The sequence below is a fragment of the Hippocampus guttulatus genome, chromosome 14 (genome assembly GCF_054856545.1).
Source record: "Hippocampus guttulatus isolate MCC_2025c chromosome 14, RoL_Hgut_1.0, whole genome shotgun sequence".
Taxonomy (NCBI): Eukaryota; Metazoa; Chordata; class Actinopteri; order Syngnathiformes; family Syngnathidae; genus Hippocampus; species Hippocampus guttulatus.
The window spans coordinates 17,863,005-18,007,183 of record NC_141274.1 but is presented as its reverse complement, the minus strand read 5'-3'; the positions used below and the strand labels follow the sequence as shown (position 1 = coordinate 18,007,183).

The following is a 144,179-nucleotide window of genomic DNA, read 5'->3' as shown; positions in this document are numbered from 1 at the left end:
ACTCTTGACCTGGGGGGAGGGGGACACTCAGGAGCTGTCAATGTTGAAGGAAAAACTGTTTACTTTGGATAAAGTGGAGTTGGTGCCAAGAAGGAGGACTTCAGTTTTATGAGCATTTAATTTAAGAAAGTTTGTTGTGAACCATGTTTTGAGTTCAGAGAGACAAGAGGTGAGGGAGGGGGGTGGGAGTATGGAGTTTGGCTTGCAGGAGAGGTAGAGCTGGGTGTCATCAGCAAAGCAGTGAAAGTGGATATTAAATTTGCGGAGGATATGGCCAAGAGGCAGGAGGTAGATGATGAAGAGAAGAGGACCTAGGACAGATCCCTGTTGTACACCTGTGGTGACTGGGGAGGGCTTTGAGGTGAAGGATTTGAGCTGGACAAACTGAGTGCGGCCGGTGAGGTAGGAGTGGAACCAACTGAGGGGAGTGTGGGAGAGACCAATGGAGAAGAGTCTATTGAGGAGGATAGGGTGGGAGATTGTGTCAAAGGCGGCGCTCAAGTCTAAGAGGATGAGGATGGAGACTAAACCGGAATCAGATGCTATGAGGAGATCATTTACAATGCGGATTAGGGCAGTCTCTGTGCTGTGGCGGGGGCGGAAACCGGACTGAAAGGGTTCATAGAGAGAGTGAAGGGACAGGTGGGAGTGGAGTTGAGCAGCAACAGTTTTTCTCTAGGATTTTTGAGATAAATGGAAGGTTGGAGATGGGGCGGAGGTTATCGAAGTTGTTGGGGTCAGAGCCATGTTTTTTCAGTGTGGGGGTGATAGCAGCGGTTTTGAAGAGTGATGGGACAATACCAGAAGAGAGTGAGGAGTGGATAATAGCAGATATGAGAGGAAGCAGGGAAGGAAGGCAAGATTTAACAAAACTGGAGAAGGAATGACAAGAAGGAGAAGGTTCAGATGGGGGGGGGGGGGGCAGGCAGGTTTTGATGGAGGTGGTGATGGATGTTAAGGATTTTGTAATTTTTGTAATTGAAGTGCTCCATTATGGAGTTGGCCCTGCAACTCCGGCAGGGCCAAGCGGGTGGCATCGGTTCGGTCCCGGACCTTCGAGCGGTTTGATTCCGAAGTTTTTCTTCCCTTTGATTGCACACCGCGCCCCCTGTCCCTCAAAGCGAGGTGCGTCTCTGGTGGAGCCGAGCGGGCAGCAGCTTTGGTCCCGGCAGGTCGTGTTGGTGTGCGCGAGGTCTTCCACCTCTTCGCTTGCAACACTCGCCTTTGCCGGCCCGCCAGGCACGGCGCAGCTCTGGCGGGGCCAAGCAACAGCATCGCTTAGGTCCCGGGCGCAAAATCGAAAGTGAGGGTCGACACTGTGGACAAACAATGGACACTAACACAAAGGGCAGAAAACTTCGACGCACACCCGCGCGACATTCTGTGAACGAAAATATGCCACTCGCCGGAGTTTCGCCGCGCCCGTCGGTCGAACGTGGCCGGGGTTGCAAGCGAAGTGGGTGAAAAGCTCACGCCCATCCTTGCGAAATGTCGTTCAATGCCGCTACAAACCCCGGCCCGGGCGCGGCTGCTCCACGCGGATCGCAATGCAGCTCTGATCGGGGGGATCTTGCGGGAAGTCGGGAGGGGCGCGGGTGTCAAGCAACGGGCTAATAAACCTCGTCGAATACGCCCGCGACGGGCCGGTATAGAAGCGATGCTCCAGTTTGTCCCCGCCGGAGCTCCTCCAAGCCAGGCAGGCCGAAAGTGGCGCGGGTTGACAACAAAGGGTCCAAAACTTCAACGCACAACCAAGCCATCGTCCGGCTTTATGCAGCCTTGTACAATTTGTGTTTTCAAATTGTTCGCCCGAAACAGTTTTGCCACTCCCACAAGACAAACAAGCTATTTTTTTTCAGATGGCAGTGGAACTGATGAAGGCCTTCCCCAGACATTCCGTGCATCAATTTTAGAACATTATGTGGCGATGGAAAATAAGAGAACAAGACAATCTTCAGAAATACTGACCACAGCAGGTTTATTGGATGATGATCACCCATGCAAAAAATGTTTCATTGTGGCATCCAGAAATGATGACAAGGAAATATTTTGTTTCAAACTACTTCATGAAAATGAAGTGTTGACACCAGGGATGAATTGTGAAAGCTTTTAGAAAATCATTTTTTATGATTTGTACCACAATGAAAAATCTCGTGTTATTCACTGCTCTGATGAAAATAAAATGTCAAGATAAAAATTCAATCCCATATTTACACACTGTGAATTTTAAGTTTAATGTTCACTGATATTCCGTCATGTTGTAGTATTTGTTCTCGCCATGCACTGTGGCATGCTCTCAATGGCAAAACCACCTGGAAAAGGTCCTCTGACAAAACGAATGATTCTTAAAATGGAAGAACACACAATTTATCTTGCATCGACATTGTCTTCATGATGCTTTGCATGTATCATTGAAATTGGGTTGGTTCAAGTAAGAAAAAAAATTGAATTTTAAAAGCAACTTAGAGTTATCCTGATTGAAATTTCCTAACATATAATCTTGCGATGTTAGGGTTCTCTCCCCCCGTCCCCCTTTTGACGAGACCCAGTGCGAAAGGTGATACCATGAGCAGTGTCTTGAGAAGAATTTGCATGAATTGAGAGGCCGAAAACTGGTATTGCTGCTGTGAGTGCACATCACAATGTTGGAAGTCATGTAGACCTATATCTAATTTTGTGAGTGTTATTCTGGAAAAAAATAAATTCTCACTAAAAAATGACAGACATGTCAGATTAAGTTGCCTACACTGGTAAAGTTTTTTTTGGGCCACTGGTTGTGTATTGGTCTCAGTGGCTATATGATGTACAAAAATCACACCCCAAAAAATTGGTTTCGAACAGGAGCTGCGCCGTGCCGACGTCCCCGCCAGAGATGGAAATCGCTTTGAGGACCAGGGGGTCGCGGTGTGCGATCAAAGGGAAGAAAAACTTGGTAATCAAACAGCACGAAGGTCCGGGGCCGAACGAATGCCACCCGCTTGGCCCCGCCGGAGCAGAGGTAAGATCGGGCGGCCCGAGCCCAAGCCCTACCCGAACCCGACTGCCCTAAAATGTCCCTCATTGCTTCGGGTTCGGGGAGCACGGCACCCGTACGGCGGAGAGTATCCAGGGTTACCAGTGAAGCGGAGGAACATCTCACGCCCACCCGCGCGAAATGTCGTACCGAGTTGTTTATGCCCACGGCACCGCCGATGCTGCACCGTTTCGGCGCGAGGGACGCTCCAAACGAGGAGTTTGGGTCGAATGTGAATTAAAGTGTTAGCTTTCGTGAGAGATCAGCACAAGAACCACACACAGACACCAAAAACGAAGAGGGGTTTTATTGCCAGAATGTTGGTCAGGTCGAGGGGTAAACAACTGAAGGCTAGTCAAAATGATCACGTTGAGGACTGCAGAAATGCTGGAGCGTAACGGCGTGGCAGCAGCTAGCTCGTAACGGCGTGGTAGCAGCTAGCTCGGCAGGAAGGATCGCTGACGAACTGGAACGGGTGGCTGTTCACGCTGTCTTTTATGGTGCAAGTGGCAGATGAGATGAAGACTCGCACGTGTGTAGGGGAGGCAGGTGCACTGATTCGAGAGGCGCCCAGCCCACACTGAAAAAGACAGAAAAAAAGGGAGGGGCGGCACCGTGGACACACAATGGTTTCGAACGCAAAGAGCAGAAAACGTCGACTTCCAGGCGCGCGACGTTCCGCGAACGAATACTGAATCGTATTGAGACACGTTATCCGTGGCATCATAAACTCCACGAATTTAAGTCAACATCTCTCTGCTCCCAAATAAAACAACCATCCCTATTCATCCATCCAACCATCCATCCATTTTCCGAACCGCTTGATCCTCACTAGGGTCGCGGGGGGTGCTGGAGCCTATCCCAGCCATCTCCGGGCAGTAGGCGGGGGACACCCTGAATCAGTTGCCAGCCAATCGCAGGGCACACAGAGACGAACAACCATACACGCCCACACACACACCTAGGGACAATTTAGAGCGTCCAATCAGCCTGACATGCATGTTTTTGGAATGTGGGAGGAAACCGGAGCACCCGGAGAAAACCCACGCAGGCCCGGGGAGAACATGCAAACTCCACACAGGGAGGCCGGAGCTGGAATCGAACCCGGTACCTCTGCACTGTGAAGCCCACCTGCAAACCACTGGACTACCGGGCCGCCCCCATCCCTATTCAGTCAACTGTAAACGAAGAAGTCAAGTATGTGATTTTGTTTATGACCCTCTAAAAATAAGCAACAACATAAAATGTCCGCTCTGTGAACATGAGCTGCAATCGAATCTAAAACCAAATACACGTGAAAGCAAAAAAAATCGAAAGATATCAATTTAGAATTCAAAAAAACGTCGTGTCCGCATCACACTTTTTAATTGTCTTTTTTCTTTTCCTTTTTTTTTTTTTGCATCGACACGCCTCAAAATCCGTCTTGTGAGCGTTTTTAAAAAATCTTGGCTCTGACTTTTTTGGGGGGTTATTGGGATGGAAAAATTTCACAATGAATTGACAACATTTGCTGCTCAGAGCTGATGCCACGTTGTGCCACTCTTGTGCTTTCTGAAATGCGAGAGCCCTATTTGTCCATGCACGGCCAGCACTTTACGATAGCCTCTGCTGGTGAGAGTTGGCCATTGCAGCCTTCCATATGATTTCCTATGACCCTCTAAAAATAATATAAGATAAAATGTGCATTGTGTGAACATGAGCTGCGCTTGAAACTAAACCCAAATACAAGGAAAAGCAACAACAACAATGAGACGAACTACAGGAGTGAGGTGAACAGGCTGGCCATGTGGTGCAAAGACAACAATCTCCACCTGAATGTGGAAAAAACGAAGGAGGTTGTTGTGGACTTCAGAAGAACGCACACCCAGCATGCTCCACTGACCATCGACGGTGCAGCAGTAGAGAGGGTGAGTAGCACCAAATTCCTTGGTGTGGACACCTCTGAAGACCTGACCTGGGGCCTAAATACCACCTCACTGGCTAAAAAAGCCCACCAGCGCCTGTACTTCCTCCGCAAACTGAGGAGAGCAAGAGCCCCGCCCCCCATGATGCAGACTTTCTATAGAGGCACCATTGAGAGCATCCTGACCAGCTGCATCACCGTGTGGTACGCCACTTGCACCGTGTCCTAGTGATGGTGTCGAGCGACACTGGTACGTTAGCACAGTGCCGAGAGCTCAAGAGTGAAACCCCGTATTGGTGTGTGTATTGCTTTAAGAAAGAATCACGTGACCTGGAACCAGGAACTGAATCGTTTGAATGTAATAATAATAATAATAATAATGCATTTCATTTAAAAGCGCCTTTCATGCCACCCAAGGACACTGTACAGACAATAAGAAAATACAATGTAAAAATTAGTAAACGTGATATTATATAAAAACAGGACATAAAATCATAAAAACATAGGAGATGGAAGAGCTATGTGTTGTAGGCAATCCTGAACAAGTGTGTTTTTAGACGGGACTTGAAAGTGGAAAGAGGTGTGCAGTTTTGGAGGTCCGGAGGTAGGTTGTTCCAAAGCTTTGGAGCAGCGTGACTGAAGGCTCTGGCTCCCATGGTGCTCAGGCGGGCAGGGGGCACTGACAGGCGGAGGGAAGACGAGGATCTGAGGGAGCGAGAGGGGATATGCACCTGGAGAAGGTCGGACAGGTAAGGAGGGGCCAGGTTGTGGATGGCCATATATGTATATAGAAGCAGTTTGTAATTGATGCAATGTTGAACAGGGAGCCAGTGGAGCTGTTGGAGAACGGGGGTGATGTGCTGCTGGGAAGATGTTTTTGTGATGATGCGAGCAGAGGCGTTTTGAACCAGCTGGATTTTATGGAGGGACTTTTGAGGTAGGCCGAAGAGGAGAGCGTTGCAGTAATCAAGGCGGGATGTGACAAGACTGTGGACAAGAATAGCAGTGGTGCGGGCGAAGTCTGGTAATATTGCGGAGGTGGAAATAAGCAGTGCGGGTGATGGTGTTGATATGTGAGTGGAAGGTGAGCATGCTATCCAGGATGACACCCAGACTCTTGACCTGGGGAAGGGGGGGACACTAGGGAGCTGTCAATGTTGAAGGAAAAAGAGGTGAGGGAGGGGGGTGGGAGTATGGAGTTTGGCTTGCAGGAGAGGTAGAGCTGGGTGTCATCAGCAAAGCAGTGAAAGTGGATATTAAATTTGCGGAGGATATGGCCAAGAGGCAGGAGGTAGATGATGAAGAGAAGGGGACCTAGGACAGATCCCTGTGGTACACCTGTGGTGACTGGGGACGGCTTTGAGGTGAAGGATTTGAGCTGGACAAACTGAGTGCGGCCGGTGAGGTAGGAGTGCAACCAACTGAGGGGAGTGTGGGAGAGACCAATGCAGGAGAGTCTATTGAGGAGGATAGGGTGAGAGATTGTGTCAAAGGCGGCGCTCAAGTCTAAGAGGATGAGGATGGAGACTAAACCGGAATCAGATGCTATGAGGAGATCATTTACAATACGGATTAGGGCAGTCTCTGTGCTGTGGCGGGGGCGGAAACCGGACTGAAAGGGTTCATAGAGAGAGTGAAGGGACAGGTGGGAGTGGAGTTGAGCAGCAACAGTTTTTCTCTAGGATTTTTGAGATAAATGGAAGGTTGGAGATGGGGCGGAGGTTATCGAAGTTGTTGGGGTCAGAGCCATGTTTTTTCAGTGTGGGGGTGATAGCAGCGGTTTTGAAGAGTGATGGGACAATACCAGAAGAGAGTGAGGAGTGGATAATAGCAGATATGAGAGGAAGCAGGGAAGGAAGGCAGGATTTAACAAGGGATGAAGGGAGGGGATCGAGCTGGCAAGTGGTGGGCTTGGATTTGAGTATGAAGTTGGATAATTCAGCAGTCGTGGGTGGAACAAAACTGGAGAAGAAATGACAAGGAGAAGAAGGTTCAGATGGGGGGGTGAAGGTTCATGGGGGGGGGGGGGCGGGTAGCAGGCAGGTTTTGATGGAGTTGGTGATGGATCTTAAGGATTTTGTGATTGAAGTGCTCCATTATGGAGTTGCAGGTTGCTGTGGAGTACAGGTGGAGGGGGAGAGAATTTGGTGGCCGTACGATAATGTTCATGACGGAGAAGAGAGTTCTTGAATTTCCTCCGTTGGAGAGGATGAGGCCGGAGTAGTAGCTGGATTTGGTTTGTGCAATTTGGTCCTTGTATTTAGTGATATGGGTAGTGTACATGTCCTTATGGATGGTGAGACCAGTTTCCTTATAGAGTCGCTCAAGTTGGCGGTTTTTTTATTTCAATGACCTAAGAGCGGGTGTAAACCAGGGGGCCGATGTAGAGAATGAAGCAGTCCTGGTCTTCAGGGGGGCGAGAGAATTTAGAATATTTGTGAGGCAGGCATTGTAGTGAGCGGTGAGGTCATCCGGGTTTGAAAGGGCGTCTGGGGGCAGGGAACGGTCGATAATGGAGCAGAAGGTGTCAATGTTGATATTTTTGGTATTACGAAAAGAAATGAGGCGGGAGGTTTTGATTGTAGAGAGACGGAGTACGGTGTTAAAAGTGAGGAGGAAATAATCGGTTTCAGGAAAAACATCAGCAGTGGGCTTGGAGGGGGAGAGGCCAGAGCAGCAAACCAAGTCCAATGTGTGGCCTTTGATGTGGGTGCGGAAGTCAATAAGACAGTGTATCGCGAGGCTCTCCAGGTAGGATGTGAAGTCTCTTGTGATAGGAAGGTCGGGGTTGTCCATGTGAATATTGAAATCTCCCAGCAATATTAAATTTGGCGAGAGAGTGGATAAGTGTGTGATTAAGCTGGAAAATTCATTGATAAAATCGCTATGTGGCTTCGGGGGGCGATAAACTGTGGCAATGATGGTTGGCGAGGGTCCAGGGAGTTTAAACACCAGGCATTCAAAAGAGCTTGATGCAGGACGGAGACAGGCAAGACTTCCCACTTCTCACGGTGGATTACCGCGAGGCCTCCTCACGGCCGTTGCCATGGGGACGGCAGATGTAAACAAAGCCGGGAGGAGTGGAGTCATTCAGAGCAGCGAAGTCGTTTGTTTGTTGCCAGGTTTCTGTTAAAATGAGGAAGTCAAGTTTACGTTCCGTGAGGACGTCTTGAATGAGGTGTCCCTTGTTTGTGAGTGAGCGGATGTTCAGCAGTCCAAAGTTGACGGCGGAGGTGTCATGTTTGACGGCGGCAGTGCTGTTAGCCGACCTAGCCAGGCGGGCTACTGCATGGTAGTTGGTGTTGCGGCCGCGGTTTCTGGGAGGACGTTGAGAAGTGGACCAGGTCGAGTTGATTGAGCCAGGGTTTTTATAGTCAACATGTCTACGCGACCCGTGGTGAATGTAGCGACGTCGAGGCAGGCGAGCGATGTCAGGATGATGGTGGAGGCTCCGGTGCAATCCTCCGGAACCGGAGAAGATCCGCGACAGAATAGTGGAGCAGTCCTGTCACTGGATGATGGCAGAACGTCAGGAGTATCAGAAATAACCCAAAGGTGGCGAAGTTGTGGCGCCCCATGACGAGGGAGAAAGACCGGTGCGGTGACAGCCGGTAAGTTTAAGGTTCCGGCGTCAGCCCGTGGACTAAGTTACGAATTGGGGTTTGATTGGTCAGGTAAAGCTATGATTTGTTACATCAATCACAGTCCAAAACAGTCCAAAACAGAAGGGCAAAAGAAAAATCAGAAGGAATATCTGAGCTTTGAAAAGTTTGGAGTGAGAAGCGGCGACATACACGCCAGCGTCCTCTCAGCCCCAAAGTGTGTTCATAAGGACATAAACTGTATCAACATGTCGCAGGTTTGTTGGCTGGAGTTTTGCAAAATTATGGATCGTTCTAAGAGGTTTTCCCCAGTGTGGAATACTTTTGGTCTTGGTAAATCTTTTTCTCCATTGAGAATTGTTTACGGTTATATACTGTACATTTTCTTTTTTACGGTGGCGCATTGCACCCACTTTATCAGTTTATCAAGTGAATGACCTGTTATAAGATAAGATATCCCTTTCTTATCTTTCTGATAGGGAAATCTATGAGCACAATCTATCATGTTTAAAGTTTCATCTTAATTTGGGCACATCGAAACGTTTGGGTGCATATCCAGCACCCCCCAAATGCCTGTGCATAAAGGCGCCGGCTACCTGGCCGGAGGGCTGTTGAAGTCCACAATTAGCACGTCAATGCAGGTGGGCGATTACGGGGGAGAGGGCGAAACTCGGTCACAAAATGGGAATGAATAATTCAGGAACAGCGGTTGAGCAACAAAAGACGAGTTGAGAACACCCGCCGCGCCCAGACGACATTGACCATCCGCAAAGTCTACAACATGCTAATTCGATGTAGACCAGCCAGAAAAGGCGCCAATGTACTGGTGGTTCAAGTTTGAAAAACAGGTAACGAATCACTACCGAGGCGCCGGACCGGGGGTGCGGCATGCAAATATCGGGGGCAGTGTTTTTCTTGTATTTTGCATATGTTACAATAAAAGGTCGAACTCACGGTGGCGGGACTTCGAGTGTGATCGCGGAGCAACTAACCGTCGTTCGCTCTCAGAGATCCGATCCCGCCGATATTGAAGACAATTTTCCTGTGTGCCGAGTCATTTCTTTAACTTTGTCCGAGAAAATCTCTGACACTTTCTTATACATATGATAGTCAGTTAAAGAGCCTTACAGTTGCTTTATTCATTTTATCTTATAATTGCGAAATCCTCCATAATTGAAGTTCAACGCTGCCTGTCAGAAGCAAACACACCCAGAAACCAAGACCCTTTACAATATTGGAAATGGAACCAGAAAACATATCCACATCTGCATCAACTTTCATTTAAAACTCTCTGCTCACTATCGTCATCTGAACCATGTGAAAGAGAATTTTCTGAGGCTGGAGAGCTGGTGTCGAAGAGGAGAAATCGCCTTGAAGCAGAGACACTCCAAAAACTTGTGTTCCTCAATAAGAATTCATAAACTAATCACGTTTGTCTTTTATTTCACATGATTTAACCCAAATTTTCTACATAAGTTAAAAATCTGAATTGTTACTCAAATTTGCTATATTTAATATACCAACTCAGTTTAGTCCATTTTCTGAACCGCTTGATCCTCACTAGGGTCGCGGGGGGTGCTGGAGCCTATCCCAGCCGTCTCCGGGCAGTGGGCGGGGGACACCCTGAATCAGTTGCCAGCCAATCGCAGGGCACACAGAGACGAACAACCATCCACGCCCACACTCATACCTAGGGACAATTTAGAGCGTCTAATCAGCCTGCCATGCATGTTTTTGGAATGTGGGAGGAAACCGGAGCACCCGGAGAAAACCCACGCAGGCCCGGGGAGAACATGCAAACTCCACACAGGGAGGCCGGAGCTGGAATCTGTCACGTTCCGTATTTGACAGCAGGCAGGCGTTCTTGCTTGCCGCCTGCACACCTGCCACCCATTTGTGGATGATTACACCTGCTATATCTAGGCGCTCCGACAGTCGACTCACTGCCGGAGTATTCCACACCGTGCCACTTGCTATCGCCTATTCCTTCTCGGTTAAAACACAGATTTTGATGACTATTGACTATTATTGCGTGCTTTGATATTCCTCTCGTGTTTGATTTAATATTTTGCCTAAGAACTTTCTCCTTGCCGTTTTTGTTTCGCAAGCGATTTCTGTTTCCTCGTTATTATTTCCTGGTCCTCTTTTTGACCAGCGTTTTCTGTTGTCCGTTTAGACGCGGATTTTGTGTTATATTAAATCTCATTTTTTGTGACAAAATTCTTTTCTGTGTCTGCTATTTCAGGGATCCACTTATCTCTAGTAGTTGCGCACGAAGTGATTATTCTGTCGCTTCGGGCCCAACGTGACAGAATCGAACCCGGTACCTCTGCACTGTGAAGCCGACGTGCTAACCACTGGACTACCGGGCCGCCACTCAGTTTAGTATTTACACAAACAAGGAATTTCTTTACCTGCAATGATTTTATAACTCGTGCAGGGGTCACTATTGGGTGACCAACACAGTGTCAATATAGTGCTGACACAGTTTGTGAAGTGGGTCAATACACTCCTTAAGGTATCATCGTCCCATCACTACCGTGTCCTGTAGAAAGAGTCTGCAGCGCATTGTGAGAGCGGCTGAGAAGATCATTGGTGTCGTCTGACCCGGCAAGCCACCCAGATCACAGGTGACCCGACCCACCCGTCTCACAGCCTCTTTGATGTGCTGCTGTCGGGGAGGAAGCTGCGATGTCTCTTTGCTAAATCCACCCGGCTCAAGAATACTTTATTCCACCAGGCGGTCAGGAGACTAAACTCCCTCCATGTTCTGCTCGCACCCCCCCCCCCCCTGCCTCCTGCCACAATCGGGGTCCCTCCCCCAGCATCTGACATCCGATTATTGCACTTAAAACAAGTAACTACGAATATACAATAATCACAAGTGCCCTTGGTTGTCTGTTGTTGCTATTTGTTTATTTATTTTTATTTAACATATTTATATATTTATGTCTTATGGAATTTTTACGTAAATTTTTGCTGTGTGTGCACTACATGTTTGCAACTGTGGTTGAGAGAGGAAAGTAATTTCATCTGTGCTGTCTGTTACACAAAGAGCATATTTGACAAGAAAAGCTGACTTGACTTGAACATTTTTGTGTCTCTTGTCAGCATGACATGACAGATCACCTCCAGATTGTTTATCAGCATAATCATTATCATAATCTGTGTGAGGAGAGTGTGACGGAATGTCCTCACATTCTGACAGTGGCGGGAGGAGGCCGTCCGCCGGTGATCCTCCACAACAGTCACCATCATCTTCTGTTGTTATGTGTCCACTGGAACAGCTGCAACGAATTGGAGCCTCCACACTTCTGCTTTCTTCCCTCTTCAAATGGATACTAGTTGGTGGCATGAGACGTATAAGAAATTAAGATTAATTAAGATATCCTTCATTTGTCCCACACTGGGGAAATTTACAGCCTACAGCAGCAAGAATGTGGGTAGAAAGAAGAAAGAAGAAAAAACAAACAAACACCGTTCAATTAAGTGCAATATAAATACAAAATGGATAAATCGCAGTGCTATTTACAATTGTTTTTCACATCATTTAAATTATTATTATTATTATTGTTATTATTTTTATTCAGCAGCCTGACAGCAGTCGGTAGGAACGAGCGTCGGTATCTCTCCTTCTTGTAGCGCGGGTGTAACAGTCTCTGGCTGAAGGAGCTACCTAGTGCTGTCAGGGCGGGCTGGAGGGGTGGGAGGGACTGTCCATCATAGCTTTTAGCTTAGTTAGCATCCTTCTGTTGCCCACCTCCTCCAGGCTGTCAAGGGAGCAGCCCAGGACAGAACTGGCCTTCCTGACCAGTCGCTCCAGTCTCTTTCTGTCCTGGGCCGAGATGCTGCCTGACCAGCAGACAATGCCATAATGGATGGCCGAGGCCACCACCGAGTTATAGTAAGTCTTAAGGAGCGACCCCTGAACCCCAAAAGACCTCAGTTTCCTAATCGGGGTGTCCGTGTTTGTAGACCAGTCCAGTTTGTTGTTCAGAAGAACACCTAGGTACTTGTAGGAGGTCACCCTCTCTATGTCCATACCCTGGATGTTCATCGGTGCTGGTGAGGACTGTTTCCTGCAGAAATCCACAACCAACTCCTTAGTTTTCCTAGGGTTGATCTGGAGGAGATTCTGCTGGCACCAGTCCACAAAGTCCTTCGTCAGTTCCTTGTACTCCTGATCGTCCCCCTCTGTAATGAGCCCAACAATTGCAGAGTCATCGGAGAACTTCTGAAGGTGGCAGTTTGGAGTGGGGTGTCTGAAGTCCGAGGTGTAGAGGATGAACAGGAATGGAGCCAGAACAGTCCCCTGCGGCGCTCCAGTGCTGCAGAAAAGCCTGTCCGACTCACAGCTCTGCAACCTCACGTACTGCGGCCGGTTTGTGAGGTAGTCTACGATCCATGCTGTGAGATGGTGGTCCACTCCGGCGTTCTGCAGTTCGCCTCCCAGTAAGTTGGGCTGGATGGTGTTGAAGGCACTGGAGAAATCAAAGAACATGATTCTCACAGTGCTCCCAGCCTTCTCCAAGTGTGACAGCACTGAGTGGAGGAGGTAGATAATGGCGTCTTCCACGCCGATGCCAGGCTGATAAGCAAACTGCAGCGGGTCCAGTGCCGAGCTAACCAGCGGTCGAAGGTGGGCGAGGACGAGTCTCTCCAGCGTCTTCATCAGGTGAGACGTCAGCGCCACCGGTCTGTAGCCGTTCAGCTCCTTAGGGTGGGGGGTCTTGGGCACTGGCACCAGGCACGAAGTTTTCCACAGCTGTGGAGCTCTGCCCAGCTTCAGGCTCAGGTTGAACATGTGCTGGACAATGTCACACAGCTGGTCAGAGCAGGTCCTGAGGAGCCGGGAACTGATCTTGTCTGGACCTGCTGCCTTCCTCACATTCATCTTCCTCAGTTGGTTCCTCACCTGCTCTGTTGTGACGGACAGGCAGGAACCAGGTGACAGACTGGGTTGTTGAGAGCTGGTCGAAAGAGGAGGCGGAGGAGAAGAAGTCCTCAGTGAGAGTGGTTGCAGTTGGTGGTTGGGGGAAGGGACAGACAACTGGTTGAAACGGTTGAAAAAACGGTTCAGTCCATCTGCCCAGTCCTTGTCCTTCTCAGTCAATGTCTTTGGGTTGTCATGGCCTGAGATGGTTTTCAGGCCCCTCCAGACACCAGTGACATTGCTGGCCTGTAACTGGTCCTCCAATTTCATCCTGTATGTCTTCTTCCCCTCTCTGATCTTTCTTCTCAATCTGCACGGCCTTCAGCTCCTCTCTGTTTCTCGACATAAAAGCTCTCTTCTTCTCCTTCAGGAGGGCCTTTATGTTGGGATTAATCCATGGTTTGTTTTTGGAAAAAAAACGCACAGTTCTGGTGGGTACGGTGTTCTCCTCACAGAAGTTTATGTAGTCTGTGATGGTGTCAGTGAGTGCATCAATGTCCTCCCCATGAACCTCGCTGAAGAGTTCCCACCTGGTTGTGTCGAAGCAGTCCCGCAGAGCATCTTCAGCTTCCGTGGACCATTTCCTGACCATTCTGGTCACAGTTGGCTGCCTGTGCACCAGGGGTTTGTACACAGGCTCGAGAAATACCAAGTTGTGGTCTGCTCTTCCAAGAGGGGGGGGGGGGGGGGGGGGGTTTATATGCCTCCTATAGTATAGAATATTCCTCTTCCTTTTTGATAGATGGGGGATCTTCCTTTTTGATGTACTGGAGTTGTTGCTGCTCTTCCTCTTTAACGTGGGGATTAACTGTCTTATTCAATGTGAGAGGATTCTGGCAACTCTTGTTTAATGCAAAGGCACTTTGCCTCCAGCTGCTTAGAACCAAGATCCTCAATGTCATCTTTCATTCATTCATTCATTCATTTTCTGAACTGCTTCATCCTCACTAGGGTCACAGGGGGTGCTGGAGCCTATCCCAGCTGTCATCCGGCAGTAGGCGGGGGACACCCTGAACCAGTTCGGGGCCAATCGCAGGGCACACAGAAATGAACAACCATTTAGGCTCACACTCACACCTTGTAGTGTTCAATCAGCCTGCCATTCATGTTTTTGGAATGTGGGAGGTAACCGGAGGACGCGGAGAAAACCCACGCAAGCACGGGGAGAACATGCAAACTCCACACAGGAAGGCCGGAGCTGGAATTGAATCTCTGCACTGTGACATCAAATCAACATGCTAACCACTCGACTACCGGGCCTCGATGACATCTGCAAAACAAAAATAAACAGAGTTTGGTAATGTTAATTGTCATGTTGCGATTTTCATGTGTGGATCAAATTTAACAGTTATATTAAAGCTGTCAGGAGTTTCAACTCTTCAAAGCTTTTCCCACGTCCTGGGGAGGCAGAGGACATTCAGTCCAAGTGGACCACGTTCCACATGTACCTATTGTTGAAGCGGCTGTTATGGCCGTAAGGTGGCGGGATGCCGTTCAATCTGAAGAAGGAATCCAATCAGACCTTTTTGACCTGTGGAACCCCTGGGGCAGCTCGTGGGTACTGACTCGCCAAGTGGAGCGCAGTCTCGGTGGTCACTGAGGCATAAACTCGAGCACGAGAGGAGTTCGGCAAGGCCATCAAAGCCGACTTCCGAGCAGCTTCGAGGAAATTCTGGTTCACTATACAACATCTCAGGGAGGGGTAGCAGCATACCATTAACACTGTGTACAGTGGGGATGAGGCACACGACTCGGGGCAGAATCCTTCAAAGACCCCACCTCCACCAACACACCTTCCTATAACGAAGCACAGACTTGGGACTCTGAGGTGGGTTCTCTTGTCTCTGTGGTTGAAGTTGCTGAGATGGCTCTTTGGTGGCAAAGGTGGATGAGATCTGCCCGGAGTGCTTCAAGGCTTTGGATGCTGTGCGGCTGTCCTGGTTGACACGCTTTTGAAACATTGCATGGTCATCGGGGACAGTGTCTCCGGATTGGCAAACCAGGGTGGTCGTCCCTCTTTTTAAGAAGGATGGACCGGAGGTTGTGTTCACATGAAAGAGGGTGATCCCTGTGTTGTCTGAACACACCCTCAGCCTCCCTGCTAAGTTCGATTCAAGGGTACTGTAGTGGGGTCTGTCGGGAAGTCGAGTCTCAGATTCAGGAGCATCCGTGTGGTTTTCGTCCCAGCAGTGGATCAGCTGATCCACTTGACAGAGTCAAGTGCACCCCCAGAGTCCTTGGGGGTGCATGGGATTTCACTCAACCAGTTGACATGTGGTTTATGGACTTGGAGAAGGCGTTTGATTGTGCCCCTCTGGGAGTTCTGTGGGGGCAGGGGTGTGTGCTTCCGGGGTATGGGGTCCCGAACCCCCTGACATAAGTTGTTTGGTCCCTATACCACCGATAGAGTTTGATTCGCATTGCCGGCAGTAAATCGGATTCCTTTCCAGTGAGGGTTGGACTGCAACATGGGTGCTGTTTGTGACAGGTTTTGTTCATAAAGTTTAGGGACAGAATTTCTAGGCACAGCCAAGGCGTTGAAAGGGTCAGTTTGGTGGCCTCAGTATTGCATCTCTGCTTTTTGCAGATGATGTGGTAATGTTGGCTTCTTCAAGCAGGGTTCTCCAACTCTCACTGGAGCGGTTCACACCCGAGTGTGAAGCAATTGATGAAAATCAGCACCTCTAAATCTGAAACAATGGTCCTCAGTCTGAAACGGGTGGAGTGCCCTCCCTTGGTTGGGGATGAGATTTTAAACCCAAGTGGAGGAGTTTAAGTGTCTTGGAGTTTTGTTCACGAGGAAGAATGGAGCAGGAGAGCAACAGGGGGATCATTGCAGCTCTTCTATGATGCGGACCTTGAATCAGTCTGTCATGGTGAAGAAGTCGCTGAGCCAAAAGGCAAAGCTCTCGATTTACCGGTCGATCTATTTTCCCACCCTCACGCATAGTCATATGTTCTGGGTCTTGACCGAAAGAATGAGATCTTGGATACAAGCGGTGAGGTGCCTAATAACGCAGGTCGTCTTGGATATACACCGAGTTCCAAAATCTGTGACTATTGTTGTGTGACTTCGATGAGTTCTCCGCTTGACGGATTAATGTTGTGCCGATAAGTGTTGCAGTCAGACATAACTGAGGACAGCATGCGGACATAAAATGATTTCTTGTAGTGTGACAGTAATCAAGCCTGGGTGTGGCTCAAGAAATTGAACTCAGGTATGATGAAGATATGTTTTAACAGAGGGGTGGGGGGGAACACTTATCCACACAGGGCCATGTAGGTTTGGATTTTTTCTCCTTTAATAAGAAAGACCTTTAAAAACTACATTTTGTGTTTACTTTTGGTATCTTTGACTAATATTTAAATTTGTTTGGTGAACTGAAATATTTAAGTGTGACAAACATGCAAAAAAAAAAACAAAATCGGGAAGGGGGCAAAGGGGGTAAATCTGACTCCCAATTGTGACGAGTGATATTGAAGAAGACTCGGCTGATACAAGCTTTTTGAGCAAAGAGAACTTTATTGGCCAGCAAGCAACACACAATATCAAACACGAATACATATGGGTACGTCATACATTTCATGAAAGAGTGGAAGATGTCCATTTTATTCAGGATCGCTTCCAATAAGAACCAGTTAAACACATTTCTCGATATGTGGGGTTCTATACAGTTTTGGACAGTTCAATTTTGGGAAGAAAAACCCAAAACAAAACAATACAAAGCAAAAAACGAATACAAACGACGAAACCTCCTCTGAGAACTAATTAAAACAAACTACATTTAAAAACCACAACTCAAAACCAAATAAAAACTAACTGTAAAGAAGAATCCAAAACTATGATAATGGTGATAACAATGCTAGATTTTTTAAATTCATGAAAACTACAAAACTTTTCACTGCAGTCAAGGAAAAGAAAACTTCAGCATCCCATTAAGAAGGTACATAAAATACAATCAGCGTTGGGGCATGAAATCATGAAGCCTGCTCAGATGAGAGGTGTAAACTGTTCATCTCATCAACACACATGTGATTCTTAATCTGATACTTCCACGAGAATCTTCGGCCACAAACTGAGCAGGAAAAATGTTTCTCACCAGTGTGTGTCCATGTGTGCATTTTTAAGGTTCCCCTCTGAGAGAATTTTTGTCCACAAACTGAGCACGAAAAAGGTTTCTCACCAGTGTGGGTTCTTACATGCGTTTTTAAGACTCCTTTCTGAGAGAATCTTTGGCCACAAATTGAGCAGCAAAAAGGTTTCTCACCAGTGTGGGTTCTTTTGTGTCTTGTTAAGGTTCCCTTACGAGAGAATTTCTGGCCACAGTCTGAACAGACAAAAGGTTTATCACCAGTATGGGTACTTATGTGCTTTTTTAAGTCTCCCTTGCGAGAGAATCTTTGGCCACAAACTAAGCAGACAAAAGGTTTCTCACCAGTGTGAGTTCTTACATGCCTTTTTAAGACTCCTTTCTGAGAGAATCTTTGGCCACAATCTGAGCAGGTGAAAGGCTTCTCACCAGTGTGGGTTCTTACGTGCTTTTTAAAGTCTCCCTTCCGAAAGAATCTTTTGCCACAATCTGAGCAAGCAAAAGGTTTCTCACCAGTGTGGGTTCTTGTGTGTATTTTTAAGCTTTGCTTCCGAGAGAATCTTTGGCCACAAACTAAGCAGGCAAAAGGTTTCTCACCAGTGTGGGTTCTTGTGTGATTTACAAAGTGTCCCTTGTAAGAGAATCTTCGGCCACAATCTGAGCAGGCAAACGGTTTCCCATCAGTGTGAGTTCTTGCGTGCTTTTTGAACTCTCCCTTTTGAGAGAATCTTTCGCCACAATCTGAACAGGCAAAAGATTTCTCACCAGTGTGTGTTCTTGTGTGTTTTTTTAAACTTTCCTTCCGAGAGAATCTTCGAGCACAAACTAAGCATGAAAAAGGTTTATCTCCTGTGTGAGTTATTGTGTGTAATTTCAAATGACTCTTATAAGTAAACGTTTTGCCACACCAAGAACATTTCCAGGGTTTCTTGTCAGTGTGACATGTCAGATAACCATCAGACACTTGATCTTCATTCTCATCATCATCATCAGCGTTTGACAATATCTCACGATCTGATAGTGGAGCTAATAGGCCATCTGTTTTTGATCCTCCCCCTTGGTTTCCAACACCTTGTGTTGTCATGTGTTGACATGAGCTGCTGCTTGGATACTGCACCTCTGTGTCTGCCTCATTTCTCCTCTTCAGGGCGACACCAGTCAATGGCAACTTCCAGAAAATCTCCTCCTCCTCTTCTTTGATGTAGGGGGGATCATCCACCTCCACTTTCATGGAAGGGTAAAGTGGCTCCTCCTCTGTTTTAATGTAATGAGCCTCCTGCTCCTCTTCCTCTTTAAAGTGGGAGACCTCTTTCTTCTCTTCTTCCATTTTAATATCAGAGGGCTCTGCATCCTGCCGCTCAGGACACAAATCTTCGCTGATGACTGAAAGACACAAAAAGACAAACACACATGGAATTATGGTTTATATTTACAATGACGGTCATTGGGAGAGCCACATATATTCAGATTACGACTCAATATGTGAATAAATGAGCAGAATCATTTATTGGTGGTGGCTTTTTTTATTATCATCCCTGGTGGCAATGTTTTTTAACTAATACATTTTTTTTCCATAATTGTTTGCATAAAGACACACAGGGTCTGACATTGCACATTTTTTGTGGTAGATGAGTCAAAAGTGGTACTGACCTCAAATATTCATGATATACAGTAAAGCACAATGTTTTAGTGTTTATTTCATATTTGGTGACTTTATACTGTATTATTGAAGACCCTTTCTGAAATCAGTGTAACTGCATTCTTGGCTATCATGATATGCTAACCGCTAAAGTCAAAGCATTTTCATAGCAAAATATTAAAGCCTTCAAAGAATACAGGAATCCCTTGTTTATCGAGGGGGTTACGTTTCAAAAAGAACCCGTGATAAGTGAAATCGGTGAAGTAGGATTTATAAAAAAAAAAAAAAGCAAAAAAATATGAGAGGGGAGAAATTTCAAATGTGCTGTATGCAGCACATTTGACAATAAAGTTGTACAGTGAAACTCTTCTAGAACGAAACCCACATGGGCAAAAATAGCCCCTAATGTGAAAAAATCTTCATGCATTAACACCATTCCCATTCTATTGCCCCCACGTACGATGAAAAAAAAACCCTGTTGCGTTATACGAAATCATTTTCTCTGCTCCAGCCTCGCGAAGACATTCACTACAACGAAGTCTAATCCTACTGCTTCGTTCGGAAATGGCAACAGCAACCACCACACTGGTTTACATAGTGAACGATGTTTATTTCGGTCACAGCTGCGAGTTTCCTGAACGCAACATACTCATAGCTGCTCTGCCATTAGCTTACCGAGCATCATCCTAGCCTCCGATTGGCCAAGAGGGACCTCACTGTCTATGTGTGTAGATACTGACGCTAGATCCGGAGAAGATAGAGTGGAATGCATCCGATTAGCTGCTCAGAGTAAATTGCTTATGGCTCAACGGACATTCAAATAAAAGAAAGTTTCCTCGTATTTTCCTCGAAAATGCTTTACTTGTTATCATGCTAAAAACCTTATGCTAACAGGAGCGCTAATGAGAGAGATCCAGTTAGCGTAAGGTTTTTAGCCTTCGAGAGCTACGAAGCGTCCCGTGGATGGCTTAAAAGTTCATTGCATGACATCAGCTGAGCAACGCTGTCTTGGGTGGCGATCGAGGGGAGGTCGAGTTAGAGACAGTGAGATGGTGAAAAGAAAAGACACCGGGTCCAGGAAGTATTTGTTATTGTTAGATTCAGACGAGCATGGACGTTGCATTGCTAAAATGGCTGCAAAACGGATCTTTGGATGTCAAGCAGCTAAGACAAGAAGAGCTCTGATGCTGGAAGAGGGGGTAAAAGTGATCAAAATGAAAGACGGAGCAAGCAAAATAAAATATATTATCCAAGAAATTGATGTAAGTGAAAGTGAATGCTGATCGTAAATTTAGCAATTTCTTTCCCTTTTTTTTCTACAATGACAATATGAAGTGTCAAATAAGTGTGTGCTCATACCTATGCACTATTGGAATAAAAATAGAGTGCACATACGTTTGTTTGTGTGTTTTTTTTCTATACTGACAATATGAAGTGTCAAATAAGTGTGTGCTCATACCTATGCACTATTGGAATAAAAATAGAGTGCACATACGTACGTTTGTGTGTATGTGTACACATATGTTTGTTTGTGTGTGTGTGTGTGTGTGCGCGCTTACATCTGAGATCAAATTTGCTCCAGTGGAAAAACCCCTGTTGTGAAAAATTACTTGCTGCAAACATGATTTCGTTGTAGCGGAGTTTCACTGTACTGTATTTTTTGCAGTTATTATACAAAAATGAACTATGTATACAATGCAGAGGCGATTGCTCCAAGACTGCAAGGGAACCTCAACTTCCCCTAAAATGTCAAAAAGTAAGTGATCAAATATATGTGTGTACGCACAATTATGTGGACACGTCATTGACTAAATATGCACCACAATGCGCTCAACTTTTGTTCCGAATCAGCTTCTTATTACTGGTTACAACGCGACTCTCTTGTCATTCATTCCTGCAGCTTCACTGTGTTTCTTACTGTGTGGACGCCGAGCGTCGACCGCGCGGACGCTGGGCGTCTAGAGAGTTCAGTGTAGGTTGTCCCAATGCATTGAAACGAGACAAGTCATTGGATAAATGCTGGTTTGGTCCCGCCCATTGGATGCTCAGTGTATCGGCTGGCCCCGACTCTCAGCTTTTCTGCATTGGATGAGCTGTCTGATTGGAAGATCTGTCTGAGGCTGAATCTCTTTTTGATTGACAGTGAAATGAGCCAATCACCGATCTTATGGTGAAGGCATCCTTTTCATTTTGACACATTTTTTGACACGTCACTGACACATTTTATGATGTAGGCCGAAATTGAGCTTCCCCTCCTTGACAGACCAGCATCCGCCACTGATACAATGAAACTTACAATGAAACCAAAGACCAAAAATTTGCAAAGGTCAATTTGGCAAGCTGTACAGAGACGGGGTGCGGAGACTGTTCACGTTGGTCAGTCCCTTAGCCTATCAGGATGCAGAACACAATTCACTGTTTAAAAAAAGCATTTTAAAAAATGCACTAAAAAAATCCATGAAACAGCGAAGCCGCAGAAGGTGAACCGCGTTATAGCGAGGGATTATTGTAGTTCTGTTACACAATTTTCAAGTCTGTGAGAAAAAAGTTAGTACATTCATTGCAACGCAAATTCGATTGTTAACAAGGCTGCCAAATTTGAATCTATCTGAAAATGGTATACAATAAGGCTCTAAAGTCGTGAAAAATCAAGCCTTGCTTCCTGCTGCAGAATGGTGTCAGCGCGTCCAATGAGGTGGATATTTATCGGTTAACGAAATTTTGTTTGTTCGAACAGTACTGGCTAAAAACCGCGTGCCAGACAGCTGGTGTGTGGATCTACATAAGGCGCAGAAATCTTTTAAGTTCTCTATGGTCATCAATATCTTCTCATGCTTTTATTTTGAAACTGGTCCTTGCAGCATTTGCAATTATGAAAGTATGAAAAAGCGCGGCAGCTGCTTGACCACTCTTGACAGAAAAGATAACTTTCTAATGTGTAAAATGGTTCATAATGACAGCAAGAAAGTAATTCGTGGACTCCTCCGCAAACTGAGGAGAGCAAGAGCCCCGCGCCCCATGATGCAGACTTCCAATAGAGGCACCATTGAGAGCATCTTGACAGCTGCATCACCGTGTGGTACGCCGCTTGCACCGTCTCCTGCAGAAAGAGTCTGCAGCGCATTGTGAGAGCGGCTGAGAAGATCATTGGTGTCTCTCTTCCTCCACTCGCAGACACTCACAACTGTCGTCTGACTCGCCAAGCCACCACCCGTCTCACAGCCTCTTTGACGTGCTGCCGTCGGGGAGGAGGCTGCGATGTCGCTCTGCTAAATCCACCAGGCTCAGGAACAGTTTATTCCACCAGGCGGTCAGGAGACTAAACTCCCTCCATGTTCTGCACTTAAAACAAGTAACTACGAATATACAATAATCACAAATGCCCTTGGTTGTCTGTTGTTGCGATTTGTTTATTTTTATTTAACACATTTATATATTTATGTCTTATGGAATTATTACGTACATTTTAGCTGTGTGTTCAATGCACGACATGTTTGCACTGTGGTTGAGAATGGAAAGTAATTTCATCTGTGCTGTATGTTCCACATAGAGCATATTTGACAATAAAAGATGACTTGACTTGACTATCGAGAAACCAGTCGTGACCAAACCTGCTTTGCATGAGCCAAATCGAAACTTCTTGAAAAGAGCGTCGCTGTCCTCTTTTGCTCCACAAAGTTGCTCCTCGTATTCTGCCGTTCTTCTTGCGCACATTTTTTGAGAAAATCACAGCACTTTACGTTCACATTTGATCTCTGCTTTGCGGCTAGCAAGCAAGGCTAAGTAAACTGAACTGGGCCCAGAAGCTTGAGATAATGATGTGACTATAATCCAATACATTGATGAGCGTCCTGCGTTGAGGCTAAATTGAGTTTACCTGTAATTCGTGAAGAAAGACTGCTTAATTTTCTTCATCATCAAGTAAAACGATATTGTAGTTTGGGGTGCCGAGGAACAACTGCAGCTATCGAACAATAATGTACGGCAACTCCCTTCGGACAAACTTTCTGGCAACACCAGCATCGATTTGTAAAGAGATTATTGAAAAAACCGAAACAAACATAAACGCCTTCCAATATTGTGGTTAATTGGTATATAAATTAGACTCAGCCACAACTGATTCATTCCGAGATTTCTATTTTGGACAAAAAGAATAATTTAACGTTTTCTCATCTGCATTGAGTTACTCATTGGTGCATGTACACGACAGACTGTTAGAGTTCAGCCAATAAGAGGCAAAACGTTTTAAAATTGTTTGTCACTCCCGGCTGTGGTTTACTGTAAAACTGACACGTAGAGCAGATACATGCCCACGTCCAAATACAATTTTTTTTGTACGAAATATTTTTGTTCCAGAAAATAACTCATAATTAATTAAAGAGCTACGAGACTCTCAATTTTAAATCATGTCAATGTTTAAAAAGAGTGATGAAACTTTTTAAATTTTATTATTCGAAAGTGTGTCGCCAAAGTTCTTTCTCGTTCGCCAATGCTTTACAGACCCAGCGACCATGGTTCTCATATCGGCCCCCGATGTCAGCAACCAAGCAATCATTCACAAGCATTTGACGCAAGTTTCACCACGCATTCTTCGATCATCGATCATTACGCAATGCAGTCCAAACATGAGACACAAAAAGGAAAGCATCGTCAACATCATCTAACCATTTAAACACCACAAAATAAATGAAAAAAATGAAGGAAAAAGTCAAAAACACACTACCTCGAAAACAACGGCAAGAGAAAGATGATGCAAATTCACGCCATAAAATAGAAGCTGGCAATGTCACGAACGGACTGCGGTCAAGCCAGCCGCCACAGGGAGTGTTAATACTCTGCATGACAGTAATGTGCCGCCAGCAAGCGCCGTTGGCCACCTTCAAAATAAAAACTCATTGCTTTCACGTCAGTGGTTTGGATTTCTTGGCTGTCGGGGAACGAGAAGTTCACTCAGGGAGAAACTCTCAGAACAGTGACAAGAAGAGTTCTGAACTTGAGATAGAAAATAAGGTCAATGGTAATTCTACATCAATTTCACCTGATATTTAAAAAAAATCATTTCAACATGAATCTTAGTTATCCCGCCACCACATCAGGTTTTCGACACACTAGGGGACCCCAGGTATCCAACCACAGGGCTGTCATTCAGATCTGATGTTCCATTTCACAATAATAGGCCTCTGAAATCTGATATTTTGACCTTTTCGCCTAATTAAAAAAAAATCATTAAAAAATGAATTTTTGCTGTCCCTCAACCAGACCAGGTGAAGGACATACTAGGGATCCCCAGATATCCAACCAGAGTCACTATATTCAGATCTGATGTTCCATTTTAAAATAAAAGGCCTCTGATATTTGACATGGTGACAAAAATAATTTGAGTTATGCCTCAACCAGACCAGGGCTAGGACATACTAGAGCAGTGTACATTTCAAAATAAAACCCCTCTGAAATATCACGTTAACCTTTTCAGCTGGCGACCCGGTGATCCAGTGGTTAGCGCAGGGGTGGGCAATTATTTTCCCGGGGGGGCCAGATGAGAAGCAGAAAATATTGTGGAGGGCCGGGCCAAAAGTTAGAAATCTACTCCTGATTTCGATTTTATTTCTACGTTGAAATAAATTAATGACATTGTTTACAGAAGCTGATAAGAGTATGTATTATTTCTAGATAATGAAAGTGCAGTTATTTTACAGAAAAATGATTTCTTCAGTGAAATTATGCAAAACAATTCTAATTGTGCAACCCTTGTAACTCTTTTTCAGTAAGATGAACACTACAATGCTTTCTGATTTTAAATTTCCCATGAAGATAGCACAATGTCTTTGTATGCCAGTAAAAATGTAACAGAACTCACATTTTTTTGTCCTAACTGCCAAACAATGTAGAAAAAATATAAGCAAGCATGTTTCAGTGGTTTGATTTTTTTTCTTGTTCAGGAGAGATCAATCTAGTCCAGGGGTGGGCAAACCTTTTGGCTCGGGTACCACATTGATTTCTAAATTTGACAGGTGGACCGGGTCAGCACAAGATACGGTACATATAAAAAAATGTATATGTTGACATATAACATCAACAGAACAAAAGTATTACCATACTTTTTATTTTGAAATGAGAACAGTGAAACAACTGTGATGAACGTCCAAGTATGTTAACAACATACATGTGTGACAACACAAGCAACAAAGTGCAACAGTATATTGCCCATAAACTGCAGCATACAGTACAGGTATATGACAAAATATAACAAAATTAGCACTATTTTCTCCCAAATGAGACACGTAAAAGACCTGGTGGCTTTCTTTCCACTCACTGTCTCGAACTTGGCCTCCCCTCGATCACCACACAAGTGTTAAGGAATTATTCCGCTAGAAGTAGTAGTAGAGCATTGTTGAGGAATCCACCTTGCTATGAGAACTATTGATACTAGTCTCTGTCCTGAACATCTGCTGAAGTACTTAAAACAAAGAACGTAAGATCTTATTTCCCCTTGGTTAATTAACAGCCCCCCGAGGGTTTTCTTGCCTCCACCACCTCGTAAAAGTCCCTGAAGGCTGTCAAGTGCCCTCAAAGAGGAACCCTAATCTCAAGATCTGTGACCAGCAGCAGTGGTCTATACTTTGTCATCATATCAAGATCGAACTTTGCTTGGCCTTCTTTGTCTCTACTTTTTACGTAGTTAGGTTTAATGATTATGGTGTTATTCCTCTCTGTTAGTTGTGTATGTTCAGACACTTGAAAGAAACAATGTAGAATGCTGTTGAAGGCATTTCCTGCTCACTGTTTTTAGAATCACCTTTAGTGCCCTCGAACCCCACCACTTTAGGGCCCCCCCTCCACAGGACATGGTTAACATCAAAAGAGAAACTGTTATCTCACGTATCTGTGTTCCTGCCATCACACCAAATGGTGGGTAGTGGTGGTCTGGTCTCACCTCACCGCTCCCAACTTCTACCAGCCACACCGGGTCAGATGACATGTTACTTTCTTTGTTTCGGGGATTTGCATGAGAGGCGTACCTCCCCGCCTCTCATTATCATATTGTCTCTATATAATCTCATGAATGTGTTTCTTTGACGCTTCCTGATGAAATCTGAGACTCACAGGAGCCCGAATCGATTCGTGTTGCGTTGCGATAAACTGAAGAAAAGACGACGTGGTGTTGGGTCTTCTTCCACATTATAGAGAGATAAAAGAACCTGTGTCCAAGGAGGGCTAAGAGCAATTTGACCGCTCCCATTCCTCAACACAAGACAGCGTTGCTCAGCTGATGTCGTGCATCGAACTTTTGAAGCCAGCCACGGGACGCTTCGAAGTCTTCGATGCCCATACCGCAATGGAAATCGATTGCTCTCTTATTAGCGGTCCAGTTTGCGGAAAGTTTTTAGCACGATAACAGTCGAACCATTTCAGGAAACGATTATTTACTCGACTGTCCGTCGAGCCGCATACAATTCACCCTGACCATGGAAACACCCAGAATCGGACTGAGCAAGAATCGCTTCATTGTTTTTCAAAGTCTCGTAGATTCGAGTCTTTCATACTCCAAGCGTCTCTTGAATGTTTCGTACTTTGTAACCCGCTTCGTTTAATCAGATGCACTTCACTTACTGTTCCTCTTCGTTTGGATGCCATGATCGACAGGACGTACTGTAAAAATGTTCGCAATTCCATAAATTGCCATAAACCACCGCAGCAGTACGTCCTTAAGAATCTAGCACGGCACTATAAGAGAGAGAAGCAGAGAGACAAAATAGAATAATGATGGGTGGATCATAGACAGAGGCAGAAAGGAGTTCTTTGAATTGTCATTGCAAGAGTTTAGTACAGTACGTGTTGTGATGAGGCGACTTCTGTTTTTTTGCGAACCATGGTCTCTCGTGGCCAAAACTATTCACGGCCTCGAAAAAAAAAAAGTCAGCGAGAGAGAAGCCCGACCCGACCTGAACCTGAACCATTGATTGACATTTTAAGCCTGAAATTCGGTCGGGTCGGGCTCGGGCTCGGGCTCGGGCGGCCCGATCTTACCTCTACACGAAACACGACGTCTGCTACCCACAATGCACCGCGATTATGGAGATTTTAAACACAATTGCACTTTACATTAAAAGAAAACATGAATTATGACGTTTTAATTCAAGAAATGTTACAAGCCCTCCTTTTTTAATTTTTTTTTTTTTTAACCTTGATGAAATGCCCCCGAAACTTTTACTGTGGGCAGAACAACCGCAGTTTTGGCACATTAGGTGATGTTTAGATTCCTACATTACGGGTTTAGACTGTCATGTTGCATCACTGTACGGCAAGTGAGACAGGAGCTATTGGCCAGTGGCTGAAGCTGGGAGGTGGATCTTGTTTTGAGGATGAGGAGGCCTTTATTAGCTTTTCATGCAGGGTTACATCAGAGTACAATGTAGGATTACATCAGAGACAACATTTGAGTATTTTCAGAGACAACATATGAGTATTTTTGTTAAGAAACGACATCTTGTATCCTCATTTCTGTAATGATGTGATGTGTTCTTTATTTTGGACGGATCTGGCAACCCAAGATACTACGCCATATCCGGTCTGTACTCGGCGCGAAATACTTCTTCATGTTCAGTGGTGATGAGAAGCGGCTGCTCTCTGTGCAGTCGGCAAATAAAACATGCCACGTGTTTGAGTTAAGCAAGAAAATGAATCTCTCATCGTCATTCTCCCAAATACATCCCGAACGAAGCGCACATCTCAACAATTTTGATACAAGAGTGTGGATCATCAACGTTTATGTTTATATAGCAGTTAACCTCGATATCAGAAGCATGCAATCTTCTGTCAGGTTGGTCCTGTTGGTCCTGGCTTATTATATGAGTGTCGACAACTAAAGAGGCCTTTGAACCATTGAATACAAGATTCCATGGGACCCAGAAACTCTTTGGAAATCCAAAATAAATATATTCTTTTCCATTTTCTTTTCAGTTTTGTAGCAGACAATTGTTGAACCGGTCAAAGCGATATATCTAGTCTCGACTCTCTTATTAATGCTATACATTTTTTTCATGTTCAGTAGGGAATAAAACCCACACACCCCCGGCCATGTGTGTGTGTATGTGTGTGTGTGTGTATATATATATATATATATATAAAAAAAAATTTAATTCCTCGTCTCACCCCTCGGTGGTGTCCGTCCTCCATTCAGCTCGGGTCCTCTACCAGAGGCCAGGAAGCTTGAGGGTTCTGCGTAGTATCCTTGCTGTTCCCAGCACTGGGCTTTTCTGGACTGAGATGTCCGATGTTGTTCCCAGGATCTGTTGCAACCACTCATCTAGTTTGGGGGTCAAAATATAAATATATATATATTAGAGCTGTCAAACGATTAAAATATTTAATCAAATTAAAAATGCAACTGTCATAATTAACTCAAATGAACAAAAAAATTTATCGTGATTACTCACGCATTTTTTATCGTTTCTGAATTTCCTTTTATATTTTTTTGTCCTATTTCTCCCCATTTTAATGCTCTCATCAACATGGAATCATGAATCAGCTTTCTATGTGCAAAATGCAAATATTTACTGAAATAATTTCAATTTTCAATTTTACATGAATGTTTTTCACTTGGAGCAGTTATTCACACATAATCTCTCACACAATATTACTGTCCATCAACAACAGTGAAAACAATTTTTTGTCACACAGCTGCTTTAACAGCTCTTTTTATGGACTCAAAAAAGAGCAATATAACATTATAAAGTGCACATCTAAGGTAAACTAGTACTCAGCCTATAGTGGATTTAAACCATGGTTGCATACTTCGTTTTTCTCAAGTTTGCTTTGAACACAGCAGTCTGTTTCTGTATGTTTGTTGGAGAATAACGAGACCCCGGACACCAGCGTTCGTTATGTGCCGCTGTATTCAAAACTGCCGGCGTACAAACAAGCGCAAGCACTTCCCCCGTGCTGCTGGGGCAAACCATTCAGAAAGAGGGAGGTTTCACTCCCCCTAACACAGTCAGGCTATGTTGATTGTGTTGGTCCTTCTTGCGCGGAAGTCTCTCTACGGTTTTTGTGTAGACCTCATTTCGGATGACTACACTTGGTTCGATGACAACACTGAAGACGTTTGATTTTCGCTAGGTCGCTACCACAGCAGCGCACTGTCACTGTCAGACGAACACAGAGAAGCTCCACCCGCTCTATTTATATGGACACGGAACGCTGTAACCTTCCACACAAAATAGTTCCAAGCAAGTAACAATCGCGTCAGTGGCATACATCGTATACCTGTATGATACACAGAGAGAGAAGAACAGCTAACTTTGGTCTTGTCAGTGGAGCAGTCTGGCAACTTTTTAAAAGTAAACTTTCCATTCATAAACTCTTTAAGTATCCGTTTTCGGTGTCTCGCGCTGCCGTGGCTGGCAAAACAGACATGGGCGTGGACTTCTGCAGCGCGCTTGTTGTTTTGTTTCTGGTGTATTTAGAGAGCAACGTAACATCCGTTTGTGACGTGTGCCGCGTAAATCTCGCGAGAAAGAAATTAATCCCGTTAAAATGTGTGTGTGTGTGTGTGCGCGCGTGCGGGGGGGGGGGGGGGTGTGCGGCTGGATAGCTCAGTTGGTAAGGCATCGGTTTGGCATACAGGAGACGGTGGTTCAAATCCTGCTTGGGGCAAAAAATGAGCACATAACACCATCCAGTGTGGGTCCTTGGGCAAGATCCTTCACGCTAATGCCTACCTTATACAATGATGAGAGACAATAAAACTCGGCCAAACAAGGTCTGCGTCGGGTGTTGGGGAACCAGAGCACCTTGATGAAAAATGGGCTCCTGGAAGATTGATGAGGTACAACGCAGGTTCCATGGTGAAGGGCTCCAGGCTGCCAGATCAGAGGAGGAGGTCATACCAGAGATAGGGAGGCAAGCCCCAATGAATGCAAATGATGAGATTGGGAGGCCAGCCCCAATGAATGAAATGCTGAGCGAGGCAGCAACTGACCTGAAAGCTAAGATCATGGCGAGAATGAAAGCTGGGCAACCTAGAAACCGATTACAACGGCTATGTGAAGTACCACCTGAAAGTCTCATGGAAAGTGTGAATACAGCACTGAGGGCGATCCCTACCGTAACGATCACGGAAACCAATGAGCTGATATACGCTTCAGCATCAGTGATCCTTGAGATGCTTGGCTATAAGAGCAACCATGGAAGCCATGAGATACGGTACCCACCATGGAAAAGACAGTTGGAGGCTAAGATCAAGGCGGCTCGGAAAGATGTGAGTCAATTGACGGAGGCCCAGAGAGGTGTGATGAAAAGGCCGATACCTGAGAGGTACATCCAGATGACCATACCTGAAGCACTCGAAACTGCCAAACAAAGGCTCCAAGCCTTGTCCAGCCGCCTAAAGCGGTACACAAAAGAGAATGAGGCCAGACAAATAAACAGGCTGTTCGCAACACAACCTGCGAAAGTGTACGCTCAGTGGCAGGGTCCTAACAACAGAGCTGACCAACCAAGATTGGAAACTGAAAGGTACTGGAAAGGCATATGGGAGAAGGAGGTTGCACATAACAGCAGTGCACAATGGCTGGTGACCCTGAGAGAGGAGCACAGCAGCCTCCCTGAACAGAACCCAGTTACCATAACAGTGGCAGACATACAGGAAAGAGTCTCAGATATGAAGAACTGGACAGCACCAGGCCCGGACATGGTCCACACCTACTGGCTAAAGAAACTCACAGCACTCCATGAGCGCCTAGCAGCACAAATGAACCAGCTGCTGAGGGATGGCGAACGATCCTGATCATGAAGGATCCCTCAAAGGGTGCAGTCCCATCCAACTATCGGCCAAGAACCTGTCTCTCCACAACATGGAAGCTCATGTCAGGCATCATTGCGGCTAAGATAAGTGGACACATGGATCAATACATGAGCGAAGCATAGAAGGGCATTGGTAGAGATACCAGAGGAGCCAAACATCAGCTATTGGTTGACAGAACAGTCGCACAAGACTGCAGGTCCCGACGTACCAACCTGTGCACAGTCTGGATTGATTACAAGAAAGCCTATGACTCGATGCCACATACATGGATCACTGAATGCTTGGAGTTGTATAAGGTGAACAGGACCCTAAGAGCCTTCGTTGCGGACTCGATGAGGATGTGGAAAACCACACTTGAAGCCAATGGCAAGCCACTTGCCCAAGTGTCCATCAAATGTGGCATATACCAAGGTGATGCACTCTCCCCACTGCTGTTCTGCATAGGACTGAACCCCCTAAGCCAAGTAATCACCAAGACAGGCTATGGATACCGCCTCAGAAATGGAGCTACAATCAGTCACCTCCTCTACATGGATGACATAAAGCTGTATGCTAAGAGCGAAAGGGACATAGACTCCCTGATCCACACAACCAGGATCTACAGCAGCGACATCGGGATGTCATTCGGGCTTGAGAAATGTAGTCAGATGGTGACTAAGAGAGGAAAGGTAGTCCGCACTAAAGGGGTCTCACTCCCTGAAGGAACAATAGCAGACATTGAGGACAGCTACAAGTACCTCAGTATACCACAAGCCAATGGCAACCTCGAACTGGCAACAAGGAAAGCGGCTACGGCCAAATACCTCCAGCGAGTGAGGCAAGTCCTAAGAAGCCAGCTCAATGGCAAGAATAAGACCCGGGCAATAAACAGCTATGCCCTGCCAGTGATCAGATACCCTGCAGAAATAATAAGGTGGCCAAAGGAAGAGATTCTGACCACGGACGTTAAGACCCGAAAGCTCCTAACCATGCACGGAGGGTTCCATCCCAAATCCAGCACCCTGAGACTGTACGCAAGCCGAAAGGAAGGAGGCTGGGGACTAGTGAGTGTGAGAGCCACTGTCCAGGATGAAACATCCAAGCTCCATGAATACATCAAGGAGAAGGCTCCAACGGATGACGTACTCAGAGAATGTCTCAGACAATGGGGAACAGAAGATGAGGCGCTGGAAGAGGGACCATCATGGGAGGACAAGCCCCTACACGGGATGTACCACCGGACCATAACTGAAGTGGCCGATCTCAAGAAGTCCTATCAGTGGCTAGAGAGGGCTGGCCTGAAGGACAGCACAGAGGCACTCATCCTGGCTGCTCAAGAGCAGGCCCTGAGCACCAGAGCCACTGAGGCCCAGATATCCCACACCAGACAAGACCCAAGGTGTAGGTTGTGCAAAGAGGCACCTGAGACGATCCAACACATAACTGCAGGGTGTAAGATCCTGGCAGGGAAAGCCTACATGGAACACCATAACCAGGTGGCTGGCATAGTCTACCGAAACATCTGTGCGGAGTATGGACTGGAAACCCCAAGGTCAAAATGGGAAACACCTCCGAAGGTGGTGGAGAATGACAGAGCGAAGATCCTGTGGGACTTCCAGAACCAGACTGACAAGATGGTAATGGCGAACCAACCAGATATCGTGATCATAGATAAAGGGCAGAGGAAAGCCGTTGTAGTGGATGTAGCGGTCCCAAGTGATGGAAACATCAGAAAGAAGGAACACGAGAAACTCGAGAAATACCAAGGGCTCAGAGAGGAGCTGGAGAGAGCCTGTTAAGGTAAAGGTGACAGTCGTGCCTGTGGTGGTCGGAGCACTTGGGGCAGTGACCCCCAAACTAGATGAGTGGTTGCAACAGATCCCGGGAACAACATCGGACATCTCAGTCCAGAAATGTGCAGTGCTGGGAACAGCAAGGATACTGTGCAGAACCCTCACGCTTCCTGGCCTCTGGGAGAGGACCCGAGCTGAATGAGGGACGGACACCATCCGAGGGGGGGTGAGACGAGGAATTTTATATATATATATATATATATATATATATATATATATATGTAGCGACGCCACTTGAGCGAAGCGCGACTCAGCAGTCAGTATTCCACTGCTCTCTGTTGTGTGTGCGTCAGTGCGAACATGGACGCACGCGCGCGTCTTTTGACTCAACCAATCAGCACTGACGCAACGGACTTTAAACATCAAAGAGCTTTGATCTATCACACAAGCTAATATAGCCTAGCCACAACAACAGCTAAGTTAGTGAGTTGAGACGACACGACGCTCGAGGTCGGACGGACAAGCTCTCTATCCATCTGTATGTTTCTCTTCTTTTCCTTTGTCTGTCTAAATGTGTATTTTTTTCTACAAACAATAGCTGCCCTGTCCATGTCTTTTTTCGTCCCACCGGGGTTTAGCCAGTGTACTGTATTTATAAAGAGACCTAAATCTCTATATATATATATATATATATATATATATATATATATATACATACATATCAAGGAGAAGCCTCCAACAGATGACGTGCTCAAGAGAATGTCTCAGACAATGGGGAACAGAGGATGAGGTGCTGGAAGAGGGACCATCATGGGAGGACAAGGGATGTACCACCGGACCATAACTGACGTGGCTGATCTCAAGAAGTCCTATCAGTGGCTCGAGAGGGCTGGCCTGAAGGACAGCACAGAACTCATCCTGGCTGCTCAGGAGCAGGCCCGGAGCACCAGAGCCATTGAGGCCCAGATATACCACATCAGACAAGACCCAAGGTGTAGGTTGTGCAAAGAGGCACCTGAGACGATCCAACACATAACTGCAGGGTGTAAGAAGCTGGCAGGGAAAGCCTACATGGAACGCCATAACCAGGTGGCTGGCATAAACTACCGAAACATCTGTGCGGAGTATGGACTGGAAACCCCAAGGTCAAAATGGGAAACACCTCCGAGGGTGGTGGAGAATGACCGAGCGAAGATCCTGTGGGACTTCCAGATCCAGACTGACAAGATGGTAATGGCGAACACACCAGATATCGTGATCATAGATTGAGGATTTAGCTGATCGGCACCAGTGAAGGGATACAGCCACGGACTCAAGGCCACCTGAAATTGTTGGCGGCCGTCCCTCCAAAACAAACAACACTATTTGGACCCCTTTCCCCTGGATGGAAGGTATGCACGGAAGCTAGTGCCCCCACCATCACCCCCTCCTTCTCGGCCATGGACTGATAAGCCAGGACTGTCTTCATGAGCAGACATTGACGAAGCAGCTGCTGCCTGTTCACGCATACACAACCAGACAATCACACGCGCATACACATCCTTATCATCACCGTCTTCATCGTTCCTCTTCTTTTCCCCCGCGACGTGGAATGATCTGCGGAGCGCACGACGGACCGTGCAGCTGGTCGGACGAGCCGCGTCGCGGTCACCCCCCCTCCCGATCTGATCCGATCCTGGGCAGTCGGCCCCCGTCAGGGACTTGCCCCCCCTCCCGGGTCCCACACCCGGCACGAGTCCCGTTGGTGTCTCGCGAGGTTCCCTGCCAATAATTCCTTCCCACACATCCCGCAAGCCACCCTTCTCCCTCCGCGACCCCCCTCCCCATTTGCTCTTCGTCCTCCCCCAGCACCCCCACCACACGTCACGCCCACTCCCTCCCTTCTCCCTCCTCCCCTCTCCTTCTCATTCTCTCTTTCCACTCTTTCACACCCTCTCACGTGTCTGGCATAGTTTGCTTTTGCCACCCACCTTTCACACCCTCCACACTGTCTCCTTCCTCCCTTCTCCTCATACGCTCCTCCCGTGCAACTCCTTTCGTGACTTATTTTATTCCCTTTCGACCCAAACGCCCTCCCACACTTCCCACACTCAAACTTTCCCTGTCCCTCGTTCCTGCGGTGCATCCGCTTTTCGTGCATCGTTAGACCAGCTCTACTCCTGCACACTTTTCCGCACCCCTCGTACCTACATACCAACCCATCATTCACTCTCTGTTACGTCTCGGGCAAGCCGAGGTTAGTTTGGATCCTAAAGCGTAGACATAAACAAGGTCTCCATAGAAAAATATGCTTTCATGCAAAAATCGCACCGATAAAAGAGGGAACATAAAGAGCTGGTCAAAACAAGGACCAGAGTGCACATAAACGAATAACAAAAAGCGCTTGCACAAAAGGCAAGGGAGAAAAATAAAGATCGCGAATACCAACAAAAAACAATGTATCAAAAATACACGCAAGAAAGTCCAATCACAAAACCAAATCCGTACTTACTAACCATGGGTACCGAGAATACAAGAAGCGAAACACGACGAGGTCTAAAGCCAAACAGTCTATGAGCAGCGAAACAGCAATGCAATGAACAATACTCTGACAACAGGTGCACGGCAGATGAGTCCTTAAATACAGAGTCTACTAATCATAGATTGGCAGCAGGTGCGTACAGAAGTCCGCTCATGCCACCTGCTGGCCAGACTGAAAACAGAACACTCTTCTAGCATTCCTCTCCAGTCTTTCCTCATTCCATCCCACCTCATATCTGTGACCTTTCTGATTTTCCCATTTATACAGGTGATCCATTCGCTCACTCACTCTCCACTTCCATCCTTCCCTGTCGCTCGTCAATCTCTCCACCTCCGTCCAGTCCATTCCTGCATTCCTCATCACTCTCTTCCAGTACAATACCGTCTTCCTTTTGCGCCCCATCTTCTTCCCTCTTTCTTCCAGTTCCTCCCACCATCCCAATACCATAGCTTTTGTTAGTCTTTCATTTCCCATACGCATCACATGTCCGATTCTCTGCAACACTCACCTCTCGATTTTCCACTCAATGGATTTTACTCCCAGCATTTTCTTCACGTCATACATATTCACTCCTCTTTCTTGCATTTGCCTTAGCAGTTCTCCATTCCTATCACTCCACACATACCTATAGCACCTATCCATCCACTTCTGTAGTTTTCCCACATCCTTCTTAAACCACGTTCTTACCTGACAGTCATACAGCAAGCTGCTCTCTACACACGCCTCTACGACTCTCCCTTGCCACCTCTTTGAAAGGCGTGTCCCTTTCAGCCACCCTTACACGCTCCCCCATAGCTTTCCTGCCCTTTTGATCCTGTTTTTCACGTCTGCCTGAGTACCAATCCAGCTTCCTAACACTCTGATCTCCTCCCCCTCTTGTGTTCCAAACTTCAGCACCTCCTCCTTCTCCTCATTGTTCCTCTCTTCCCACTGATTCATCACACTTTTCACTCTCCTTACATCTCGTTTATCTCTCCTTTCATTTCCACTATTGTAGTGTCGTCCGAAAAACAAAGCACTCGACACTCTCACTTCTTTCGTTTCCGAGCTCCCTCTCTCCCAGCCATGTTCACCTGCGAATGACCCTCCCAGTATCCACCTCCACACCACCATTTTCTCCTCCCTGTTATCTCGGTTCCTCGCCGCCAGCGCCTGTCTCATCACCGCCTGATGGTAGATCTTAAAGAGGATCGGTGATGTAGAGCATCCTTCTCGCAGCCCTCTTGCTGGCATCCATCCTCCACTCACTCCCTCCCTACCCCTCACCTTATACTCTGTCGTCTCATGCAGGTCCATAATGGTATCCAGACATCTGCCTTTCAGCCCATACCGTTCAAGCAACATCCACAACGCTGGTTTGCTCACTCTCGGATACGCCTTTTTTAGATCTAACAGTCTTGCACATGGCCAGTCATCATCATTCATATCCTTCAACCTTCCTGAGTAACTCTCTTCTTACAATCTTCTACATCCTCCTGTATGCGTACCATCATTTGCGTCACATCCGCTGTGGACCTCCCTTTCCTAAAGCCCGCTTGGTTTTCGTCAAGGAGCCTCAGGTGTTCGGCCCACCAACTCAGTCGCTTCGCTAACATTCTTCCTAACACTCTGCTGCACATACTCAGCAGGCACACTCCTCTGTAATTATTTCTGTCATTCCTGTCCCCCTTCTTATGTAATGGTACCATCAGTCCCACTTTTACACTTCCATCCCACTGGTCCGCTCTCTGCTCAAACATCTTCTTCACTATCTTAATCACTCTTTCTATCACTTCCTCACACGCACTCCGTATATATCCTATTCTCACACCATCTTCTCCCGGTGCCGACTCTCGTATCTCCCTCATAGCCTCCATGATTTCCTCCCTCTCAGGCACCTCAATTCATGATCTTGTTTGCTTCGCTCGCTCTTCTATCGTCCCTTAGATCTACGGCGCCTTGAACCGCCTCTTCGATCACTCTCGGTTCTTCCTCGTACCTCTCCCACGACACGCTTTCAAAATGCTCCTTGAACTCATTTGCTGTCACAGTCGTGCTCCGAGCGGCCGGTTTATCCCTCTTTCCTAACTTCCTCAAACATTTGTACATTTCGCCAAGCCTCCCCCTAGAACATGCTTCCTGACAGTCCTCAATCACCCCTTCCCACCAGTCTCTTTCCAGCCTCCTCAACAACTTCTTCAATTCCTTCCGCGTTTCCTTCACTTCCGCTTTTAGTCTGGTGAGCTCTTCTTCCACTCTCCTCTGGATCCTCTCTTCTGTCCTCCATCTCTTCCACTTCCCATTCACCTTCATGCACACCGGCCTATGGTCTGATAATTCGTACTCACTCATAGTCCACATCCTCTTCACCATGCGGTGTCTCTCATTCCCTTTCACCAGAAATCCATCCAACTCATACCATTTTCCACTCGCCATGTGTCGCCACGTCCCCCTCCTTCTAAACCTCCTATAGCTGTTAACATATACCAGATCGTGCTCCTGACACCATTCTATTAAATCCCTTCTGGCTTCATTCATCCTCCCCAATCCATGCCTCCCACACACTCCTCCTTTCCATTCGTTCCCACACTTGCATTGAAGTCTCCTCCAATCACCAGTCTTTCACTCCCTCCCATCGCCTGACTCTCCATATCTCGTCGGCATCTCTCCATTTCTCGCTCATCCGTTCCCCAGCTCGGTTGGTAGATACCAGCCTGAACCCTCCCAGCACCACCGCCACCACTCTCTCTCCCAGCCACTCTGTTGTCCTTCCTCTATCCACGTCCTCAATGCCGTTCCCCTCAACATCACTCCGGCTTTCCTCCCATGAACAAGCACTACCTGTTCCTCCTCCTCACCCAGCCACACCACCCCGGCTTCTTCTGCCTTTAGTTCCGTCATCAGCACCATTTCCCATTTTTCTTTGTTGACTCTTTCTGCTACTCTCTTCAACCTCTTTCTAAATGTTTCTCTCACACTCCATCTCCTCACATTCCATGTGACTATCACTCGTTCTCCATTCTTACCCCGAGCTTCAGTTCTGTTTCCCCCTTCCCGTCCCGCCCTTCCTTTCCTCCTATCTCCCCTTCTCTCATTCCTCTCTCTTCTTTTGTCGTTTCTGCTCCTTGCTCCCCTCTTACTACCAGGGCCTGGATGAGGGTGAATCCCCAACAGTCTGTCTTTCACCCATCCTCCCACATGTCTTTTGTCCATCCCGCCTTGCTTGCGCTTCCTTCTCACCATCCCTATCCCACCCCCTATGGAACCTTTTCGGTCCCACCTTGTCGCACCACGTGCGGGTCCTGAAAGGGCCCTCGCCTGACTTTTGTTTAAGGAAGGTTGTGGGGCGGCTACTCCCACTTCCCTCCGTTCCGGCGGGGCGAGCATTGGGTGTTTCTCCTTCCGGTGAGGTCCCTCCTCCTTCCCCGTCGGCTGGTGGGCACTCAGCCGCAGCAGGGGCACGAGACCCCCGGTGTTCCCCCTCGCGCCACTTGGAGGCATCCCACCATGCGAGGCACGGTGGGATGCCTCCCCCTCCCCCCTTCCCATTCATCCTCCCCCTCATTACATGTTATGTCTTGTGACTCTTTGTAACTGTCATATGCTTATTTATGTGCTCGGGTCTTTTTTTATCCTGGACTTAATTATCCTCAGAAGAGGATAGTTCGAGCGTGTTTTTTTTCCCCTCTCCCTACCTTGTGGTTTCCTTTCTGAACTCTGACTGTAAATTTCCCCATTGCGGGACAAATAAAGGATATCTTAAAGGGCAGAGGAAAGCCGTTGTAGTGGATGTAGCGGTCCCAAGTGATGGAAACATCAGAAAGAAGGAGCACGAGATACTCGAGAAATACCAAGGGCTCAGAGAGGAGCTGGAGAGAGCCTGGAAGGTAAAGATGACAGTCGTGCCTGTGGTGGTCGGAGCACTCGGGGCAGTGACCCCCAAACTAGATGAGTGGTTGCAACAGATCCTGGGAACAACATCGGACATCTCAGTCCAGAAATGTGCAGTGCTGGGAACGCCAAGGATACTGCGCAGAACCCTCAAGCTTCTTGGCCTCTGGTAGAGGACCCGAGCTGAATGGAGGACGGACACCACCCGAGGGGTGAGACGAGGAATTTTATTTTTTTATATATATATCAGTGGCGGATGCTGGTTTGTCAAGGAGGGGAAGCTCAATTTTGGCCGACATCATAAAATGTGTCCATTTTTTTAGACGTGAATTCTACTCTCCGTTCCTTTTCAAGAAAATCATCTGTGACCTTGTCATACCAACAAGGCATCTTTTCCAGGGTCTTAACTGTGGTGATATGAGTCAGTCTGCGAACACAAGCAACTACAATAAAACACACCATAAATAAAATATCAATCTGTCGTGGTTCGTTTTTAACAAAGAGAGTGTCGCTAAGATTATTAAAAGAAGTCTCCAGTTCAACTCAGAACTACAGTAGTGAAGTGTTGGTCGCGAACGAGCCGGTACAAAGAAACGGCTCCCTCCCTCTCTCTTTTTCACGTGTCTGAAGTGAAGTTTGGCAGTGGCTTAGCTGCCGTGCTCAAAGAGGGAGACGGGAAGAGAAAGGCCCCTGGGGGCTTGGTAGGTACAAATAATTAGTTGCTGAGAGAAGGAGCTGGATTAGCCTGTCCAAGTTGAAGTATTTCGTTTTGTTGAATGCAAATTTAAAATAAAGCAAGGAGAAGTTTATGTTCGTTTTGTTCGCTGCTGCTGTTGCAGTTAAGATAAGATAATATATCCTTTATTTGTCCCACACTGGGGAAATTTACAGTCTACAGCAACAAGATTGTGGGTAGAAAGAAGAAAGAAGGAAAAACAAAGTGTTTGCATTCACAAAATAAATGTTACAGTTCCAATGTACACCGTTCAATTAAGTGCAAGATAAATATAGATATAGATAAGGTGGCTGTGCTATTTACAATTGCTTTTCACATCACATCATTTTATTTTTTATTCAGCAGCCTGACAGCAGTCGGTAGGAACGAGCAGCGGTATCTCTCCTTCTTGCAGCGTGGGTGTAACAGTCTCTGGCAGAAGGAGCTACCGAGTATTGTCAGGGCGGGCTGGAGGGGTTGGGTGTCCATCATAGCTTTTATCTTAGCTAGCATCCTCCTGTTGCCCACCTCCTCCAGAGTGTCTAGGGAGCAGCCCAGGACAGAACTGGCCCTCCTGACCAGTTGCTCCAGTCTCATTCTGTCCTGGGCCGAGATGCTGCCTGACCAGCAGACAATGCCATAATGGATGGCCGAAGACACCACCGAGTTATAGAAAGTCTTAAGGAGTGACCCCTGAACCCCAAAATACCTCAGTTTCCTGAGTGGGAAGAGTCGGCTCTGTCCTTTCCTAATCAGGGCGTCTGCGTTCGTCGACCAGTCCAGTTTATTGTTTAGAAGAACACCTAGGTACTTGTAGGAGGTCTATGTCCATACCCTGGATGTTCATCAGTGCAGGTGAGGACTGATTCCTGCAGAAATCCACAACCAACTCCTTAGTTTTCCTTGGGTTGATCTGGAGGTGATTCTGCTGGCACCAGTCCTCAAAGTCCTTCGTCAGTCCCTTGTACTCCCGATCGTCTCCGTCTGTAATGAGGCCTACAATCGCAGAGTCATCGGAGAACTTCTGAAGGTGGCAGTTTGGAGTGGTGTGTCTGAAGTCCGAGGTGTAGAGGATGAGCAGGAATGGAGCCGGAACAGTCCCCTGCGGCGCTCCAGTGCTGTGAGCCTGTCCGACTCACAGCTCTGTACCCTCACGTACTGTGGCCGGTTTGTGAGGTCGTCTGTAATCCATGCTGTGAAGTGGTGGTCCACTCCGGCGTTCGGCAGTTTGTCTCCCAGTAAGTTGGGCTGGATGGTGTTGAAGGCACTGGAGAAATCGGGTGTGTATATATATATATATATATATATATATATATGTTTTTTCTAAATTGATTTTTATTTATTTTTTTCAACCTCTCAAGTTTGCCCACACTTGCTTTCACGGCATTCATCCAGTTGAGAATGAATGTCCAGGAGATGGTAATCAATGACCATTTTGCTCATTGTGCTAGAAGAACTGGCAGTGGTTAGTTTTGAAAGATAAAAATGAACTTGTGATCATTTGTTTAATTAATGAGCCTCATTCCTCCTCCTACAGTGTCTCAATTGCTCATTATTATAATAATGCTTTTTAAATGATTCTACAGAGTTTGAATAACTCCAAATACGGAGCCGACTGGTTTGCTTTTAAACATCTAAAGCTGTACCAGTTAAAATAAAGGGCTGCGTGGAGATATTTGTTCTTAGTTAAGCTACTGTAAACCCCACCAGACATTTAAAAAATAGCCGAACCCAAACCATTTAGCCCTACCAATTAACTATAAAGCAGTACGTTGTGTCCTTCCAAAGTCTGCCAGTCTCATGTGCTTATTTTGCTTCCAATTTATCTTCATATGGCAATGTTGAAATCACACAATATTTTTCATCATAAAACTTCAGAGGTGCAGGAAAAGTGGCATTACATATTGCGGCAATATTAAGCAACATAATTTGATTCTTTTATTGTGTTATTTCGACAGCTGAGCGTTCGTTTCAGGTTGTCTCTCAGTTAGGTAAAAATCACTCAGAATACGCTGTAAATCTCTGGCCTTCAGGCTCACATGTAAAGGCTTTTTAAGTTCATCTCGCTCTTTCTCAATCACGTTAGCTATCTCACACTTGAACAAATATTCTTGTGGCTGGAGGGAGGTCATTGACTGTCACAGCAATGATTCCATTTGTTTAACAACCCCCCCCCCACCCCTCCCCGCTGTTAGGAGACAGTTTTAGGCACGCAACTCTTGATATAAGTGATTGACCAAAGTTAACCTGCGACTCTGTGAAAACGAAAGCCACAAAAGCACATCAAGTTTTTGGCAGAAAGTTGAGGTATCAAAAGTTGATTTTAAAAGAATGCTGGATTGTCCAGCTTTGTGCCCATGATTTTATCTCCAAAGGAGTCGAAATTCCTTTGGGAAATGAGTGAAACAAATGTTTCGTGTTGTGACGGTGTGATCTCACAATTTTTGTTGTTGTTGTTGTTTAGGACAGTCGTGCTGTCGGACTACCAGATAAATAGCATTCTGTGTCCTGGATCATGTGAGACATCACATTATAAGTCCGTCACCGACCAGACCCTGTGCTATTGGACAATGCTGAAGAATCAATCGAAGGATTACATAAGATATTTCACACTATGCGGCAAGACGAGCAAAAATTCGGACATGCCAGACTCTAGTCGTTGTGGTCGTAAATGTCTGAGACACCAATCGTTAAGAATGTCACAATACTATTAACTATACTAAAAACTATGATGCATCAAGAAAACTCTAAATCAGTTGTGAGATGCTACGTTTGTCTTCAACACGTCAAAGCTGGGCGCCATTTGTGTAGTCTGACGTCGGCATTACTGTATATAAAAACATCTGGTAGGACACACAGTTCTTTATTTGTCACCGCTTCTTTGTTCTTCAGTTAAGGTGCTTCTTTAACTGGCCATATTCCATTATTGTCATAGTTTTGTGGTCATTAACTCTGACAGATGTTCATCTGAAATATTTGATCGGATAGTATTATGTGGGCATTCAGTCAATACTGTACTGACGGAAGGTCAGCCCGTCAATGACGGATTACCATTTTGCTGACGCTTGACGAATGAAGAGAAATAAAAAAAAATAACCGACAGTCTAAGCACTGACACAGGTCTTTGTCTGTCAGTGTAATTACGAAAATAAATAAAATAAAATACTAACCATGTCAATTAAAGACGGACCTCTCAGTCTGTCACTGATGAACCCCAAGACGACTGACAGAAACAGGGCCCCGCCTGTCTCGTGTGCTTGTTTGCAACGTGGGTTGTTCCATTGACTACATTAGGAAATGCTATGCACTTTCTGTACTGTACAATAGGTGGCGGCATACACTAAAAAGCTTGACGAATCTATTTAACTCGAGTGGAAGACTGCTAACCAATGTGCTATCTATCTATCTATCTATATACAGTATACATATAAAAATCCTCGTCTCATCCCCCCTCGAGTGGTGTCCGTCCCTCGTTCAGCTCGGGTCCTCTACCAGAGGCCAGGAAGCTTGAGGGTTCTGCGCAGTATCCTTGCTGTTCCCAGCACTGCACATTTCTGGACTGAGATGTCCGATGTTGTTCCCGGGATCTGTTGCAACCACTCATCTAGTTTGGGGGTCACTGCCCCGAGTGCTCCGACCACCACAGGCACGAATGTCACCTTTACCTTCCAGGCTCTCTCCAGCTCTTCTCTGAGCCCTTGGTATTTCTCGAGTTTCTCGTGTTCCTTCTTTCTGATGTTTCCATCACTTGGGACCGCTACATCCACTACAATGGCTTTCCTCTGCCCTTTATCTATGATCACGATATCTGGTTGGTTCGCCATTACCATCTTGTCAGTCTGGATCTGGAAGTCCCACAGGATCTTTGCTTTGTCATTCTCCACCTCCTTTGGAGGTGTTTCCCATTTTGACCTTGGGGTTTCCAGTCCATACTCCGCACAGATGTTTCGGTAGACTATGCCAGCCACCTGGTTATGGCGTTCCATGTAGGCTTTCCCTGCCAGCATCTTACACCCTGCAGTTATGTGTTGGATCGTCTCAGGTGCCTCTTTGCACAACCTACACCTTGGGTCTTGTCTGGTGTGGTATATCTGGGCCTCAATGGCTCTGGTGCTCAGGGCCTGCTCCTGAGCAGCCAGGATGAGTGCCTCTGTGGTGTCCTTCAGGCCAGCCCTCTCTAGCCACTGATAGGACTTCTTGAGATCGGCCACTTCAGTTATGGTCCGGTGGTACATCCCGTGTAGGGGCTTGTCCTCCCATGATGGTGCCTCTTCCAGCGCCTCATCTTCTGTTCCCCATTGTCTGAGACATTCTCTGAGTACGTCATCCGAGGAGCCTTCTCCTTGATGTATTCATGGAGCTTGGATTTTTCATCCTGGACAGTGGCTCTCACACTCACTCGTCCCCGGCCTCCTTCCTTTCGGCTTGCGTACAGTCTCAGGGTGCTGGATTTGGGATGGAACCCTCCATGCATGGTTAGGCTTTCGGGTCTTAACATCCGTGGTCTGAATCTCTTCCTTTGGCCACCTTATTATTCCTGCAGGGTATCTGATCACTGGCAGGGCATAGCTGTTTATTGCCCGGGTCTTATTCTTGCCATTGAGCTGGCTTCTTAGGACTTGCCTCACTCGCTGGAGGTATTTGGCCGTAGCCGCTTTCCTTGTTGCCAGTTCGAGGTTGCCATTGGCTTGTGGTATACCGAGGTACTTGTAGCTGTCCTCAATGTCTGCTATTGTTCCTTCAGGGAGTGAGACCCCTTCAGTGTGGACTACCTTGCCTCTCTTAGTCACCATCCGACTACATTTCTCAAGCCCGAATGACATCCCGATGTCGCTGCTGTAGATCCTGGTTGTGTGGATCAGGGAGTCTATGTCCCTTTCGCTCTTAGCATACAGCTTTATGTCATCCATGTAGAGGAGGTGACTGATCGTAGCTCCATTTCTGAGGTGGTATCCATAGCCTGTCTTGGTGGTTTTTAGGGGGTTCAGTCCTATGCAGAACAGCAGTGGGGAGAGTGCATCACCTTGGTATATGCCACATTTGAAGGACACTTGGGTAAGTGGCTTGCCATTGGCTTCAAGTGTGGTTTTCCACATCCTCATCGAGTTCGCAACGAAGGCTCTTAGGGTCCTGTTCACCTTATACAACTCCAAGCATTCAGTGATCCATGTATGTGGCATCGAGTCATAGGCTTTCTTGTAATAAATCCAGGCTGTGCACAGGTTGGTGCGTCGGGACCTGCAGTCTTGTGCGACTGTTCTGTCAACCAGGAGCTGATGTTTGGCTCCTCTGGTATCTCTACCAATGCCCTTCTGTGCTTCGCTCATGTATTGATCCATGTGTCCACTTATCTTAGCCGCAATGATGCCTGACATGAGCTTCCATGTTGTGGAGAGACAGGTTCTTGGCCGATAGTTGGATGGGACTGCACCCTTTGAGGGATCCTTCATGATCAGGATCGTTCGCCCTTCGGCTAGCCATCCTGGGTGAGTCCCATCCCTCAGCAGCTAGTTTATTTGTGCTGCTAGGCACTCATGGAGTGCTGTGAGTTTCTTTAGCCAGTAGGTGTGGACCATGTCCGGGCCTGGTGCTGTCCAGTTCTTCATATCTGAGACTCTTTCCTGTATGTCTGCCACTGTTATGGTAACTGGGTTCTGTTCAGGGAGGTTGCTGTGCTCCTCTCTCAGGGTCACCAGCCATTGTGCACTGCTGTTATGTGCAACCTCCTTCTCCCATATGCCTTTCCAGTACCTTTCAGTTTCCAGTCTTGGTGGGCCAGCTCTGTTGTTAGGACCCTGCCACTGAGCGTACACTTTCGCAGGTTGTGTTGCGAACAGCCTGTTTATTCGTCTGGCCTCATTCTCTTTCGTGTACCGCTTTAGGCGGCTGGACAAGGCTTGGAGCCTTTGTTTGGCAGTTTCGAGTGCTTCAGGTATGGTCATCTGGATGTACCTCTCAGGTATCGGCCTTTTCATCACACCTCTCTGGGCCTCCGTCAATTGACTCACATCTTTCCGAGCCGCCTTGATCTTAGCCTCCAACTGTCTTTTCCATGGTGGGTACCGTATCTCATGGCTTCCATGGTTGCTCTTATAGCCAAGCATCTCAAGGATCACTGATGCTGAAGCGTATATCAGCTCATTGGTTTCCGTGATCGTTACGGTAGGGATCGCCCTCAGTGCTGTATTCACACTTTCCATGAGACTTTCAGGTGGTACTTCACATAGCCGTTGTAATCGGTTTCTAGGTTGCCCAGCTTTCATTCTCGCCATGATCTTAGCTTTCAGGTCAGTTGCTGCCTCGCTCAGCATTTCATTCATTGGGGCTGGCCTCCCAATCTCATCATCTGCATTCATTGGGGCTTGCCTCCCAATCTCTGGTATGACCTTCTCCTCTGATCTGGCAGCCATGGGCCCTTCACCATGGAACCTGCGTTGTACCTCATCAATCTCAAGTTGTGACACCAGTTGCCGTTTGTGGATGTTGGAACACTGAGTTACTAGTTGTTTCGTGGTCAACCATGACTGTGGGTTTCGAAGTAACCATTTAGCCCACATTCTCTGCATGTAACCCCTCTGACTGGGGTTGCTTGAGTAGTAGCATTCCAACAGAGCCATGTTATCGCATCTCGCCCATCTCCGCTTTGTTCCAGTAGCCGATTTTTCATCAAGGTGCTCTGGTTCCCCAGCACCTGACGCAGACGTTGTTTGGCCGGGCGACGTCTGAGCCGGCATGTCATTCATTTTATTGTCTCTCATCATTGTATGAGGTAGGCATTAGTGTGAAGGATCTTGCCCAAGGACCCACAATGGATGGTGTTAAGACTGTACGCAAGCCGAAAGGAAGGAGGCCGGGGGACTAGTGAGTGTGAGAGCCACTGTCCAGGATGAAACATCCAAGCTCCATGAATACATCAAGGAGAAGGCTCCAACGGATGACGTACTCAGAGAATGTTTCAGACAATGGGGAACAGAAGATGAGGCGCTGGAAGAGGCACCATCATGGGAGGACAAGCCCCTATACGGGATGTACCACCGGACCATAACTGAAGTGGCCGATCTCAAGAAGTCCTATCAGTGGCTAGAGAGGGCTGGCCTGAAGGACACCACAGAGGCACTCATCCTGGCTGCTCAGGAGCAGGCCCTGAGCACCAGAGCCATTGAGGCCCAGATATACCACACCAGACAAGACCCAAGGTGTAGGTTGTGCAAAGAGGCACCTGAGACGATCCAACACATAACTGCAGGGTGTAAGATGCTGGCAGGGAAAGCCTACATGGAACGCCATAACCAGGTGGCTGGCACAGTGTACCGAAACATCTGTGCGGAGTATGGACTGGAAACCCCAAGGTCAAAATGGGAAACACCTCCAAAGGAGGTGGGGAATGACAAAGCAAAGATCCTGTGGGACTTCCAGATCCAGACTGACAAGATGGTAATGGCGAACCAACCAGATATCGTGATCATAGATAAAGGGCAGAGGAAAGCCCTTGTAGTGGATGTAGCGGTCCCAAGTGATGGAAACATCAGAAAGAAGGAACACGAGAAACTCGAGAAATACCAAGGGCTCAGAGAGGAGCTGGAGATAGCCTGGAAGGTAAAGGTGACAGTCGTGCCTGTGGTGGTCGGAGCACTCGGGGCAGTGACCCCCAAACTAGATGAGTGGTTACAACAGATCCCGGGAACAACATCGGACATCTCAGTCCAGAAAAGCGCAGTGCTGGGAACAGCAAGGATACTGCGCAGAACCTTCAAGCTTCCTGGCCTCTGGTTGAGGACCCGAGCTGAATGAGGAACGGACACCACCTAAGGGGTGAGACGAGGATTTTTTCTTTTTTTTTTTTTTTACGATACAATCTGATTTATATCGCGCTTTCACAAGACCCACAACTATAACACAAAGCGCTACACAAAACAGTTCACAAAGTAAAATAATGAACAGCACATTACAAAACACGGACAGTCATGCAATCGTAACCACTTCTCCTTCGTACGCTTTGTTGTTTAAAGCCTTTTGAGGTGAAAGAGGAGAGAATCAAAGTAACTTTCTGGGTTTGTCGACCTTCCGAATGTCGTCAGACCAAAAAAAATCTCCGTTCAAGTCCCTTTCTTCGAGCCATGACCACTTGAACATATTCCTCACACTCACGTCTATCGCGCCTAAGTCTGCTTGTCTGTCTACCTGCTCGAAGATTACGCAGGAATAACTTTACATATAGCGCTCAAATACTCAATATTCAATGATTTATCTAGACTTTGAGGCTTACACTGTCGCCAAAATTTCGAAAGTCCAAGGTAGGGGAGCGGTGTTGCCGTTGCTTGTGTTTGCTGTTGTCATAGCTTCTTCTGACGTCGATTGCGTCGGCGCTGATTGGTTGAAACCAAAACGATGCTCGCATAAGTCCATGTTCATGCTGACGCACGTACAGCAGAGACCAACCGAGTGCTGTGGCGCGCTTCGCTCGAATGGTGTCGCTACAAGCAAAACAACGAACTCAAACGTGTGTTCATTCAATGCTGTCAACTCATACCTGGATTAATTTTAGGCAATTTTCCAGAGGATAATTAACTTCCCGGAGGAAAATTGAGGACAATTTGAAAAATCTGCAATTCCGGGAAAATCCGGAGGAATTTCATTTCTGGTTGTTGTCACTTGTTGCTTGTTTTGAAATTTTAAGAAGAACTCAGAAAGTGAGTGGAGGCTGTAATCACTTGGCCAGCGACAGCCTCGAGGTTCTGGGACCCGTGCCAGGGTCACAAAGAAAAAGAGGTGCATAACTGACTAGCAGCATATGCGGGCATACACATCTGCGCTTCGCGCTAACGCTCCGTTTTCCTCATTGTCGGCTCCACAAGCCATTCATCCATCCATCCACCCGCAGACTGTCCAACAGCGCCGACATTTCCGCTCAACAAAACGGGGCTGTGAATAATGCTGCCCATTCAAGGTGCAAAAACCACAAGTGCCCTGGGGCGGTCCAGTGGTGACAGTCAAATAGCGCCGATATTCCTCCCATTCAAAATCAGTGCTTGTTCACGCGTGCATCCAAGAAGGCGCAACCACCAAGCACAGATTCTTCTCCTTCGACGAATGTCGAGGCCAAAATGCTGAAAACATTCCAGATCGGATCCACACGAAAGACAACAAACACCAGATGGCAAAACAAAAAGACAAAAACAACAACAACAAAAACAAAGCAGAGCTCTTGAAGTGTCATGTTCCTGCTCTTGGCCTTGCGGGTGGCAGACTGAGTGGACTTGCTGGTTGCACACCTGCTGCCAATCTTGCAATTCGGGAACTCATTATTTAAGCACCCACAAACTGTCTGCTGGTTGTCGGAGAATTGTTTGCCTTGCTGCTGCACTTGCTCATGTGACCTTTTTCTGAGACCTCTCACTCTCGTCGTGTTTGCTCTTGTTCGCTCGGTACTATGGTTTTGTAAGTATGATTTTTGTTTCTGTTAATTGTTCATTGTTTACGTGTATTGGGTAGTGAAAGGACGATGATACCTCAAGGAGTGTATTGACCCACTTCACAAACTGTGTCAGCACTATATTGACACTGTGTTGGTCACCCAATAGTAGTTATAAAATCATTTCAGGTAAAGAAATTCCTTGTTTGTGTAAATGCTAAACTGAGTTGGTATGTAAAATACAGCAAATTTGAGTTACAATTCAGCTTTTTAACTTATGTAGAAAATCTTTGTTAAATCATGTGAAATAAAAGACAAACGTTTATGAATTTTTATTGAGGAACAAAACTTTTTGGAGTGTCTCTGCTCCAAGGCGATTTCTCCTCTTAGACACCAGCTCCCCAGCCCCAGAAAATACTCTTTCACATGATTCAGATGACGATAGTGAGCAGAGAGTTTTAAATGAAAGTTGATGCAGATGTGGATATGTTTTCTGGTTCCATTTCCAATATTGTAAAGGGTCTTGGTTTCTGGGTATGTTTGCTTCTGACAGGCAGCGTTGGACTTCAATGATGGAGGATCTCGCAATTATAAGATAAAATGAATAAAGCAACTGTAAGGCTCTTTAACTGACTATCATATGTGTAACAGGTCATTCACTTGATAAACTGATAAAGTGGGTGCAATGCGCCACTGTAAAAAAAATTGTATATAACAGTAAACGATGCTCAAAGGAAAAAAAGATTTACCAAGATCAAAATTATTCCACACTGGGGAAAACTTCTTAGAACGATCCATAATTTCGCAAAACTCCAGCCAACAAATCCACGACATGTTGATACAGTTTGTGTCCTTATAAACACACTTCGGCGCAGCACATCCAAACGATTCAGTTCCTGGATTGGTCACGTGATTCTTTCTTAAAGCAATACACGCACCGATACGGGGTTTCACTCTTGAGCTCTCGGCACTGTGCTAACGCACCAGTGTCGCTCGTCCCATCACTCTTATTGGGTACTTTGCATTTCGTTTTGTAGTCTCGGGTTATTTTCTTCCTTGCCTATTTTGCAAGCGCTTTGGTTATCGTTTAGTTTTGTCTTTTCCTGGTCCTTACTTGACCAATGGTTTATGTTTCTACTTTGTCGGTGCGTTTTAGTATTAAACATTTTTGTTCCGGAGTTTTGTCTGGTGTCTACTATTTTGGCATCCAAAAACATTATTCGCTTCGTTCTGAAGTCTGTATTCTGCTCATATTTAGTCATGCTGTATAACCTTCCCATGCTCACAGCATAGCTTGGCGTCCTTGTAACAATCATCTCCTAGAATTGGAACACTCTTGTATTATTCCTCTCTTCTTAGTTAGGTTTGATGGTTAAGGTATTATTCCTCTCTGTTAGTTGTGTTTGTGCAGACACTTGAAAGAAACAATGTAGAATGCTGTTGAAGGTATTTCCTGCTCACTGTTTTTACAATCACCTTCAGTGCCCCTCGACCCCCACCACTTTTAGGGCCCCCCTCCACAGGACATGTTTAACATCAAAAGAGGAACTGTTATCTCAAGTATCTGTGCTCCTGCCATCACACCAAATGGTGGGTGTGGTGGTCTGGTCTCACCTCACCGCACCCAACTTCTTCCAGCCACACTGGGTCAGATGACATGTTATTTTCTTTGTTTCTGGGATTTGCATGAGAGGGGTACCTCCCCGCCTCTCATTATCATATTGTCTCTATATAATCACATGAATGTGTTTCTTTTACGCTTCCTGATTCAAATCTGGACCCCTCAGGAGCCCGAATCGATTCGTAAACTGCAGAAAAATAAAGTAAACCCTTCGAAGGACCTGTTCATCGCCTCCAGCCTTTATTTGGATTACCAACATTCTCCTCGTCCGAAATTCAACGAACATGCGGGGAAGAGGAGGCCACTCTTCCACCAACAGTTCCAAGCGTGACATGAAGAGCTCTTGCAGACGGCTGCCACCTAAGGCGCCGTCTTGGAGGTTATAATGGATGTAGGAAGAAGCAAAAAAACGTATCTCGTCCTTACCATTGTTAGGACTTGTTTTACGTTCATAGAATGATTGGCATTCATGTCATTTATCCCACAAAGAAAAAAATGGACAAAATGAACATATAAAGATCAAATGTAACCGACTAAGCAGCAGACAATTGTTGAACTGGGTGGCCCGGTTGAAGCGTTATGTCTGGCTGCTCTGACTGGGGTTGGGGGCCATCCAAGCATCAGGCAGGGCAGGACAAGATGGAAGCCATACCAGCAAGATGTGAGGGTCGTGGGCTGTTGAGGTATTTGAATGGATCTAACAACACCATATTCGTAATTTTAAGAATGCCTCTCAGAACACTCACATTCTCAAAGTGGGTGTAATGCATGTGTCACTTCCACAACCGTTAGGATATAACATTGGGGCTCTATTCCAGCTATGAATCTGCTGCTGTTCCTCAGCACCAATCTTGCATTGCAGAAACAAACATTTTAAAATTCATGCTTTCCCCCCGTATAATTTCGAATTATTATTTACTGTATTTGATTTTTCTGTCAGCACAGATTTAAACGCACATATCTTTCATAAACTGTAACATAACAAACAAAGCAGACTGTAAATTTCACCAGTGTGGGACAAATAAAGGATATAAAAAATAACTACCGTATTTTCACGACCATTCGGCGCACCGTATGGTTGGGCGCAGTCTCATTAATGGGTGCTATTTCTGTATTTTACACATAGACAAAACACACTGTATTATTGGGCGCAATTTTAAAGTGGTAAAACATACGCCAGCTTAAACATACGGCATGCATGCGCGCACGCTAAAAACACGTTAGCTTGAAGCATACGGTAGCATGCCAAGACATACATATACAAGCTAAAAACACGTTTTTAAAAAGGCAAGGGAAGCAAAACTGAGTTCCGTTGTATTTTATTTAGCCATCGTACAATGTACTCACGTTTTTCGATCAATCATCACCCAGAAATCCATCAAAGTCCTCATCCTCTGTATCAGAATTGAACAACTGTGCAAGTACCGGTAATCCATCAAAAACGCCGTGTTCCCTCTTGTTGTCAGTCACTCTCATTGCCATGTGGCTCCATAGAAATGATGCCGGCTTTGCCAAAAACTCGAACAACAGTGCAAGCAGACACGTTCGTCCAAGCAGCCACAATCCAATCGCAAATTGGCGCTGCCTCTCACTCTTTGTAAAGTTGTGTTTGCCATCGATCATTCATTGTTCCCATGCCGTTCGCAACTTTACTTTGAACGCCCGGCTGATGCCGATGTCCAGCGGTTGGAGTTCTTTAGTCATGCCTCTGGGAATAACGGCAATCTCAGAGTTCATTTGCTTGACTTGGTTTTTCACCGCTGCTGTGAGATGGGCACGCATGCCAAAAGCATAACCGACGGCTTGAAGTTTGAACTGAGCTTTGTAGGCATGTCTCTTTGTAGAATTTATTTTCGGGGGTTCTTAGAAACCAAAACCGAAGTTGTTTTGCAACAATGCACATAGCCACACTCTATACAGGTGTTGGTACCTGCTTGGGGCGTCCCTTTAGCCACTTACACGACCACCCTTCACTCATTGGCGGACTTCTTCCCCGCATGCCTGTCCTCACTGACGTCTGCCTTTTCTCTCTCTCTCTCTCCATATATGTATATATACACGCCCACCCTTCACTGATTGGCCGACTTCTTTGCCACATGCCTGTCCACAGTCACTTCCGCCTTTTCTCTATATAAACAGCGTGTCGGCTGTCAGTCAGGTTTTGGAACTCAGCGCATACACAAGACGCTCCGCATCATAAGGCGTCCTGTCCATTTTGGAGAAAATTTAAGACTTTTAATGGCGCCTTATAGTCGTGAAAATACGATACCATATTATAAGGTGCATAGTATAAGCATTCAATTTTCTCAAAAGCCGACAGTGCGCCTTATAATCTGAAGTGCCTTATATATGGATCAATATTCTGATATATTGTACATAGCATTTTAAATGCTCTGTAAAGCGCTTTGTTACAGCTGCAATGGTTGTGAAAGATCTATATAAACAAAAGCTACATTGTATATTCCCCTTAGCGTAGCTCCATCTTGTGGATGCATAATGCAACCTCAGCCACTATTGTAGCTTCTTTTCTATGTGCCTTACAATGCGGTGTGCCCTATATATGAAAACAGTTTTAATTAGAGCTGTCAGTTAAGCGCGTTTTTATTGGCATTAATTTAAATGAATTTTAATGGGATTCAATTTTTTATCGCGAGATTAACGCGGCACACGTCACAGCGGATGTTAAGTTTCTCTCTAAATACACCAGAAACAAAACAACAAGCGCGCAGCACATGTCCACGCACGTTTGTTTTGCCAGCCACGGCAGCGCTAGACACCAAAAACGGATACTTAAAGAGTTTATGAATGGAAAGTTTACTTTTAAAAAGTTGCCAGATTGTTCCACTGACAAGACCAAAGTTACCTGTATGTTTTGCAGTCGTAAACTGAGCTATCATCATAGCACGTCAAGTTTGAAATACCACTTAATAGCCAAGCACACAGCTGACGTGAGTACTCCGCCCCCTGTCTCAGACAGACAGCTATGGATCATTTCAAAACAAAGAAAATGAATGACACGACGAAGAACAAATTTGCTGAAGCCATAGTTAAATGTATGGCTACTGCATGCAAGCCTGTCAACATTGTCCACAGCTCGACTCAAGCTGAAATCATTCGCATTGCATCGAATGACTCCACTGCGGATTGCCAGCGAGAGCCTCCATTACAAACTGTGTACAGAGATTGTACGTAGCGGAGAAGGCAAAGGTACACCAAGCGGGAGAAGACATTGTTTCGGGAGAGAAATAAGAGACTAGGTTGATGAGCCTCTGGTGAATAAAGAGCAGGTAGCCTGTCGAATACGCGATTGTTACTTGTTTGGAACTATTTTCTGTGGAAGGTTACCGTGTTCTGTGTCCATATAAATAAAGCGGGTGGAGCTCCTCTGTGTTCGTCTGACAGCGACTGTGCGCTGATGTACGTCGAAAGTTTAGCGGTGCAGTGGTAGGGACCACACTGAGAATAAAACGTCTCCAGTGTTGTCATCAAACCAAGTGTAGTCATCCGTAATGATGTCTACACAAAACCGTAGAGAGACTTCCGAGCAAGAAGGACCAACACAATCAACATAGCCTGACTGCTGTGTTCAAAGCAAACTTGAGAAAAACGAAGTATGCAACCATGGTTTAAATCCACTATAGGCTGAGTACTAGTTTACCTTAGATGTGCACCAGTGGTGTAGTGGGGATTTTTTAAGTGGGTGTACGTGATTCTGGGATGTTCTATATATACATACAGAACATCAATCATAGGCTACAACACCAGTTGAACTAACGTTAAATTTAATGTTTTACTACTCCAAAATAATCACAGGCCAACGTTATTAAGCATAACACGCATTAGGGCGAAAACCGAAATAAAAATTGAATGTGGCGTCGGGAGAAGTGGGTGGACGGCGTACCCCCGCGTACCACGCCCACTACACCCCTGATGTGCACTTTATAATGTTATATTGCTCTATTTTGATTTCATAAAAAAAGCTGTTAAAGCAGCTGTTGTGTGATGGACAGTAATATTGTGTGAGAGATCATGTGTGAATAACTGCTCCAAGTGAAAAATGTTCATGTAAAATTGAAAATCGAAATTGTTATTTCAGTAAATATTTGCATTTTACACATAGAAAACTGATTCATGAGTCCATGTTGATGAGAGCATTAAAATGGGGAAATATAGGACAAAAAATATAAAAGGAAATTCAGAAGCGATAAAAAATGTGTGAGTAATTACGATTATTTTTTTTAGTTCATTTGAGTTAGTTATGACAGTTGCATTTTTAATTAGATTAAATATTTTAACCGTTTGACAGCTGTAGTTTTAATATATGCCATTCATTGAAGGGTGCTTCTTATACTCCGAAGCACCTTTATAGTGCAGAAAATACGGTACCGCTAATGTATTCGTTGGAATATCTTTAGTCATGAAATTAAAACGAATGAGGATCAGGATAACTTTTGAGTTTGAACAGTAAGACTGTGTCAAAAACCTTTTGTGGAATACATAACACGACAGCTGAAGTGATGAGTAAATATCACTTGAAGTGATGTCAGCTTTGAACTGTGTACTTATTAGCCACAAGGCACATCATCCTTGTTTGAATCAGTAGTTTCATTGGGGGCATTTCAGTTCATCCTGTTCTGTCTGAAGTGTCGAGGTTACTGAAGGTAAATGGGGTTATTACAGTTAACACACTTGCACATGCGTATAAAATGATGGAGCTACCGTCGCAGGCAAAAGTCTTCACGCACTTGAACTTCTTCACATTTGTCATTGTACAACATCTACACACATTTTGTCATGTTCTGCTCTCTTTTGTTTCAGCACCAGCTCAAGTGTTGGGCGTGACCCTTCAGCGGTGCACCTGTGTCTTGTCATGCAATCAAGCTTCTTTGTATTTAAGGACTCTGACTTCTGTTTCTGTTTGTTGGATGATTGACCTTGATCGCTGTTCTTGCCAAATTGCCATTTTCTAGATCTCATGCTCTCGCTCATCGTCACTTTTGCCTTGATAAATTTTGTTTTGTATTTTTTTTCAGTCTTGACTACTTTCATGTTCATGTGTTTGAACTCATGTCCTTTTGTTTTGTGGACTTTCGGTTCTCAATTTTTCTATGCCGGCTGCAAGCGGGTTTTGTTCTCATTACCTGGCTTTTTGTCGCCAGCGATTTCTGTTTATACTTGTTGGTCTCTCACTGTTCTTTAAATAATTTCCTATCGCTATTTATCTGAGTCTGGTTTTTGCGATCCACTTACTCTTTGTTTCAAGACCCTGTCATGTTTATTTTATGAAGATTTCCTGTGATAGTCGTAGATCAAAAACATGATGTCAAAGAAAAACAGCACAATGTTTTCAAATCATTTTCCAAATAAAAATCTGAAAAATGTGTTTTTAGCCTGACACCTTTTATAGAACTACCCTTTGCTTATGGTCCAATGTGAATGCATATAAAATACCTGTGTGTGTGTGTGTGTGTGTGTATGTATACATGTGTTGGTATTTCACTCTGTTTCCTCACTCTCAGGTTCCTCATCAGTGTATCTGGCTCGGGGGGGGGGGGGGGGGGGTAGTGTCTTCCAAGTGCTCTCACTCTCACAACACTCAATTTGCTTCTTTTCTCCTCTCTTAAAGCTATCATCTTACTATGTCTCAATGTCACCTTTTTTCTTAATCTCTATGATTCAGAAATCGGGCATAATGTGCCTTTTAGTTTTCAATTTTAACTGTAGACAATGAGCAATGGAAAGGAACACATTTCAGCAACCCAAAACAGAACATGCCCCACCAGCATATTGTGCATAGTTGTGGTAATTATGCGTTGATTAGTTTGGGTAGAGAGCCGTCTCTTGGTGCACTTTGTATTAGTGCTATTTTATTTACCTTTTTGAATGATGAATTGAACGGTACTCTGTGAGATGTTCAAAGTTTCAAAAAATATATATATCCATCCATCCATTTTCCGAACCGCTTGATCCTCACTAGGGTCGCGGGGGGTGCTGGAGCCTATCCCAGCCGTCTCCGGGCAGTAGGCGGGGGACACCCTGAATCAGTTGCCAGCCAATCGCAGGGCACACAGAGACGAACAACCATCCACGCCCACACTCACACCTAGGGACAATTTAGAGCATCCAATCAGCCTGCCATGCATGTTTTTGGAATGTGGGAGGAAACCGGAGCACCCGGAGAAAACCCACGCAGGCCCGGGGAGAACATGCAAACTCCACACAGGGAGGCCGGAGCTGGAATCGAACCCGGTACCTCTGCACTGTGAAGCCGACGTGCTAACCACTGGACTACCGGGCCGCCAAAATATATATATCCAACTTTAAAGTTCTCTACAACTTACTCGTAAAACGCGTCAGGTGTGTCTTTGGCTTCATGGTGCTGTTTTGTTCATGTTCTCAAGCAAACCTAATAGCTGTATACAATCGGGATTAGGTGACACACAGGGGCAGTCTATTTACTAATTAGAATCTTTTGGTGTTTTTCAACCCGTGTGCCGAGGCACACTGGTGTGCCGGGAGACATTGTCAGGTGTGCCGCGGAAAAATATCCAATTTGTATGCCTGTGCGTTCTTTCGCCCATAAAGTAATCGTAGTAGCCTAGGGAGCAGCAACAGCTAGCCAATTGCCTTGTGTTTAGACGAGAGACAAGCGAATTTGTGACGCATGAATGCAGGACGACGGTGAAACAATAAATATGAAAGATGATAAAATTCTGTTTTCTTTGTGTTCATTTGATTCCAATTCAAGCTGTTATAACGTCATTCTTCAATGTTAAAAACGGCTATAGTAACAATATAACACGTTAATTGTTAAAATAAGCGGGGGGTTCACATTTTCAGCGAGTGGTGTGCCGTGAGGTTTTTATTTTCAATGAAAGAAGTGTGCCTTGGCTCAAAAAAGTTTGAAAAACACTGAATTAGATGACATCACAAGATACGGTACATATAAAAAAAACTGCATATGGTGACAGTCCATACCAAACATAAACAGAACAAAAGCATTGAAGTATTAACATACTTTTTTTTCATGAGAACAGTGAAACAACTATGGTATACAGTATATGTCCTGTATGAACGTCCAAGTATGTTAACAACAAACATGGGTGACAACACAAGCAACAAAGTGCAACAATATATTGCCCAAAAACTGATTATAACACAAAAACTGCAGCATACAGTACAAAATAAAAAAAGAAAAACTCAAAAAAAAATATGCAAAATATGCAAGATATGACAAAGTTAGGACTACAAAATGCGACGAGTAAGAGACCTGGTGGCTTTTCTTACCACTCACTGTCTCTAACTTTACCTCCCCTAGATCACCACACATGACAGCATTGCTCAGCTGATGTCGAACAATGAACTTTTGAAGCCAGCCATGTGACGCTTCGAAGTCTTCGATGCTCATAGTTAGCGCTATTGAAATCACCTCCTCTCTTATTAGCGGTCCAGTTTACGGAAAGTTTTTAACACAATAACAGTCAAACCATTTAGGGAAACATTCATTTACCCGACTCTCCGTCGAGCCGCAAGCAATTCACTCCGAGCATGGAAATTGCCAGAATCAGACTGAGCAAGAATCGCTTCCTTATTTTTCAAAGTCGCATAGTTGAGTCTTTCCGACTCCAAGTGTCTTCTGAATGTTTTGCACTTTGTCACCTGCTTCGTTTTAAACAGATACACATCACTTTCGCTTCCACGGTCATTAATATTCCTCTTCGTTTGGATGCCATGATGTAGAGCTAAGATCGGTCCTAAAAAATCGAGCCCGACCCGAACCGGCCCGAGGGTATTTAAGCCCGACCCGGCCCGAGCCCGATCACTTAACTTGATTTGCAGGCCCGAGCCCGAAACAAACCCGACATTTCATATTTTATTTGTGAGGACTCGGGAGGAGGGGTGATTTCTGATAACAAAGCCTGTCTTTTGTAATGAAATCTAAGTTAAACAAGACGGTATAAACATTTGCATCTTTTTTATTTCTGTTTCTGAAGAGGTTACATTAACCGACAATTTTCCATCATTGACGGATTTTTTTTTAAGAGTGGACGGGGAAAATTTAAGGCCCTCCGTCATTTTGACGGTTGAAAATTGGACCGTAAACCACCGCAGCAGTAGGTCCTTAAGAATCTAGCGCGGCACTTTAAGAGAGAGAAGCAGAGAGACAAAGACGAACAATGATGGGTGGATACTCGACAGAGACTGGAAGGAGTTCTTTGAATTGTCATTGCAAGAGTTTAGTACAGTACGTGTTGTGATGAGGTGACTTCTGTTTTTTTGCGAACCACGGTTTCTCGTGGCCAAATCTATTCACAGCCTCGAAAGAAAAAAAAAAAAAAGTCAGCGAGAGAAGCCCGACCCGACCCGACCCCGAAGCAATGACTGACATTTTAAGGCTCGGGCGGCCCAATCTTATCTCAACCTGAATGAAACTACAAACGTTCGCAATTCCAGTAAAACTCACTGCAAACAAGAGGCACTTGCCTGTCGCCGTTTTGGATCCAATGATGAAAATAGCGTCGTATCGAGCGGGAGTTGCTTGAGTTGGTGCGACTGCGGGCTTCCATATGGCTTCTGGAACTTCCGTTGTTATGAATCGATTGTTCATGTAATATCGTAGTAGAAAATTTAATGCACATGTTTTTTTGGGTTTTTTTTTTAATGGGTTCGGGAATTTTCGTTTGACAGAGGTCCGTAGGTGGTAGATAAGATTTCTCCCTCTATCTCTCTCCCTCTCTCTTTGTCTCCCACTGTGCTCTGCAACTTCAAGTAACTGCGCCACCTGGCGTTGAAAGGCCTGTCCAAATGAAATCAATGGAATTATTCACATCCATTGTTGCCACCCGACTGTGGTTTCCTCGATACCCCGAGGACATCAGGCCGTGGTGGAGGAACGGTGAGCATCTTTAAGAACAATTTCAAATGTAAACGGTGCACATTCACCACATCGGCCACCAGCTTTGAAGCAACCTTCTTTGAAGTCGGTCGTGTTTTCCCGGTGCTCTGTGCTGTCATTTACCGTCCTCCTAAATACAACAAAGACTTTTTAAGCGACTTTTCAACCTTTCTTGCGGAAATCAGGCTGAGATATGATCATATCCTCCTAATGGGGGATTTTAATATCCATGTGTGCTGTCCGGAAAAAACGCTAGCAAAGGACTTCTTAAGACTTATCGACTCTTTTAATTTCGTGCAGTATGTGACCAGCCCGACACATGAACAAGGTCATATTTTAGACCTTGTCCTTGCTTATGGTCTACCGGTGTCAAATCTGGAAGTCCTTGAAAATGGGATTTCTGATCACATGGCAGTTTTATTTGACGTAGTCTTATCGCGTGCTGCTGTGAAATCTGCCGCTCCTAGTTTTAAACGCCGAATTTTTAACCCTCGCACTGCTGGTCGTTTCTCTGATGCCTTTAATAACCTTTGCGTATCCTCGTCTAACACAGAGGAACTCACCTCTTGGTTCAACTCATCATGCTGTGCCATCCTGGATTTGGTGGCTCCTTCAAAAACTGTGCTCCCAAAACCTAAACCCGAGCCATGGTTTAACGACATTACCCGCGCAGCTAGGCAGGGGTGTCGCAAAGCCGAACGCAAGTGGAAAAATGACAAATTGCATGTCTCTTATCAAATTTGGAAAGACTGCTGGCGTAACTACCAGCTCACAGTAAAAGAGGCCAAAAGAGAATATCTGTCGGACCTTATTCAAGCTAACCGTCACAACCCACGCGCACTATTTAAAACAATAGATTCTGTACTCAAACCCCCTCTGCCTACTTGCTCGGATTCTTCACCCGAGATGTGCAACAGATTCCTTCAGTTTTTCATTGGTAAGGTCTCTACAGCTAGGACTCCGGTCTCAAATACCGCATCTGACCCCTCTGTCCATGTTCCATGTTCAGCTGTGCTAAATTCTTTTGAAACTGTGTCCTTGGCGCTTTTGGAGGATGTAGTTCGCCAGACAAAGCCATCTGGCTCCCCTTGCGACTCTCTTCCCCCGCACTTCTTTCAGGAGGTTCTCCCGAGTGTTGGCGCATCAGTCTTGGATATCATCAACAGCAGCCTCTCTTCTGGTGTAGTTCCCCAACAGTTTAAACATGCTGTGGTCCAACCCTTGATCAAGAAAGCTGGCCTTGATCCAGATGTGCTGTCAAGTTTCAGGCCCATTTCCAAGCTGCCTTTCATTTCCAAAATTCTGGAAAAAGTCGTGCACATGCAGTTGAAAATTTTCTTGGATGAACATAACATCTTGGAGGTCTTCCAGTCAGGTTTCAAGACGATGCATAGCACGGAGTCAGCCCTGTTACGCGTTTCTAATGACATCCTCCTGGCAAATGACTCTGGAGACCACGTGTGTCTAGTTTTATTGGACTTAACTGCAGCATTTGATACAGTGGATCACAGTATTCTGCTGTCTCGTTTGCAGCACTTGGTGGGCATTGGCGGCAGTGCTCTTGAGTGGTTTAGGTCCTATTTAGCTGACAGAACCTTCTGTGTCAGCCTTGGCTGCTCTGAGTCACGCACTGCTCCCCTGTCATGTGGTGTTCCACAGGGCTCAATTCTGGGGCCTCTGCTGTTCTCGCTGTATCTGCTCCCATTGGGTTCCATCTTAAGGAAACATGGTATTCCCTTCCACTGCTATGCAGATGACTGCCAGATCTATGTCCCACTGAGCAAGAAAGACGCCTTCTCATTAAGGCCACTCCTATCCTGTCTGGAAGAAATCAAAACCTGGATGGCACAAAATTTCTTGAGATTCAATGAAAAGAAGACAGAGGTGATATTGTTTGGTCCCAGTGGCCCTTGTACATTCCATCCTGTAGACTTGGGCCCCCTGTCTCCTTATCTTAAGTCAACAGTCTCAAACTTGGGCCTTAAACTGGACAGTGATTTCAAACTCGATCGGCAAATTGGTGCCGTTGTTAAATCCAGCTTCTTTCACCTTAGACAGCTGGCCAAAATAAAACCTCTCCTCTCACATGAACACTTTGAGATGGTAATTCATGCCTTTGTCACATCCCGGCTCGATTACTGCAATGCCCTTTACTTTGGAGTCAGCCAGTCCTCCATTAAGCGCCTTCAGCTGGTCCAGAATGCCGCCGCTCGCCTCTTGACTGGTACTCGTAAGAGGGAGCACATAACTCCTACTCTGGCATCCCTTCACTGGCTCCCCATTCATTTTAGAGTTATTTTCAAGATCCTCTTATTTGTTTTCAAATCTCTGAATAATCTCGCGCCACCTTACCTCTCTGAGCTCATCCGCCCCTACACACCTGCCCGGCGTCTCAGGTCTGTGGACCAGACTTTATTAGAAGTACCAAGAACTAAACTGAGGCTCAGAGGGGATCGAGCCTTTTCTGTTGCTGGTCCCTCTCTCTGGAATGACCTCCCACTAAACATTCGGCAAGCCTCCTCGCTGCCCATCTTCAAAACCCTCCTCAAAACTCACTTGTATTCTTTGGCATTCGACTCAGCATGACTTAGATTTGTTCTTGGTTTTACTGTTTGGTGCTTTCTACCGCCTTTATTACCGATTTGTCTTACTGTTTATTGTGCATGTTAAATTGCTCCATGTACAGCACTTTGTATGCAGCGATGGCTGTTTGAAAGTGCTCTATAAATACTGTTGACTTGACTTGACTTGACTTGACATCGAACCTTAATTGTGTACCAACCTTCGGGGGACCGGATTGAAAAGACCAACGGGCCGGATCTGTCCCACGGACTGTAGTTTTCCCACCTCGGATCTAGAGAGTACCCCCGCATTCGATGCCTGTTGTAAAAACTCACTTTGTCTACCTTGGAAAAGGATATTAAAGTGAGCAAGAATAATAAATGGTTACACATGTCCACTGCTAATATTGGATGAATAAAAATCTGTTTATGTTTAAAAATGAATCTACTGTGCTTCGCACACCACTGAGCACTCTAAAATATTATACTTAATAAAAACATACAGTCATGACAAACGGATACAGTGTACTGAAGGTTCAGCTCCTCCATCGCTTTCTCATTACAGCTGTGATATTAGTCATTCTTTGTGGAGGATAAAAACTATATGCATGTAAGTCTTGTCAGCAGGGCTGTGGTCAAGTCCACCTTTATCGAGTCCAAGTCAAGTTCTAATCACAAAGGTCAGGATCAAAGTCAAGTACAACTCACAAAGGCCCAAGTCAAATCTGAGGCCTCAAGGTTCGAGTTCACCTCAAAACAAAGTCCACATGACATCGAGGGTAAGTCCAGATGAGAAAAAAAAATTACATACAGTGTGTATATATATATATATATATATATGTGTGTGTGCTCACGACTACAAATTTGAGAAATTTCATTATGCTCAACAGTCTTCTGAAATGGGATGGAACCCTTTGCTTCATTCATCGTGTGTGCAGATAGACACCAAAAACAATTACCCTTTTTTGATGCCTCTGCAAGTGTCGAACACAAGTTCGCCGTGGTGTCGTGGGTGTCCCAAATTGTCGTCTTACAGAATCTGCAGGTTGCTTCATGTTTCTTTCTTGATTTATTTATTGAGGACGTTGTTGCTATCACCAGTTCTCGATACTTGGTCAAACCAGATTTTATAAACCCGTTGATGACTGAAAGAAAAAGACTGGATGCTTTGGCACTTGCGATCAGAGTAACCAATCAAATGTCTATTTTGATCATCTGAAATGTTTTACTTCAAGTTTCTTTTGAAACAGGACATTAATTTTCAGGAATAAAAACATTTGGACATGGTCGAATCGCTAAAAATATTTTGCGAGTCCAATGGCCAAGTCCGAGACAACAAAAAGAAAACATGTCGTGTTTGGACTGATGTTCAAGTCCAGACTTGAGTATGACATCCATGGTGTTCAGATATCATTGCTTCAATGGTAAAAACCCTGCCACATAGATACTAATTGTTAGCCCATGTGACTATGGAATTTTCCAGAGTATGTTTGCATTCAATTAGATGAGGCCATATGGTTGCTTTAAATACACAACATATAATTCTCTTTGTTTGATGTTTAGCTTGGCAGTAAACCTCAACTGCAAAAGGCAATTACTTTTTTCCCCCAAAATATCCACCAATCATATCGGCCAAACTGCTGCCGTTGTGAGTTGAGGTTTCAACTCCATGCTCATATCCTAAGTTCGCACTCGTAAGTCAAGAAAAAAAAAAAAAAAGAATGAACGAAAATTGGCTAATCAACTGCTCTTGCCTCCAAATAAACTCTTAAGTTGGGTCACTTGTATTTCAAGGCACTGTATATTCCTATCCTAATGCTGTCAACAGCTTTTCTCACCTTGAAAAACAATTTAACTTCAGTGTACAATACATGATAAAAATGGAATCAACATAATACTGTATACCTGAATACTATTATTATTATTATTATTATAGTGGCTGTAGTGTGCCATAATTTTGCTTGTGCTGTCACACTTTAGTACACTGATGGAATTCCACTTTTCACATTACGTTTTACATGCATACTCTGCAGCATCACAAAAACCATGACACCACTCCAATAATAATAATAATAATGATAAAAAATTAATGCATTGATTGCAGGCGCAGAATTGATATTCCAGAGCAACACATCAGTGCTTTGCTATACAGCAGTGCAACATCTATTTACATAAGTAGCACAATCTCTACATTGACATTTAAATATACACTATGTACATTTGGACATAACATGTAAATGTCGTTATTTTTCTCAACAACAAAACAATTAAAAGTTACATTTCAATTTGTATCTAAAATCAATGTCATATGTCGGTTGAAGGATTCCTAAACCAGCACGAGACTGGTCAAGCGGTGGGACTTTGATGGCAGGGTCCAAAAGTTCCATTTCGAAGTAAGACAGAACTAAAGTCAAGAATTGCTTAATTTCATAGATGGCAAAAAATCTGCCAGGACATTTGGTAACCCCAGACCCAAAGGGCATGTAGAAGTAGCGTAATCTTCTGCCATGGCGAAAGAAAGTGGTTTTCTCCTGACCGGTTTCATCCAGAAATCGGTCAAATTTATATTCCTGCAGGTTCAAGAGGATGGAAATAGAAAATGACCAAACTTGAACTTGACGCTGATCACGTTCCCATATTAAGTTTGAATGCTTCTTACATAGGGGTCTTCGTAGATTTCGGGATCATAGTGCAGCATGGGGGGATACAGGGCTATGACATCATCTTTCCGTATATGATATGCCTCCTGGTTGTCAAGGTGAAGTAAAAAGTCCTCTTTGGCAACACGCACATTCATGGAAGCACTGGATAAACGCATGGCTTCCTTGATGATACTGTCTGTGATTGAAAGATGTAAACATCAACACATAAAATGGACTTGGAACAGTTTCTTTCAATGAAAGTGTTAAAAATGCCGTACGGCCATTTCTTTTTATGCCGCAATCAACTCACCCAAAACAGGCATATTATCCAATTGTTCCCTTTTCAAGTTTATTGTGGGGTCATTTGGGTTCACGGTCTGACCTGCAGCCTCCAGTAGTCTTTGCACCTCCTTGCGAGCTGCTTTCATTGCATCTGGACTTCTACAAACATATTAAGATATCCTTTATTTGTCCCGCAATGGGGAAATTACAGTCAGAATTCAGAAAGGAAAACACTGGGTAGGGAGAGGGAAAAAAACCCACGCTCGAACTATCCTCTTCTGAGGATAATTTAAGTCCAGGATAAAAAAAGACCCTAGCACATAAATAAGCATATGACAGTTACAACAAGTCACAAGACATAACATGTAATAAGGGGGAGGATGAATGGGAGGGGGGGGGGAGGGGGGGTGACCGCGACGCGGCAGCTCTGGCCAGCTGCACGGACACTAGCGCTCTGCAGATCGTACCACGTCACGGGGTAAAAGAATATCCAAAATATAGCAGAAATCTGGTCATTATTACATGTGTGGTATTGTCATTTCTTTGGACCCAAAAAATTATACAGCATACTGTATTGTTCTTGTCAGTTTTGTTATCTTGTGACTGTTGTCACTATGTCACTGTTAATTATATGTTGCCAAGCATTAATTGGTGTTTTATGTTCTACCCACTCACTGTGGAAAATGAATTTAATACTGTTTAGATAAACCACAAGATTCTTATTGTAACCAACTAAAAGTGCTTTAATTATATGGACAGAGAGATGTCCACTTTCACAATCATTCATCCATCCATCCATCCATCCATCCATTTTCTGTCTTGCTAGTTTCATTCGGGTTGCGGGTGAGCTGGAACATATTCCAGATGAAAATAGGCAACAGGCAAGGAATAACCCAGAGTGGTCATCAGTGAATCAATGCGCAAGGCTAGACAAACAGTCATTCATGCTGAGAACCCACACAAGCACAGCGAGAAATGCAGACTCCACACAGGGAGGCCAGAGCTGAAATTCATAACCCAAACTCAGAACTGTGGGCAAATGTCACTAGGTCGCCGTATTGCCCTATTCAAAATGAATTATATGGCATTGATAAAAGCCCAATAAAAATGATGCAACTCTTGCACAGTAACGAGGCGTGGAGGAGTAAAAAATGTGCTGCAGTACTTGGTTTTCTTGGTTACATTTGTAACAACCAATTGCAAGTATTTGGTTATATTTCCCACCATATTCTATGTTGCTAGTGTCAGGTGAAATCCTTGTACCACCAAAATCTTCACTTTTGAGGAGACAATGGCATGTAGATTCAGCCATGAACACGGCATCGTCAGAGAGCGTAAACCATTTTTAATCCTTTGGATTTGTCAAGATTCTGTAAAAACATCCACGTGTGTGGACTGACCAAAAATAAAAATTTGTGAATAAATGTGAAATTGACCAAAATGCCAGTGATAAAATCAATAGTCGGGACATGGTTATGACTTATGCACACCACCAGATATAAAGGCTCAATTAAAATAAAATATTGAATAGTGAGTCAACAAAATTAACAAATGAAATTATCATACCTTATCATGTAAAAAAGACTCCAAAAGGTTGCAGGCAAGGTATTAGCCTGTGAAGCCCAGAGCAGCGCGACGTGAGTTCTGGCCTTGCTTATATCATTGAAGGTGGATAATGAATCGTTCAGGATCATCCTCATAGAGATCAGGTCCGAAACATTCTCCCTCTTTGACAAGTTTTCAGCGTGCATTGTTTTTGCTAGGTTCTACACATTGAGAAAGAAAAAGGCACAGTAAAATCAAATAGCCAAGTGACATGGTGAATAAATAGTTGATCAATTCATTCATGAAATTTCTTGACAAGATGCCCACTGACCTCTCTGGCACTGTAGGCACTCTTAAAGACATGGATCGGCAGGCCCGCCACCAAAGCTGGGAAGATTTTGTCAAACTCCTTGAAATTCTCCAACGCATTCAGCACCAAGGCTTTCTGAGCTGCCTGCCGGGCCTGGCACTTATCCTCACCGAGATCTTTGCCAAACAATGTAAGGTAGCCGGACTCAAACATCACCTGCAGAACAAAATTTAAAGAGGACCGAATCAGTTTCATCAAGTCTATGCAGTCTGCACTACCAACGGTCGGCTGTTTGCTTTACCTTGTAGCAGAAAGCAAAAATGCCATCTATTTCCCAGCGATCCTTGCTCGGACTGAGTGTGGTGGACTTCAACATTACATCTTGGAGATGCTCGATCATGCTGTCAATCAGGGAAGGCAATGCCTCACCTTGCAAAGTCTTCAGAAAAGTCTGATGGAGATTTTCTGTGGTGTGGCCATGCCGAGGGTCGAAGCTGTCATGGCCAAATGCCTAGTCAGTTCAAGAAAAAGTCAACAATCAATACTATACAATGCATAAAAACACACACACAAAACTAAATAACTCAGTAAAACAATATTACACAACCCAAAATTATTAAATTCCACAAATGTACCTTGACTGATGTCGCAAAGTGGAATTTCCTCCAGTCCAGGTGTCTACCTTGTCTGATGACTGAGTGGTAAGAGAAGGGGTCACACAGGAAATGAATGTACTGGCCCGCAATCTTGCAGGTGAAAATGTGGCCATACTTCTTCTGCCGGCCATGGAGGAACTGGAGAGGGTTGGCTCCAAATTGCAGAGCACAACCAAGATAGGGTATTAAGCCATTTTCAAGTGCAGGCTCTCCGGGCTGCCTGTGGACATAGAAGGCAAACAAAACATTCTCGACTGTACCTCATCAGTTGAAAGTCATGTTCTTTATTTAATGAGACTTGCACCAAGCACACACTTTGGTTTATTGCTTCGTTTAGTTTCATCTATCCCAATACTATCCATCCATTTTCTGATCCGCTTTATCCTCACAAGGGTCGCGGGGTGTGCTGGAGCCTATCCCAGCTGTCTTCAGGCAGTAAGCATAGTACTGTACACCCTGAACTGGTTGCCAGCCAATCGCAGGGCGCCCAGAGACCAACAACCTTTCACGCTCACACTCACACCTCGGGACAATTTTGAGTGTTTGAACAGCCTGCCATGCAAGTTTTTGGAATGTGGGAAGAAACGGAGTACCAGGAAAAAACCTACGCAGGCATGGGGAGAGCATGCAAACTTCACAGTTTCAATTCCGAAGCTGGAATCGAACCCAGTACCTCTGCACAATGAGGATCGATGCGCTAGCCACTGGACCACCGGCCCGCCATCCCAATACGAGTAAATGAGAATTCTCTTGGTATATACTGTGCACCACATGTTATAATGTTATTCAATTGCAATTTTTTTTTAGGTTACCCCATCCCCAGCACCACAATCTATTTGTGGCTATTCACAAATTTAGCTAATTGCTGTTTTTTTGCCAGTACAATGGCCGACTGGTTATTACGTCGGCCTCACAGTGTAGAGGTGCAGAGGTGCAGGTTCAATTCCGGTTCTGGCCTTCCTGCATGGAGTTTGCATGTTTTGCCACACCTGCGTGGGTTTTCTCCGGGTACTCCGGTCTCCTCCCACATTCCAAAAACATGCATGGCAAGTTGATTTGGCACTCTAAATTGTCCCAAGGTGTGATGGTGAGCGCGAATGGTTGTTCATCTATGTGTGCCCTGCGATTGGCTGGCGACCAGTTCACGGTGGACCCTGCCTACTGCCTGACGACATTTTTTCAAAATCATAACACTGATCAAGAACATATTTGAATGAAGAGATGGCTTGATGTTTGATGCTCATTTATGAAAAATAAGCTTCAAATGTTTTTGTAGATAATTTCATTATTTGTTGTTAAGTTTGACCAATAAAAGGTTGCGCAATACGGATTTTACCATGCGTTTATTACTCAATTTATTGTTATGACGTTCCAGAAAAAATTCCACCTGTTGCTGAACCTAACCTTTAATTCATAAAATATTACTAAATAAATGACTATATTGCATATTATTATTATTATTATGACTACATGATGTGCAAGAGAAAACAAAAGAGCAGATTTAATGCAAAAAAAGCTCATCTTGAAAAGCTTACTCTCTCTCGCTCTGATTGAAAAAAAAGTAGTAAAAATTTATTAACCACTGTAAATCTGTAATCCATTTGGGGTTTTTTATGTTCACGTTGTTGACTTTCAAATGCTATTAAAGTATTTTGGGATCATTGTTTGTGGAATGTTAACTTTCAGACGAATTATCTAGGAAATTCATTTGGAGGGCGTGGAGGGGACAACAATTACTCGCTATTTTTGCTATTCTGTGCACAGAATCTCAATTGTAATTGATTTGTTTTTAAAACAGCCACAAATCAAACAGACAGAAAAAACAAGTACATACATGAGTACTGAAATTTATGCTCATGAAATAATCATTTAAAAAAATATATATTTTTAAGAGTTTAGGTAGCATACAAATGTCTTTTCTCTCCAAAATTGCTCACAGATTTAATATAGTCTTACCTGCGTCGTGTCCCCACAGCCAGCCAAAGGACGCAGCAGAACCCCACCATCACTGCCCATATTAGAGCGATGCTTATCATCATATTGGCAGCACTGATAAATAAGGGAAGGTGCAATAGAAAAAAAAAGGCTTTTTTGCAGCTGTTTGACAGAGAACAAAATTATGTAATCAACACGTGTATGTGTGTTCATGTGCATGTGTGTCAATGAGCAGTGTGATCTCAAGTGAGTGTGATGACACATTGCCATCTGGGAGGTTTTTATAATGAATTTGTGTCTTGGGGTGGGACCATAGGCGGACCAAAAAAAAAAAACTATTATGTCATCACTGAATATGAACTGGGTGATGACTTGTCACTATTGCTTTGCCACTACTACTGAACCAGATAAAGTGTTGTTTTTTTCTCTTTAAATGAGATTACCCTGTGTGTAACTTTATCAGATCATGAGATTGATTTGAAGTAATTCAACCACATCCACCATGATGTCAAAATGACTTCTCCAGGAAACACAGTTCCATGCATGCAATGACCGAGTGTGCCTGTGTGTATGATGGCCTTGACCAGAGTCCATGGACAGTGTTACCTGAAAGACATAAGGGTTGGTAAATAGATTCAAGGTCCCTGCTATGTGCTTGTTTTGTTTTCAGTGTAACTACATGTGTGACGAGGTAGATGAGCAAACAGCATTTGATAAGTACTTTATTCTGTATATCCAGGTAAAGTGTTTGTGTGTATACACTGTAAGTCTAAAAGAATCAATAAGTAATAGACACACATTCCTGTATTTCCCTCTATCCCGCTATATCTAAGAGAGAGAGAAATATATAACAAGAATATAATACTGCTCTACCCACTCCCGAAGGAAAGGAATTTAATACTGTTTAGGTAAACCTGTATATTCTTATTGTAACTCAATTTGCTTTAACTACATGGACAGAGAGATGTCCATGTCCACAATCACCCATCCATCCATTTTCTATATGGCTAATTTCATTTAGGTTTCGGTTGAGTTGGACCCTATCCCAGGACACTTTAGACAACAGGCTGCTTTAGACAACTCAGGTTGTCAGCTAATCATAGCGCAAATACAGACAAATGGCCATTCCTGACGAAAACCCTCATATTGTAAGCACAGCGAGAACATGCAAAATCCACACAGGAAGGCCAAAGTTGAAATTCAAAACCCAAACTCAGTACTGGGGGCAAATGTCACGAGACTGCCGTGGTGCCTTGTTAAAAATCACACAGACACACACACACACACACACACACACGCACACACACACACACGCACACACACACACAAACGTCCTTGGATCAGTTCTTGATAAAAGGCCAGGCAAAAACCACTTCTGTGAGAGAACATGAACTGAGGCAAAAAATGATGAGGACACAGTTAAAAGCTAAACGACCATCATTTCTGTTCTTTACTCTATTCATTGTTTTTTTTTTTTTTTACATTATGCACAACTGTCATTTATTGTGCAATAATCTAATTGTAACATGTATTTGTTACATTTATATGCTTCAGAAAACATTTATGTCAGATTTTTTGGGGGGTGGGGGGCTTGCAACGGATTAGGGCATTTACATGGAAAATGCATCTCTACTGACAAAATGTTCTAGTTAAGAAATTTCATCCAGAACCAATTAATTTCATAAGTAGATGTACCACTCTATCTGTGATCTGGAACAGCAACACAACCCAGAAGCGCATGGAACAGTTTCTGTCAGTTGATTCTGCCACAGTGCTGTTTAGTGGCACTATAAGGTCAATCGCAGCCAATTTTAGATCTAACAGACTTTGACAGTTTCTTTGCAAAGAGGCCTTTAGAATGGACTGGACACTTAGATTCAATGTGTGAAATCCGGAGTCTGTTGGTTCTCAATCCATCAAATACAAGATTCCATTATACATTCATTTTAATGAAACGTCTTTGCACAAATGCTTAGGGAGCATTGCGATGTGTGGCATGCTTCTTAAGAGCGCATCTCAGCTGGCAGCTAGTGAGCTGACGGCTTCTAGAAAAAGAGGAGCCTTACGTTGGGGCTCGCCTGCGTGCAGGAGCGCATTTCAGATGGCCACAAGTGAGCAGGTGGCCGGCTGCTGGAACCAGGGAGCATTGCGTCATACTGGTTTACTATTTCTTAACATCTTTGTATACATCTTCCACGATCACTTACTCTGCTTAGCGATGTTTGTACGTAACAGGCTGTGCTAAACTAAGCTAACTTCGTTGGATTTTAACACCAATTAGTTTCCATTTCCAACTTACACCTTACAACTTGCACCTCCAACCAGCAGTTCTAGGGTAACTGTACATTCTAACTAGTGATGGTAGGTTAAACTTGTTACATTGTGGCCAAGCACTGCTGCCTTTGGACCCAGGCAAGAATCTTTATACTGTACTAGAGGTGGGCGCGTCAGTAAATATTTCCAGTCCGCCATTCATTTACCAACAGCTGTGCCACCAGTCCATTATCATCAGTCCATCATTATTTCAAGCCAACCAAATTTCTCATCATCACTGAGTCATCGTTATTTTAACCATGCTTCCATCATCGCTATATTACACTTTATCAGCGATATTGTGGGACCATCAGCGACCTTGTCATGGTCAGTCAATAACTCCGTCATCGTTATTTTAAGCATGTTTCCGTCATTGCTAAATTACAGTTTATCACCACTATTTTAAGGCCACCAGACCTTCTTCTTCTTCAGTGGCGGCGCATCAATGACAGTCAATCTGCACACACACACACACACACACACACACACACACACACACACAGCATGATGATGAGTGAAATAAAAAACAATATGGGACAATATCAGTGCGGTCTCTCGGACTGAAAGGTATATGCAACAAAATCAGTTTTTCTTGGTGACATTTTTCACCAAGTTACTCTAACCTCTGTTGAGGTGGAACTCGCACAAAATAGAATAATCATTTTCAGTTTGTCTATAAGCAGGGGCATGGCACAGATGATACACAGATACACAGATTAATACTATTACTCATCCTGTCACTAACCATCCGGAAGAGCCCAAACCTTATGTTCAGCTCCTGTTTGTCGAATTAAGCTCAATATTTAATATGCTGCAGCCACATTTACTGATTGAGAAACTGTTCATCCCTTTATTTCAAAAACGTTTCTGTCCTTTCGAGCTAACCGTGTGCAGCATGTCAGAGTTAACAATGTCCTCTCTGAGACACATTGATTCTCTCCTCTTTCATCTAGAACTGCTTCAAACACCAAAGCATATGAGGGAAAAGTGGTTTAGATTGCACGACTGTCCGTGTTTTTATGTTATGTGTTGTGTTTATTATTTACATTATGTTAACTGTTTTGTAAAGTGCTTTGTTACAGGTGCAGCTGTTGTGAAAGCGCTATAAAAAATCAGGATGTATTGTATTGTATTCAGACGCTCGAGCACTGGTATCCCCCAGGGATATGTAAGCTCCCCTGTGCTCTTTACATTTTATAACAACGATTGTATACAAGTCCACCCTACCAATTACATCATCAAATTTTCAGATGACAAAGACATGCTGGGTTTGCTGCACAAAGATGATAGTTCAGCATTTTCTCATTCGGAGATCTGTAATTTTGCTCAGTGGTATGACTATCTGATGCTAAATGTAAACGAAACCGAAGAAATGGTGTTCAGTTTTAAAACTATGGACAACTTGAGGTTGGTGGTCATCCACAATGAACCCATCATGCAGGTCCATTCTGGCTGGAGGGCCCATGTGGAGTGTCTGTGTTCCAGACTGCAACAAAAATTGTACTTTCTCCGCCGACTGAGAGTTTTTGGTATTGAGGAGAAGTTCATGCTGTTGTTTCATCATCCCGTACTGGAGAGTATGAGGAGGTAAGGAATCATAGCCTGGCACGGCAACCTATCTGTCCAGCTGAAGACACCGATTCAACGTCGGGGACACCCTGAACCGGTTGCCAGCCAATCGCAGGGCACACAGAGATGAACAACCATCCGCCCTCACACTCACACCTCGGGACAATTTTGAGTGTCAATCAGCCTGCGATGCATGTTTTTGGAATGTAGGAGGAAACCGGAGTACCTGGAGAAAACCCATGCAGACATGGGGAGAACATGCAAACTCCACACAGGAAGGCCGGACCTGGAATTGAATCCACACTCCACCACTCAAACCTGTCATTGTGACACGGTGAAGGGATACATAAAACAAGGTACGCTTGTTTTAAGACTTTAACAGAAAGCAATCCTAATTTTGACAACAAAGATTTGGTCAGGTAAAATTGTGTTTGGTTCAAAGTGTACAAATAAATTAGGACAAATTCATTAACTTTTTGAAACACTCGCTTTTTACAATTTATTGAATAAGGAAATAATTTCCATCATAAAAAAACAAATCTGAATTTTAGGATTAGAATTTTATAACACTCAATTATCTTTACACTCTGCTCCACATCTGTTCAGGATTGAGCTCATAAAATGAACGCTTTCTGAAATATGTTTAATGTATGAATACGTTTTTGAAAAGGTGTCAAAGTTGGAACAGTTACCATCCACAGTTATTTTTTTGTATGGCGTTTTTTGCTCAAACCATGTTCTTGCCACAAAATAAATAAATAACAGAAGCTTATTCAAACTAAGATACAATGCAGCATGCAGGGGGCATAATGTCACTATGAGTACAGATTTAAACAGCTGCCCATCCAAAAATAGAAATGAACTGTTTTGGGACAGGAATCATTTAAAATGTAGCAGCAAATACCTGCCATTCTTATGAAAGGTCATTTGAAATGTACAGATCTTCATTTTAGAACTTGAAAGACCTGATTAGAAATTGAATTGCAGTGTTGTAAATGCTGATAAAGAGTGATATGCATTATCCTGATGAATTCAGCTGGTTGAGTTGTCAAGGTCAAGGTTGCTGTGAATGACGGAGAGTTGGATTACTCTCTTGACTTTTGCAGTCATGCCACCTTTGTACCGAAGCCATTGCAGCATTGAGGACTGCATTGCTTGAGCAAGATATGTACTGGTTAAAAAAAATGAAAACCAAAAAAAGTAAATGCAAAAAACAGCAACCCACACTGTCGCAAAAAAAAAATAATAATTGAAAGCTGTTAAATGTCTGGCAATGTAACACAAGTTATACATTTAATGCGGTTTGACTGTCAATGAAAAATGACTTCCACATTGGTCAGCCTGTAGCACATATGTCACAAAATAATGATGATACACAAGTAATGTTCTCATCTGATTCAGCCATACTGACCTCACTCCAGTCATCTGTTGTAGTTTACGTGAGTTCACACTCTAGTAACCTGGAGATCCCCTCCCCTCTTAGGTCACTATGGGCTAAATGAAATCTGGCTTTTATGTATCTCTGGATTGTTGACACATAATACCTGCACGCACATGCACATTGACATAAGTGGATATTTCAACGAAGTACAAATCATTGTCGTCTTGAACAAGACAAGACTGAAACGTTCTTTTAAAAAGGTAGATGATTTGTCAGTGTTTTTCAAGATGACAAATCAGCTGGCCCTCTTCCTCTTTCCTTGGCTCTGGTGGTGGAGGAGTCATCCACCAAACCAAAGGTTGAAGGTTGATACCCACGAATAAGAATCAGAATTGCTTGACTGTCATTTCAAAACACAACAAAATTGGATAGTAAAAAAGAAAAAACACTTAATAGCATAAAATAATAATGTTAAAGGGATAAATAATGTTGTAATATGCAAAGGTGGGGAATTTATGACATTTGGCCAGTCCGTCATTCGCCAGCGGCCTGAGCATCTGTCCGCCATCATCAGACCGTCATTATTTCAAAGTGAATGAAACGGTAATCGTCAGTCTGTAGTGTTATTTTAATTGCACTACCTTCAGTAAACTGCACTGGTGAACCAGTGTGTTCATCATCAATCCATGAAAAAAAAAACACATCATAGTCCAACAAATGAGAAATCCAATTTGATCACTAGCCATTGAGCAGATATAAAAGGCCTTTGTGCTGTCTTCACGACACGTGACTATGGGCAGCTACACAGCTAGCTAAGAAAACCCAGTACACAAGGCTTACATTTCTTGCTTTTATGAAGTTCTCGCCCTTAGAGGCAACAAAATGCAAAACAGTATATCTGGGAGTGTGTGTGTGTGTGTGTGTTGTAAAATGACGCAAGTCTTCCAAGGCTCAAGTGTTTGGAGTACACTCACACTCAAATATGAATTTATTTCCAACTTATTGATTAACACATTCAACAGTGAATATGAATGTCTCTTCCCCAGAAAACATGATAGCCCTCACACCCTTGGACATGTTAGGATACTGGCACACAGGACAATAACACTCTAACACAGTGGTGTCAAAACTTGGTCCTCAAGGGCCACTGTCCTGCCTGTTTTTGAGCTCTCCCAGGAGCAACAGCCTGATTCAAGGAATCAGGATCATTCTAATGCTGCTTCAGAGATGGCTGATGAGCTGATCATCTGAATCAGGTGTGTTGCAGCTGGGAGAGCTGGAAAACAGGCAAGACAATTGTCCTCCAGGCCCGGAGCTGGACATGCCTGCTCTAAAACATTCATGTCAATCTCCGGTCGTCGAGAGCCTTTTTCCTGCATGTTTTCCATCTCGCCCTATTGCAACACACCTGATCGAAATGATCAGCTCATCAGCAAGCCCTGCAGAAGCCTGATAACATTCCTGATCATTTGAATTAGGTGTGTTGCAACAGGGAGTGGTGGAAAACTTGCAGAATGGTGGCTCTTGAGGACACAGATTCGATACCTGTGCTCTAAAATATAAAAGGTTTTGCCAGGCCTGATGTGTGTACAAAGTTACATGAGTTTTCGACGACATCTTCAGTAACTTTTCATTTCAAACATCTTTAGATGAAACACCAAAGGTTTGACGACAATTGAATTAATTCTCTATGAGGACTTTTTTAGAGGATGACCTCTACAGAAGGTGCAAATGGTGCCAAAGTCAAATCAAATTGGCAGACCTGTTCGGTTAAGGGTATGACTCGAAATGACTTGTTTTGTAGGTCATGGGCAGTTATATATATCTCCCGATTTTCATTGATCTAGGTGAAATTTTCAACCAGGGGTGCTTTGTGAAAAAGGTATAAGAACACTACTGTGCTATTTTGAAGAAATTACAAAATAATCCTCTAAATGAAGTTTTTGCCAGGCCTGGTGGGTGTGCAAAGTGTTTTGAATTTTCACTTGGGTTTAGACCTGGGATAGCCAACTTCAGTCCTCGAAAGCTGCTGTCCTACCTGTTTAATCAGTTTCCTTCCATCTAACACACCTGATTCAAATGACCACTATCGTTATCAGGCTTCTACAGAGCTTGCTGATGAGCTGATCACTTGAATCAGGTGTGTTGGAGGATGGAAAGTTCTAAAACAGGCAGAACAGTGGCTCTCGAGGACCGGAGGTGCCGACCTTTGGTTTAGACCCTCAAAAACAGCAAACTTCCAAAGGAAAGTCAAAATGGTAGACTTTCTTTTAGGTTTAGTAGATGGCTCCAAAAGACTTTTTTGTGTGTCATGGGCGATAACAGCGGTGGCGAACCAGTCAGAGACTAAGAGCCAATTTTTTTACTGTGTTACTGCAAAGAACCCCCCCCCCCCCCCCCCGACACACACACACACACACACCGTGGCGGAGGCTGGTCTGTGAAGGAGCTCACTTTTGGCCAGTGTTGTGGTCCAAGGACCGGCAACCCGAGGCCAAGGCCAAGGACTTGACTCCGAGGCCAAGGCCAAGGACTTGGAAAATTTTCCGGGGCAAGGCCAAGGCCAAGGACTTGAGAAATTTTCCGAGGCCAAGGCCAAGGACCAAGGACTTGCCTCCGAGGCCAAGGCCAAGGACCAAGGACTGATTTTGAAACTGAGGCCTAGGCGAGGACATGTATAAAACAATGCTATCAGACCACTTGGCAGGTCTTCATGATTTGCAACACCCCTCTATCATAACCCTTTGCACTCCCTAACGCTTGAATGAAGTGTTTTTATTCAAAGAGTAGAACAGTCAGGGTACGTGTTATTTATACTGAGAAAAATAAAATAAAATCATATGGTATACATTTATGAATTAATGTTTTAGTGCAGTAGTTTCTTAATATGAAGTAAATCAACACTCAACAGGCATGACATGGCACGGAACACAAGTTGAGAAATGACTTTGCATAGAAGTCAATCACTGACTGCAGAAAAAGCGGTAATCTCTCAATGATAATTTTACAGTTTACCGGCAGCGAGTCCCAGGGACTCGCTGATCAGAAAAGTATGAGTGCCATTATGGATTGAGAGAGTCCCAAATTTCGAATTCTGAAAGGGTCTACTTATTCAATTGCATATGATAATAACACAAACAACAACATATACATACAATGATAAACAAATGCTGCAAAAATTTAAATAATTCAGGAGCAGGCCTGAGGATTTCGGAAATTCATGGTAACCGTTTTTCGGTTCCGTCGGATTACCCAATGGGAAACCACGATAACAAATGTTGGGTTCCGTAAACGTTCATCATGGGAACCCATTTTTCTATTTTGACCGATATTGATAATCAAGAATTCCGAAACTCAAAAGTATAATGTTTCAAGGGTCAATGTTTGAAAACTATGCATTAACAATGCACATTACATTAGCAGCTGTGTACTCCAGGTTTATTCCAAAAAATAAATGGATCAAAAACTGGTGTACTCATGTGGCGTCATCAGAGTATTTTTTTCCAATCTCAAACTGCAAAGATTAATTGACTGATAATCATTAATACAGGTAAGTATTGATGTGGCTTGACATCCTCTTCCCAAGACGATGCATGTATAATCTACGATCAATTTGACGAAAGAATTTAACACACGTTATCATTAGTTCTACCAACAGTTAACATTAGCATTACTACACCTTGTGACGAATGTTTTATTCATAAAGTTACCATGCTACAACCAGTAAATTATAGAATAACCAATACTGTTTCATAATATTTTTCACAGCGATTAGCCTACAAATCTAATGACCAATTTGCCTCGTAATCGTGCCTCGCGTCGTATTTTGCTCTCGCGTTCTGTGCATACGTCACAGGTGAGTTTATTGATACGCCCTTTGGACGATTCATACGAAAAATCAGACAAGCATTCCCACTTCTTAAATATCGTAATTAGTAGACCTTGGTGAGTTTTTTTCGCCGCCATCTCAAACTTTCATCCGCGCGATTCCTCAGTTTGCGGACTAAAATAACAACCCGCATGCGCACATAACGTCATCTGTTGTGCCCCCCCCCCCCCAACACTGAAAACAAAACAAAACGAAAGTAAATTAGAAGAAACACACTCACACACCACACCACATTACAAACACACATACGGCGCGGCGAAATCGCATGGATCACACAGTCAATTCAAGTGCGGTGACTTTTATAATTAAACTATTTTTCGGTACCGTGAAAATGACGCCACAGAAACGACACGCTACCGGTAACGATTGTTAACGTGAAATCCTCAGGCTTGCCGTAGTTTTTTGTTTGTTTGTTTGTTTTGACTGAGAAATTTCGTTGCGTCCCAAAAACGCACATTGTTTGGAACTGTGCGTCCCGTGGGAAAATTATGCACGGGACGCAGAGGTAACGAGATGGCTGAATCTCTAACCATTCTCTGAGTACGACTATTATTACCACTACCACTAATACTACATTAATTAATACCTTCAACTTCACAATAATAATAATAACTAATTAAATCAACCATGATTTTAAACTATGTATTATCAATATTCATTATTCCAAACATGAGAAAGCATTCAGCAAACATAACTGGAATCGAGCAAAAGGACTCCAAATCCCAACGGCCAAACCGGGAAGTGAACTGCCGACAATATTGTTTCCAGCTGTAACGCAAATTACTTGGTTCAAACAAACATTCGAGTGCGACCGCACAAACGCAACGACTGTGCAAAAAAAATTAAATAAAAGACACCACTGTTACAGAAAGGCTTTACACGCTATTTAAACTGCCGATCGCGAACAGAACGAACCGTGATTGAAACTAACTGTGATCATCTCTGCTTTCGGCCTACATCATAAAATGTGTCAGTTTATTTATACGTGGATTCTACTTTCCGTTCCTTTTCAAGAAAATTATCTGTGACCCTGTCATACCCACATGGCGTCTTTTCCAGGGTCTTAACTGTGATATAAATCAGTCTGCGAACACAAGCAACTACAATAAAACACACCAGAAATAAAATATTAATCGGTCGCTAGTTGTTTTCAACAAAGAGAGTGTCGCTAAGATTATTAGAAGTCTCCAGTTCAACTCAGAACAGAATGAGAATTGAAAAATGCTCCCACGGATGCTGACACCAAAAGATCGGTGAGTGGCTCATTTTGCTGTCGATCAAAAAGAGATTCAGCCTCAGACAGATCATCCAATCATCATGCAGAAAAGCTGAACGTCCGGGCCAGCTGATAAACGCCCAGTGTCCAGAGACTCCCAGAGACGCTGAGTGTCCGATGGGCGGGACAAAACCAGTATTTATCCAATGACTCGTCTCGTTTCAATGCATTGAGACAATGGGCTCAGAACTCTCTAGACCAGGGGCGTCAAACATACGGCCCGTGGGCCGCAACCGGCCCGCAAGGAGGTTTGATCAAGCCCGCAGGATAATTTAAAAGTGAAAAAATTCATAAAAGAACACTGAATTAATATTTTTAATAAGGTGCAATTCGTGGAATATCCGCTGGGGGACATACTGTTTTGATCAGAAGAAAAGACAACATTGTTTTGATCAGAGAAGAAGACAACAGCAGCCTCAGTCTGTCACTGAGACAGACCCAACACAGCAGACGCTATCAAGGACATGTGAATACTTTATTTGTTTCTACCCCGGTCAAGGATGACGCCTCGTACTGATGTCCAAAAACGTTGACTCATGGAACACTGTGAAAACTAAAACACATTTCAAACAACAATCAAAATTACAATATCTTGAACAGGACATTAAATAAATAAACACAAAATGACATACCATGTGCACCTTGGTAAACCGAAAGTAGATCAAATTAAATCACATAGACCACACGGTATCGTAGCTCTGTCTCTGTCTTTTTCTCTCTCTCTCCAGTTGTCTTCTCGAACTTTCTCTCTAATTCCTTGCTATCCACGGCACATGACCCGGAAGTGATTCTTAACAAATATTCCAAATAACATATTAAGAGGATTTAAAGAAAAAACAAATATGAAAATTCACAAATATAAAATACTTTTGCAAAACAACAAGCCTAAAATAAATTGTATTTTCGTTGTCATGGGAACCAACAACAGCGCCAGTTACATTATTCTTTACACATATTATAGCACTCTCCTTAGTTTGTAAGGTGTAGGCAGGGATTACATTTAGATTTTATATGCTCGTGTAAATGGTTTAAAAATTCGTTTGTTTATAAATCTCGTTTAATCTTCAAAGTGCATTACTATATTTTTCAATACCAATTACTTGTTAAAGTTTTGTGCCTTTGTACAGTCAGTGGGATCATTTGCAATGCATATATGTGAATGATAAAAGTAAATTGCACATTTGTCTAAGGAAATCTTAGGTGCTTCATGAAATGTTTTGAAAAAGATATGTTCATTAAATGTCAACATTTTCCTAGTGTTCTTGTGCTTCTTTAGACCAAAACAAAGGAAAGACGTGTTATTTTGGTTATTTATAGCAAAGTATGGTATAATTTTTAATGGTCCGGCCCGCTTGACATCTACTGAGGCCGTATGTGGCCCACAATGTGAAATGAGTTTGACACCCCTGCTCTAGATGCCCAGCGTCCGTGCTCTAGATGCTCAGTGTCCACACAGTTTAAAGCACAATGAAGATGCGGGAATGAATGAGAAGAGAGCCACGTCGTAACCAGTAATAAAAAGTTGAGCGCGTTGTAGCGCATACTGTATTTAGTCAATGACATGTACCAGTGATGTGTTCCTCGAGCCGGTCCTTGGCCTCGAGAACCGGCTCGAGGACCGAAGGTCGGTCCTTGGTCCTCGGCCTTGGCCTCAGAGTCAAGTCCTTGGTCCTTGGCCTTGAGTTGCCGGTCATCGGACAGAACGAGGGATTAGAGCCTCTAATCCTTCGTCCACAGGTATAAAGTGTGCCCGAGGACTGCAAAAATCATGAAGAAATCAAACAAAATTCATCCAGGGAATTCCATGTTGTTGAATTTATCCGGCGCTTTAAGAGGGGCGGGGCTGCCACTAACAGGTGACAGTTAGTGCAACGTGTAAAGAGCGGCATCACAGTTAGTTTCAATCACGGTTCGTTCTGTTCGCGATCGGCAGTTTAAATAGCGTGTAAAGCCTTTCTGTAACAGTGGTGTCTTTTATTTAGTTATTTTTGCACAGTCGTCACGTTTGTGCGGTCGCACTCGAATGTTTGTTTGAACCAAGTAATTTGCGTTACAGCTGGAGTCAATAATGTCGGCAGTTCACTTCCCGGGTTTGGCCGTTGGGATTTGGAGTCCTTTTGCTCTCTTCCAGTTATGTTTGCTGAATTTCTCATGTTTGGAATAATGAATATTGATAATACATAATTAAATCAACCATGATTTTAAACTATGTATTATTATTGTGAAGTTGAAGGTATTAAATTAATTAATCTAGTATCAGTGGTAGTGGTAATAATAGTAGTACTCAGATAATGTTTAGAGATTCAGCCATCTCGTTACCTCTGCGTCCCGTGTCCGAGACGCATAATTTTCCCACGGGACGCACAGTTCCAAACAATGTGCGTTTTTGGGACGCAAGGAAATTTCTCAGTCAAAACAAACAAACAAAAAAACTACGGCAAGCCTGAGGATTTCACAGTAACAATCGTTTCTGTGGCGTCATTTTAACAGTACCGAAAAAAAGTTTAACCATAAAAGTCACCGCACACGAGTTGACTGTGTGATCAACACGATTTCACTGTGCCTGTTTGTGTGTTTGTGGTGTGGTGTGGTGTGTGAGTGTCTTTCTTCTAATTTACTTTCGTTTTGTTTTGTTTTCAGTGTTGGGGGGGGGGGGGGGGGGGGATGCAACAGATAACGTTATGTGCGCATGCGGGTTGCTATTTTAGTCCGCAAACTGAGGACTCGCGCGGATGAAAGTTTGAGATGGCGGCGAAAAAAACTCACAAAGGTCTACTAATTACGACATTTAAGAAATGGGAATGCCAGTCTGATTTTTCGTTTGAATCGTCCAAAGAGCGTATCAATAAACTCACCTGGGATGTATGCACAGAACACGAGCGCAAGATACGACGAGAGGCACGATTACGAGGCAAGTTGGTCATTAGATTTGTAGGCTAATCGTTATGAAAAATATTATGAAACAGTATTGGTTATTCTATAATTTACTGGTTGTAGCATGGTAACTTTATGAATAAAACATTCGTCACAAGGTGTAGTAATGCTAATGTGAACTGTTGGTAGAACTCATGATGACGTGTGTTAAATTCTTTCGTCAAATTGATAGTAGATTACACATGCATCGTCTTGGGAAGAGGATGTCAAGCCACATCAATACTTACCTGTATTAATGATTACCAGTCAATTAATCTTTGCAGTGTGTTGAGGAATGGGAGCGGTCAAATTGCTCTTGGTCCTCCTCGGACACAGGTTCTTTTATCTCTCTATAATGTGGAAGAAGACCCAACACCACGTCGTCTTTTCTTCAGTTTATCACAACGCAACACGAATCGATTCGGGCTCCTGTGAGTCTCAGATTTCATCAGGAAATGTCAAAGAAACACATTCATGAGATTATATAGAGACAATATGATAATGAGAGGCGGGGAGGTACGCCTCTCATGCGAATCCCCGAAACAAAGAAAGTAACATGTCATCTGACCCGGTGTCTCTGGAAGAAGTTGGGAGCGGTGAGGTGAGACCAGACCACCACTACCCACCATTTGGTGTGATGGCAGGAACACAGATACTTGAGATAACAGTTCCTCTTTTGATGTTAAACATGTCCTGTGGAGGGGGGCCCTAAAAGTGGTGGGGTTCGAGGGCACTAAAGGTGATTGTAAAAACAGTGAGCAGGAAATACCTTCAACCGCATTCTACATTGTTCCTTTCAAGTGTCTGAACAAACACAACTAGCAGAGAGGAATAACACCATAACCATTAAACCTAACTACGTAAAAAGTAGAGACAAAGAAGGTCAAGCAAAGTTCGATCTTGATATGATGACAAAGTATAGACCACTGCTGCTGGTCCACAAATCTTGAGATTAGGGTTCCTCTTCGAAGGCACTTGACAGCATTCAGGGACTTTTATGAGGTGGTGGAGGCAAGAAAACCCTTGTGGGGCTGTTAATTAACCAAGGGGAAATAGGATCTATACTTCACACTACATTCTTTGTTTTAAGTACTTCAGCAGATGTTCAGGACAGAGACTAGTATCAATAGTTCTCATAGCAAGGTGAAATTCCTCAACAATGTTCTACTACTACTTCTAGCGGAATAATTCCTTAACAAGTGTGAGATTGGAAAAAATACTCTGATGATGCCACATGAGTACACCAGTTTTTGATCCATTTATTTTTATTTACAGCTGCTGATGTAATGTTCATTGTTAATGCATAGTTTTCAAACATTTACCATTGAAACATTATACTTTTGAGTTTCAGAATTCTTGATTATGAATATCAGTCAAAATAGAAAAATGGGTTCCCATGATGAACGTTTACGGAACCCAACATTTGTTATCGTGGTTTCCCATTGGGTAATCCGACGGAACCGAAAAACGGTTACCGTGAATTTCCGAAATCCTCAGGCCTGCTCCTGAATTATTGAAATTTTTGCAGCATTTGTTTATCATTGTATGTACAGTATATGTTGTTGTTTGTGTTATTATCATATGCAATTGAATAAGTAGACCCTTTCAGAATTCGAAATTTGGGACTCTCTCAATGCATAATGGGACTCATACTTTTCTGATCAGCGAGTACCTGGGACTCGTTGCCGGTAAACTGTAAAATTATCACTGAGAGAGCTTTTTCTGCACTCAATGATTGACTTCTCTGCAAAGTCATTTCTCAACTTGTCTTCCGTGCAGTGGCGGTTCTGGCGGGGGGGGGGGGGGGGGGTAGGGGCAACGGGGGCCAGTGCCCCTGTAGCACTGATCCTGCCCCCCCCCCGTGGCCCCCCCCTCCGAGCGTAGATGACGCAGTCGCGCCGAGTCGCCGACGCGAAAGGTGGAACCAAAGTGCGTGGCTTAACATTCTAGTCGGACCCTTTAGTGCGCTGCACCACTTAAAAATGAGCGGGAAAATGAGAAGCAGTCCGCAGAGAAGGAAATTGCCACGACACGAGTGCTATTTTCGACACACCATTTATATTTTCTATGTAAAATCACAAAACGAAACAAGCCCCCAACAGTAGCATTATTAATTCTAATTCCTCTTCACTTAAACATTTAATGTTAAAAATGAAAAGAAAAACGGACATTACATCACATTTCTATATGAAAAAGAAACAAATTGATCCAGACACAGAGAGAGAGTCAGATGATGATGGTGGTGAGAGTTCTGAAGTGGAGCAAGTTGAAAGCACCAGAGAGGGAGAGTCAGAGGACACGGGATTCATTTATTTTCAGAGCGAGGACACGGAGCAGGAAAGGGATACAAATGAAGATCCTGAGAATGAGAAGACGAGACTGCAATAGAAGTGGAGTGTGAGACACAGACAGAGGATATTTGCGCTTCAACAAGCACTGGACCATCAGGTACGTGATGCTGAAAAGAACATGATCCTGTTCTCTGTGTGCGTGTGTGTGTGTGCGTGCGTGTGTGTGTGTAACGTTTTAGTCTCCCTTTTTATTTAAATTTTTATTTAACAGGATCAATATATAAGACATTGCCTTTTAAAATTTGGATAATTATACGCATGTAAAACATCTAGCTTCAGTGTATTTGCAATTTTTGTCCCCGGTCAGACTTGAGAATGTATTAATTCATGTTTATTTAATACAATTAAAAAAATAATGAATACAATTAATAAATCGCATCAATCAATTCATTTTAGACAATTGTGTATGTCTGAGTGCCTCAGCAATGTAAGTGTAGCGGGTTAGTGAATATGCTGTGTCCATGCAGAACTTGTGTTTACATATTTTTGGTTTGTCTTTGTCCACAGACATCAGTTGATGTAAAGAGGACCCGCCAATGCAGCCAGACCTAAAACAGTTTCCCAGGACCTTGATGGGGACCAGGAGAAGGAGCTTCAAGGCAGGCTGGTACCATATCATCCCCTGGCTTGAATATTCTCAACAGATGGACACGGCGTATTGTTACGCTTGCAGACATTTTAGCCCTCCTAATACTGTTTTTTTTTCTCATCACTGTAATGTTCTGACGACAATGCTTTCAAAGTTTGTTGAAATAAAAAGTCAAATAAGATTTGGAATCTGTCTTTTTAGCCCTGGGTTGAATGTGCCCCTCCATCAAAACCCCTGGCCCCAGCCCGGCCCCCTCAGTGAAATTGATCCAGAACCGCCACTGCTTCCGTGCCATGTCATGCCTGTTGAGTGTTGATTTACTTCATATTAAGAAACTACTGCACTAAAACATTAATTCATAAATGTATATCATATGCTTTTATTTTTGTTTTTCTCAGTATAAATAACATGTACCCTGACTGTTCTAATCTTTGAAGAAAAACACTTCATTCAAGCGTTAGGGAGTGCAAGGGGTTATGATGGAGGGGTGTTGCAAATCATGAAGACCTGACAAGTGGTATGATAGCATTGTTTTGTCCTCAGCTAGGCCTCAGCTTCAAAATCAGTCCGTGGTCCTTGGCCTTGGCCTCGGAGGCAAGTCCTTGGTCCTTGGCCTTGGCCTCGGAAAATTTCTCAAGTCCTTGGCCTTGGCCTTGCCTCGGAAAATTTTCCAAGTCCTTGGCCTTGGCCTCGGAGTCAAGTCCTTGGCCTCGGGTTGCCGGTCTTTGGACACAACACTGACATGTACACACAATTGTATGTACACACATATACTGTATTTGATCACTTATTTTTTGACATTTTAGGGGAAGCTGAGCTTCCCTTGCAGTCTTAGAGCAATGGCCTCTGACACACACACACACACACACGACCATGCACTCACGCACATATGTATGCACGCCACAACAAGCAACAGCCTGAGCGCCCGAACATAAATGAAACAAAGACACAAACACACAAATCCTTTTTTTCCCCATTTCCTCCTCCCACCACTCGCGGTCGACTTGGGACTCGTCTGCTGGCTCTTGTTCGATTGCGATCGACGTATTATGCACTCCTGACTTAAAAACAGGGGTAATTCGCTGACTAGCTTAGCACTTAGCGCCCTTGTCTGCGCATGAGCGGTGATTCAGTCATCTTATTGGTTGCCCTCTATGTCAATCCAGTAACGGGATTGGTGATAGGCTGACGTAGTACGTTCTATGTATTAAGCACCATTGTTTTAATGGCAGCGCCATCGCCGCGGCGTTTTCGACAATTGTCGTGTGAAAGCCTGGGAGCCGCATTGAACCAGCCAAAGAGCCGCATGTGGCTCGCGAGCCGCGGGTTGGCCACCCCTGGGCTATAACATATGCCTCCCAATTTTCATAGATCTAGTAGAATTATACAACCAGAAATATATGCCAAGTGTGATGTTTGAGGTCTCTATGCAAAATAAAGGTACTAAAATAAATTCTTTGAATAAAAATGTGTGTTTCAAGTTAGTTCTTTTTCTTCAACAGAACCTCACGGGCATTGAAAAATACCTTGGATAGATTAATTTGTGTTTCTCCCACTATTCTAATGTGTTGTCCAGCATGCTGATTTTTGGCTCCAAGAGGTCGTGCTCGTCCTCGAAGGTAGCAGCTGCCATCATGTTTTTGTTTCTGCGTGCCTCCTTTACGCTGGCGTCAAAACAATACCAATATTTACTCCAAAAAAGGAAACTACAGGAGCCAAGGACATAGCATACATTTGCAGTGGTGCTGCTTCGAAAGAAGCCAACCAGTTTTCGTACTTTGGCCCGGATAGCACATAGTGTTGACTGCTGCTGATCAAGTGACTTATTAACAATCAACTTGAGAGGCTGAGCAATGTAAATATGATGATGAAGCTTCACCTTTCTGAAACAATCAATCATATATGGGGCACCATCAGTGGACCAACATGTCATCTTTCCTAGATATTAGATAAAATGATCAGTGGTGTGGTAACATGGTGACTGGAATTGGCCGTAAATTGCAGAGGAAACTCCACCCTGTGGTGTATGAGCCAAAACCAGTCGTAGCAACACCACTGACTCGGAGTAAATCTGCTTGTCGTGGGCCTGTCAGTAAATTTCGCCATTGCGTCATTCACCAGCAAGGGGTCCTCCGTCATGATCAGTCTGTCATTATTTCAGGCCGACTCAGTCCGTCAGTCATTAGTTCATGACTCCATCATTGTTATTTTACGATTACATCTTCGCTAAATTACAGTTTCTCTTTTCCTTCTATTTTATTCATTGTACTTGTTTGACCAGCTATTCCTTTTTTAACAGAATGTCACCATTCCAACTTCAAAATATTCCAAAAATTCACGTGTCCTTCCAAAAATTCAACCTTCTCCCAAGATGTCACGTTTTTCACCCAAGAAATCACCATAGATTCCCAATGGCCGATTCAATATTACACATTGACATTTTTCCACTTTGAAATTCCAAACATTCACTGCATTCAGTTTACCGTGGGAAGGATACTAAACATGTCCGAAATTGCCACTTTCCAAAAATGTTCACCATTAAAATACCCACCAAAAAAAAAGCAAATTACATTTTTTTTCTCCTTTATACTTTTCTTTGACCGATTCAAACTGTTCCAACTTTAAACTTTTCACCTTATTTCTACCAATGGTGAAAATTCACCAATAAAATACTCAAAAAAAATTACAAATTACAATTGCAAAATTTTCTAAAATATGATTGTATTTCTTCTCTAATTTCTAGATTTTTGACAGATTCAAACCATTCCAACTTTAAACTGCTCATCTTATTCTCACCGATGCCAAAATATCCACTTACCAAAAAGATTTTCCCCATTAAAATAACCACAAAATATGAAATACCGTATTTTCCACACCATAAGGCGCACCCAAAAGCCTTAAATTTTCCCAAGAATTGGCCATGCACTGAATCATGCTCTTTATGTGTGCGCGGAACTCCAAAATCTGAAATAATGTTGTTGAGTGACTTCCACAGGCGCTCTGCTTGCATTACTGTTAAACCTTCTCCCACTGACGTCATACATACACCACGTACGGTTACCTCCACCACGTTTCATACAGGTGAATCCATATTTAAATGAAGTGTCCCCTCCGTGAGCCATCACCTAACTGTGGTGGAGGGGTTTGTGTGTCCCAATGATCATTGGAACAAAGTTATCTGGGGCTTTATTCCCCTGGCACGGTCAACCCATGGCAAACAGGTCCTAGGTGCAGGACCAGACAAAGCACGGCTTAAAAGACCCCTTGTGATGAATTAAATACTTGGACCTTTGTTTCCCTTGCCCAGATGCGGGTCATTGGGGCCCCCCTCTGCAACCAGGCTTGGAGGTGGGGCTCTCTGGTGAACGCCTGGTAGCCGCGCCTGCACACATGGGGCTCAGCCCGAAGAGGCAACGTGGGTCCCCCTTCCCATGGGCTCACCACCTATTGGAGGGGCCAAAGGAGTCAGGTGCAAATTGAGCTGGGTGGCGGCCAAAGGTAGGGAGCTTGGCAGTCCGATCCTTGGCTACAGAAGCTAGATCTAGGGATGTGGAATGTCACCTCTCCAGGAGCCCGAGCTGGTATGCAAGGTTCCGACTGGATATAGTCAGACGTGCCTCCACACACAGCCTGGGCTCTGGTAACAATTCTCTTGGGAGGGGTTGGACTCTCTTGCACTCTGTAGTTGCTCATGGTTGTTAGAATCCATTGCTCATCCTAATTGTCGCCCCTCCCTTTTGTTTTGTTACCTTTTTCAGTGTGGGCTGGGAGCCTCCCAAATCAGTGCACCTGCCTCACCTTCACACCTGCGAGTCTTCATCTCATCAGCCACTTGCAGGATAAAATCCAACCTGAACAGCCACCGGTGGCCAGTTTGTCAGTGACCCTTCCTGCCGTACTCGCTTCTGCCAAGCCGTTATGCTCCAGAATTCCTGTACTCCTCAACTTGGTCATTCTGACTCTTTTTCCGTTCCTGCCACCTCAACCTGTCCTACTTCCTGGCAATAAAACTGATTTGAGTTCATTGTGTCTGCCTGTGGGTCTTGTGCTCATCTCTAGCAAAGCTTCACAATACGAACTGGCCAGGAATGGACCCAGCGGATCCAATGTACCAGGCCCTGTCGAGCCAAGGGAACCTGCTTGGCCAACACGGCCAACTCATCCGTGCTCTTGTGGAGAGCAACCAGTGTGCATCAGCCCATATCTCTGAGTTGTCTCGTCAGGTCTCCACGCTTGCTTCCTCAGTACAAGACTCCAGGCTCTCCTCGCTGGCTGGAGTGACACCTGCATCGACAACTTGCCGGGACATTCATATGAGTGACTCAGACCCTTTCTTTGGGGACTTGGAAAGATGTCGAGGCTTCCCTACTCCAGTGTGGACTCATTTTACAACAGCCCCCTCGATCCTACTTAACCGACTCCGCAAAGATCAACGATGTCCTTGGGAATTTTCGGGGCAGAGCGCGAGCATGGGTGGAAGCCATGAGCACGGACAATGAGCTTTTTAAGATGAACTATTCCGACTTTGTTGCCAGACTCAGGACTGCATTTGACCACCCCAACTCTGCTGTGGACGGTTCTAATCGACTCCTGAAGCTGGTAACCGCTCTGTGGCAGACATCTCTGTTGATTTTCAGACCCTGGCAGCAGAGGCTCGGTGGAATGACGCCGCACTACGGGCAGCTTTCACTGAAGGTCTCAGCAAGAAGTTAAAGGACGAGGTGGCGACAAAAAGGGCACATGAGGGAACAAAACCAAACGTAACCTAAACAATAACATGTGTGAGAGGCATTGAGCAGGTGTGGGCATTGCTCCCCAGTTCAGTGCCTGTACATTTGGGTTCACACCGGTGGATGAGAGGGTTGCCTCCCTCCGCCTTTCCTGACTATTGTTTGTTCCTATGCACCAAACAGCAGTTCAGTGTACCCACCCTTTTTGGAGTCCTTTGAAGGTGTGCTGGAGAGCTCTCCCGCTGAGGACTCCATCGTTCTGCTGAGGGGACTTCAATGCTCACGTGGAAAATGACAGTGAGACCTCGAAGGGCGTGATTGGGAGGAACGGTCCCCCGATCAGAACTTGAGTGGTGTTTTTTTGTTGGACTTCTGTGCTCGTCAAAGATTGTCCATAACGAACACCATGTTCAAACATAAGGGTGTCCATATGTGTATTTGGCACCAGGACACCCTTGGCCGCAGTTCGATGATTGACTTTGTGGTCGTATCATCGGATTTGCGGCCTTATGTTTTGGACACGCGGGTGAACAGAGGGACAGAGCTGTCAACTGATCACAACGTGGTAGTGAGTTGGCTCCGATGGTGGGGCAAGATGCCGGCCCGACCTGGCAGACTCAAACGTAGTGTGAGGGTTTGTTGGGAATGTCTGGCGGAATTCCCTGTCAGAAGGCGGAACTCCCATCTCAGGCAGAGCTTTTCTCACGTCCTGGGGGAGGCGGGCGACATTGAGCCAGAGTGGACCATGTTCTACGCCTCTATTGTGGAGATGGTGCACTGCTGAAACTCAACTCGGGGCATTGTTAGTCGATGACAGACTACTTCCAAGACCTCCTCTACTCCACCAACAAGCCTTTCTTAGACGAAGCGGAGTTTGAGGTCTCTGAGGTGGGCTCTCTTATCTGAGGTTGAAATCACCGATGTGGTTAAAAAGCTCCTCAGTGATAAACCTCAGGGGTGGATGGTATCCACCCACAGTTCCTCAAGGCTCCGGATGTTGTTGGACTGTCCGGGTTTAAACACCTCTGCAACATTGTGCGGTCATCGGGGAGAGTGACTCTGGATTGGCAGACAAGGGTCATGGTCCCTCTTTTTAAGAAGGGGGACCAGAGGGTGTGTCCGATCCGATCCTGGGCAGTCGGCCCCCGTCAGGGACTTGCCCCCCCCTCCCGGGTCCCACACCCGGCACGAGTCCCGCTGGTGCCTCGCGAGGTTCCCCGCCAACAATTCCTTCCCACACCTCCCGCAAGCCACCCTTCTCCCTCCACGACCCCCCTCCTCCCCAATTACTCTTCGTCCTCCCCCGACACCCCTCCACGCGTCACGCCCGCTTCGTCCCTTCTCCCCTCTCCTCCTCATTCTCTCTTTCCACTCTTTCACACCCTCTCACGTGTCTGGCATAGTTTGCTTTTGCCACCCACCTTTCACACCCTCCACACTGTCTCCTTCCTCCCTTCTCCTCATACGCTCCTCCCGCGCAACTCCTTTCGTGACTTATTTTATTCCCTTTCGACACAAACGTCCTCCCACTTTTCCCACACTCAAACTTCACCTGTTCATCATTCCTGCGGTGCATCCGCTTTTCGTGCATGGTTAGACCAGCTCTACTCCTGCACACTTTTACGCACCCCTCGTACCTACATACCAACCCATCATTCACCCTCCTAGCATTCCTCTCCAGTTTTTCCTCGTTCCTTCCCACCTCATATCTGTGACCTTTCTGATTTTCCCATTTATACAGGTGATCCATACGCTCACTCACGCTCCGCTTCCATCCTTCTCTGTCGCTCGTTAATCTCTCCACCTCCGTCCAGTCCATTCCTGCGTTCCTCATTACTCTCTTCCAGTACAACACCATCTTCCTTTTGCGTCCCATCATCTTCCCTCTTCCTTCCAGTTCCTCCCACCACCCTAATACCATCGCTTTTGTTAGTCTTTCATTTCCCATACGCATCACATGTCCAATTCTTTGCAACACTCGCCTCTCGATTTTCCACTCAATAGATTTTACTCCAAGCATTTTCCTCACATCATACATATTCACTCCCTTTTCTTGCATTTGTCTCAGCGGTTCTCCATTCCTATCACTCTACACATACCTATAGCATCTATCCATCCACTTTTGTAGTTTTCCCACATCCTTCTTAAACCACGTTCATACCTGACCTTCATACAGCAGACTGCTCTCCACACACGCCTCTCCTACTCTCCCTTGCCACCTCTTTGAAAGTCGTGCCCCTTTCACACTCGCCCATAGCTTTCCTGCCCTTTTGATCCTGTTTTTCACATCTGCCTGCATACCAATCCAACTTCCTAACACTCTGATCTCCTCCCCCTCTTGTGTTCCAAACTCCAACACCTTCTCCATCTCCTCATTGTTCCTCTCTTCCCACTGATTCATCACACTTTTCACTCTCCTTACATCTCGTTTATCTCTCCTTTCATTTCCACTATTGTAGTGTCGTCCGAAAAACAAAGCACTCGACACTCTCACTTCTTTCGTTTCCGAGCTCCTTTTCTCCCAGCCATGTTCACCTGCGAACGACCCGCCTGGTATCCACCTCCACACCAACATTTTCTCTTCTCTGTTATCTCGGCTCCTCGCCGCCAGTGCCTGCCTCATCACCGCCTGATGGAAGATGTTAAAGAGGATCGGTGATGTAGAGCATCCTTCTCGCAACCCTCTTGCTGGCATCCACCCTTCACAGGTCCATAATAGTCTCTAGACATCTGCCTTTCAGCCCATACCGTTCAAGCAACATCCACAACGCTGGTTTACTCACTCTCGGATATGCCTTTCGCAAATCTAGCGGTCTTGCACATGGCCAGTCATCATCATTCATTTCCTTCACCCCTTCCTGATTAACTTTCCTCTTACAATCTTCTACATCCTTCTGTATTCGTACCATAATTTGCGTCACATCAGCTGTGGACCTCCCTTCCTAAAGCCCGCTTGATTCTCGTCAAGGAGCCTTAGGTGTTCGGCCCACCAACTCAATTGCTTTGCTAACACTCTTCCTAACACTCTGCTGCACATACTCAGCAGGCACACTCCTCTGTAGTTATTTCTATCGTTCCTATCCCCCTTCTTGTGTAACAGTACCATCAGTCCCACTTTTACGCTTCCATCCCACTGGTCCGCTCTATGCTCAAACATCTTCCTCACTATCTTAATCACTCTTTCTATCACTTCCTCACACGCACTCTGTATATATCCGATTCTCACCCCATCTTCTCCCGGTGCCGACTCTCGTATCTCACTCATAGCCTCCATTATTTCCTCCCTCTCAGGCACCTCATTCATAATCTTATTTGCTTCGCTCGCTCTTCTGTCTTCCCTTAGATCTACAGCTCCTTGAACCGCCTCCTCGATCACTCTCGGTTCTTCCTCGTACCTCTCCCTGGACACGCTTTAAAAATGCACCTTAAACTCATTTGCTGTCATTATCGTGCTCCGAGCAGCCGGTTTATCTCTCTTTCCTAACTTTCTCAAACATTTGTACATTTTGCCGAGTCTCCCTCTAGAACACGCTTCCTGACATTCCTCAATAACCCCTTCCCACCAGTCTCTTTCCAACCTTCTCAGCAACTTCTTCAATTCCTTCCGCGTTTCCTTCACTTCCGCTTTTAGTTTGGTGAGCTCTTCTTCCATCTCCCCCACTCCTCTCCCTCCTCCCCTCACTCTCAACCTTCTCCTTGCATTCAATGTCTCCATTCTCTTGTTCTTTCTGTCTACCCTCTCCCATATCCTCTTCTCATCTCTTCTATCTCTTCCAACCACTTCTGTTGTCCTTCCTCTATCCACGTCCTCAACACCGCTCCCCTCAACATCACTCCGGCTTTCCTCCCATGAACAAGCGCTACTTGTTCCTCCTCCTCACACAACCAAACCGCTCCGTCTTCTTCTGCTTTTAGTTTCATCATCAACACCACTTTCCATTTTTCTTTGTTTACTCTTTCTGCCACTCTCCTCAACCTCTTTCTATATGTTTCTCTCACACTCAATCTCCTCACATTCCATGTGACTATCACTCGTTCTCCATTCTTACCCCGAGCTTCAGTTCTGTTTCCCATTTCCCTTCCCGCCCTTCCTTACCTCCTGTCTCCCCTTCTTTCATTCATCTTTTCTTTTGTCGTTTCTGCTCCTTACTCCCCTCCTACTGCTGGGGCCTGGATGGGGGTGAATCCCCACCAGGCTGTCTTTCACCCATCCACCCACATGTCTTTTGTCCATCCCGACTTGCTTGCGCTTCCTTCACACCATCCCCACCCCACCCCCTGGGGAACCTTCTTGGTCCCACCTCGTCGTGCCACGTGCGGGTCCTGAAAGGGCCCTCGCCTGACTTTTGTTTAAGGAGGGTTGTGAGGCGGCTAATCCCACTTCCCTCCGTTCCGGCGGGGCGAGCGTTGGGTGTCTCTCCTTCCGGTGAGGTCCCTCCTCCTTCCCCGTCGGCTGGTGGGCACTCAGCCGCTGCAGCGGTTCGAGAGCCCCGGCGTCCCCCCTCGCGCCACTTGGAGGCATCCCACCATGCGAGGACAGAGGGTGTGTTCTAACTACAAAGGGATCCTCCTCCTTATCCTCCATGGTAAGGTCTATTCAGGGGTGCAGGAGAGGAGGGTCCGTCGGCAAGTCAGGTCTCAGATTCAAGAAGAGCAGTGTTGTTTTCCTTCCAGCTGAGGAACAGTGGACCAGCTCTCAACCCTTACCAAGGTCCTCAAGGATAAATGGGAGCTCGTCCAACTAGTCTACTTTTGCTTTGTAGACTTGGAGAAGGCATTTGAATCTCTCTTTTGGGGAGTTCTGTGGAGGGAGGATGGAGTACCGAACCTCCTGATATGGGCTTTACCCTTTACCACCGATGTTAGAGTTCTGTTCACCTTGCCAGTCATAAGTGAGAATCGTTTTTAGTGATGGTTGGACTCCACCAAGGCTGCCCTTTGTCACCAATTCTGTTCATAACCTGTATGGCATTGAGGGGCCCCGCTTTGGCAGCCTCAGTGTGGCATCTCTGCTTTTTGCAGATGATGTGGTGCTGTTGGCCTTTTTAGCCAGGATCTCCAACTCTCACTGGAGCAGTTCGCAGCCAAGTGCGGAGTGGCTCGGATGAAAATCAGCAGCTTCAAATCTGAAACAATGGTCCTCAGTCAGAAAAGGGTGGAGGGCCCTTTCCAGGTTGGGATGAGATCTTGCCCCAAAGCAAGAGTGAGGGCAGCACGGAGAGGCAGATTGACAGGCAGATCGGTGCAGCTTCTGCCGTGATGCAGACGTTGTATTGGTCTGTTGTGGTGGAGAAGGAGCTGAGCCAAAAAGCAAAGCTCTCAATTTACCACTCAATCTACGATCCTGTGAACATCTGGCCTGCAGATGCTCTCTCTGAATTGCAAAACTGTTTGGCTGAGACAAGTTGGGATTTATTTGAACACTCTGACCTTGAAGAACTCACACAGATGGTGCTATTCTACATCTCAAGTTGCAAAGAAAATGTTAGGGTCAAGAAAAACATTCGGGTTTATCCTGATCAGAAACCCTGGATGACCGGACATACCTGTAACCTTCTCAGAGCTCGCGATATATCTTTCAAATCAGGTGACAGGGCCCTATATGCAGTAGCAAGAGCTAACCTGAAAAGGAGCATTAAAAAGGCCAAACGAACCTACAAAAAGAAAATTGATACACATTTCACAAACAGTAAGACAAGGAGGATGTGGCAGGGCGTGGATCAAATCACCTATTTTAAGAACAGCTCACCCATCATTCCCGACACCAAGGCAGCACGAGCAGAGGAGCTCAACTGCTTTTGTGCACGCTTTGAGGAAAAGACCAGAACATCACCATATTCATTTCTTCCTGACAATGACACAAAAGGTACTGTCTGTACGGGAGTATGAGGTGAGACAAGTATTCAGATCCGTGAATCCAAGGAAGGCATCTGGTCCGGATGAAGTTCTTGGGAAGGTACTCAAAGCCTGTGCTTTTGAGCTTGCCCCGGTGTTCACAAAAATTTTAAATTGGTCTTTGTCACAAGCCACTGTCCCACCCTGCCTCAAATATTGTCCTATTTGTCTCCCTCCCTATCCTCAAAAGTCATGCTGTGAACTGTTTAAATGACTACAGACCTATTCCTCTCACCCCTACTGTCACAAAATGCCTGGAGAGATTCGTACAAAGGCACATAAAAACTAGAATACTGTATCCAGGATCTGTGACTCTTTTCAGTTGGCCTACAGGGAAAAGAGGTCAACGGAGGATGCCATCACCATCGCTCTCCACTCAATCTTGGAACATCTAGAACACAAGAACTCATACGCCTGGTTGCTCTTCGTTGATTGCAGCTCTGCATTTAATACCATATTCAAGCTTAGTTTGTAGCAGACGTGTGCACATTGCAGCATGACGTCTTTGATCCACCGGTGAAAAGGATACTTTGATTCGCTCCTCTTTCGTCTATAACTGCTTCAGACAACAAAGTGTATGCAGGAAAGTGGTTAAGAGTGCACGGTTGTCTGTGTCTCGTGTTGTTTTGTATTATTTAGTCATTCTTTTGTTAACTTTTCTTTTGATAGTGGCGCGGACACCCGCAGCGGCTCCTCGTTTTATGTTAAGAGGGAAGAAATGTCATCTGTGCTGTATGTTGCACATACAGTACATTTGACAATAAAGTTTATCCAATCCAATACCATACATTTTGATTAGGAAACTGCTCATCCATGGTCTTCATACACAGCTCTGCTCCTGGGTTACGGACTTTCTTTCCAAACTGTCAGACTCGCCCCCCCCCCACCTCTCCACCTCCATCACTCTCAGTACTGGCTCCCCTCAGGGCTGTGTGCAGAGCCCTCTTTTGTACTGTCCGTACACCTCTGACTGTACATCCATCCACCCCTCCAATCTCATCATTAAGTTTGCAGACGACACGACTGTGGTGGGACTCATCTCAGGGGAGAATGAGTCCGCCTACCGTGCTGAGGTCCAAAATCAGTCTCTTTGGTGCTCTGCAAGCAACCTGATTTTAACTACAAATAAAACCAAAGAACTCATATTGGACTTCAGGAAACACAAAGCTGACCCATCCCCCAATTTCATCAATAATGACTGTGTGGAAGTAGTCCAAAGTTTTAAATTTCTTGGAGTACACATTCCAGACACCCTCTCCTGGAAAGGAAATACCACAGTCATTGTTAAGAAGGCCGAACAACAAATTCACTTCCTCAGGATTTTAAAAAGAATCAACTTCTGTAAGAAACTGCTGGTAGCCTTTTCCCACTCTACTTTTGGGAAAAAAAACAAAATAAAAAAACACGACAGAGTTGTAAAAATTGCAGAAAAAGTCATTGGCCTCTCTCTTGCACCATTACAGAACATTGCCAACACCCGTGATTCCGTGATTTTTGTTGTTTTTGTCTTTTGTTTTGTCAAATGGTGATGTTGTTACATCGTGTGTTCCTGATGTGGATTGTTTTCAGCATTTTTGGCCATGACATTCGTCAAAGAAGAACAATCTGTGCTTGGTGGTTGGGCCTTCTCGGCAGCATGTGTGTACCAGCACTGATTTTGATTGGGAGGAATGTCAGCGCCATTTGACTGTCGTTGCTGGACAGCCCCGGGGCGCATGTGTTTTGCGCCTGTAATGGGCAGCATTTTCACAGCCCTGCTTTGTTCAGCGGAAAGGTCGATGCTGTTAGACAGTCTGCGGCTGGATGGATGCGTGGCTTGAGGAGCCGACGATGAGAAGAAAGGAGCGTCAGCGCAGAGCGCCGATGTGTATATGGAACTGGGAGTCGCGGTTTGGAATTGAAGCGGATTTACATGGGACAGGAGATGAGAGCCAATCTCTTTTTCGTTAATCAGGGATGAGAGTGGCTAGTGATGAAAAAATCTGAAAATCAGCCGTGGGTCTTGGGGCCACAGGCCCAGATGGGGGCCCCGGGGGCAAAGCCCCTGGAAGCTAATGGGTTTTAGAGATTTTAAAGCCATAAAACTATAAATCTTATCAACATAATTTTACCATTTTTGTTGAAATACCATTCCCTATTTGCTTACAAAATTGGCACTTTATACTAAACATGCTAAATATGAAGTGTATTCAATGTAGGTTGGGTTCAACTCAATTCCTTCACTTCACAGTCCCTCCCCGTCTCTTCCGGTCTGCCCCAGGGCTCTGTCCTGGGACCCCTCCTCTTCATTATCTACCTTCTCCCCCTTGGCAATATTTTCCGTAAATTCGGTGTACATTTTCACTACTTCGCGGATGACACCCTGCTCGACCTCCCCAGCAAACCCAACGCCTCCCTCCCACCCTCCTCCCTCTCACACTGCCTTTCAGAAATTAAATCTTGGTTCACACATAACTTCCTCCAACTTAATAGTGACAAAACATAACTCCTCCGCGTCGGTACCAAATCCACCCGACACAAAACCAACAGTTTCTCTCTCACTATTGATAACTCCACTGTGTCCCCCTCCCTTCAGGTCAAGAGCCTTGGTGTCATCCTCGATAGCTCACGATCGTTCCACTCTCATATTAATAATATAACCCGGTCCGCATATTTCCACTTACGCAATATCAACCGTCTCCGTCCCTCTCTCACCCTTCACTCCACTGCTATCCTTGTCCACAGTCTCGTCTCTCCCGTATTGACAATTGAAATTCACTTCTCTTCGGTGTCCACAACAAATTCCTCCATAAACTTCAACTGGTCCAGAATTCTTCAGCCCGTATCATCACTGGAACCCCCTCCTTCCATCATATCATTCCCATCCTCCAACAGCTTCACTGGCTCCCTGTCAAACTGAGGATCAACTTCAAAATACTCCTCTTCACATTCAAAGCCATCCATTGCCAAAATTGCATATTTAGTTTAACTCATCGCTTTTTATTATTTATAATTTTATCTGTGGTTTTATTGCTCTTTTTTGACTGTAAAGTGTCCTTGTGTATTTTGAAAGGCGCTTATAAATAAAATTTATTATTATTATTATTTTCTTGTGCACTGAGAGTGTGCGACCAGTGTGCAGTTGCACAGTTTAGAGGGAACATTGACTGGGAGACACATAGAAATGCATATTCACATTTATGCAAACTAGCATTTGCATTTGTCTGCATCCCAGCTTCATCGGTGCCCTGTGAAAGATTATTTTCTAAAGCTGGTAAAACACTTTCCAAAAAAAAAGCACCCATTTAACACTGTGGGGAAGCTATTTTTCTGAGTAAAAATGAAAAACAAATTGTCTTTATTGCACTTGTTGCATTTTATTTATATAGTAACACAAGCACATTCATATAATTTTCTTAAACAGCCATAGAATTCTCAACACTGTTGACCACTTGGGCTTCTAGACCACTTGATGCTGCAGAGAGCAAATGAAGTACCGTGAAGCTTTGAACCATGTGCAAACCAATTGGTTGCAAAGCTTCATTGTTTCATGAGGACCTCATCATCTACCTGAATCTCCCCCGGGATGTCTAACATAATTTGCTCATAAAGACTCTCAGTTTACCACTCTGGTGTCCTGCTTCTGGGATCAAATTCTGCTCTTCACTCTTCTCTTTCATATGATCATAACTCTGTGTGTTTCCCCTTTTTCTTCGGACACTCCTAGCCCTGCGTTGTTTTTCCAACCATTCCACGTTATCATATTGAGAGCGTCTCTATTACTAAAAATCCAGTTGTTTTCTCTGCGACCTCAATTTCACTGGTACGGACCTGAGCATGTAGAATCCAGACTCTTGGTCGTACACAGAGCCAACTCAAAGCAGTTGAAGGCGGACTATCATTATTCACTTCAGTATGTTCATAAATCTATGGGCTTCCTTCACTTGTAAGGTAAAGAGCCCTTTTCATTATCCAACCCGTTCCACTTTATCGAATAGAGAACGTCCTTATTTACTTTTTGTCTCCATTACTACTGGTGGTAACAATTAGTTAGCTGCAGCCAAATGGGAGAATGTCAGAATGTGACTCGAGAAGTTCACAGAATAGTCATTTCTGATGCAGACTGTCCAAGAATTATTTGTGACTCAATATTCTTATAAACTTTGAAACATTTCAGGCAAGGGTGCATCATATAAGACTTGTATTTCTTGAAACATTGTATAGGAGAGTAATTCTTAGAAAGTGGAGAGCCAAAAGATAAAACTAAATTAGCCTATCCAAGATGAGTAATATTTTTCTTGAACCAACAAAGTACATGTAAAATGTATTCTCTCCTGACTTCAAACATATTTTGAAGAGTTATTGTGCTGCGAGCCAAAGTCATCTGATTTGCCGATATGCAGTCATGAGTAATCAACCGATTTGCCCCCCTTAAAAACCAATGTCATTCTTTGATGCCTCCCGCCACCAAGTAGCTGGCGATTGCAGCTGCTAATTTGATTTTGATTATTAACTCCTACGAAGTCAAATTTTCTCTGTCATTTTTTTTTTGTTTCTTGAAAATGATGGGGTTGGCTTACTTATTACAGATTGCACATATCTTCGGGGGCTAACCCCCGTCTGTCCATAAAACCTCGTGATGCCCCCGATGACAATCATGAAATGTGTAAAAGAAAACAGTCATTCCATTTTTTTTTTCTATGAAAACCTGAAAAGGAAGCAGCATACTGAACCAGCCTGAATGTGACCTCTTCTTGTTGGTTGGCGCTGAATGCATCAAATTTTAGCATTTCTTTTCTTATGAAGCTTTATGGTTAAGAACAATGATGATGTGAATGTAAATAAAAGACAGTTCTACTTCCATTAAGTCTCATTTTTGTGTATGATGAAATGTGTTTATTTCAAGAGTGTGACACTCATTCAAGACAAATCAGTTGCAGTACTCTACAAGGCCACAGTAGGGAATGCAGTCATCTTTACTGTCAACATGACAACACTTTATCAGCCATTCTTGAGCATTTTGACATTTTCAAGACACACAGAATATTGTGATCAACAGAGTATATACACATAACGATCAAACGGACACACAGACAGCATCATCAGGAAAATAAGTTTGATTCTGCCCTTTTTTGTTCTTTGCTAATCAGTCGTAGAAAAAGGTAGGTTGCACAAAATGCAGGCATTTCGACCAGTGGACTGACAAATTGTACTGATCTCAAATTTAAAATGGGGCATCAATGTCAGCTATTTATGGCTGTGCATCAGTAATGCTGTTTCCAAGCTTGAAATTTACAGTGGAGGAGCATCAGATGCTCACCAACCCAGACCGGTTGAAAAAATGGAATAGACAAGTGTTCTTGTCAATGGAGTGAATTAGTTTTAATTATTAAGACAGGATGCATACATTTGGCTAGCCACTCACACTTATAGAATCTTATTGCTGTGGCACCAGAAGAAAAAAAAGCAATAAAATGCTGTAATATTAGCAGTTGCATGTGTGCAGTGAGGTGGAGAAATGTGGCAAGCATATCAACCTCACAGCAACAAGATTCAGGGTCAGAAAAGTTACCTTTAGCATGTTGCAAAGTTACTAATGCTGTGATCTATAAAAGTCCTTTGAGTGACGGGCAACCAGTCCATTTATTTGTCTATGTTGCGACTGAAGGGCGGCCGTCATCGAATTGCCTCGGATGAGCTAATCATGTTTCGGCGCAGTCACATGAACTCATCATCACCGTCGTTTTTGTCATTGTCAACATTATCCACATTGGTGTCTGCCACAATCAAGATCATCATCATGATTTTTGTCATCTTCATTGCCGTTATTACAGTCATGATAGTTGCCTTCGTCATCATCAGCAGCATCAACATGAGTTTTATTCTGAAGTTTCCAAGTGATGGTGTTTCCTTTCCTGGCGGTCCTGAGCTGTCCCCCAAAGTGACAAGCAGCATTTCCCAACCTTTATTGAGTCAAGACATGGTGATACCTGACAGAAAAATGTCAGCATAACCAAGAATGTCATACAGAGGATTTGAGTTGAAGGGCCACATGCATTCCAATTTGATCTCAAGTGGGCCCTGCGGACCAGAATATTTGTGGCCTGATAAACTACAAATAAAGAAAATACATTTTCCATTGTTTTGGTGCAAATTCTTTGGAAAATATTTACTTTTAGAATTATCGTGTTGCAAATCATGTTTAATATTATATGGGCGATGTGAAATTCCGTGACAAAAGTGAGAACAATTTCAATAATATTGGGAATCATGAATTACGGATGTAAATATGGCAGGATTAGAGTTTGAAAATTCTCGAGGCAATGTCGTGCCATGTGGTGGGATCAAATGAGAACTCGGAGTACACCCCGCCAGGGTTGCTTTTTTTTCTGGCGCTCTGCGCTCTTGAGTGGGCTGCTCTGAGAAGTGAAACACTGCCTCCTGCTGTCAACTGTGTGTGAGTGTCCTTTTGGTTTGGGACAGCAAAACACCCCTTTAAACGTGCCCCCTCCCCCAAACTTTGTCAAATGTAGTCGTTACAATTAGAAAGGCACTCAACAAAAAGGATTGCTTTTATTCTTGTTGAAATATATGTTGACATTGTCCGTTCAAAGTTGGAAGACAAGTGAATATTGTTTGCTAGTTTGTTACACTGGAAACTGCTTATTGCTACACTTGAAGACAGGTTGGTAGTCAAATATGATTCTTACATTTGAACATGATGTATTTTGTGTTCAATTACTCTGTATTTTTATCCTTAAGATTCCTGCCACTTGATTTTCCACACTATGCCATATTGGCAACCATATTGCGGAAAGACACCATTCATGTTGATTGAATTGAATTGAATACAACTTTGTCAAAACATACATCACAGATGAAATTTCTTCCCTCTCAACATAAAAGAAGAGGAGCCGCCGCGGGTGTCCGCGCCGCCATCAAAATGCGCTAGATGGTTTCTCTGCATGTCAAACGACTCAGAGGCTTTGTACATGGCTGTTTTATACTGCACATGCCACGGGCCATCATACCAGGCATGTAGTTGGTTCCCAGTGCAAGATTGACCAACGAGAGCACGAGTGGATTTATCCCGTGAGCTGATTGGCTGGGCATCATCACAGCCTCACACAGCATTTGGTCTCGTTAGTGTGGTCCACGCTGTTGTTGTGTTGTGTTACTTTTACGATAACTTTTCTTGTTTAAGCGATAACTTTTTTTCATTAGTTAAGCTGCGCCCACCCACTTGCTGTCGCCGAAGCAATGCGTCGCAGGTGTGTGGGACAATGTAAGCCCATCCATCCCTCCACGGAGGTGGCACTACCAAAAGAGAGACATTGCTTCAATGGCGACAAGGCGCCGGTTCGCAGCCTTGACCGGGTTGGGAAGCCTTATTTTAAAGGTTTTTCAATCTGGTCGGCTGTTATTTTAGATACATCACAAGGAAGCAGTGACAGCTCAGACGAAGGCTGAAGTGACAGCCGAAACTGTCAGCTCAGTCAGAGGGTTTTTCTTCACACAAAAAAAAAAGGACCATTGTCTGATACATAAAGAAACCTTAAACGTATTTCACCTAATAAGAAGACAAGATGAACATCATAGTGCTACTTATCACCATGTTTTTCTCCAATTTAAAAACCTCAGTTAAACCGTCAGCACCTCCAGCAGAAGAGTCTCCCAGTGAACCGAAAGCCCACACACACCAAGACAAGCCTCTTCTTCGCCTCTCTCAGAAGACGATGTTGTTCAATGTTGTTGTTGAATGTTCATTACTGTATAAGGTTTAATATATATATATATATATATATATATATATATATACACACACACACACCACAAGCCAATGGCAACCTCGAACTGGCAACAAGGAAAGCGGCTACGGCCAAATACCTCCAGCGAGTGAGGCAAGTCCTAAGAAGCCAGCTCAATGGCAAGAATAAGACCCCGGCAATAAACAGCTATGCCCTGCCAGTGATCAGATACCCTGCAGGAATAATAAGGTGGCCAAAGGAAGAGATTCAGACCACGGACGTTAAGACCCGAAAGCTCCTAACCATGCACGGAGGGTTCCATCCCAAATCCAGCACCCTGAGACTGTACGCAAGCCGAAAGGAAGGAGGCCGGGGACTAGTGAGTGTGAGAGCCACTGTCCAGGATGAAACATCCAAGCTCCATGAATACATCAAGGAGAAGGCTCCAACGGATGACGTACTCAGAGAATGTCTCAGACAATGGGGAACAGAAGATGAGGCGCTGGAAGAGGGACCATCATGGGAGGACAAGCCCCTACACGGGATGTACCACCGGACCATAACTGAAGTGGCCAATCTCAAGAAGTCCTATCAGTGGCTAGAGAGGGCTGGCCTGAAGGACAGCACAGAGGCACTCATCCTGGCTGCTCAGGAGCAGGCCCTGAGCACCAGAGCCATTGAGGCCCAGATATACCACACCAGACAAGACCCAAGGTGTAGGTTGTGCAAAGAGGCACCTGAGACGATCCAACACATAACTGCAGGGTGTAAGATGCTGGCAGGGAAAACCTACATGGAACGCCATAACCAGGTGGCTGGCATAGTCTACCGAAACATCTGTGCGGAGTATGGACTGGAAACCCCAAGGTCAAAATGGGAAACACCTCCGAAGGTGGTGGAGAATGACAGAGCGAAGATCCTGTGGGACTTCCAAATCCAGACTGACAAGATGGTAATGGCGAACCAACCAGATATCGTGATCATAGATAAAGGGCAGAGGAAAGCCCTTGGAGTGGATGTAGCGGTCCCAAGTGATGGAAACATCAGAAAGAAGGAACACGAGAAACTCGAGAAATACCAAGGGCTCAGAGAGGAGCTGGAGAGAGCCTGGAAGGTAAAGGTGACAGTCGTGCCTGTGGTGGTCGGAGCACTCGGGGCAGTGACCGCCAAACTAGATGAGTGGTTGCAACAGATCCAGGGAACAACATCGGACATCTCAGTCCAGAAATGTGCAGTGCTGGGAACAGCAAGGATACTGCGCAGAACCCTCAAGCTTCCTGGCCTCTGGTAGAGGACCCGAGCTGAATGAGGGACGGACACCACCCGAGGGGTGAGACGAGGATTTTATATATATATATATATTAAAGATTTAAAGACCAAGTGTGAAGTTGGCCAACCATGTTTTTGAGTTTTGAATATCAATGGCTGTACAATTATAAGCATATTTCCGTAATTTTTTTAAACGCAACCCTTCCAGATTCTTTGGTTAACCTTTAGCAACGCCCTTGACAACGAAAATGCTTTTCTTCGGCAATCTTCGGAAATGACATCACATGGAGAAATGCGAGGGAAGTCCTTCCATTGAACAGCATTGTTGCATTGCTTGTTGGTAAGATGCCACGGCGGTGAGTGGCGATGTATTGTTCGCAATCGACAGAAAAGTTGTACCAGTGGCCGAAGGATAGCAGGGCACTTAAATGGACATATTTTATTCGCACGAAGCGAATGAACTTCACGCCATCATCGACAAGTGTTCTCTGCCATCTCCACTTCAAAGATGACTGCTTTCTCAACCGGTCTGCTTATGATCAAGGATTTGCAAAAAAGTAAGTGAGATTTTTGAATAGATGATGATGATTTTGTCAAAGCATAGCTGCCAACTCTTGTGGAATGAACAGTAGAAGGTAGTGACATTAGCCAAAAGCTAACTCGAGAAGCTAGCAACGTTGAACAGAAGCTAGCGACGTTAGTTTTCGGCTCGAGGCAAACGAGCTGATGATTTTGTCAAAGCATAGCTGTCAACTCTTGTGGAATGAACAGTAGAAGGTAGCGACGTTAGCCGAAAGCTAACTCGAGAAGCTAGCAACATTTAACAGGAGAAGCTAGTGATAGAGACGTTAGTTTTCGGCCCGAGGCAAACCCAGATCGATGCTATTCATATCAGCAATGAGTAATAATGGCAGTCAGACAAATTGTTCTGGAAGTACATTTCAATAGGTTGGCAGCGCTCCTTTGTTGACAAATGAACATGACACGTCCTCTTGGAAAACTGTAAAATTGAAATTGTTGTTTCAATATATATTTACATTTTACACAAAGAAAACTGATCCACTATTCCATGTTGATGATAGCATTAAAATGGGGGGAAAAAATAGGAGAAAAAGAAATCAAAGGAAATTTAGAATAGATAAAAATGCGTGATAAATTGCGATTAATTACTAGCCCCGGCCTCCCTGTGTGGAGTTTGCATGTTCTCCCCGGGCCTGCGTGGGTTTTCTCCGGGTGCTCCGGTTTCCTCCCACATTCCAAAAACATGCATGGCAGGCTGATTGGACGCTCTAAATTGTCCCTAGGTGTGAGTGTGGGCGTGGATGGTTGTTCGTCTCTGTGTGCCCTGCGATTGGCTGGCAACTGATTCAGGGTGTCCCCCGCCTACTGCCCGAAGACGGCTGGGATAGGCTCCAGCACCTCCCGCGAGCCTAGAGAGGATCAAGCGGTTCAGAAAATGGATGGATGGATATGAGTGAACTACGACATTTATACATTTTATCGCGATTAAATATTTAAATCGTTTGACACACTATTTTTTTATTCGGGAAGAAAACACTGAACCCGAACTGAAACACATTGTGTGGGATGCAGGCAGAGGCTACAATAACAATTTTAAAACAAGGAACATGCGAAGATTTTGACCAAAATGCATGTGTTGAGTGTAAGAGAATCATTTTTGTGAACCGAGTCCACTAAGTGCTTATCTACTGTTCTGAAGAAGAACCTGGCGAACCAGGAAAGATGTGAGCACATGCACATTTACGCTGCACATTCTCCAGGGGTCCTAATAATTACGGGGCGCACTGCACTTATATCGTGAATACATTTTTCGCCCAGCACTATTTGAGTGGTAAGTGGTGACCGTTATGAACAGGCAAGCATGTGTTTCTTTAAATTAAATAGCAAATGTAAACTTTGGGTTTCACCTACAGATGAATAAAGACACGTTATTTGAAATTAAAAGAAAAAAAAAGCTTCATTTTTTTCAGAAATCAGTGGTATCACAAACCTGGTATCATATGACCACAGCATGTCTTCCAAGTGTACCTTACGATGTCTCCCTCGACTGGACATCTTCATTACCAGCTGAAAAAATATTCAGTTGTTATTGATTGATCACATCTAACTGATGATTGATGACTGATTCCACTCACCAGGCAAGAAATTTTCCCCGGCGTCAGTATACACGCTGCTTGGGGAATCTGCTTGTCGCTGCTGTAACGTCCCGTTACGGTGCTCACGTCGTCTCTTCCTGTAGACAAAAATGCCGACGCCTACAGACAGGACCATGACAGCGATGAACGTGATGGTGGCCACGATGATGCTGGTGTGATCCACAGGCTTCACTGAAACACCAAGTCCAGAATTAAGTAAGCAACACTCTCGACAATGGTACATCAACCAGGGCCTGACAGATGACTCGAATGTATCGGTCGATATTACGTCTATAACAATGTGTCTGAATTGTAATACTGTATTTTCCACACTAAAAGGCGCACTGGATTATGAGAGGTATCTTCAGTGAATGGCCTATTTTATATATATTTTTTCATATATTGGACACACCGCATTATAGACGCAATCTACAATGCATCCACTAGATGGAGCTAGGCTCAAGGAAACAGAACGATAGATGTCAGTAAAACTTTAATAAAGCAGCGACACAGTTCACTTAACAAACAGCAAGTTATAACATTGACTTGTTAACGTTGAACTCTCTTGCGCTGCTCTATTTCTGTGTTCAACTGCATAACCCGATCGCCTTAAGTTTGAACTCTGCGTTGTAAGCATGTCTCTAGCAAGGAGCATTTTTGGGGGTCAACATATTACCGTAATAACCATACAAAAGGCGCATTGGATTTTAAGAAGCACTGTGAGCTTTTAAGAAAATGGAAGGCTTTTAGATGCGCCTTTTCATGCGGAAAATACGGTAGTTTTTTTTTTGTCAAGAACATTACTGTGGGTCAGTTATTGCTGTGTCTTATCTTATCTTATGTAATAGGATTACGGTTCAACGACTGTCAGAGACGCACTCCAACCAAACTTTAACAATGAACTCAGACTCAGGGAGGATTGTCTTTACTGCCAGCAGGGGGCACGGTTTTGAAGCCACACAATTGTGTTCACTTCTCAAAACTGACCGACCTCCGTAGCCCCTGCTGAGCTAGTTATTGACAGGTTATGCAAATTACAAGTGACATGTCAGAAAAACACTCCCCCCTCATTGACATGCCGTGCCCCCGACCCGGCCTTTTGATACGGTGGGCGGGACACCTCTCTGCGCCAGTACCAACATCTATAATCAACAGACACTTTGACATTTTAATGGTTAGCCTCTCCATGAAATGAGACATTACAGACACTTTAACATACTGATAATAGAATGCTTCATGAATTGAGACATTTATTACCAGTTCCCAGACATCTTTGGCATGCTTGAGCACATAACTTCGAAACTGTCCGTCCGAAGTTGAGTGTCCCTTGTTCTTATCAGTTACCAGGCCTACCCCCCGAGATGAACTGGCCCCCCTGTGCTCCACTTAGACCACAAGCTATGTAAACACATCAGAGGATGCTGGCTGGGAATCCACGAGAATGTCCCAATCAAGCACAAAACCTTTAAACATGATATATCATTGTTTTTGTCAATTCCTTTAACAACGATATTTTATCATCATATCGAAATTGGTCTATGAACATTGAAGATATTAATAACGAGAGTGTTGCTGGATAAAATGTCAGCTGTAACCTGACGTCACATTCGTTTTCTCACATAGAGCCTTTCATTAAATTCAACCAGAGGGATTACGAGCGTGCTGTTTTGGTGAAGAGCAGACTCAAAGATGGGAACACCAGATATTTATAAAACTTTACAATCTTGCTACATTTCCAAAACAATACGAATGGCAACTCCGTCTTTGTAACGGTTTTTGTTTTGTGATCATGATACAAGTCAGAATTGAAGCTTCAACATTGCAGAGGCGTTTGGAACTTGTGCTGTGTTGACACCGAATGCTTGAACTTGAACTCATGTTTAGCCACATCTGCAAGCCAGCCGCATCACGCAGGGAGCTGGTGCAAAATAGCATGCACAAAGTATTCCCAGAAATGATCAGCGGAAGTCAGAGAGTTGTTTTTGTTTGTTTTTGTTTTTTAAACAATTTAGTGTTAATTTGATTGCATTTATGAAATGTCTGCTGGCCACGATCTTGGTGGCCCGCCCTGTGCTGGTGCTCATGGTCAACGCTGGATTTTTTTTTTCAATATATAAACAGAATAATTAACATTCTGGTCAGCACAAGTTGGCATTCAGTGATTTCTATTAAAAAAACACAGACAATCCATAACATTCATCGGCTAAGCTTACTCAACATAAACCAATTGAAAGTGTTGAAAATAGTTTCAGCTTTATTCAAGCTCTAAAACAGGGGAACTCAAGTAAATGTGCCTGCAACAGTGCAAACACGAATACTGTGAATATTCGTGGAACAAGAATTAAGCAGATTGATCCGCCCATTTTCATCCATGTGAGACGGATGACATTTTATCCAGCAACACTCTCCACGGTGGCTCGAAAACGGCGTCAAAGTACCCTCGGGCTGGCATTGCGAATGTCATGGCTCGTGTGTTGTCTGTGTTTGGTCATTCCTCTTACCGTAATTTGTTTTGATGGAGGCGGCGTCCAACGTGGTGATGATCTCCTCGGGTAGTCCGGAGAGACTGAAGACGCAATTGTAGTGGTGCCAGTCGGAGGGCGGCACAGCGCCCACATCCAGGCTGACGCTAATCTGGAAGGTTCCATCGTGGTTGGGAAGTAACTGGCCATGCACCACATGCTCGTGAAGCTGCTCGCTGTCACGCGCCCAGAATATGTCCACTTTGTCGGGGTAGAATCCCGTGGCGTGACATGTGACCGGCGCCGATGGCCACGTCTGCAGTAGAGACATCAGGGGCCGCTCTGAGGAAGTGAGACACAATAAAGCCAATGATTTTGTTTTGGAATTAGGTTGTAACATGCGGGCCGTTGCACACGAACCGCTGGGATGAAACTCAACTCGACATTTTATAATCAACATTTAACTGTAGTAAAGTTTTAATTCTGGCAATATGATAATAAATATAATCCAGTTTAAAGTAGGATAAAGCAATGCTTTCAAATCTTCACTAAAGGTTTGATAACATTGGGATGGAAATCCATCAAGTGGCTTGGGGCTTTAATTTAATAATTGCTTTCCAAATTTCATCATCTGATCTGAGACGGCTAGGAGTTGAGATTTCAATTTCTTTTGATTGACATTAAAGTTGATTTGATTTGCTTCCATGTATTTTGTTGATGGTACTTGCTGTTTGCAGCTCTCGTAAGTGTCTTTCAAATCTATGAATACTTACCCGCGTTCGCAACGTTTCACGTCTGTAGATATTTAGAATTTTGAGTTAAAACAAAACACAAAACAAAACAAAATAAATCCACAGATTTGCTGTGCCAAGGACTTGAGCAACTCACGTGTCCTCTGTAGGATGCTCTTCCCAGATTTCAGTGTCTTGTTCAGGCGATTAGGACATTCACTGAGCAGGCGTTCCTCCATGAACTTCAGCCAGCCCTCATTGTGGTTCCACTTGCGTCCAGTGGGCTCCAGCTGAGGCTGGAGCCATATCCACTGCCGACGCTTCATGTCCAGAACCAGTGTGGTGTCGGCGTCGTAACTGTGATGGTTGAATCCCCAAACCATGTGGGTTTCGTCGTCGTACTCGCAGCCGTGCAGCACCTGGAACACATGGACGCCTGACCAGGCACGGCACGAAGATGCACCATTAGCTCGGAGCTTCGGCCATTCGCGTGACTATTTAGTTTCACCGGGTGGCTCCTTGAGTTATCTGGCCGTGTCATTTTTTCACGCTATTTACTAGCATCTAGCTCCTCAAACCATTGAAAGTGACACGGAATTTGTTCTCATGCCGCCATATTAAGCAGCGTCTCAATTGTGTTAAACTGCATAGAGGATTGAACATTGAGCCATAGGCTACCTGAAATCAGAGGACTTCTGATGTATCATCTGCGGATGTTTTATTGTTCCTTGATGGTGATGTCAAAATGGACATACAACAGCTGGACCACGACGCAGGACTTCACATTGTATAGTTCAGTTTATTTTGGATTGGATTGGATACAACTTTATTGTCAAATGTGCATACAGCACAGATGAAATTTCTTCCCTCTCAACATAAAACAAGAAACAAGAGCAGCCGCTGCGGGTGTCCGCGCCGCCATCAAAAGAAAAGTGAACAAAATTTTAGATACCTTGTTGACTCTGTGTTCTATTTGGGAAATTTGTGGACCACAAAGCGCACCTGATTTAACGCCACAACAGCTACATTTAGCCATAAAAATCTATACGTAGATATATTGAGTGCTTGCTTTATTGGCCGGCGGACTTTGTATCGGTCTGTCGTGGTAAAGAAGGAGCTGAGCCAAAAGGCGAAGCTCTCAATTTACTGGTCGATCTACGTTCCAACCCTCATCTATGGTCACGAGCTATGGGTCATGACCGAAAGAACGAGATCCAGGATACAAGCGGTTGAAATGAGTTTCCTCCGCAGGGTGTCCGGGCTCTCCCTTAGAGATATGGTGAGAAGCTCGGTCATCCAGGAGGGGCTCAGAGTCGAGCCGCTTCTCCTCCACATCAAGAGGAGCTAGATGAGGTGGCTTGGGCATCTGATTCGGATGCCTCCTGAACGCCTCCCTGGTGAGGTGTTCCGGGCATGTCCCACCGGGCGGAGACCCCGAGGACGACTCAGAGCACGCTGGAGAGATTATGTCACCCAGCTGGCCTGGGAACGCCTTGGGATCCCCCGGGAAGAGCTAGAAGAAGTGGCTGGGGAGAGGGAAGTCTGGGCTTCCCTGCTAAAGCTGCTGCTTCCGGGACCCGACCTCGGATAAGCAGTAGAAGATGGATGGATGGATGGCTTTATTGGCCGACGGTCTCTTTCGTTCTGACATTGGTTATTTGCAAAGGAAGATGTCACCCAGAGGGATATTTTAAAACTTTCAATTAACTTCATCACCAGTAAAAGGTCCCCCCACCCCAAACAATGCCGAATACAAGTTACACAGTTAGCCTTCCTGAAAAGTCATTGTTCACTACATCTGGACTGCACATGCTACTTGACGTCAATGAGACGTGACGTCGTCTGTCGTTTACACACTTGAAAATGCCAGCGTCCGACAAGAGTTCATTAGCAATGGGAAAATGTGTTTTCAACTACTTGTAACTTGTGTTGATGAAGCTGTTGCTTTAATAAGAATGAAAAGAATTACAAATGCTGTGCTAAAGAGTCTAGTGAACTCACTTTTGATTGGTGTGTTCCGTTCGGCTGTTACCGATATGATCATCAGAATTGGTGTAAAATTTTCAATGTTAGAGTGTCGGTATAGTTACCATTTAACCAGTTTTCAACTGTAGTTCCTCTATCTGAACACTGAGTGGCGCCCACATAAAAACAGACATGACTTGAAGCAGTTGTTCCCAACCTTTTTTGCCCCACGGACTGGTTTAATGTCAGACAATATTTTCAGGGACCGACCTTTAAGGCGTGACGGATAAATACAACAATATAATATGATATGATCTGCATGAAAACTGTGGTGTTTTCAAAACATAGCAAAAAATACTAATGATGACAGAGGAACTCCTATCTGGCCGTAACGCTCTGGTTGCTATGGTAATGTTTAAACGTGCCTTCAAAATAAGATACACTGCCAATAGAAAGTGCATACAAAGTGCATGAAAAATACGACTCACCGTATTATGCAGAGTGGGCTTGGTACGTGGGAATCTCCCTGTGAGATAAATCCGTATTTTAAGTAGGACTCCTGATACTGTCCATTAAATGTAGCCTTCTTTTTCTTGAAAGTTGTAGGCTCCTCTTCTGTCTCCTGGCTGGGCCTTTTCTCTTTCCCAAAGACGTTTGGTTTTATTTTTTTTACTCGTTTTTGCGAGCTACTGGGTTTCATTTTAGCGGTAACCTATCACATGACAGAGAAGCGTGCCTTGACTTGCGTCAAGAGTGAAATTTTTTGGACGAATGTAACAGAGGATCCAATCATTTTTCAAAATTAAATATCTTTCAGATTCCGAAATAAATAAAACGGAAGTAAGGTAAGTTATTTATTCTTTCTGTGCGGCCCGGCACCAAATGACCCGCAGGTTGGGGATCACTGTCTTGAAGAACAAGAAATCTGAGGTGACGTCATGTCACAGCGCTCTCTTACATTTGGATTTGGAACAATATAAAATAGGTCCATTTTGACTGGAAAAAAAGCGGAATCCCGCCAAAAAGCGGAAAAATCTCATCACTGCTTGAATAAGGTATGACAGATATTCTCTTTTGGCCTCTTTTACTGTGATCTTGTAGTTACGCCAACAGTCTTTCCAAATTTGATAAGAGAACTGCAATTTGTCTTTTTTCCACTTGCGTTCGGCTTTGCGACACCCCTGCCTGGCTGTGCGAGTTTTGTCGTTAAACCCCAAGGCTCGGGTTTAGGTTTTGGGAGCACAGTTTTTGAAGGAGCCACCGAATCCAAGATGGCACGGCCTGATGAGTTGAACCAAGAGGTGAGTTCCTCTGTGTTAGATGAGGGTACGCAAAGGTTATTAAAGGCATCAGAGAACCGACTAGCAGTGCGAGGGTTAAAAATTTGGCGGTTGCAACGAGGAGCGGCAGATTTTACAGCAGCACGCGATAAGACGTCAAATAAAACTGCCATGTGGTCAGAAATCCCATTTACAAGGACTTCCAGATTTGACACCGGGAGACCATAAGCAAGGACAAATTCTAAAATATTTCCTTGTTCATGTGTCAGGCTGGTCACATATTGCACAAAATTAAAAGAGTCGATAAGTCTTAAGAAGTCCTTTGCTAGTGTTTTTTCCAGACAGCACACATGGATATTAAAATCCCCCATTAGGAGGATATGATCATATCTCAGCCTGATTTCTGCAAGAAGGGTTGAAAAATCGCTTAAAAAGTCTTTATTGTATTTAGGAGGATGGTAAATGACAGCGCAGAGCGCCGGGAAAACACGACCGACTTCAAAGAAGGTTGCTTCAAAACTGGTGGTTGATGTGGTGAATGTACACCGTTTAAATATGAAATTGTTCTTAAAGATACTCACCGTTCCTCCACCACGGCCTGAGGTCCTCGGGGTATCCAGGAATGCCCATTCAGGTGGCAACAATTCAATTAAAGTGTTGTACTCACCAGTACCTGTCCAAGTCTCCGTCAGACACAGGAAATCCAAGTCATTGGAAAGGAAATTCTCATTCAGAATAAGGGTCTTATTCGTCAACGACCGGGCGTTTAACAATGCGATCCTTGAGGGAGTAGCAACGGGAGGGATTGCCTCTTCTGATCGCCGAGCCTGGGGGAATTCCCTCAAAAGATTTAGCTGGACTCCTCGCCGAGAAAGGCGCGGAGGGTAGAAATGCCGTGGCACGGTGGGAGAGCCAACGACTGTTATCAAGAACGAGGCGACGGGGTCGAGGGCACGCCATGACGGAGTAATTCCGTGCGTTTGGGAACGAGCAGCGATCGAAGTGTGTCTCAGATCCCATTTTAGCTTCACGAGCTGACCGCTACGTTTGCCGCGGCGGCGCTTCTGTGAAGGGGGCGAGCGAACGCGGAAAAGATTAGCCGGCACGTTTGCCAAGAACGGAGGTAGCGTCTTTTCACCACCGCCTTGCCAAAACGCGGCCGAATCTCCGACGTGTTGTTGAATCAACAACAACAACTGACGTTCATAAACCAACCCAGACGCTGTTCGGAAGGCAACAAGCATTGCGAGTAGTAAAAAAACCCGAAATGGCAGGAGCGTCGCCGCACACACTGGCGCACTGTCCGCCATCTTGGGAAGAAAAAAAATTGTATTTCTATATACTGTATGTACTGTATTTTCCACACTATTGGGTGCACCAAAAAGTCTTCCATTTTCTTAGAAGCTCACAGAGCGCCTTAAAATCCGGTGCGTCTTTTGTATGGTCATTACGGTAAGACGTCGACTCCAAGATGGCTCCTTCCTGGAGACAATATTATAACTTGCTGTTGGTTCAGTGAACTGTATCGCTGCTTTATTAAATAAGTATGTGTTGCAGCTCCGAAAAAAGGGAGCTGTAGTGTTAATTTTTTAAAACAGTCTCAACAAATACAGGTACGTCTTTGTCTATCTCTGTGCTTTCTTCCGTTCGACTTGAGAGGCGTTCAAGACCACCACCGAAAAATGTAAACGAACGATTACTTGAAAATGAAATTACGTATGAAAACTACAAAAATTGAAAATCATACATCGAAACTGAAAAGCAAACGAGGATATAACAAAATTAATTCTATCCCCCCCCCGACAGAATTTATATTGTGATTTCATCATTTGTGAATACACAATAAAGGAATAAATAACTACGACTGACATCTTGTCGTGTTATTTTGACTTCAAGATGGCGCCGCGAGAGTGGCTGCCTTTCCAGCAGCTACTAATTATTTTGTTCTTCGACTTCTTCCTCTCATAACTTTGCTGCTATGAAGTGGGAATTTCTCCATTGTGAGACTATTAAAGGTTTTCTTATTTTATCTTATCTGCTTGTACTCTTGGAGCTACGATAAAGGAAATGCAAATGGGTTTTTCGGAGGCGGTCATGAACGCCTCTTGAGTTGACCGGAAGAAAAGAAGGGAAGGAGACAAAGACACACCTGAGTTTGTTGAAAAAATGAGAGCTGTGGTTGTAGTTTTATTTTTATTTTTTAAACGCTGACTTTGTTAATGGTTTTCAGTCTCAGCAAGTACAGGTACTGTACGTCTTTGTCCGTCTCCATGCTTTCTTCCGTTCCACTCAAGAGGCGTTCAAGGCCGCCTACGAAAAACGTAAATTAATTCTTACTTCAATGAAACCAAGAAGAAAATCAAGCGAGGAAATCACAAAATAAATTCTGTAGGGGGGGATATAGAATTTATTTTGTGATTTCCTCGCTTGATTTTCTGTTTTGATGCATGATTTTCAATTTTCGTCGTTTCATTTAAGGACAGTAATAGCTAATTTACATTTTTCAGAGGCGGTCATGAACGCCTCTCAAGTTGAACGGACACCTCTCGAGTTGAATGGAAGGAGCGTAGCACCATCTAGTGGACGCATTGTAGATGGCACCTTTTAGTGCACTTTTTAGTCCATCCATTTCCGCTTTATTCTCACAAGGGTCGCGGGGCGTGCTGGAGCCTTTCTCAGCTGTAGGTGGAGGACACCCTGAACCGGTTGCCAGCCAATCGCAGGGCACACACAGACGAAAACCCAGAGACAATTTCGAGTGTTCAATCAACCTGCCATGCAAGTTTTTGGAATGCGGAAGAAAACCAGGAGGACCCGGAGAAAACCTACGCAGGCACGGGGAGAGCATGCAAACTCCACACAGGAAGGCCGGAGCTGAGATCAAACCTAAGACCTCTGCACTGTGAGGTTGACGCGCTCACCACTGGACTACCGAGCCACCCTTAAACATTATATTTGATAACAAAATGGATAAATGGCCTCCTGGCTCATCAAACGGGGCAAACACTGACTTAACTTCATTTGTGGATACATTTGACCATGACGATACATGGAGAGTAAAATATCCCCAAAATAGAACATTTACGTGCCGTAATAACACTGTGTCAAGCTAATCAAGAATGGACTTTTTGCTGAATTCAGAGAATGTTAACAAAAGCAACATTGAGGTGGGCATACCGTATTTTTCGGGGCTATAAGTCACATTTTTTTTCATAGTTTGGCAAGGGGTGTGATTTATATTCTGGAGCGATTTATGTGTGAAATGATTAACACATGATATATTCACATTGTTTTCATATTAAACCACAAGAGGGTGCTCTTGGCCTGTGTTGATACTTTCCACATTGGCGGTAGCTGATAAAAAAACAACTGACGATGACTCTGACGTAAGCAACGTAGAAGAGGAAGCGCTGCATCTTCGACCTCGGGAGTTTGCGGAGTTCTTTAAAAGTGACACCAAGGATGAATATTTCATGGGATTTAGTGCAGGGGTCTCAAACTCAATTTACCTGGGTGGGGCAATACTGAAGTTGAAATGGAACTCTGTGATAAACCAATTATGCCTGAGGAGGCGAACGCCACTATCATTCTCCTAAAGAATAACAAGACTGTAGGAAATGGAGTGGTTTGAGAACTGTCCAAATCCTTTGAATTTGAATGGACTTCCTATCCTAACAACGATGCATGGTTTCACAGCACTGATTCCCAAATCAAACAAAAAAACTTTTCTGATTGACAACTGGTGTCCAGAATCATTACTTAATAATGAATATAACATTTACCTTGCTATTTACCAGAATATTAAAAATAAAATTGATTCTATTCTTGATGAGACTCAGTCAGGGTTTATGCCCAAGACACGTAACAAAAAACATTAGGATAGTTCTGGATTACTCTGAAATTGAGGATAATTTTGTTCATAGACGTGATAAAGTCTTTGATACAGTAAAGTACACCACATCAAATTACAGTCTTTGAATAAATTCGGCTTTAATAATTATTTTTGCTGAGCTATGAAAACCCACGATGTAAACAGTAATCATACCCTTAAACTGTAAGGTGGCACTTCCCCTCGATTTAACATCTCTTGCGATATATGACAGGGTTGTCCTGCCGTCCCTTTTTGTTAATAGTCGCACAAATTATGGCTTATAATATCCAAGATAGCATCTCTTCTTGGAAAATAATTCATATTGACATAATTAACAGATGACAACAGCTTTTTCTTTCAATGAAAACCATATTGCTGTAGGCATCAAAGCAATTCAGGACTTCTCAGGGGCTTCCAATTTATGTTTGAAAATTACCAAATGTGAACTCATTGATATTAAGTATTGTTCTAATAAGTGAAATGTGATAAGAAATGAAGTGAGATACTTAGGTCTCTTGATAACGAAAGATCAAACGAACGAAGTTCAAGAAATATCTTTTAAACTGATCCACAAATTCTATCCAGCGAAAACGTATATAAACAAGAGCTTTCAGAAAGACATTGATGTGAATTGTAGCTTTTGTAATGAGTGCCCTGAAACTGTTGTTCATTTATTTTGGAACTGTACATCTGTTCATTTTTTTATGGCAGAAATTGTGATTTTATATATTATGTTCTATGTTCTATGTATGTTTGTCTAGCTAATACTAGCTGCCGGTAGCGATGTTCCCATTGAAGGCAAAGGCAATGCATGTGCATTGAAATTTTCCATAAATTGTTCATTTCTCAAAAAAATTTCATGAGGCAGATTTTCTTTTGTCAATGCCAAAACTTGAATTTATATTTTATCGTGATGTCAATATACATAAAATGCGGTAACACTTGCTGGTACACTAAAAGATACCAAGCTATTTTATAAATGAATAGAATAAGACATTACAGTAATCCCTCATTTATCGCGGTTAATGGGGACCAAAACCACCCGCGATAAACGAAAATCCGCGAAGTAGCGACCAATTTACATATATATTAAGCCCTTTGCGCTTGAGCAGAGCACACTAACACACACACACACACACACACACACATTTGGCGAGATAAAATAAAAACATCTTATGGCTACGTGTTGTTTTTGCATTCAAATTTGGGGGGAAATTTGGATGGACCAATCACGATGGTATTTGCATCTGCAAAATTGCGAAGAATAACAATATTTTGACACTAATTTGATCCCATTTGAAACATAGTGGACACATGCGTTAATGGGATGAATTTGACCATGCAGACGGTGTTTTCGTGACATGCGTCAATGTCAACGTCAAATACCCTATTGACTAGACATCGGCATCAAATGATCTATCACTTCATTTACACAAAAATAAAAAAACATTAGCTTCAACTGCTAACTCCAGTTGTTATCTTCAACAACTAAATCGATCAATTAGCTTCATCAGCAAAACATCAGCTTGCTGCATTAGTTAGTTTTCATTTAGCTTCTTGGCAAGTGTTATTCGGCTTCACTGACTGGCTTCTCGAGTTATCTTGTGTTATTTCTTTGTACAGTAATCCCTCGTTTATCGCGGTTAATGGGGACCAAAACCATCCGTGCTAAACGAAAATCCGCGAAGTCGTGACCCCCCCTCCATATAGGTACATGTACATAATATTTATACGGCCAAATTTAATGGTATACATGCATGTAGAAGTGAATTTTGAAGTAATTAACATGACTTAATACTGTATACTAATAGATTTAAACATGTATAAGTTAGGTTAGTTTATGAATAACAAAATACAGTAAACATATATATTTTTAAAAAATATATTTTTTAAGTCCGCAAAAAGTCCGCAAACAGTCCACGAGAAGCTGCAAAAATCAGCAAAACAACAGCGAGTCACATAGAGCAACATATACAGTACTGCAATACATGTATATGATTTATTCATTTATTTATTTTTAATGAATATGTTTGAAAAAATCCGCGATGCACTGAAGCCGCGATAAACAAACCGCGAAATAGCGAGGGATCACTGTACAATAAAAATCAAAGCTTCATCTGATAATTACCTACAAATCATGTCAATGTTCCGTCACTTTTTGCAGCTGATACGATCCAAGCCCCCCACAATCGATGAATTTCTATCAAGTAGAGTTTTTATTTTTGTTAAGTTACAATTTAGGGGCGGGGGGATATGCCTCTATGAAGCTGCTATCCACCCCCCCAGTGGTACCCAATATCCTAAATGTAACTTGAAATGTAACAATGAAAAATTATGAATAACTACCAAGCCACAGACTGCGTTTTTCTGCACCCTGGCAGCGGACGAGGACAATGAAATGTTGGATGCTGGTAACTACGTTAAAGTTTTCCTTGTTCGTGTAAAATAGCCTATCGAAAGTACTTTGTAGAATCCTGTGTCACGTTGATCTACCCAGCCAGCCAGGGAGCCTGAGGGAGCCGGGAGACAACCAGCCAGCGCGCGTGAAAGAGAAGGCAGCCCTTGCGGCGACGACCGCAGGGGAGCCAGCGACCACGAGGACCCAGGAGACGTCCACCCAGCAACCGCGAGGGAGCCAGCGACAACAGCGAGGGAGCCAGCGATGACGGCGAGAGAGCGCGCGACGACAGCGAGGGAAACAACGACGACTGCGAGGGAGCCAGTGTCGACCGCGTGGGAGCGGGAAATTCACATCCCAAAAACATGGACTTCCAACCCTTTGAAGATACTGACTATAAGCCATTCAATCCCGAGAACAATTTGGACCCGGACAATAACTTCTTCAAGAACAAACAAAGGGTAACAAACTCTGACTATGCCTGGATGAACAATTCAACACTAATATAAAATTGGAAAATGCACTTTCAGTAATACACTTAAACAGTAGAAGTCTCTATAAAAACTTCACAAAAATCAAAGAATACCTGACTAAATTCAATAAATTTAAAATAATTGCCATATCAGAAACTTGGCTTGATGAAGATAAAACAAGTGAAATGGAAAGAGAAGGTTATGAAATGTTTGCAACTAATAGGGAAACAAAAAAGGAGGGGGTATATGTAGACAAAACTTAAATGCAGTAAAATCGAGAGATTGACAAACACAATAGAAAACCTAATGGAATGTCTAACCATTGAAATACATTATAAAAAGGCATCAAATATCATCATAAGTTGCATCTATAGGACACATGGATCATGTATTGACACATTCAATAAAAAACTAACAGATATGCTCAGTGACTACAACGATAAGAAAACACGAATACTGTGGTGACTTTAACATTGACTTATTAAACCCAAATGGACACAAAAAACAACTGACTTCATAAATACTATGTACAGCAACAGCCTTTTCCCAGTAATCCTGAAACCTAGCAGAATAACAGTTGACACGGCCACATTAATAGATAACATTTTTATAAATAAGATTGATCATAAAATGGAAAGTGGACTTCTCATTAATGACATAAGTGACCATCTACCTGTCTTTGCAGTTTTTCATAATTATTTTGATAGAAAAGCAAAGTCAACAACTCACATAACAGAAATAAGACTAAGAACCCAACGCTCCATCGATGCTTTTAAGCAAGACCTAGAAAAACATAACTGGACCGAGGTCTACTCAAACGAAGACCCAAATATAGCGTTTGAAGTATTTCAGTCTACCATAATCTCCCTATTTGATAAACATTTTCCATTAACTAAAGTCTCCAAAAAGTATAAAGACCCAAGTAAGCCATGGATAACGAAAGGCATAGAAAACGCATGTAAAAAGAAAAACAATTTATATAAATTGTTTTTAAAATTGAGAACTGAAGAAGCAGAAAAAATATATAGGACCTATAAAAATAAACTAGTAAATATTATAAGAACCAGTAAAAGAGATCATTATCATGCACTATTAGAGCAGAATAAAAGTAACACACAAGAAATATGGAAAATACTTAATCAAGTAATCAGAAATAGTCCTAAAAAAATGGATTATCCAGAGTATTTTATCAAAGGCAAAAATACTATTCTGGAAAAAACTGCAGAAATAGCAACTGAATTTAATGAGTATTTTGTCAACATCGGCAGTAACCTAGCAAAACAAATTCCTGATCCAACAAACTTTGAAATAGATAGATACGTAGAAAAAAACTCCTCCACGATGTTCCTTACTGCTGTAAAACAAGAAGTATCAAATATTGTAAGAACGTTTAAAAATAAAAAGTCAATTGATTGCTTTAATATTGATATGACAATAATAAAACAGATTATAGAATTTGTAGTGCGACCTTTCACGCACATATGCAACCTGTCATTCAAAGCTGGTATCTTTCCATCAAAAATGAAAATTGCTGAAGTTATTCCAATTTATAAAAGTGGAGAAAGACATTTGTTTACAAATTATAGACCAATATCACTACTCCCACAATTCTCAAAAATATTAGAAAAACTATTCTCTAGCAGACTTGATAGCTTTATACAAAAACATGCGCTGTTAAGTGAGAATCAATATGGCTTCAGGGAAAAACGGACCACCTCAATGGCAGTTATGGAGTTTGTGGAAGCAATAGCCACTAATATAGACAACAAAGAATTTACTGTTGGGGTTTTCCTAGATCTAAAAAAAGCTTTTGACACAATAGATCACAGTATATTATTGAAAAAACTAGAAATATATGGCATTAGAGGTGTAGCTTATAAATGGATAAAAAGTTATTTAGAAAACAGATATCAGTATGTGCAGCTCAACAATAAAAAAACGAATCAACTGAAAATCACTCATGGAGTTCCTCAGGAGTCAGTGCTTGGTCCAAAACTATCCATCTTATATATAAATGATATCTGCAAAGTCTCAGAACAATTTAAATGTGTCCTATTTGCTTATGATACAACTTTCTACTGTTCTGGAATAAATCTGAAACAGCTCCTGACAACTGTAGAAAATGAATTAAACAAATTAAAAACCTGGTTCGACAGAAATAAATTGTCACTTAAATTGAAAAAATCTAAGTTAATTGTTTTTGGCACAAGACCAATCAAACACCAAGCTAAAATTATGGTAAACTCAATTGAGATAGAAAGAGCGTATGAAACCAAGTTTCTCGGATTAGTAATAGACTCAAAACTATGTTGGAAGCCACATATCGATAACGTAAAAAGAAAAATAGCCAAAACCATAGAGATCCTCTACAAAACCAAGGAAGTGCTAAATAAGAGATCTTTGCACACATTATACTCTTCATTATTATTCCCATATATGACCTACTGTGTGGAAATATGGGGAAATGCCTGCAAAACAAACACACTCCCTATTCTAAAACTACAAAAAAAAGCAATTCGAATTATGAATAGATCAAAATATACGGAACCCACAAATCCACTATTTATCAAATTAAATACTGAAGATATCACCTATATATGTTATATGTTTAGCTTAAAACTTTGTATCAGACAGGTCGACTTTGACACTAGTCTCTGTCCTGAACATCTGCTGAAGTACTTGAAACAAAGAATGTAGTGTGAAGTTTAGATTCTATTTTCACTTGGTTAATTAACAGCCCCCGAGGGTTTTCTTGCCTCCTCCACCTCGTAAAAGTCCTTGAAGGCTGTCAAGTGCCTTCGAAGAGGAACCCTAATCTCAAGATTTGTGGACCAGCAGATATGGTCTGTACTTTGACTGCCCACCCCTAATTAACATAATTAACATACTATGCCTATATGTACGTGTGACTGTAGTTGCTCGGGGCTTCCTGATGAAATCTGAGACTCACAGGAGCCCGAATCGATTCGTGTTGTGCCCTGAATGTTCAGTAAAACATCTTGCAAGAACTTCTCCATTTCCAGCCTCTGACTTTTGCACATCAACTCAGCCCGAATCAAAGGAACACGCGGAGGACCTGGGGAAGTGGAGAACGGTCAAGGGATCCCGCCGTGTCGACAACAACACGCTTCCCCCTGCTTGATCATCCTCCAACAATACGATGAAATTTTATGACCTGGTTGACTTTAAAATCGGCCAATTAATGTACAAAGCACACAATAACCTGCTCTGCCAAAACATTCTAAAGTTTTTCGAAATTCGAGAAAGCAGCTATGATTTAAGAGGTACCAACTTATTCAAAAAACTCAAAACAAGAACAAACATCAAGCAAAGAAGTGTATCTATCAAAGGTGTTAATCTGTGGAATAATTTCGAAACGGACCTGAAAATGAGTAAATCGCTTGCTGAGTTCAAAAACAAATTCAAAAAAATAGTACAAACAACCTAGATCAATAAGAGTTAAAATGAAAAATTCTAAACATTAAATATAATGATAAATCAGAACTAAGTTGATAAATAGAGAAAGGTATTGAAATATCCATTATGAATACAAGAGAAAATTGACACAAGAGTGCGAGGGTGTGTATGTATAAAATCCCGATACAAACCAAAAGTTGTAAAAATATCACGGTTAAGGGTAAAGTATGAGCCTTAATGGAGACTTCTTTCTTCTTACTTTCTTTCTTTTCTGATTGATATAAAAATGATTTATTAGATATAAACACATAACGGGGTAGGACTAGATAAGTTTTTTACTTCTTCCTACTCCCTTGAACATAATAACTGTGTTGAATGAAGACTGATTTCTTTCTTTTTTACTATTTTATTTACCATATTTTCACGACCATTCGGGGCACCGTATGGTTGGGTGCAGTCTCATTAATGGGTGCTATTTCTGTATTTGACACATAGACAAAACGCACTGTATTATTGGGCGCAGTTTTACAGTGGTAAAACATACGCCAGCTTAAACATACGGCATGCATGCGCGCACGCTAAAAACACGTTAGCTTGAAGCATACGGTAGCATGCCAAGACATACAGATACAAGCTAAAAACACGTTTTTAAAAAGGCAACGGAAGCAAAACTGAGTTCCGTTGTATTTTATTTAGCCATCGTACAATGTACTCACGTTTTTCGATCAATCATCACCCAGAAATCCATCAAAGTCCTCATCCTCTGTATCAGAATTGAACAATTGTGCAAGTACCGGTAATCCATCAAAAACGCCGGGTTCCCTCTCGTTGTCAGAGTCACTCTCATTGCCATGTGGCTCCACAGAAATGATGCCGGCTTTGCCAAAAACTCGAATAACAGTGCAAGCAGACACGTTCGTCCAAGCAGCCACAATCCATTCGCAAATTGTGGCGTAACTCTCTGCCTCTCACTCTTTGTAACGTTGTGTTTGCCATCGATCATTCATTGTTCCCATGCTGCTCGCAACTTTACTTTGAACGCCCGATTGATGCCGATGTCCAGCGGTTGGAGTTCTTTAGTCAAGCCTGGGAATAACGGCAAGCTCAGAGTTCATTTGCTTGACTTGGTTTTTCACCGCTGCTGTGAGATGGCCACGCATGCCAAAAGCATAAGCGATGGCTTGAAGTTTGAACTGAGCTTTGTAGGCGTGTCTCTTTGTAGAATTTATTTTCGGGGGTTCTTAGAAACCAAAACCGAAGTTGTTTTGCAACAATGCACATAGCCACACTCTATACAGGTGTTGGTACCTGCTTGTAGCGTCCCTTTAGCGTCCACTTACACGCCCACCCTTCACTCATTGGCGGACTGCTTCCCCGCATGCCTGTCACTCACGTCTGCCTTTTCTCTCTCTTTCTCTCCATATATGTATATATACACGCCCACCCTTCACTGATTGGCCGACTTCTTTGCCGCATGCCTGTCCACAGTCACTTCCGCCTTTTCTCTATATAAACAGCGTGTCGGCTGTCAGTCAGGTTTTGGAACTCAGCGCATAGACAAGACGCTCCGCATCATAAGGCGTCCTGTCCATTTTGGAGAAAATTTTAGACTTTTAATGGCGCCTTATAGTCGTGAAAATACGGTAATCGAAGACGGTGGAAAAAGCAGAGCGGGTACCAGGTCCTGCATTTTCCGACAAAACTATGAATTGGAAGGGTTGGGAAAAATGACATACACAAATGAAATGAACACCGCAGGTTAATTTTTATGGATTTTAGAATATTTCCCTGAAAATTATGGAAAATTAAGAACATAATTTTACAACTTCTTTTTTTATGGATTTTTATGAACTTTAAGGACCCGTACGAACCCTATTTATCACTCAGCTTCTTTGCTGAGCATACTTAGCAATCTTCATTGAATAGCTTCCTCAGCAAGCTTCATTTTTTTTTTTTTTCCCTCTCCCTACCCAGCGTTTTTCCTTTCTGAATTCTGATTGTAATTTCCCCATTGCGGGACAAATAAAGGATATCTTATCTTATTTGTCAACTTGTGTTAACTATGTTGGTTAGCTTCATCTGTTAGCTTTAAAAATTAGCTGCCTTTGATAACATTTTGAGAATTCTTAAGAAGGTGCCAAGGCTAAGGAGGCGGGCATGGAAGGTTTACCCACCGTCTGATTGGTTGAATCTATCCTTTAGTATTCGCATGTTGATGTTTCCAAAGTGTTCCTGTTTTTCCCAAAAAGCCGTCTGCTTTGCCCAGTAGTTAGGTTCTTCGTGGAGGATGGCGTCCATCCAGTTTTGTTTAGCCACGGCCACCTTGGTGCGGCTGTCATAATATTCCGTCATCATACCGTCCACCACCACCACCGCCATCATGGACGGAAGACGCGGGATGTTGCTGGTCACCGTGTACACGTGCCACAGAGAGTGGAGGGCTGCAAACAACAAAAAGCATTTCTTTGCATTAGAGTTGCAAAAAGTAATCAATATTTTGACAACTAAGTGATTACCACTAGGTGTGTGCCATTTCATACCTTCTACGATTATATTTTTCATAAAGTCCTACATTATTGCAATATTGATGATGCTGATGCATAACAATGTCGGAGAGCGAGAGCAGTGCTACTTTGTCCTCAAATGCGGAGTTAGTGCTTAAAAGGGAAGCCATCTCTGTCGTGTGGAGGTGGTTTGGCTGCATTTGGTCAGAAATACAACAGTATACTGACCACATACAATACAGTGAACATTCTCTAGAACGGACTCGTGTTTGCGCTGTCCAATCTGTCCTGATAACAGAAATTCCTCATTTGGGAAATGAGCATGGTATATGTCCTTTATGAACCTGCAAGTATGTTGACAAAATACACGTGAAACAACACAATCAATAAAATACAAAAATATACTGTCCAAAAACTGTTTATATAACAAAAACTGCAATACAGGTGTATCCAAAAAAAAAAAAAAAAATTACAACAGTACAATATGTAGAGTATTTTAATGTTTATTTTTTCTGTCTTGGGGAAAACGTGTCTATTTTGGATTGTTTTGTTGGATGCATTATTTGGTTTATGACAATGTTTGCCGGCGTGTCATACAGTTTTCTTGCTAGTTGCAAGTAACTGTCCCGTTGATCACCTATGTCTGGTGATTCTTGTGCATACTGAAGGATTTTTGTTGCCATTTGCATTGCTTCCTTGCTGGATGGTGGCTTGTCATCAGGAGTTGAATCCATGCCTTGTTTTTTAAAGTTTTGTAGATTTGCGTCTTTCCGACTCCAAGTGTCTCCTGGATGTTTTCTACTTTGTGTCCAGCCTCGCTCAAACGGATGCATTTCACTCACTCCGCGACAGTCATTATAGTTCTTCTACGTTTCGATGCCATGATCTACACGACGTAAGTGAATAAAGTTAAAATCTTTTGCAATTACAGTAAAATGCACGCCAATAAAGTCACTTACACTTTAGTCAGTTTGAGTGAACGCTGGCGCGTTTTGGCTGCCGCTGCACAACCCGTATTGTTTTGTGTTTTTTGTTATTGTAAAGTGTCCTTGGGTGTCTTGAAAGGCGCTTATAAATAAAATGTATTATTATTATTATTATTACACGTCATCGTTTCGGATCTGATGAATGAAAACGGCGAAGCGAAGACGTTTCTTCCGTCGTGTCGAGTGGGCACTGCTTTTTAAGATAGTGCTGCGATCTACGGGACATAAGTGAATAAAGTTAAAATCTTTCGCAATTAGAGTAAAACGCACGCCAATAAAAAGTCACTTACACGTCGTCGTTTCGGACCTGATGATCGAAAAAGGCGAAGTGAAAACGTGTCTTCCATTGTGTCTTTCCGTCGCATCAGGTGGGCGTTTGCGTGTATTTAAAGGCCAAGTGTACAGTAATTTCATGAAATGCCAAATAGGGTCACAATGAAAGTACTTAAACATTGTCCACCAAATAAAGCATGAAAAAATAATTTATATGTTGTATATTTGACAAAATAATCGATTTTCCCAAGTTCCAGCCTGAAAGGGGAGGAACCCGGAAACGATACGTCACATGGAGAACAGCGATGGCAGAGCTCCATACGGCAGAGATGAAAAGCATTTCAAACAATGATTCAAACAGCGATACAAGCGATCGATCGAGCGCAAGTGAGGATATCCAAGTTTTTGAAGAGTTGGAGGAAGAAGGGGAGGTTGGAATTTTACATGTTGGACCTTACATATATGAGCCAGACGCTAATCAGGATGCAAAACAATGTGCCCACAAGACCTGACATGGAATGGAGACAAGACCCATCGAGATCACAAGCTTGGTAAGATATAGGCTGGTATTATGTTTATGATTTGAAGATGCAGGCATATGCACATAATTGTCTGATGACATTGTTTAAAAAAAAAAATCAGACTTCATGTTCAAGCAGTTAGCCTACTCGGTACTTCAGTATTCTTTTTAGCAAATAATTTTTTGACTTGTACTTGAGAGATTTTTGTAATGACTTTTTTAAACTTTTGTACAGTATTCCATCCATATACTTGTTTATGAAAACATTTGATTCAAAATATACAACAGAATTATTGATTGATGGGTATAGAATCAGAATCAGAATCGTCTTTATTGGCTAAGTATGTAGAAGACACAAGGAATTTGTCTCCAGTATAAAACGCTGCATTAGTATCATCCTAAACAAGGACATGACAAATAAGTATGGCAGGACATTCCGTAATGTAAGTGAACAGTAGTGCGGTGGTACCACCCAGTGACAACTGTGAGCAATACGCTTGTTCAATAAAATGTATGCTCATGGTGTCATCGCTCAGTATTTTACTTTTTTTTTTTCAAGTGTACTTGTGGTAAATGCCAGCAAAGGCCTACAGCAGTTGAATGTGTTTGCTGCCATGAAATTCAAGAAGTAGTGACTGTATGTCGACAAGGAGCGGAACACTTCAATCAGGTGATTGACTGCATCACCAACCATCCTGGACTCAATGCTGTGTGCCTAGACCAGTGGTTCTCAATTATTTTCTGTCATGCCCCCCCCAAGGAAGAGGAAAACATCTCGCGTCCCCCCTCCCCCGGACGGCGATAAATAGTATCATTTGTCTATATAATTGTTACAAGTACACCTTTGCATAACACTGTATCCTTATTAACATATAAGAGAATAAATAAAAGAAAGAAATATGGACCAACTTTATGGACCAACTTACAACAAAGCTTGTAAGCTTTAGTAACTGCAACACAAAAGGTCTAAAGTGCATCTGAAATTCGAAAATAACATTGAATCCTTAATTTAACAATAAATATTTTTTGACTGACCATGTCAAACAATACGATACTGTAAAATAAAATGACAAACTCAATAACTAATAACGCATCCAAACTAATCACCAACATTATCTCAGGAGCACAATATTTAAAAAAAAAAAAACCTTTAACCATCCATCCATCCATCCATTTTCCACCGCTTATCCAGGGTCGGGTCGCGGGGGCAGCAGCTTTAGGAGGGAAGCCCAGACTTCCCTCTCCCCAGCCACTTCTTCGAGCTCTTCCTGGCAGATCCCGAGGCGTTCCCAGGCCAGCTGGGTGACATAGTCTCTCCAGCGTGTCCTGGGTCGTCCCCAGGGTCTCCTGCCAGTGGGACATGCCCGGAACACCTCACCAGGGAGGCGTCCAGGAGGCATCCTAATTAGATGCCCGAGCCACCTCATCTGGCTCCTCTCGATGTGGAGGAGAAGCGGGTCTAATCTGAGCCCCTCCCGGATGACCAAGCTTCTCACCTTATCTCTAAGGGAGAGCCCAGACACCCTGCGGAGAAAACTCATTTCGGCCGCTTGTATCCGGGATCTCGTTCTTTCGGTCACGACCCATAGCTCGTGACCATAGATGAGGGTTGGGACGTAGATCGACCGCTAAATTGAGAGCTTCGCCCTTTCGCTCAGTTCCTTCTTTACCACAACAGACCGATACAACGTGTGCATCACAGCAGACGATGCACCGATCCGCCTGTCGATCTCTCGCTTCCTCCTGCCCTCACTCGTGAACAAGACCCCAAGATACTTAAACTCCTCCACTTGGGGCAAGATCTCCTCCCCGACCCGGAGAGGGCACTCCACCCTTTTCCGACTGAGGACCATGGTTTCAGATTTGGAGGTGCTGATCTTCATCCCAACCGCTTCACACTCAGCTGTGAAACGCTCCAGTGAGAGTTGGAGAGCCCTGCTTGAAGGAGCCAACAGTACCACATCATCTGCAAAAAGCAGAGATGCAATACTGAGGCCACCAAAACGACCAACCATGCACTCGCGCACATATGCACGCACGCCAGAACGGCCTGAACATGAACGAAACCTAAAGACACGAACATACAAATATTTTTTCCCCCCATTTTCCTCCTCCTACCCCTTGCGGTCGACTTGGGACCAGTCCACTGGCTCGTGGTCGATTGCGATCGACGTATTGGGCACCCCTGCCTTGACATTAGAGGTCATTCACTGATGAGCTTGGCGTTTAGCGCCGTTGAGCGGTGATTCAGTCATCTGATTGGTTGCCCTTGAAGATATCACCTATATATGTTATACGTTTAGCTTAAAACTTTGTATCATAGACAGGTCGACTTTGACTATTAGGTCTCTGTCCTGAACATCTGCTGAAGTACTTAAAACAAAGAATGTAGTGTGAAGTTTAGATTCTATTTTCACTTGGTTAATTAACAGCCCCCCGAGGGTTTTCTTGCCTCCTCCACCTCGTAAAAGTCCCTGAAGGCTGTCAAGTGCCTTCGAAGAGGAACCCTAATCTCAAGATTTGTGGACCAGCAGATATGGTCTGTACTTTGTCAAAATGCCAAGATCGAACTACATTGACCTTTCTTTGTTTCTGATTTTTACAAAAGGGGAAGGACTGCCCACCCCTAATTAACATAATTAACATACTATGCCTATATGTACGTGTGACTGTAGTTGCTCGGGGCTTCCTGATGAAATCTGAGACTCACAGGAGCCCGAATCGATTCGTGTTGTGCCCTGAACGTTCAGTAAAACACTTCTCCATTTCCAGCCTCTGACTTTTGCACATCAACTCAGCCCGAATCAAACGAACACGCGGAGGACCTGGGGAAGTGGAGAACGGTCAAGGGATCCCGCCGTGTCGACAACAACACGCTTCCCCCTGCTTGATCATCCTCCAACACCCTCTATGTCAATCAAGTAACGGGATTGATGATAGGCTGATGCAGTACGTTCTGTGTATTTAGCCCCGTTGTTTGAATGGCTTTGCAGTGTTGTGTCCAAGGACCGGCAACCCGAGGCCAAGGCCAAGGACTTGGAAAATTTTCCGGGGCAAGGCCAAGGCCAAGGACTTGCCTCCGAGGCCAAGGCCAAGGACCAAGGACTGATTTTGAAACTGAGGCCAAGCCGAGGACATGTATAAAATAATGCTATCATACCACTTGGCAGGTCTTCATGATTTGCAACACCCCTCCATCATAACGCTTTGCACTCCCCAACGCTTGAATGAAGTGTTTTTATTCAAAGAGTAGAACAGTCAGGGTACATGTTATTTATACTGAGAAAAATAAAATAAAATCATATGGTATACATTTATGAATTAATGTTTTAGTGCAGTAGTTTCTTAATATGAAGTAGATCAACACTCAACAGGCATGACATGGCACGGAACATAAGTTGAGAAGTGACTTTGCATAGAAGTCAATCACTGACTGCAGAAAAAGCGGTAATCTCTCAGTGATAATTTTACAGTTTACCGGCAGCGAGTCCTAGGGACTCGCTGATCAGAAAAGTATGAGTGCCATTATGGATTGAGAGAGTCCCAAATTTGAAATTCTGAAAGGGTCTACTTATTCAATTGCATATGATAATAACACAAACAACAATATATACTGTACATACAATGACAAACAAATGCTGCAAAAATTTAAATAATTCAGGAGCAGGCCTGAGGATTTCGGAAATTCACGGTAACCGTTTTTCGGTTCCGTCGGATTACCCAATGGGAAACCACGATAACAAATGTTGGGTTCCGTAAACGTTCATCATGGGAACCCATTTTTCTATTTTGACTCATATTGATAATCAAGAATTCCGAAACTCAAAAGTATAATGTTTCAAGGGTCAATGTTTGAAAACTATGCATTAACAATGAACATTACATCAGCAGCTGTGTACTCCAGGTTTATTCCAAAAAATAAATGGATCAAAAACTGGTGTACTCATGTGGCGTCATCAGAGTATTTTTTCCAATCTCAAACTGCAAAGATTAATTGACTGATAATCATTAATACAGGTAAATGTGGCTTGACATCCTCTTCCCAAGACGATGCATGTATAATCTACGATCAATTTGACGAAAGAATTTAACACACGTTATCATTAGTTCTACCAACAGTTAACATTAGCATTACTACACCTTGTGACGAATGTTTTATTCATAAAGTTACCATGCTACAACCAGTAAATTATAGAATAACCAATACCGTTTCATAATATTTTTCACAGCGATTAGCCTATAAATCTAATGACCAATTTGCCTCGTAATCGTGCCTCGCATCGTATTTCGCTCTCGCGTTCTGTGCATACGTCACAGGTGAGTTTAGTGATACGCCCTTTGGACGATTCATACGAAAAATCTGACAAGCATTCCCATTTCTTAAATATTGTAATTAGTAGACCTTGGTGAGTTTTTTTCGCCGCCATCTCAAACTTTCATCCGCGCGATTCCTCAGTTTGCGGACTAAAATAACAACCCACATGCGCACATAACGTCATCTGTTGTGTCCCCCCCCCCCCCCCCCAACACTGAAAACAAAACAAAACGAAAGTAAATTAGAAGAAACACACTCACACACCACACCACATCACAAACACACATACAGGCCCAGTGAAATCGCGTGGATCACACAGTCAATTCAAGTGCGGTGACTTTTATAATTAAACTATTTTTCGGTACCGTGAAAATGACGCCACGGAAACGACACGCTACCGGTAACGATTGTCACTGTGAAATCCTCAGGCTTGCCGCAGTTTTTTTGTTTGTTTGTTTTGACTGAGAAATTTCCTTGCGTCCCAAAAACGCACATTGTTTGGAACTGTGTGTCCCGTGGGAAAATTATGTGTCTAGGACGCGGGACGCGGAGGTAACGAGATGGCTGAATCTCTAACCATTCTCTGAGTACTACTATTATTACCACTACCACTAATACTACATTAGTTAATACCTTCAACTTCACAATAATAATAATAAATAATTAAATCAACCATGATTTTAAACTATGTAATATCAATAGTCATTATTCCAAACATGAGAAAGCATTCAGCAAACATAACTGGAATCGAGCAAAAGGACTCCAAATCCCAACGGCCAAACCCGGAAGTGAACTGCCGACATTATTGACTCCAGCTGTAATGCAAATTACTTGGTTCAAACACACATTCTAGTGCGACCGCACAAACGTGACGACTGTGCAAAAATAACTAAATAAAAGACACCACTGTTACAGAAAGGCTTTACACGCTATTTAAACTGCCGATCGCGAACGTAACAAACCGTGATTGAAACTAACTGTGATGCCGCTCTTTATACGTTGCGCTAACTGTTACCTGTCAGTGGCAGACCCGCACCTCTTAAAGCGCCAGAGTTAATCCATCAATATGGGTTTCCTTGGATGGAATTTATTAGATTCCTTCGTGATTTTTGCGGTCCTTATACAAGGGATTCGAGGCTCTAATCCCTCATTGTGTTCGAGGACCGGCAATCTGAGGCCAAGGCCAAGGCCAAGGACTTGATTCCCGAGGCCAAGGCCAAGGCCAAGGACCAAGGACTTGACTCCAAGGCCAAAGCCGAAGACCAAGGACCGGCCCCTCGAGCCCGTCCTCAAGGCCAAGGACCGGCTCGAGGAACACATCTCTGTGGCTTTGCCACCAGCGAGGCATTTTCGACGCTTGTCGTGTGAAACCCGGGAGCCGCATTGAACCAGCCAAAGAGCCGCATGCGGCTCGCGACCCGCAGGTTGGCCACCGCTGATTTAGAGTGTTATATTAATCTGCCATGCATGTTTTTCGAATGTGTGAGGAAATCGGAGTACCCGGAGAAAACCCATGCAGGCGCGGGGAGAACATGCAAACTTCACAAAGGAAGACCGGAGCTGGAATCGAACTCGATGCACATTTTTCCATATAATTTTCCATAAATATAAAAAACATTTACCATTTATTGAAAATACAGTAAATATTCCCATCCCCGGAATTCTATGGAAAGGAATATCCTTCACCCGGAATAAAAACCTATGCATTAACATTTTGACTACGATATTACATGTTACCGGAAGTTGCGTAAGCGGAAATCCCACTACCCGTAACCCGGATGGAGACGTCATGCCGCGGGAGTTTAAATACATGCAACGCCCACCCGATGCTACGGAAAAGAGACGACTCTGAGACAGGTTTTCACTTCGTAATTTACATTTATCCGATCCAAAACGACGACGTGTAAGTGAGTTTTTATTGACGACGTGTAAGTGAGTTTTTATTGGCGTCCATTTTACTGTACGTAATTGCGAAATATTTTAACTGTACGTATTCACTTGTGCCCTGTAGATCTTGGCATCGAAACGTCCAAGAACTGTTCTGACTGTCGCAGAGCGGGTTAAATGCATCCGTTTGAGCGAGGCCGGGCACACAGTTAAAAGCATCCAGGAGACACTTGGTGTCGGAAAAACCCAAATCTATGAGACTTTAAAAAACAAGGCATCGATTCTTGCCCGGTACGAATGTGGGAGTCTGCCTGCTCATAGGAAATTGCTTGTGGCTCGACGGACGAGATTCAGGGCGGTAAATGATCGTGTGCTGGAATGGTTTCACTGTTGTCGCGCAAAAAACTTCCCGCTAACTGGGCCGCTAATTCGTGAGAAGGCTAGCTCCATAGCGAAATCTATGGGCATAGACGACTTCGAAGCGTCCGGTGGCTGGCTGCAGAAGTTTGTTGCCCGGCATCAGTTGACCAATTCTGTCTTGTGTGGTGAGGGAGGGGAGGTAAAGAGTGAGACGGTGAGGGGGTGGAAAGAGAAGCTGCCAGGTCTCATTGAAGGATATTCTGCAAAGGATATTTTTAACTGTGATGAGACCGGATTATTTTCAGAACTCTGCCATCCCGCTCATATGTGAGTAAATGTGATTCTGCAAAGAATGGCAAACTTGCTAAAGACCGGATTACCGTACTGTTGGCAAGTTCAATGGCTGGTGAAAAGTTGCGTCCATTGGTCATTGGAAAATCAGCAAACCCGCGGTGCTTTTCAAAGGACTATAAACAACAAATGAGAGTGACATATGAAGCCAACCGCAAAGCTTGGATGACTTCAGAAATCTTTATGAAGTGGTTGCATCAGCTAAATAACAAGATGGTCATCCAAAACCGAAAAATTCTATTGTTTATGGATAATTGTGGAGCCCACGTCCCAGCAACCTTGTCAAACATAAAGATAATTTTCTTCCCACCAAACACAACATCTCACTTGCAGCCGATGGATGCTGGAGTCATCCAGAATGTCAAGCTGCAGTATCGTAAGAGCATGCTGAAAAGTATTTTGCTCAACATGGATGAGTGCAGCAAAGCAAGTGACCTTGTAAAAAAAATCACTGTCAGGGATGCCATTGAATGGTTAGAAGCTGCTTGGCTGAAATTAGAATCTTCTACCATTGGTAAATGCTTTGCCAAGTGTGGATTTTCACACACAGACACCATCACTCACGATGCTGAGGGGGAAGATATTGATGAGACTGACCTTATTCCACTGTGCCAAATAATTCCTGGCCTGACAAACCAGGATCTTCTAAATGTGGACTGTGATTTGGCTGTCACAAAAGATTGCACAGCAACAGAAATCATAGAATTGCTCGAGCAAACCACCAATGCGATTGAGTCTGAGGAAGAAGATGATCTTCCTAGCTCAACTCCTGATGACAAGCCACCTTCCAGCAAGGAGGCAATGCGAATGGCAATAAAAATCATTCGGTACGCACAAGAATCACCAGACATCGGCGATGAACAAGAAAATTGTATGACACGCAGGCGAACTTTCTCGTAAACCAAAGAATGCACGCAATGAAACAATCCAAAATAGACACATTTTTCCCCAAGGTAGACAAACCATAAGTATTAAAATACTGTACTGTACATACTGTTGTACTTTTGTGATATATTTTTTTGTGGATACACTTGTACCTGTACACTATTGCAGTTTTTGTTATATGCAGTAAACAGTTTTGGACAGTATATTTTTGCATTTTATTGATTGTGTTGTTACACGTGCATTTTGTCAACATACTTGCAGGTTCATAAAGGACATGGACCATGCTCATTTCCCAAATGAGGAATTTCTGTTATCAGGACAAATTGGACAGCGCAAACACGAGTCCGTACTAGAGAATATTTACTGTATATGCAACACTGTATCTTGACATATATTACCAATACATTTTCCTACATAACATGATTGTGGATATTTGTACATTTAAAACTACATATATTTTTTTCCCTCTCCTTCCGTAGTGTTTACTTTTCTCAACTAAGATCTCGAGGCGCTTTACATAGCGAGTACCGACAGGCCCTTTGCACTGTATCCCATGTTCGTCATTGTTTCCATGTTTCTTGTGCAGAGCGTGCCTGTTAAGTGAAATTTCGTTGCACGAATGTGTAATGACAATAAAGCAATCCAATCCAATTTTGTAATATCTAAACACATAAACAGTTTATTCCTGCTCAATATATTGCGATACATTCAAAGCTACAATTTTCTTTATATTTTGTTATAGAGTACATTAATATGTAATATCTCGTGTAGTTATATGATGATTAATATACTGTATAACTCCATATATTTACAACACATATTGTATTATGGATTGGGAAAATAATACAGCATATTAGAATTCTGTATCTTGCAATATTTCAATTCATAGATTGGTAAACAGATTTTTGTTGTGCAAAGGTTATCACACCTTAATAGAGGAGTGCCTTGGGATACATTTTGCGTTTTGTTCACATGCACGCACGCACGCACGCACGCACGCACACACACACACACACACACACACACACACACACACACACACACACACACACACACACACACACACACACACACACACACACACACACACATACACACATACACACACACACACGCACAAAGAATTATGATTAAGAAACACAATACAGTAAATATTCCCATCCCGGAATTCTATGAAAAGGAATTTCCTTCACCCGGAAGAAAAACCTATGCATTAACATTTTGACTCCGATATTACATGTAACCGGAACTTGCGTAAGCGGAAATTCCACTACCCGTAACCCGGATGGAGACGTCATGCCGCGGGAGTTTAAATACACGCAACGCCCACCCGATGCTATGGAAAGACACATTTTCATTTCGCATTTTTCGATCATCAGATCAGAAACGACGACGTGTAAGTGACTTTTTATTGGCGTGCGTTTTACTGTAATTGCGAAAAAATGTAATTTTATTCACTTGCGTCCTGTAGATCATGGCATCGAAACGTAGAAGAACTGTCATGACTGTAGCGGAGCAAGTGAAATGCATCCGTTTGAGCGAGGCTGGACACAAAGTAAAAGGAATCCAGGATACACTTGGGAGTCAGAAAGATGCAAATCTACGAAGCTTTAAAAAACAAGGCATCGATTCAACTCTTGATGACAAGCCACCATACAGCAAGGAAGCAATGCCAGTGGCAACAAAAATCCTTCAGTATGCACAAGAATAACCAGACATCGGTGATCAACGGGACAGTTACTTGCAACTAGCAAGAAAACTGTATGACACGCAGGCGAACGTTGTCATAAGCGAAAGAATGCACGCAACAAAACAATCCAAAATAGACCAATGTTTTCCCCAAGGCAGGCAAAAAATAAGCATTAAAATACAGTACTGTTCAGTACTTTTGTCATTTTTTTTATACACTTGTACCTGGACAGTAGTGCAGTTTTTGTTATATGCAGTAAGCAGTTTTTGGACAGTATATTTTTGCATTTTATTAATTGTGATGTTACACGTGCATTTTGTCAACATACTTGCAGGTTCATAAAGGACATATACCATGCTCATTTCCCAAATGAGGAATTTCTGTTATCAGGACAGATTGGACAGCGCAAACACGAGTCCGTTCTAGAGAATATTTACTGTATTCCTGGATCGGATTGACATTGCCCTCACGGTCACAGCTTGAATCGGGAGCCAGTTAATCAGTGGCGGTTCTGGATCAATTTCACTGAGGGGGCCGGGCCGGGGCCAGGGGTTTTGATGGAGGGGCACATTCAACCCAGGGCTAAAAAGACAGATTCAAAATCTTATTTGACTTTTTATTTCAACAAACTTTGAAAGCATTGTCGTCAGAACATTACAGTGATGAGAAAAAAAAACAGTATTAGGAGGGCTAAAATGTCTGCAAGCGTAACAATACGCCGTGTCCATCTGTTGAGAATATTCAAGCCAGGGGATGATATGGTACCAGCCTGCCATGAAGCTCCTTCTCCTGGTCCCCATCAGGGTCCTGGGAAACTGTTTCAGGTCTGGCTGCATTGGCGGGTCCTCTTTACATCAACTGATGTCTGTGGACAAAGACAAACCAAAAATATGTAAACACAAGTTCTGCTTGGACACAGCATATTCACTAACCCGCTACACTTACATTGCTGAGGCACTCAGACATACACAATTGTCTAAAATGAATTGATTGATGAGATTTATTAATTGTATTCATTATTTTTTTTAATTGTATTAAATAAACATACCGTAGTTTCACGACCATTCGGCGCACCGTATGGTTGGGCGCAGTCTCATTAACTCATTAACACCCTTTGACGTATAAATACGTCAATTAGCGCATAGCTGTTCCCTCCCCATGACGTATTAATACGTCAATCACGTGTTTTCATGGGGGAGGGTGCAAGAGAGTCCGATGCAACTTCTCACCACAGGATTAGGCTTGACGGCAATGTTAAATAGCAAAAAAATGGCCATCGGGTGGCAGTGGTGCAAAAATCAACCAGGATCACGCAGCAGAAGTAGTAGAAAGGGCGTATAGTGAAGGAGGGGCGTATGTGGATAGTGGATTGGAACATTAGCAACTAGCAACGATGGAGAAAAGGAAATAACTAACTCAAAATGATTTTTTTTTCGGTATAAAAGCGTCCTCGAAACAAAACAACCAAGGAGATGGTGTTTGTGTGGAAGAGAAAATGACGCTTCGGTCACTAATCGAAAGCGGCACCCGTCAAACGAACGTCGGCCTGCACAAACATGGCGTGCTACACGCAGCCCGCATAGCTCACGCCGAGTTTCGAGTTCATCTGATGAAGATGAACATTTTGTGCCTCCCGATGCCCCACGTCGCCCACAAATCGTCTCCCCGGCGACTTCCAGCGATGACGGCAAAGCGGCTGCATTGCTTCGCATGGCCGACGCCGGGCACACGTCAGCGATTCGTTGGAATCGTCTTGTAAAGACGACGGCGAAAACGATGAATTGGAGAGCGATTTGGATCCAGATATGTCGGACGAATATGTGCCTTCGGACATAACGAAAAGCAGCTGAGAGTCCTCGCCAGAGGCGCTGGAACGAGGAGGTAACTGCTGACGAGCTTGCAAGTTCCCATTCAAAACTTCATCACTTCTTATGCCTCCTCAGTCACTTTTATGCACCGCTACATTCCCCGCAATACTATGAAGCTGCCAGTAACACTAATCATTTATGTAAGGTTGATGCGTCTCGTAGATGTGGATGAAAATATGCGCTGACTTGCATGTCGCATTAGGTTTAAAAAAAAAAAACAGGACACATTTGGTCCGCTCAGCTCTGCTAAAACCACTAGTGTTAAATTCATATTCCATTTCATTTCAAATTGGATGCTGAGCAACGTGGAATGAATGGTGTAAATAGCAGTGTGCGAGCATGTATGTGTGTGTGTGAGAGATGTTGAAATGTAAGTGGAAAGCAACAATAAAAAATATAGAAAAATAAAAGTGTGGTAATTGTACATACTTCTATACATTACAGATTGTCCAACCAGAAGCCAAAAGATGACGACTCCTCGCTTTGGTGGTGGAAAGAAAGGTAAATAAAATGATTGTACCTCACTCTGCAGCAAGATATATTTGCAACTTTTTATGTTTCTATAATTTATAGGTCGTGCATCTGGACGTGGTGGGATGAATCAATGGTGACAAACTGGATGGAAGCCAAAAACCATCTTCTCCACAGCTGCACTTTTGTTCATAGTTCAATAGTTTTGTTGTGTGCAAATAAATTATTTTGCAACAAAAACCTTATTTGTAATGTTCTTTTGTAGGAGGAACACATTATTGAGGTATTTGAGCTGCCACAAAAGCAAAAAATAGTGTAAAACTTGAAATGATGCTTGAAATGCATGCTTTTACAAAAAGCTCATTTTCTCTGGATTTCTGCAGAAAATCGGCCTTTTGCATAAAACTTAGCAGTTTTCTCATGCTGATTGCCAACGAACGGAGAAAGATAGAAACAAACCTTTTTTTCTGCTGAAAGAAGAGAGTCTCACCTTTCTTTTGACAGGTTGCATGTATATATAGCCATAGGACAGAAAATTCTGTGGGCCTTGCAAATCAGTCGAAATTCAGTAAAATGTGAGGGATTGAGGGGGTTGCTCCAGTGAAAAGGGGTGGTATTCAATGAGTTAATGGGTGCTATTTCTGTATTTGACACATAGACAAAACGCACTGTATTATTGGGCGCAGTTTTACAGTGGTAAAACATACACTAGCTTAAACATACGGCATGCATGCGCGCACGCTAAAAACACGTTAGCTTGTAGCATACGGTAGCATGCCAAGACATACAGATACAAGCTAAAAACACGTTTTTAAAAAGGCAAGGGAAGCAAAACTGAGTTCCGTTGTATTTTATTTAGCCATCGTACAATGTACTCACGTTTTTCGATCAATCATCACCCAGAAATCCATCAAAGTCCTCATCCTCTGTATCAGAATTGAACAATTGTGCAAGTACCGGTAATGCATCAAAAACGCCGTGTTCCCTCTCGTTGTCAGAGTCACTCTCATTGCCATGTGGCTCCACAGAAATGATGCCGGCTTTGCCAAAAACTCGAACAACAGTGCAAGCAGACACGTTCGTCCAAGCAGCCACAATCCATTCGCAAATTGTGGCGTAACTCGCCCAGTGCTGCCTCTCACTCTATGTAAAGTTGTGTTTGCCATCGATCATCCATTGTTCCCATGCCGCTCGCAACTTTACTTTGAACGCCCGGTCGCAACTTTGCTTTGAACGCCCGATTGATGCCGATGTCCAGCGGTTGGAGTTCTTTAGTCAAGCCTCCGGGAATAACGGCAAGCTCAGAGTTCATTTGCTTGACTTGGTTTTTCACCGCTGCTGTGAGATGGGCACGCATGCCAAAAGCATAACCGATGGCTTGAAGTTTGAACTGAGCTTTGTAGGCGTGTCTCTTTGTAGAATTTATTTTAGGGGGTTCTTAGAAACCAAAACCGAAGTTGTTTTGCAACAATGCACATAGCCACACTCTATACAGGTGTTGGTACCTGCTTGGGGTGTCCCTTTAGCGTCCACTTACACGCCCACCCTTCACTCATTGGTGGACTTCTTCCCCGCATGCCTGTCCTCACTCACGTCTGCCTTTTCTCTCTCTCTCTCTCCATATATGTATATATACACGCCCACCCTTCACTGATTGGCCGACTTCTTTGCCGCATGCCTGTCCACAGTCACTTCCGCCTTTTCTCTATATAAACAGCGTGTCGGCTGTCAGTCAGGTTTTGGAACTCAGCGCATACACAAGACGCTCCGCATCATAAGGCGTCCTGTCCATTTTGGAGAAAATTTGAGACTTTTAATGGCGCCTTATAGTCGTGAAAATACGGTAAATTAATACATTCTCAAGCCTGACCGGGGACAAAAATTGCAAATACACTGAAGCTAGATGTTTTACACGCATATAATTATCCAAATTTTAAAAGGCAATGTCTTATATATTGATCCTGTTAAATAAAAAGGGAGACTAAAAAGGTACACACACACACACACGCACACAGAGAACAGGATCATGTTCTTTTCAGCATCACGTACCTGATGGTCCAGTGCTTGTTGAAGTGCAAATATCCTCTGTCTGTGTCTCACACTCCACTTCTATTGCAGTCTCGTCTTCTCATTCTCAGGATCTTCATTTGTATCCCTTTCCTGCTCTGTGTCCTCGCTCTGAAAATAAATGAATCCCGTGTCCTCTGACTCTCCCTCTCTGGTGCTTTCAACTTGCTCCACTTCAGAACTCTCACCACCATCATCATCTGACTCTCTCTCTCTGTCTGGATCAATTTGTTTCTTTTTCATATAGAAATATGATGTAATGTCCGTTTTTCTTTTCATTTTTAACGTTAAATGTTTAAGTGAAGAGGAATTAGAATTAATAATGCTACTGTTGGGGGCTTGTTTCGTTTTGTGATTTTACATAGAATCACAAAACGAAACAAGCCCGTAGCCCCCCCCCCCCAGAACCGCCACTGCAGTTAATGTGGAAGCAAGTCGAAGCGTTACATGGCAGTCGATACAAAAACCGAAAATAGCCGATTCACAACATGCCCAGTTGTCCTTGCTCTGGCGGTCAGAGCTAATAACGCTAGCAGTAGAATTTCCGGGCATTCCAAAATAACCGCTGGCAATCGTATATCATTGCGTGAGTGAGTTTGTGAACTAATATCATGCACAGCGTGTTCCCTTTATGCGAGAAACCCCTTGCGTGGTCCATATGTGCCCATTGTGGGAGTAAAAGTTATCTTGCTAACATGACCTTTTAGCAGAAGATCAATTCCAACAACTCTTGGTTTGTTTCGTGATCTTACCGGCAGAAGCGACGTGACTCCAAACGAGCACAAATGAAGCCACTTTGTTCATGTTGCGAGCTCACAGCACACGCAGATGTCCCGTGAAAGAACTTAAAATACTAAACAAACGCCATCGTCTTCATAAACTTGTCGAAGTTTACAATAGTCAGGGGGTCAACAGGTGGGGATCAAGACGCGTTGTTTATCGTTTCGATTTCCCACGCACGAGATCACTCACTACGGCAACTACAACATCTGCCGCCGCCGCCGACTGCGGTCAAGCCAGCCTCCACTCGCAAAATTGAAGTCAAGTGAGCCGCCACTGCGATTGCCAGTGCTCTGCATTACGGTAGTGTGCCGCCAGCGAGCGGCGTTGGCCACCTTCAAAATAAAATAGTCACCACTCATACATGAACGTCATTTGTTCGGGTTAAAAGAAATTAATAAACGTCTAAAATAAGTAATTCCTTGGCTGTCAGCACAAAAAAAGCGTTCTCAAGTGGAGATAGAAAATAAAGTCAATGGTAATTCCACATCAATTTCATCTGATATGTTGACATTTTTGACCGTTTTGAAAATATTCCTAAAAATCAAAGGTTTGTTATCCCGTGAGGGCTGCACGTCTGGGGATAACTACAGCTCTCCGGCTTTCCAACGTGACATCTCTCGTTCGAATCTGATTATGCATTTGGGAATGAGAAGCCTCTGAAATGTGGCAAGATGACCTTATTTCAAACAAGTTGATGTGAACATGTTGACATTTTCGGCCGTTTCGAAAAAATACCTAAAAATTAAAAGTTTGTTATCCCGTGAGGGCTGTAGGTCTGAGGATAACTACAGCTCTCCGGCTATCCAACGTGACATCTCCCATCCGAATCTGATTATGCA

At 43.9% G+C, this 144,179-nt stretch overlaps 3 protein-coding genes across 7 annotated transcripts; all 3 read right to left on the bottom strand.

The window, feature by feature from the left end:
• Positions 1–16,954: 16,954 nt before the first annotated feature.
• Positions 16,955–23,896, bottom strand: LOC147195567 (uncharacterized). 2 transcript variants are annotated; one of them, XM_086128633.1, is made up of 3 exons: positions 23,059–23,896; positions 22,793–22,884; positions 16,955–18,925 (listed from the first exon to the last, which is right to left on the bottom strand). In XM_086128633.1, exons 1-3 carry the CDS (start codon positions 23,202–23,204, stop codon positions 17,430–17,432), a joined length of 1,734 nt encoding a protein of 577 aa, XP_085984759.1. In that variant the 5' UTR covers positions 23,205–23,896; the 3' UTR covers positions 16,955–17,429. The 2 variants fall into 2 exon arrangements, with proteins under 2 accessions (XP_085984759.1, XP_085984760.1); XM_086128634.1 differs by having other exon boundaries at positions 22,793–22,881.
• Positions 23,897–63,558: 39,662 nt separating this feature from the next.
• cyp7a1 (cytochrome P450, family 7, subfamily A, polypeptide 1) lies at positions 63,559–69,965 on the bottom strand. 2 transcript variants are annotated; one of them, XM_086129854.1, is made up of 9 exons: positions 69,747–69,965; positions 67,906–68,010; positions 67,770–67,828; positions 67,436–67,645; positions 67,156–67,350; positions 66,846–67,045; positions 65,308–65,438; positions 65,015–65,193; positions 63,559–64,925 (listed from the first exon to the last, which is right to left on the bottom strand). In XM_086129854.1, the coding sequence occupies exons 2-9, from the start codon at positions 67,919–67,921 to the stop codon at positions 64,623–64,625; spliced, it is 1,293 nt and encodes a 430-aa protein (XP_085985980.1). In that variant the 5' UTR covers positions 67,922–68,010; positions 69,747–69,965; the 3' UTR covers positions 63,559–64,622. The 2 variants fall into 2 exon arrangements, with proteins under 2 accessions (XP_085985980.1, XP_085985979.1); XM_086129853.1 differs by having other exon boundaries at positions 67,770–68,010.
• Positions 69,966–101,473: 31,508 nt separating this feature from the next.
• On the bottom strand, positions 101,474–143,664 carry LOC147195565 (zinc-alpha-2-glycoprotein-like). 3 transcript variants are annotated; one of them, XM_086128524.1, is made up of 8 exons: positions 143,310–143,664; positions 142,540–142,668; positions 126,555–126,821; positions 111,134–111,412; positions 110,285–110,587; positions 107,784–107,975; positions 107,639–107,715; positions 101,474–107,057 (listed from the first exon to the last, which is right to left on the bottom strand). In XM_086128524.1, exons 3-7 carry the CDS (start codon positions 126,760–126,762, stop codon positions 107,678–107,680), a joined length of 1,020 nt encoding a protein of 339 aa, XP_085984650.1. In that variant the 5' UTR covers positions 126,763–126,821; positions 142,540–142,668; positions 143,310–143,664; the 3' UTR covers positions 101,474–107,057; positions 107,639–107,677. The 3 variants fall into 3 exon arrangements, with proteins under 3 accessions (XP_085984650.1, XP_085984648.1, XP_085984649.1); XM_086128522.1 differs by lacking the exon at positions 142,540–142,668; XM_086128523.1 differs by lacking the exon at positions 142,540–142,668 and having other exon boundaries at positions 101,474–102,600.
• Between the last annotated feature and the right edge of the window lie 515 nt (positions 143,665–144,179).

Bases quoted from the DNA above. Each gene is read 5' to 3' on its own strand.
- LOC147195565 (XM_086128522.1), bottom strand. From the start codon at position 143,361: ATGAACAAAGTGGCTTCATTTGTGCTCGTTTGGAGTCACGTCGCTTCT. The intron at 110,588-111,133 runs GTGAGTTGCTCA...TCACTTCCTCAG, and splicing joins GAGCATCCTACAGAGGACAC to AGCGGCCCCTGATGTCTCTA. The intron at 107,976-110,284 runs GTAAGAGGAATG...TTGGTGTTTCAG, and splicing joins CTCCATCAAAACAAATTACG to TGAAGCCTGTGGATCACACC.
- cyp7a1 (XM_086129853.1), bottom strand. From the start codon at position 69,829: ATGATGATAAGCATCGCTCTAATATGGGCAGTGATGGTGGGGTTCTGC. The intron at 68,011-69,746 runs GTAAGACTATAT...CTATGTCCACAG, and splicing joins GCTGTGGGGACACGACGCAG to GCAGCCCGGAGAGCCTGCAC. The intron at 67,351-67,435 runs GTAAAGCAAACA...TTTGTTCTGCAG, and splicing joins TTTTTGCTTTCTGCTACAAG to GTGATGTTTGAGTCCGGCTA.
- LOC147195567 (XM_086128633.1), bottom strand. From the start codon at position 23,204: ATGCTGGTGTTGCCAGAAAGTTTGTCCGAAGGGAGTTGCCGTACATTA. The intron at 22,885-23,058 runs GTAAACTCAATT...AATGTGCGCAAG, and splicing joins TCTTTCTTCACGAATTACAG to AAGAACGGCAGAATACGAGG. The intron at 18,926-22,792 runs GTTTGGTCACGA...TGTGTCTTTCAG, and splicing joins ATTTGGCTCATGCAAAGCAG to TCATCAGCGAAGATTTGTGT.